Raw genomic sequence first — 144,179 nt, 5'->3', positions numbered from 1 at the left:
TTTTCTCAGATTTAATGAAAGCAACTTTGAAAGGATCAAATTAAGAATTGTCTAATCCGGCAAAAGGCAGAATTGTAGCTGGCGACACACTCGGGGAAATTTTTGAGTAGGAAACTTTTCTTATAATCACTGCTTGCCCACTTCCAGGTTCATATGATCTTGCAGCCATTTTTTAGCCCCCTGAACTTTATTTTCCCCATAATTAATACGAGGAGAGTAATTTGTCACACACATTTTTGTGAAGTGGAAAGATCGTGTTTGCATGACATCTAGTATAGGGGCATACTAATAGATGCTCAATAACATAACGTTCTCCTAACAAAAATTTACTGAGCTTTTATTAAGTGCCAGGAACTGTTCTCCAGGATGGATATGATATCAATGATTACATTAGCTTCCCATAAGCTAGTAAAAACTAAAAAACACATTTTTATATGAACACAGTATTAGATTTTCAAAAAAAATAATAAAATATCAAAAGAGGATGTTACTAGCTTAGAGAACAATCATTTTCGCTAATTCTCTTACGAAATGTTAGGTTTTTTTCTTTTCCCGGAAGTCATTATCCTACGTGAACAGACAGATCACAGAAAAGGAAATGCAAATGTTTCTTTAAATGTACTAAAATATGCTGGACATCATTTCCATAAAGAAAAATAAAAATTAAACTCACTAAAATATCATTTTTACCCATCAAATTGGCAAAGATGAAAAGGTGTCATAATACACTGTACTAATGAGAAAGAGAATTGTTACTCTGCTGCATAGCTGGTAGGAAGAAAATCATTCAGTCTTCTAAAGGGCAATTTGGCAATATCTAGCAAAATTTAAAATGCATTTATTTAACCTTTGAGCCAACGATTCTATTCTCTTGATTTCCCTACATGTTTATCTATTACAGCATTGTTTGCAAAGCAAAAGATTATAAACAACCTAAATGCTGTCAATAAGAGACTGGTTAAAAATTTCAGAATAAATTCATACAATAGCATGCCATACAGCCCTTTAAAAAAATAAATGAGAAAGCCCTTTGTAAACTGATATGGACTGATTTAGACTAAGTAAAAAAAACTAAAACAAACAAAAAAAACCACAAATCTCAGAAGTATCTATAGTATGTTACCATTTGGATAAAAAAAAAGTGGGGAGATATATGTAAACATATGCTTTTATATTTATAAAATATAGCTGGAAGAATAGGAAAAATAATAATGGATAACTGGGAAGTGGTAGTGAATAGGAACTTCATTTTGTGCCTCTTATATTTGAATCTCTAATGTCCATCATCTATTTTAAAATTTTAAAATTTAGGAAACCATATAACAACCTAAAAATATGTGCATTATAATTGCAACTGTATAAACATAAAAGAATATAAAAGAAAATGAGCAAAAAAAAAATGAGATGGAATCATGAACATTTTAAAACATTTTTCCTAGTATTTCTGCAATTACAAATCATTAGGAACCCATTAAATCATTGAAAATTAAAAATTCACATAAAACAGTTATTTTAATCACTCAAGGTATTCATCTAATTATGACTTTTCATTTTTAAGAAAGGTAAATAAAATAGATAGATTTTTAAGTGCCTCGCTCTTTGGGGAGGGAAAAGCAATGCTCTGTGTACTTCTTTTTTAAAATTTGAACTAAACTCATACTAAATCAGAAGTATTTTATAGTTGTTATTGTGACCTATTAATTTTATTAATTTTATTGCTGCCTAGAACAGTGATCAGAAGGAATCTTACAGGATTAATTTAGTGTAGTCCATCAAACCTTTGTTTTTAGAAACTCATTTTCTCTTCTCTTGCCTTATATTCCTAAATTAATGGAACTATCTTATCCAATTGTCATTGTTAAGAAATACCAATGGTAATAAAGCTACTTGTATGTCTTAATTCCATTAAGAATTTCAGTGTACAAGGCAGAGAGCAAACACAAGAGCTGTTCAGTGAGTATTAACCATGCAACTATGTCCCCAGCCACTGAGGAATGGAAAGAATTGGAATTTACCAATGGACCTTTCTGAAAGAATAACAGCCAAATACACTCTCAGAATAGTCTCTTTGGGAACTGAGAAGAAAATTACTAATCTCTAACATAGTTTCTTTCTTGGCTGTTAACTACTTAACTTCACAGTCCTTTGGCTTCCTCCCTTTTTTTCTCTTCTAGGTTATATCTAAATTTAATATTGAAGACAGAACCACTTAGCATTTCTGTTACCTAATCTTAATTTCCATTTACTTCAGTTACTTCAGGAATTGTTAAAATTTCAGAGATTGTTTCAGAGTTTTTTTCTGTTTTAACATTATACCTCCTTTTATTCATTATTGTGATCACATAAACTTTGCACCTCTCTTGCTTAAAGAGATTTTACTAAAATAATTTTAATAATCCTTGTATGCAATTGTATGCAATATATTTGCATGAACTGCCTCATGAATTTGAAATTCCAGAAGCTATAACTCTGTTAACTTAAATGCTTTAAACTGGCTCTCGATATGTGAAAACTATTTAAGGTTAAATTAGTTTCGATATAAAACTCTTTGTAAATAGCCTACAGTATTTGTGAGTTCTGGAACTAGTACCAAACATTATTCCTTTTGTGCCTTCAAAAAAGGCTGTGGCTTTTGTTTATTTTTATGTACATGATAACACATACCAAAGAAAAAAATTTAAATATTAAAGGTATTAAAAGTAATGAAGACAAGGATAATTAAACATCTAATATCTCTGAACCGTGTATGAGTCATGGAATCTCTCATTCATAAAGTCATATTGTGGGTTTCCACCTTGAATAGGAAGAGAAATATGACAAAAAAGATATCTTTATTTTAGAGAAGAGATATTGATTTTCTAGAGCAGAGATTGGCAAACTAAAGCCTGTGGCAAAAGGGCTTATCACCTGCTTTTATTAATAAAGTTTTATTAGAACACCACACTCATTTGTTCATGTGTCGAGCATGGGTGCTTTCACACTACAGTGTCAGAGTTGAATAGCTGCACAGAGATTGTCTGGTTTGCAAAGCCTAAAATACTCACTAACTGGCCATTTAGAGAAAAATGTTGCCAAGCCATGAATACTAAGTGGGCTTCCTCAAAAGGAGGAGATCATATATAATGGTCCCTGAGACTTAGGATGCTAAAAACTAAATTATTAGCATCACCATTATTCCCTTAAGTGCGAGAGAAAGATTTGGAGTATAATTCTCAATTTTTCAAAAGATCCTGATGTTCTACTCATAATATTTTAGACTACTGGGTAAGAACTACTGTGACATTTTATTTTATAAATACAGTCTGTGTGCACAAATCATACAGTTGAAAATGTATGTTTTAATAAAAACTTATTTAGGGATATGTAATAAAGATAAATAGATGTACAGCTACATAGCAGAGAAAGCAGATAGCAGAAATGCTTGGCACAAGTTGATGGCTTAGATGATAGCCAGAGAAATGATGTCATTAGAAGAGCAATGATGAGCATGGAGACCTAATGGGTAAACCTTCTTTCTACCTTATTAGAGGTTGGGGCCAACAGTCCACATTTCTGACATCCCCTTCGTTTACTGTTACCACACAAATGTGAGCAGAGAAGCAATTTTTAGGAAGAAGGAACAGCTCCACCAACTGTTTCCATCTCAGGATTTCTTACAGCTCACTCTTATCATGCTCTTATCTATATGGAATTTCAGAAAGCTCTCTCAACCTTCACACCATTGGCAAGCATAGAGTCCTTGGGAGCTATAGCTTTACCCTCCCCCTTCATATCTATTTTTTCTCTGTACCTTCAGTGGAGTAAAAATAATCATCACCTTTGAAATACCTCTGACTTTGTACTTGTCAGTAAATCACCTTAGGGTACAACTGTCTGCTATGATGATCAAGAATAACCTTAATTAAGGTTTGCAAATTCAAATGCAACACATGATTCTCTAATTCTTTCCCACCAGCTACTTATTATAAAACACATCGATATTTTTATAACATTTGTATTGTACTTAACAGTTTCTAGACCAGCTTTATAATATCCTAACTTATTATGAGTTGCTTTAATGAGCACAAACACTTTCCCCAACACCAGATCAGGCCTGTGACCCGCACTTTGCAGAGTAGGAAACAGAGGCTCCACGGAGTTCGGTGAGGTTCCCCAGGCTGTACAAGTTAGGACCGAATAAAACAGATTTGACTTATAATCCTGTACTTTTGACTATGTCATGTGGCCTCCCAAGAGTCCAGAAAAACAAACTGTGATAAACCGATGTTTCAGGTTACACTATGCTACAGGCTGAATTATGTCTTCCCCCTCCACCTCAAAATTCAGATGTTGAAATCTTAATGCTTAAAGTGACTGTATTTGGAAGTGAGGCTCATAAGGCAGTAATTAAGGTTAAATGAAGTCATAAGGGCAAGGCCCTGAGATGATAGGATTGGTGTTCTTATAAGAAGACACAACAGAGAGCTCATTTCCTCTCTCCATCGTGTAAAGACAAAGAAGACCGAGGGTCTACAACCTCTGGAAAAGAGTTTTCTCTAGGAACCAAATCAACAAGCAGCTTGAGCTAGAACTTCCCAGTCTCCAGAACTGGAAGATATCAATTTCTATTGTTTGAGCCACCTCATCTGTGCTATTTTGTTACACCAGCCTGTGCAGACTAAAACACATTATTAAAATTAATATTAAGTGAGGAAACTTCTAGGGGAAAAATATATAGTTTTTGTTTACTATAGCACAATCTAAACTAGATAATAATATGAACTCAAAATATTCAAAAAATAAAAAAGGACCAGTGGTGAAATTTCTTCTTGTGATTGCTCTGAAACCTTCTATCCAAGACATAGAACCCTGAAGATGGTATTAAAATAGTGGATGGTGAGATAAGTGTCTGTTAGTGTCTCTGAAAAACAGAGATATCTTGAGGTTTCAGCAGCTGAAACACAAATGTTTATATTGTCTAAAACGCCTAAGCCAACTTTGGCAAGCTGTACCTAAGGGTAAGAAGTGGGGGGAAGCAACCCCTGAATTCCAGGAGGTGGCTGGTACTATCGACGAGGTCTTGGTGTTCATAACGATTTGGACACAAGCAATTTCATGGAATATCAACACCAGACAAGGTCGCTCTGACTACGGTAGATCAAGACAAACACAACACAGCTTCATAATCATATCTGAGCACAGGCAAAACATGATCATGGTCCAGATCACAAAATGCCTGACATGAACATTAGCCCTTTGGTACGAATACAGGGACTACCACTGCTTTACCTGTTACAGTCTGCCTTCCGTCTAGATAAGGATTGTGATACTTAATCATAGAATTATTGCTGCTTTCTGATAGCATACCATCTGGACCAAAGTCCTGTTTTCTTAAACACTTCAAAATCACCCAGCACAAGCTCAAATCTTTTCTGATGCCCGAGACATTCCAAGGCTCCCCATTTTGTCCCAGTAGCAAGCAATAAACCTTATGTGTTCCACTACAGGTATATTCCTAGAGGCTTAGGCTAGAGGGCATTAACTAAAGGCAGCTGGGATAATGTAGCCCTGTCTTGCCCTTTTCCCATTTTGTTTGTCTCAAGAGAACCACTTGGTGAACATATTTTTTAAATTAGTAAAGCTTGGAATTCCAACACTTACAATCCCCATTAGTCAAAATCCCTTCTGCTTTTCCTTTTGTTTTAAAGTGAGACAGAAATCAGACTCAAATATATCAAAGGAATTAATCACACTTTGAATTTCAAAGAACTGTCAGGCCCCCTACACAGATATAGCAACTCTCGCTACTAGCTGTTGACTAAGTAAGTGACATCCAATCTGAGGTTTTCTGTTAATCAAAAGCATTGTTGTTTTTGTCTTTCCAGCACCTCTTTTCCACTCTCCTCTCTCTTCTAATGGAACTTTCTTTTCTTGCAGAGAAATCACTAAAGGTGGTGTGTGCAGAGTTCACACACTTATCCCTACAACAGGGGTGAACATGTGACCTTGATCTGACCGATCAGAAGACGTTGTTCCTTCTGCCACAGTAATTGGTTCAGGGAAGACAGGTAACCCTGGGGCTGCTACTGTAGAAATATGACTTATTTACACAATGTGCCAAGCTGGTAGCATGTAGATGGGTGACCATCAAGGGCCATCCCAGCTACCACATAGAAAAAGTCTGTCTAAAAAGACAGCAACAAAGAGCTGACATCACTTAAGACCCCAGATTCAGCAATGCCTGAAGCCAGCAACACTCTTGAATTTCCCAGTTATTTAAGCCAAAACATTATTTTTATCCTAAATGAGTTTGAGTTGGATCTCTGTTTATTTGCAAACAAAAGAGACAAGATCAAATATACCTTCAAGTTTGCAAACTGATTCAGCCCAATTTGTCTATTCAGCATTACCACGTTCTTTTACGGATCAGTAGCCTCCTGTAATTGGGGATGGGTAGTGGCCATATGTTCTCCCCATCTCAAGTAAACGTGTTGCTAAGTGGTATGTAGCCATGAAAGCGAGTATAATATCAAATTCTGGTAAACCTACAAACACTTATTAGCAAGAAGGCACAGAAGGAATAAAAGAACCTGTTCTCGTCCACCCAGGGAAGCCCGCACTCTCCTCTGACAAGTGTCTTGCATGGAAGAGTCACTACAAAGTGGACACAATGATATCCTGACAACAGAGCAGCTGATTTTTAATAAGAATCCTTTGCAAAGTGAAGGGGCCAGGACCAAACACCTAACTGAGCTTTGGATTTCATATGCTGCTTCAAAGGTGCCAGATAGCTGGGCTTCCTGCAAGGGTTGTGGTGTCTACAAAGACCTCCTAATCCACCACTTATCTTCAACAACACTCATTTAACCAATTAAAAATCAATTATCGTTATGCTAATTTATTACATATATCATGCTAAATCATGATATAATTTATAATATCATTATGTGAATTTATTAATCCAACTGCGGACTGTAAACTTCCATCTAGAATCATTCCAAAGCTAACCATCTCCAAAGGCAAGTTTCTGACAAGGGAATTTCAAATGCTAACCAACCACCCCTATGGTGCAGATTAAAATTAATTTACATATGCACACATCCCATTGTTCACACAGAGAATAAAACACATACCAAACCTGAATCTTATTGAAAAGCAAATAAATTCAACATGTTATCTAGAAAATTTTTCATATATTCTGAGTCTTTGAACATACCACAAAAATGGGATCATTGGCGGCAGAATGTGGCAAAGCATTTGTCCCGTTCAGGAAGGAATGAACCAAATTATGAAGGCTCATCACTTGAGAGTCCAAGGTCCCGTCTGCTTTATCAAACCCTTCCAGGGCATTCCTGAGAGAAATCAGTATGTCAGCAATAGTCACAGATTGACAAAGGTCTTTTTGTTTGTCCTAGCCTAAATAATAGTTTTCTAATTTGATATTGGGTAGGGAAATGAGAAGCTCTGTTACGGTTCATTAACTAAGAATTAGCCCCAACCTTTAATGATGATCCTCTATAAGGGGAGGGGACTCTCATCAGTGCTACTTCTGCATCTGCTTACTTGGTTTATATCTCTTTTGTGTATTGTATGATACCTTCATATTTTTCTCCTATGCCAGACTATGAACTCCTAGAGGCAATTTTCTTCAGATATTTATTGCCAGAATTCAGAACCATGTCCAGTACATGGTCTATGATCAATAAATATTATTTTGAGTTAACAAAATCTTATATTCCTATTTCTTGACTAAATAGACCTGCAGCATGACCGTAATATATTCAGCATCTTAAACATATCCATATTCAGGAAATTCTAATTGTCCACACCTTAAGCTCCAGGATCCTCAAACTGAAGAATACAGCAGAATCACTGGAGAAAAACACTTATTTCATGCCCCACTTCTAGAGTTTCTGATTCAGTAGGTACAAGTCGGTCCTAACAATTTTTATTTCTGGCCAACCACAACTGCCATTTGTGGTTGTCTGGGTACCACACTTTGAGAGGCACTCCCTTAAATCTATATGGAAAGTAATCTATGTCAATAGGATTTTTATCACAATGAAAAATTAATGTGTACTCTTTTTCAAGACAATCTTAAATGTTGCCCTTCATCTCACCTTTGACACTACTCTTAGGGTTGTGTCCAACCCTAAGCCTGCTATATCTAGCACAATCTCTTCATTTAAGTTTAGTTTACCCTGTCCCTGGCCCCGAGTACCCATCGATTGTATAATTTACAGATAAAAGAGAAAGAATCCTGTTTGGGAGAAGACTGTGAATCTATCCACCATTTCTTTTTGGAGTCCCATCCATCTTTGTTTAAAATCTTATTTATATCCATACATATCTCTTAATTTTTAAAGTCTATTTTTAGAGGAAGAGAATTATTAGTTGGCCTTTAAATTTTAAGCATTGTAATGTCATTGCTGTGTTGTAATTTGAGTCGTATTTAGTCTGCAACACTCCCCTGCAATCTCAAATCCCAATATTAAAGTCTATGGCTGATAATTTAAAACACACACACACACACACACACACGCATGCACAGAGAGAGAGAGAGAGAGAGAGAGAGAGAGAGAGAGAGAGAGAGAGAAGTAAAGAAAAGAGCATGAGCAAATATTTTTTAAATTCTATATTCAATGAGGTACCCTGGTTCTGAAGACTGTACCTATATATGTACATAAATTAGAAATGCAAAAGATGGTTTTAAATAAATAAGTTAGAAGAGATTAAAACTACACTATTAATTATACTAGGTGGATGATAACTTTCCTAACACTGGTCCTTTGTTATACTCTCATCAAAAGACAGCTTTGCAAATGTCTCCCAACATCTAGACTTCCTTCTAGTTCATTACAATGTAGGCATGAAAATCTAACAGTGTTGCAAAGTGCAGGTCTAGCATAGCTCAGAGCACCAACCTGAAGCTGAAGGTAGAGTTCTGGAAAAAAGGAGGATTGTCAAACTTCGTGAGAGACAGACAATCTTGTATATCTTTTAAGTTTGGCAGTTTCTCACTGTTTCTTCCCACTCGATTTCTTCTCAACAAACCTTCATAGGTTCCATTACACAGGGTGACCCGGCGGTTGTAGTCATCTAAGCTAAGTTGTGAGGAGATTAAAAATAATATGTCTTAATGCGTAGGTAGTATCAAAACTTTGGCCTAAGAAAACCAATAAGAGTCATACCATAAAATTTGTTATAGTTACCATACAAGGGTCAAAACTATGTGGTCAAAGTATTACCTTCAAAAGTAATTATGGATTAAAGAGTTTCAAAAACAGAGATGCAAAAATACGATATATGAATACATATGCATATTAATGACCATTCCACTGGAACGACAATAAGTGGATTGCAGGGAAGATGGTGACTCCTATTAAGAGCATTTGAATCTCGAGTAACTGAAGAGAAAATAAGGTGATGAGTATTCTCCTGAGCTAAGCCAGTTTTGGTAGAAAGGCCTTTGTAAAGCTAGGAATGCATTTTAAGCAAACTGAAGGCAAATGAAAACAGATAAAATAATATGGAGTGAGGGTATTAGGACAAATGCTGTATTAGAAAATGTTCTAAGGCAGTAGAGATGGTTACACAGTAAACATGGAGGCTGGGAAAGTTCCGTGCCCATAAAGGATTATATTCTACATGCCTGAAATTCCACCATCAAAGAGTTATTTCACTGATAGAGATAAAATTTTAAAGCTGTTTCTGTGTGAGTTTTAGTGAGGGGCTAGTACCTGACAGGTGAGAATAGAATCGGCACACACACGAGGATGAAAGAGACCAGTACCTAAAACTGGAGGGGTGGGGGGGAGCCTCCAAGGCAGCATTTCCCAAGTGTGTTCCAGTGAGATGGTCTGTGAAATAAGGGTGCCAGAGGCAGATCAGTTTAGGCCCCTCTTGAAGAATAATAATACGCTTACATCAGAAATGCCCTGAGTTGTTCTAAAGTAAAAATAATAAGAATAATAAAAACTTTGAACTCAGTATTCCCTAAATTTATTTGATCACAGAAATCTCTTTTTACATACCGCCTATTAATACCTCAAGGCATTATGAGAAATGGTGCTTTGTGGAATTACGCTAAGTCACATAAAAAGCATTTGTTACATCCTTATGTAGCGTGGAGTGCTGTCTAGAAAAGCTTAGAATGTAGAAGATGGAATCCCTGCTAGGTAAGCCTACAACCCTGAAAACACGCACATGCCCAGCCTCGGGGGTACAACAGAGAAGCTCTCTGCTGTAGAGTAGCAGAAAAACACAGGACAGGGGAGCTAAAGGAATTGGGTTAAAAACAGGATTTTGGAGGAAACAAGTGAATAAAGAAAGGCAAAGGAGCCTCTTGAGGAATCTTTTTCTGAGTTGTGTGCCAAGAAGGAGAAACAAGTTCCAGGAATCACTAAGGACAGAATTCTTCAGGGGCCGCAAGTGTTCACCTGCTTCTGTGTTCTTTAGTGCTCAGAGCTCATTCTCCCACTCTCCGTCTCTGTGCCTTTCAACTCCCAGCACCCTGTGGCCCAGCCATACCAGACTGCTTCCAGGGACTTTCCTGGCTTCATACATGATGTTTCCTTCACTTAAGACACACTCACCACACTCCCCTAAATGGCTGAGGTCTGCGTCCTTAAAGTCTCAGAATAGCTGTCTCCTCCTCTTAGAGTCTTTCCCTGACTCTCTTCTTGGCTTTGCACATACATCTATTATGATACCTTTCAGGTTGTATTATAATTTGTTTATAAGCAATTCATCTTTGTAAATATAAAACAATATTCAAAAGAGCAGCTATATTTTACTCATTCTTATATTCCCAGCACTACTACACTGCTGAGAATATGACTGGTGGTTAAGAAATGTTGGCCGAATGCAGGAACTACTAATTTTAAAACAGTTGATATCAAAATGACGGCCAAGCATATTCAGTTCACAGATGTGACTTTCATACTTCTATTTTTTTAAATTAAAGAACTTAGAAATTTTAAAAATTCCACCTCCCCCAGAAAAATTATTCTCAGAAACATCTAAACAGAAACAAAAATGCATTAGAAACAAATACAGAGACTCTCTACCTCTCAGATATAAGAAAATATGTCCACAGATATTTGTTGAGTGGATCAGTGACTGAAAATACATACTACAATTGTTCTTTAAAAAAACAAACAAGCAAAAAACTCAGCAATTCTTTTCCTAGGCATATGCCCAATACGAAAGAATACTTATGTTTACCAAAAGATATGTACTAAACCAACAGCAGAACTCATAATAGCCCCGAACTAAAAACTAGCCAAAAGTCCAGTGATGGTTGAATGAAAAAAAGGTTGTGGTCTATTCCCGCATTGGAATGCTATAAAGCAATCAACAGCTCCATGCAACCATAAGGATGAATCTCACAAATAAAATGTTGAACAAGATAGCCAGACATAGAATAACTGTGATCCCATTGACACAGAAGTAAAAAACTGATAAAACTTATTTTTACCGTTAGCAGTCTTGATAGAGGTTACGCTTGGCATGGGGGAGAGTGACAAAGGGAGAATAAAGGATTTCTTGTTTCTCGATCTGAGTGTTGGCCACATGGCTATGTTTAGTTTAGGAAAATTAAGACAGCTGTACACTTACTTGTACTTTACTGTATTATGTTATACAGCAATATAATTTAAAAAAAAAAAAAACAAGAAAGAAAACATGGTCTCTGGATTTCCATTCCAGGTACAGATGTGATTACCTATCACAGACGATTTCCCAGCTGGAGAATCTTGAGTTCTGACTAATCAGAGTCGGATCGTCTTGCCTCGCTGCCCCAAACAGTTGGTCTGTACACACGTCACACTCGTTCCTCCCAGTAGCAAAGTTCCAGTAAGGCAAAGCGAAGGACTCATTGCCAATAAGTCGCTGAAAGCAAAGGGCGTGCCTAGTCATTCAATTTGTGCCATCAGATACAACACAAACTCATACAAAGCGAAGACTGGTATGGGTCTTCACCAAAGGTATAGCAAATTTTAAAGAAACAACGGTATAATTTTCACCAACCTGGAGATCTCTTTCCAGCCACAACAAATGGTACCGGTGCCAGGTGACAAAGGCAGGTCCTTGGTGTGAGAAATCTATGGCCTTGTATGGGCGCCCTGGTCCTAAAACAATTAGGAAACTAATTAGACACCACAGAATAGAGTGTGTGTGTGTTTTTTTTTAAATGTTAAACCTTACCTGGAATGTATTTGCAAAGCCGATAAGCCAACAGTTTTTTAGTTTGAAAAAAATGAAGGTTTGTCATTTATCTCTCTGAAAGCAACAACATCAACAACAAAACAATTTCAGTAGTAACTAGCACTTTTAGAATAAATTCTCCTCCATCTCTTGAAACTTTAATTGTCAATGGAAACCCAGAGAAACTAAGATCATTTTGAACCTTTAAAGAGCCCCTGTTATTTTAATTTTAAGCAATATTTCATTAAAATAAAATTAGAGTATCCAAAGAAATAGATCTCTAAGACCTAAGTGAAATATATTTTAAAAGACATTTTCTAACATACTTCTTACAAATACACACATTTATAAGAGAGGGATTAATTAACACTAAAAGATAAAACTAATACTGCACTTAGTCCCAATTCAGCATTTAAATAACCTAGAAAGAACTTTCATGAATTTTGCCTCTGCCATCAATCAGTTACAAATACTAGCTGATAACCATGGTCGCTGAAGACTAGAAAAGAGAAAGATACATTCAAACCAATTTGGCTGGCCACTGAAACTGCCAATTTTAGTGAAAAGCTTTGGGCAATTTAATGACCTCCTTACTGCTTGTTCCTTCCTTCTTCCCCTTTTCATAACAGCTTTTGATGGTTATGTAGAAACTTTAGCTAACTTTAGTTCTTTTTCAAAGTACCTATAATAATTTCAGAGATATGAACAGACATGAATATAAATTTAATTCCTGGATACGACTGGCAACTATGGTTTTCTTTTCCTCTTGAGAGAGTAGCCTGTCATAAAGCAAATATTCCTCAGAGTCATGACAGGAAAGCTATAAAGGTTTATAGTTAGAAGAGCCTCCTTATCTATTGACAAAGACAAGTGCTTACCCGAGAGGCAAGTTTTTAAAAGACTCACCCTGAGGAAAGAACTGCTGTCATTGCCCTTGGCCACAAAGTCCTTTTAAAATGTTTTAATCCAGAACAAAGATTTAAAATTTTCAAAACAAAATAAGAGAGAGAATAATATTGTATGTCAACTGTCACTGAAAAATGTTTAATTCAATAAAATAAACAAATAAAACTTTAAAGTAAAAAAAAAAAACAATGAGGGAGAATCAAGTGATAGGGAACCAATGATAAACACAAGAACAGACAATTCCAAATGAGAATGGGACTGCTCAAAGTGAGCTTGATGTCCTTACTCACCCTGACCCCAATGAGGCGCCCCCAAAGAGGGGATAATTGCAGGTATAGTCAAGGGTTCAGAACTACACTGAGCAGAACCTGGAATGGAGTCAAGTGCTCCTGGAACAAACAGGTGGTTATGGCTTCCCCCTGCCTGAGGATGAAGCTGGGCTTACTAGATAAATGAAGTTCCTAACAGACAAACCCCATTCCAAGTCCTACCTAGAACCCAAATTTTAGAAACCAAAAAAGCAGGGGACCATTTCTTGAAGCATCAAATGTAACTATGGTTCAAAAGGGGTTTGCCAGGAGGAACTCTACATCGCAGTGACTCAGCTTACATTTTTTCTCGATAAAACAACTAGAAAAAAAAAAAAAGAAGAAGAACCCCTGGGATCCCAGCAGTGCATGCACACCATAAATGATGACCCGAAAGTCTAAAGACTAATACATGTGAGTTTCAGGAGACACTTCTAACACAAACACTCTAATTCTGCCCAAAGAAGTTTCATGTGCTTTAAGCACATGTTCAGTTAATGCTTCTAATTTGAAGAAAAGGTCAGAGAGGGCTTCCATGTCTAGATTTAGAAATTTTTTCTTCTGGAATCAAAAGTAATTTGCCTTCACTTCCCCAGCTCTTGCCTTTGAGGATTAATAGCTTCTTAGAGAAGAGTTTAAACTTTGAACTTAAAACACAAACTACAGGAGAGCACATTTTCAAATGTCTGCAGACAATGTACAGGAAGAAACTGCTCCATCCTAACCATAGGCAACATTTGATAATTCTGTGACTTTTCACAAACCTAATTCTTCAGTTTGTTCTCTTGTTAATTAACTTGCCTGAAATTACTTCCCACCCATTCATCCCCTAACCCAAACCTATAATAGTATATATTAATCTATGAGAAAAACCCACCTAATAATGTATCTCTAACAGAATAGTAATGGAGCCACACAAAGAAATCATAAATGCTGCAGTTGGCAATCTGTGGCTGGGTTCCATTGGGCCCAAGCAGGCCCAGCCAGTGTTGTGTAGTGATCACGTAGTTGGGGTGTATGGTCTTCTTTGCGAGGTCTAAGGCACCCAAGAATTGCTCCCTCTCCTGAGGAGTCAAGGAATGGATGTTCTGTCGAACAACTGGTGGTTTCTTCCGATCGCAGTTGAGGCCAATCCAGCCAAACTTGCAGCCTCCGCAGTTGTAGCCAGCAAAGTTTCCTAGTATATTTTTAAAAGGGGGGAGGGGGAGAGATAGAAGAAGAAGTAAGTGTATGCAGTTAGGAAGAAATTTCTATATTTGAACTTTGGAGTAGAATGCAAAAGACAATGAAGGTGCTTACAAGAGGGCAAACAAAGCCCATTTCCTTCCCTTAATCTCCTCTTGAAAAGTTTATATCTCAAAGTGAACTGAACATTAGAAAGTTGCCTAGAAATTTTTCCTGCAAAGAAACAGGATATGAAACGCATTACATGCTGTTGTGGTCTGAACTGCGTCACCCCCAAAATTCATATGTCAAAGTTTTAACCCCCAATACCTCAGGATGTGACTGTATTTGGAAATAGGGTCTTAAAAAGAGGTAACTGAGGTTAAATAAGGTTATTAGGGTGGCCCTTAATCCGCTATGACCGGTGTCCTTATAAGAAGAGGACATTTGGACAGAGAGTTACAGAGAGAACATCATGTGAAGATGGTGAGAAAACAGCCAAACCTACCAACACCTCGCTCTTGGACTTCAGGCCTCCAGAACAGCGAGAGAATGAATTTTTGTCAGTCACCCAGTCTGCAGTACTTTGTTACTGTAGCCCCAGCAAACTAATCCCATGCTGTGTTCCACATTCTCCTTACTCTCCTGGGTCATGCAGGGCGTTCCTTCCTACATCCTCTCTACACCCCCACCTGTGACTAAGCAGCAGCCATGATGTCCACACTGCTGAGCTCTGCTGTCCTGTGGCACGCACTGAAAGGCTGACACAAATTGTTCATTGATTTACAGAAGGAAGAGAATATATACCAATCTAAAGGTGGGACCAAAATATATAAGCTGATATCTAGGAATTTAGGTGATATCTAACATTAGAAAAGCTGGTTTATTTCACAAAAAAAGACAGTTAAAATCAATGGCGGATGACAGGTGATAAAGGGGAATTAGCAGCTATGGTGTCAGGAAGTGCAAATCACTGCAGGTTCCTGTGGCTGCACAAATGTCTCTGCTCTATCAACCCAGGGAACGAGGACTGGTCATCATCAAGCCCTAAGCATCTTTCTGATTAACTCCAAAGTTATAATTATTTTTGCTTACCTTAACTTTTCCCTTCTTAATCTTAAGTGTTGTTTTTGGTATGGCCAGCACCTTATTCCTTAGATGGTAGTAAGATAGAGAGTAACAATTAAATATTACTGGAGTGAAACGTTGAAATAAAAAAGGAATAATAATCCTTATCTCCTAGGGACTAAAAGGGATTATGGAAAGCGTTTAGCGTGGGTGATCAGCTCCAGTGCTATACCTCCTCCTCCATCCCATGCTTCCAAACATTTTACTTGCTCTTCTGTCTGTCATTGCCTGGGTTACCTACTCCTCCTCCTTTAAGCTTCACGATGGGTCCTCTACAAGGTCATGCTCGATCCCCCACATCAGGGGCAGATACTCTCGTTCTGTGCTCCCGATGTACTTACTATTCCCCCTTCATTGCGTTTGTTACACAGACTGTGAACTTCTGTTTGTCTCAAGTACAGACAACTGCAAGGCAGTTATCCTGCCGCAGAGTCCTGTCTTCGCCTGGTACAAAATGAACATTCGTTGAATAAATGAAAGAAATATAAAGCCGAATCTCCATGACATACACTTTAAATATTTTACAATTTTATTTGTCAGTTATACCTCAATAAAGCTGAAGTTCTTTTAAAAAATTAATTTTAAAAAGACAGAAAGAAGTATGTCAACTATCCTTTAACTAAAAAAGTTAAAAAAAATTTTATAAAGGAGTATAAAATGTGCAGTAGATAATTCAATAAACGTAAATTTTCTTCTTCCTTTTTTCCCCTGTCCTCGTGGATTAGAAGAAAAAGTTGGTCCTATAAGCTATATGTACCAAAATAAAGGTAGGTGAAAAATATTATGATCGTAGTAAGAGAGAGGGCTATTTGGATCTCTAAAGAAAATGTTCCAATGGCATGAAAACAAAACGACGGGCATTTGTGCACTGTAAAGAAACTACTCGGCCCTTCTTTTCTATTAACCCACTGGATTTTTTGGATAAAGAAAATGTCCTTAAAAATGTCATAAGCAGGAAGAATTTTTCAAAAGTAATTGGTTATTTTCATTCTATGTTCTTTGTCACATGCAAAATATTCTATCTATCTTTACATAGCTCAATTATCTGTATTTTCCTGTTTCAACACTGTATGAGAACATAAGTAAAAAGATACTTAAAAGGAATTAAACATCAAAATTTATATTGATTATTGGAATAAAGCTATTAAATACAAATTATTTAACAAATAGTTATTGTGCAGCTACTATGCAAGGTGCTTCAGGCTTCATGGAGTTTAGAGTCTGTTTTCCATTAAGGTACCTACTGAAATTGTACAATAACTATTTTAAAAACATTTTTGATTTAAATATGTCACCTACTCTGACAGCTTTTAAAGGAATAAAGCATTTTTTGAGGAATGATTGAATAAAATGCACCTGAAGAATACTAAACACTCAAACTTCCAGCTGCTTACCTATAGCCAGATAATTGGAGGGTGAATGTATAGTCACAGCTCTATAATAAAAAAGCAATCCCTTCCTTCAAAATGCTAAGAAATAGCACACCTAAATTTTGTAATATTAAATTCATGTATTTCTACATTTAAAGGCATAAGACTTGTCTTTGAATTTGGGGTCTCATTGTTGAAACTGAGTAATTCATCATTAGTTTTAAGATTCCTGTAATTTTTTTAACCACAATTCTTTTCGGTTACTAGAAACAAAATTATCAATAACTAATTATCTCCCTCACTAATTTATTCAACAAAGAATTTGTTAACACTACTACATAAATGGCGGTCCAAACCAAGCATGCCTCTCACTGCGCTCCTACAGCTTTATGTACATTCACAAATTGCCACACTTAGTAACTTTGGCCTTCGCCTCTCAGAGACTGTCATATTGGGATAAGAGTTCTACTGTTAGACTTATGGAAAACAAGCATGTGACTACATTAGAGCACTAAGAACAGTGCCTGGTAACATATTAAGTTCTATATTGTTAAGGTTACTAATATTACTCAATTCTTCTTATCAGGTAGTATCGTGTAAGTGTTAGTTTTCATAGCTGTCTTACTCATCCACCCCACTGTGGACACAGTAAAGATCAGGTCAGGTATTTTTCCCCTTTGTACCTGAAGGGCCTAACATAATTGGTGTTAAATAAACATTGTATGAGTATGATGAAGGAATTCATGAATAATTGAATAACAGGCAATAGGCACCAAAGGATGCAGATGTAAGTAAGGCACAGTGTCTTCATCTAGGGGAGATGAAGGACACCACATAATGAAATACCAACACATGTCTAACTGTGGAGAAAGTGAAAACAGAAGAATAAACCAAGCAGCGTAGATAACAAAAGTCAAAATGATTAAGACTCAGAAAACCAGAGATGCTTCACAGTTATGCTGAATGAAGACATCTCTTTTCACAAAGCCAGAGTTGTCCATGAAAAGCAGTGTAGAAGTACTAATAAGAAAGCATTTGTCTGAATTTGAACTCACCTGTGACCCAGAAATGTATTCCATTTAAAAAAAATTTATTTTTCCAGCAAATCTCAGAGAAAATATACCAAAGTTTTGTTGTCAGATCTTTTTCATTTTTGCGCTTCTAAACCTGATGTCAAGAATTTGGTAAAATGCTGAAGGTAACTGAAAAGTGCAACAATGTGAAACTTTAGCACCCAAAATGTTTTTTTTTAATTTAAATTTCCTAACAGTTCCTTACATCAATAGAACATGAATTATTTTTTTCCCCTTAATCCACCAATAGCAGCAGAGAAAAATGTAAGAAGAGGGCCCTTTTAGAAAGAATTGCATTATCTCACTGGGGAAAATAAAGGGTACCTAGATACCAATCTATTATTGAGTATGTCCTTGAGCAAAAATTAAAAACAAAGTCTGATACCTACTTAGGATTGGGATAAAAATGGAAAGAGAATGAGAACAACCAAACAATGCATGTTCCTACAGGAACTGCAACAGTTCAACCTCAGAAGGCTATTAGACTAAATAAGCTTAAAGACTGCCAATTAGTGAATTTACAAGGAGCTGTAAAAGGCCTACTCCTTTTCATTAGAGATTCTATTATTTTAATAACAATACTTTATGCTCACATAGGGTCTTTCATCTACAAAGCTCAAAAGGATTTTATAAGTGTGGTTTCATTATTATCCCCATTTCAGAGATTGAAAAATGGAGGCTCCTAGTCACTTGTACAAACAAGAAGTTCTCAGACAACTGTTTAAAAACTATTTGGTATGCATGTTTTTCAAAAGCCCAAAGACGTAACTGTGACTGGTTATTCTCAGAAATGCCAACTAACAGGTAAGACTTGTAAAGTGAATGGCTAAGTCTCCTGAAATTCAGCTCTTTCTGACTATTAAATTCAGTAATTTTTGGTTTCAAATTATCCCCACAGAGAATAGAAAATTTGAACATATAATTTATGGGTACTTTTCCCCCCGAGTTTGCATTTATTTCAATTTAATAGACTAAAATCTTTTACCAATTTCAAGATCATGAAGACTATGATGTGTTTATTTTTTTAATGTTTTCATGGTAAAAATACTTAACATGAAATCTACTCTCTTAACATATTTTTAAGTATATGATACATTGTTGTAGGTACAAAATGGCACTCTAGAGCAAATCTTGTTTAACTGAAACTTTATGCTGGCTGATTAGTAACTTTCCATTTCCTTCTCCAAGGCCCCTGGTAACCACCATTCCACTCTGATTTTATGAATAGGACTAATTTAAATACCTCATATAACTGAGATCATTCATTATTTGTCTTTTTGTGACTGACTTATTTCCTTAACATACTTTGCTCCAGGTTCACCCATATTGTCACATCTTGCAGGATTTCCTTCCTTTTTAAGGTTGAATAATAAATAATTGCACACATAGATACTCCTTCCAATCACACAAGTAATATGAAATTTGTTGCTTCTCATTAGACTGAAAAGCCATGAGAATCTACAACATAATGTCTATAGAAGCAAATGCTCAATTAGCTTAGAAAAAAATGGATCGTATATATTTGATATGCTATTAAAAATTTCTTGTCACAATTAATACCCAAAGCAAAACTAACAGTTTCTTTGAATCACAGAATTAACAATATGACCACAAAATGATTATAAAGCCAGAAATTTTTTTAAAAGTTTTAAAATATCTAACGTCATTTTTACATTAACATCACAGCCCTTTGTACCTTCCCTTAGTTTATTTTTTATACCCTTATATAGCTCAATTGTCTGTATTTTCCTATGTTCCGGCATTATATAAGAACATAATAAAAACATAATTTAAAAAGGAAAAACTCTTATGCAGCTGGACACTGTAGGGCAGTGTCCAAGGGCTTCGCTAAAGTTGCCGCTTATGTTTTTTTGTGTTTTAAATGCCCTGCCAGCCTTTGAGAGTTTATCACCATTGAACACTGGAGGGGAGTCTTGCCGAAGAGGATTTGAGAACGCTCAAAATAGCCAGAGGAATAAGAAATGCACAGAGATTTCAAAGAAATGGGTAATAAGAGAGACCAGGCCTAAAAGAGAACACTGAGCAAATTCTGAAATGCCACATCAAACCCGGACGAGAGTGAAAAAGGACACTGTTATCGAATAACAACCCTCCGTTTTCCAGTTCCCTGAGAAGGCTCTGTCCTGCCACATCTCTCCAACTTTGTCACAGATGCAACCCAGGCATAACCTTAACGGGGAGCATGTACCCTGCTTGAGACCTGTTCAAATCGTTAGAAATTATGAAACTAGAACTCAGAACATCTGCCTTTGACGACTGCCTTCTAGATGCCAACCTCGCACACCTCCCTCTTCGACAAGTGCAGACCCATTTCAGGAGAGGGCACCAAATCCTTCTTGAAAGGACTGGCTCTGGGTTTCAAAGCTAGCTCTTGAGCTCTTTAGCTTCCCTTCCAAGAAACAAGCCAATGGTATGGTGGCATGAGCTCATATAGCCAGGCTTGGGCCAAGTAATGTTAATTTAGTTTTCATAACTAGATGTACTAGAGGATGTGAAGAGCATAACCAGGACATCGGCCTTACTCAATTCACTGTATGAAAAAGAAACGTGGTTTGCCTTTCAAAAAACCTAGTCTAACAATCTCAAGAGTCCCATCTCCTCCTTAGAAGGGGCTCCTTTCCCAGCAGGGCCCTCCCCAGCAAGCTCCAAGCAGGCCAGGTCTCCCCACAGGGGCATCCCTCACCTGTGCACTTGCAGGTCCGATTGAAGAACTTCCGTGGCCACCGTTCTCGGTCATCCTGGTTCCGCAGGACGTAGGGACCACCCCAGGGCCTGGTGTCTGTCTGCACCTCCGTGCACTGGCCCCGGCCCGCCCGAGAGCCACAGACGTTGTCCGGCTCCACACCAAGCAGCGGGCAGCACTCCTTAGACACGAGGTTGTCCACGGTCATGCAGACCCGGGGGAACTGCGCCCAAACCCCAGGCAGGATTCCACAGCCCAGGCAACTGAGCAGAAGCCCCCACGGAAGGGGGCCCATCGCTTTATAATGGGGAGAACGCTTGCTTTCCTTACTTCTATCTTGTTTTCTTCTTATCTTCCACTCTTGATCATTCACTAAGTTTCAATTTTTGGTTTTAGGGAGGTTTTTTTTTTTGTATATTTTTGGTTTACATTCTATTTCCTCTCCTCTTTAAAAAATGCCCACAAAAATTAGGACCCACGCATGTGCATGTATGTGCATGCACATGCACAGACTATTTTATGTGATCCAAGCAACTAAAACAAATTTAATTCCATTAGAGGTGCCTCTAACAACCAGATTTAATGAAGACCGCGCTTCTTACCATCTTCTCCCCCGTTAAGTCAGGTTTTGTCTAATTGACTTAATTTGCAGAGCACTCCAGTCATACTACTTATTATGCTGGTATTTCTAAGCCCCCCTCCTTTCCTCCTCAGCCCGTGACTTTAATTGCCTTGAACTCAGTTCAAAAGCCAAACACCAGGCTGCTTTTATTCTGTCTGGCTTGCCAAGCCACAGGGCCTTGTGGGGTTTGTGTAAGGGCTAGGAGAAGCCATCATTAGAAGGATTAGTGTTAGTGAAATCCTCAGGGTTAGCACATGACCCAAAGTGCACAATGAAGTAGATAAAGTTTCTGGCTTTGTTTCAAGAGGGTAAAAGCATCTTCATTATCTGAGGTCATGTGTTCCAGCCAAGCTTGTGACTTCAGACTTCCCAGAGAGTCAATAGATGCAGTGAGCTCATAGTCAAAGGCCCTTTACAGATGAGCGTGCAATGCTGACTACGGTTCACTCCTGACCGCTTTCTGATGTGCTAGAAAGATCACTCCAGGAGGTCACGCAACTTCAGAAATAAAGAAACATCTATTTAAGACTGACGTTCAAGGAATTGCTTTGTCCCACAATTAGGGACCCTCTTCTCTCCAAATGATGTACTATGCTCCTATTCGGCACATCCAGGCAGCAGATTTTTAAAAATTACATGCAGCACCACGCCACCAGAAATTCAAAGCTGTCATAATCTGACTGTAAGGAAGGCAGTGGGACAATTTGGAGCAAGGGCTTGCAAGGGACATCTTTTGATATATGTTAAAGTTAAACATTGTCAATCTGGAAGGCAATGCTGCCCCTGGGGGCAGCGAGGGAAGTGGCCAGAACTGTCAGAACATCCATTTACTCCGCCCGTGGTGCAAACAGGACAGTCTGTGCACAGCTGATGTGAAACTGGTTCAAACAGTTCCTAAAAATACTTTATAGTAGAGCATAAAGATACAGGATGTTATGTTCCAAAGAGAATTCCTAAGGTTAAAAATATTTTATCTAGCTGTTCCCATCCCATGTACTTCTGTGCCGTCCCATGATATTAAGTAGTTGTGACTAATTAAATGGCAGTTCTCAACTCTAACTGTATATCAGTGCCAGCCAGTACCCCAAGCCCGCTGAAGCGGAATTTCTGAGGGTGTGGACCAGACCAGCATATTTTATAAATTCTCTAGACCACTCTAATGCGAACTCAGAGTTGAGAATCACTGGGTCAGAATAAAACACAGCATTATTTCTTCTCTCTCTCTCTCTCTCTCTCTCTCTCTCTCTCTCTCTCTCTCTCTCTCTCTCTCTCTCTCTCAGCATTATTTCTTCTCTCCCCACCCCCCCCCGTGTGTGTGTGCGCGCGTGTGTGTATGTGTTTTGATTCCCTCAAAGTCACTGGATTTTGTGGTCCTTTTGAGCGCCTATGTATTACTTGATTCTGTGATTTTAGGAATAAGAAAGTAGTCTAATGTATTCAGTCTCTGTTCTGTTCCAGGTACTAGGCTAGGAGCTTGATATGAATTGTTTCAAGTTATTTATTTGCTGGCTATTAAATGGAGGCTGCAAGACCTCAGGTAACAAGCCCTATGACTGAGCTGCATTTTCCTACCTCCAAAGTCATGGTCTTTTCACTATGCTGCATTGCTAAGTTTATTATTTTCTCCAGGGGAGTGCTTTATGCTAAGAGACTGATGAAAACTTCTATTTCTTTATCTCCTATTCTGTGCCAGATCCTGTGCTAGGCTTGCTTTCCTTACCTATGTTATTCTATCTAAATTATAATAAACCACTGCTTGTAATTTAAGTACCTGTAATTTAAATGAATTGTTTTAATATTGCTACCCTAGATGGAAGTCCTAAGCAGGTCAGAATAGAATTAAGAAATCCTCATTCTGATAGAGGAAACTGGCTGAAGTTGAGAATGTATGTTCCCTACTAGCTGTACATTAACTGAATTACCTTTTGATACCAGCCATCCTCCAACATTAAGGGATGTTATGAGAAAACGTCAGGTGAAAATTCTAAGGCATTTTTATATCATCTAATATACATCACAGTGTCATTTTTATAACACCGAGGATCCAGTAGAAAAATTTCTCTCGGTACTCAGAAAATCTGTGCTTCCTTGTAGCAACTAGCTTGTCCTGAGCTTTTTAGATCCTGAAAATCTTAGAATAGTGTTTCTTCTTTTGCCTTGGTCAGTTTTGAAGCTTGGAATCAAATTGGCAGCCCCCATGTCAAGTGACTGAGTCTCGCATTATGTGGTTTGATATTTTCCTTCCCTTGTGTTCCTGGATTCTGGGATCCTTCTTTTATCCTTTTGCAAATTTTTGCGTTTCTCCAGCCTACCTCAAGTTTCCTAAGAAAGGAGACAGGGAGATATATACATCCACATATATATCTGTGTAAGTCCAAAGGTAATAAACACCCACCCAACTTACTGTTTGTTGGGGCTTAGAGAATTCAAGATGAGTTCCTGAGAAACTGATGTAAGTAATAAGAAAACTAAGGACATAAGCTAAGAAGATCTCAGATCATAAGCATGGGTATATTGAGCCCATTTCTTGGCAATGGAAGCTATAGAATCAAAGACTGTTCTAAGGAATGTTCTGAACCCAAGTAAAGAGGCAGCTGAGTATCATGGAGCTAAATAATGTAAATGTAGAAAAGTGCTTGATTAGAAAGCAATTCCTTTTACCCTGTCCTTTTATAGTCAAGACAAGAATCTTAATGAAAAGAAATGTTCTTCATACTTTCATGTTGTATTTCAGCACCTTGCACCACCTTGTCCATAAGAAGGACCCAATGCATGTTCATAGGAGTGAATTGAATTAGATACTTGAGTGAATGATTCAGAGTGGTCATGCGAAACTTTGCAGCTAGGATGCCAGTCCATGCTTTTCCTACACTCAAAGAAATGGCTCAAAACCTTGTAAGCAACTGAATGGAGAGCTAAAAGTTTCAGAGGCATCGCTAAGATTAAAACAGAGAAATCATCTGCATTGTTCTTCTGCTTGTCAGCATGTTGGCGTGCTCTTTTCTCCATGTTTCTGAATGTGAAAATCCTCCCCATTTTTAGTCCCTGCTGGACTCCTCTGTCTGATGCTTTTTTTTAAATCTATTTTCCGCTGCCACATCGTGGGGAAAAGGGATTATTTTTTTTCTTCTGTGTCCAAATTGTTTCCTAAATGCTGGGCATCTGTACTGATAAGGCTTTTGCTTTCTACATCTAAGAGCTTTTCTTTTCTTGGTGGTGTGAATTGTTCTTCAGAGGAATTACAGGTTAGGAATTGGCTGTGGGCTTCTGCTATTTCAGTTGGATGCATTTTTTTTCCTCCTACATGCTTTTTTTTTTTTTTTGATAGTCTACCTTTAAGGCTGTGTTTATAGATAAAACATTTTTTTAATTTCAGATTTTGTATCACTCATATTTATACTCAACTCAGTTGTTTGTTATACACACTCATGCCCTCCAATACTTATTTTATCATTTTGTTTTTTTCCTTCGTCCTGGTAATCGGTATTTAATTTAGACTTTTTATTCGTATACTTATAATTTAATGACTGATTTGTGGAAGTAATATAGCTACTCCTGCTTCAAAATATGGATCCAAGAAGGAAGGGAATCACTCCCTTTTTGCTCGCTTCTGATCAAACCCAGAACATACCACTTATACATTTGCAAGAAGTTGTTTAGGCTGAAAATGTAAACTTCTCTATACAATTTTAGTGCTAATAGATCCACCAGAGTTTATAAATGCATAATTAAGAGTCTGGAAGGACCACTAAAATATATTGTCAAGTGAAAAACATAAGGTGCATAACTGTGAATTCACTATGCTAACATTTTTGTGCAAAGAGGTTGGGGTGGGGCATGAGAAAGAGAAAGTAAGAGAGAGAGATAGGGAGAGGGGCTTGCCTATCTATCTGTGTGCGAATGTATAGAACATACACAAGAAACTGGTCGAGGGGCTTTCACTGGGAGGAGGGGACCTAAAGGGCTGGAGAATTGAAGAGAAAAAGAGATTTTTTTTCATTCTACACTTTTGTACATTTTGAATTTTGAACCATAGACATATAGTAATTATTTTTTTAATCATAAATATAAAATTTTGAGTTAAAAAACTTAGAATGATGGGTACTTATGAGGATAACATTATGTAGAGGAACTACCTGCAAGTAGTAAAAGTACTATGGCCTTGGCACAATACAGATTTGTTTTATCGATCTTGTCCCTGCTACTTACATTGGACAATGTGTTATCTTCTCTCAGTCTCAGTTTCCTCTATAAATTTGAGAGGGTAATATCTGCTAAGTTTAACTGTAAGGATTAAATGCCATATCGTATATATTGCCAAGCAAAACATGGCATACAATAGGTACTCAGCAAAGAGTGACTATAATTATTATTATCTCCATAAAAAAATCTATTGATACCACTGTCAGCATTCCAAATTTCTACACTGACAAATAATTGGTCTGACCCATTATGTCATTTTTTATCTATTTGGAGAACAATTTCTTCTTAATGAACAGTCCTTACCACTTCTATTTCACCGGACAACCAGGAAGAGGGGGCAAAATTTCACTAGTTTTCTGAAAAATCTTTCCCACTGAATCTTTATTCCTTATTCACATACACACACACACACACTCGTGCACATACACATTCATACTTATCCACACATCTAATCCAAGAATCTAACTATAAGTACTTTTCATAATATTTTTCCTTCTAAAAACTAAATTGTGCTTCTAACCTCAGCATATGGAAAAAATCTTACCCATCATGCAATATCACTACCCAGAAATGAAATCCTGCAATGAAATTTCTTAAATCCTGCAAAATTAATTTAATCATGATATATTATGTTTACAGGTATGCTGTTCTCTTAGCCTTGGAACTTAAGAACCGCTACCATTAATTATAACAAATATGTGTACAAAGTTTAAATAAGCTACAGAAACTATGAGTAAACAAGGTTTGAAATCACTTATTAATTTCAAGAGCTGACCAAAATAAATTCTATTATTAAAAGTAAGAAAAATTAAATAAATCTTTTTCAAAAAATACTTGACCTGTATCTGATGCTTTCTTACAAAGTTCATTATTATATAACTACTTTCAGAAAGAATCTAACCATGGGGTCTGTCTGAAGCTCTCTTTGAAAATGACTCCCTCTCATTTAATCTCATCTGCACTAATTCAGTTACTTTTAATAAGCCAAGTGTGTGCGCCCCCCCCCCCACACCAAAATAACAGCTGTTTTTACTAAGTGTATATTTTGCTGTTATAAATTTATTCTTTCTAAAAAGTGTTCTATAAGAGAAGCTTAAAATAACATGCTATTTTTGTAGTCACAAAATCAATTGAATTTATGAACATCGACTGTCTATGCCATGAAAATGGGTTTTGTCTTGATTTGGAGCCCAGGTCAGAATTCAGTAGAAGGTGCCAAATGTCTTCTTGGTGGAAACATATTTGTCCTCAGGAAGACCCGAGGAATATAAAGCTGCAAGTAGGCAAACAAAGTCACAGTGCATGCAGGGACTGGGGACTATAGAGAGGGAAGAGTTAAAGGGCAAAGCACATTTTTACAAAATAAAACAAACCTTTCTATACGTCTTTGATTTCCACTGAGTAAATGTGAACTCCTACAATTTGTCTGAGTTGCCCAAGATTGCACAGATGGTATATTGGTTTGCGGTCATAAGGGGCTGTTAAAAGATAAACTGAAGCATATTAAAATTTTTAAGAGTTTATGTGAGCAAACATCGATTTGAATTGTTTAGACCCGAGCCAAAAGATAGGAGCGCTCCACCAACAGGAGCAAGGGGAGAGGTTTTTACACAGAAGATGTGGAAGCAAAGCAAGGAAATTATTTCATTGGCTATAGAATAAGTGGTTGCAGTTTGGGGGAAAGCCTAGTTGGGTGTTTGTGATTGGCTGTTCTTAACCTTGAGACCTTTACAGCAATTCACTCTGGCTTAGGTTTGGGTTTACTTATGTAGACTACTAAAGCATTAGAGACTACTTGTTTGATTACTTTAATACAAAGTACCACAAACATGAGTGGACTAAACGATAGAAATTTATCATCTCACACTCCTGGGGACTAAAAGTCCAAGATCAGGGTGTGAGCAGGGCCAGGCTGTCTCTGAATTAACAGGGAAGTATTAGTTCCAGGAGTCTCTCGCAGCTTCTTGTAGTTCCTGGCAGTAGCATAATTCCATCTTCACATGGCGTTCACCCTATATTTGTGTCTCTGTGTCCAAATTTCCCCTTTTCAAAAGGACATCAGTATACTGGCTTAGGGGCCCACCCTACTTCAGCACAACCTCATCTTACAACTAATTAGATCTGCAATTACCCTATTTCAAAATAGGGTGCATTCTGATGTACTGGGGTTAGGACTTCAACGTATAAATTTGGTGTGGGGGACACAACTCACCTCCAACAGATAGTAAATGGTGAAACTGAGCATTGAAACTCAAAAGCTCATTCTTTTTTCTCAACTAGGTCACCCTCAACACATCTTCAAACTTTTGAGTTTAAAAGGAGAGTTGGTGTGGGTCACATGGGTGGGGAAGAGACACTGAGGAGAAGTTGGGAAGACATCATCATGAGCCTTAGCTGCTTTCTAGTGACATGAAGGATTTGGCTTAAACTCACTGAGTGGAGGGGAGCCTACTTCTCGAAAGGTTAGTATGTGTCAGGCAGTACCAGGAGATCCTATTTTTCTACAGTTAGTGCTATCCATGGTTGCTTTAAACCACATCATCTCACAAATTATAGATCTGGATGAGAAGTAAAAAAAAAAAAAAAAAAAAAATTAGGCCAAAACTCTCAGCTGAGAAAACCAAGGCCCACCCAGAGTCAAAATTAACTTACCCAAGACCCTAAATCTAGTTAGTGACGGAGCCTCAGTCCCCACTATTTATTCACAGTGCAGTGCTTTTTCCTAATCTTAGGCAACACGGAAGAGTAAAATATGAGATATCGCTTTCCTCATATGGACACTTTTTTCTACTCATCTTTGTCTCAAACATCTCATATTTAAGTCATTCAACTATTATCTTTCTGCCAACTCACCAGTTAGAGACAGACAGATAGAAAGTGCTCAATAAATGTATTAAATGAATTTATGACTGAGAACAGGAAAGCATTATGCCTTTAAGGATAACTTTTCAGCTAAACATCGAGGTGTTCTCCTGACTTACTCACCCCTACATCTCTATGGAGAGATCCAAGGAGCTTATTTGCTTCCTTCTGAGTAGGCGGTGGATTGGGCTTCTCCTGGAAAAATTTTCCCTCTCTGTCCCTCCTAGATTTTTCCTTTGAACTAAACTCTTTAGTCTCTGAGTGTGTCTGCTCCTCTTCTTGAAGGAAAAAGAGAAGCCTCCTCATATATGGCACCATAGCTAGTTGTGGCTGGAGACTGCATATACTTCTAGTTGTCCCTGTCAAGACTGTGCACTGCTGAATGATCTCCTTCAGAAGAATTTCTTCCATCAATCTTCCTTCCGCCCCTACAAATATGCTTAATGTTCATAGGTGAAGTTTTTCTGACTACGAAGTCTCCACTACTTAACAACTAGAAACTGTTCCTTTACATTTTATATATTAACTTCATTCAAAAACTAATCCAGATTTAAGCTTGTTGCCACATAACCTTTGAAGGAAATATTTAAATATTTTAAGATTTAAAGAAAAATCTATCTTGAGGGAAGGCTTTATTAAAGTGTAAGGAAAAGAGCCAACGTTGCAGAATCTTGCCAAGAAAGGGAGAGGTATCTGCCATACAGAAAGTTTGAAAAAGAGCCAAAGCTGTCTCTTTTTTCCTTTTCCTAGGTATAAAAATCTCTAGAAATATGTGATATTGTACTATATAGTTTTGCAAGATGTCACCATTAGGAGAAATTGGATAAAGAGCACATGGGATCTCTGTATTATTTCTTATAATTGCCTGTGAATCTACAATTATCATAAAGTAAACAGTTAACTGTTAAGAATCTCCGGAATAATGAGGTCAGCAAGCACACTGGTAGGACAGCAGTCACCACCGCCCTGAGGCACTGAAAGGCCCTTCCTTGCTCGGCAGGTCACCGATGGAAGCACCGACACAATTATGCAGCACATTCCTCTTTCAAAGCCCGCTTCCTAGTTAAAATCTTAAGCTCCCCTTGACTGACCCTTTCATGTCTATAAACTGACCCCGATAACTGATTGACTGTAGAGGGATCTTTTGAAGGGAAGGGAATTGCTATTTTGTTCATCCTTATATCCAACATCTAACACAGAGTCTAGTACCTAGTAACTGAGTAATAAATGTTGCAGGAGGAATAGTGAATGAATATATGATGAATGATAAATAATGACTGTCGTTAGGTTTAGGTTAGTTGAAGGCAGGAACTATTCCAAATAACTTGATAATTTCTTGTAAATCAAAAGCCCAAAATTGGGGTTTAGCATAAATTTTCTTCACACTATTTCTGATTACAATACGCACATTCATTTTTAAAATTTTGCAAAACAGAAAAGTACAAAGAAGAAAATTTAAAATCGCTCATAATCTCACCATCGAAAAATAATTTTAATTAATCTTTCACTATTTATCATTCCAGATAAATGTAATTATTCATTCTTTCAAAGTCTTTTTAATCAAATTGGAATTATGATACACACATTTTTATAATCTGCTTTTATCCTCCATTTAATTATATACCAAAGACACTCTACCATGGTTTGCAGTTGTCCAAGTACAGAGCAGAGGAAGGCTGAAAGTTTCATTCAGTCAAAACCATGTCCATGTATCGAGACATGGCAGTCGGAGGGCACGGTGGCATCCAGAGTCCCATCATGCTGGGAAGGGTCATTGTATCACATTGTGGAATATGCTTCGTGTCTGTTCGGGGACAGTGGAGATTTCTATGACAGGACTCTGAAGGAAAAACGTTTGGACTATTTTCATAACTACTATAGTACATAAGGGGATATTTGATGAGGGGATATTTAAAAATAGGAGAAGTCTCTGGCTCCATATAATCAAGAGATCTGACAGCCCATTGAAGTAGAGACTTCTACGGAATCCAGGGGAAATGCTCGATCCTGCTTGTGCTTAAGTGAAAGAAGCCAGACAAAGGGGTCCGTATTGTATGATTGCATTTACATCAACTTTCAGAAAATGCAAAGTAATCTCAAGTGACAGGAAGCAGAGTGTTTACCCGGAGACAGAGTGGCAAGTAGCAGTGTGAGGAAGGGATGACAGAGGGGCATGAGGAAATCTGGGAGGTAACAGACACATCTATGATCTCAATTTTGACAATGGTTTCACTGGTGTATCAGTGTGCGAAAACTCACTAAATTTTAGACTTGAAATACGTGTGGTTTATTGTACATCGGTTGTACCTCAGTGTCCCTCCCTGTCCCCACCCAAGTCCTGGGCCTCCTCTGAGACCCACAGGAACACATCGGGTATGAAAGGGAGCTGTACCTCGTAAATGCTCTTCGGTCTAGCCTCTGGAAAACCTGCTGTGATCATTAATTTTATTTGTCAGCTTGACAAAAGTGCCCAAATATGTGGTCAAACATTATTCTGGATATTTCTGTGAAGATGTTTTTTGAATAAGATTAACATCTAAATCAGTGGATTTTGAGTAAAGCAGATTATCTTCCCTAATGTGGGCGGGCTTCATCCAATCAGCTGGAGATCTTAATAGAACAGAAACTGACCTCTCCTGAGCAAGAAGGAATTACCACAGACGGCCTTCGAACTTGGACTGCAGCATCAACTCTTCTCTGAACTTCAGCCTGCTTGCCGATTTTAGACTTGCCAGCCCCATAATCACATGAGCCAATTTCTTCAAATCTCTCTCCCTCCATCTCTCTCCCTGCTTCCCTCCCTCCCTCCCTCCTCCCCTCTCTCTCTTTATCTCTATCTTGGGAGAACTCTGACTATTATACCCTCTCTACACATTTCAGTGGAGAAAATTCCAAAATTGTAAGAACAAGGCTACCTTTGTAGTTTTAAATAAGAGGCACTGTCCTCAGGAAGCAAACACAGGATTGAAAACAACAGCAAGACAGAATCATATATCTCCTTTCTTCCCAGATAGAGAATAATGTTGGGTGAGTCAGCCCCCCAGAGGTTGGTATATCCTGGGCCGCATGTAGATAAAATGTACAGAGAACCCCACCAGACACCAAGCGGCCTTCTTAACCTGTCAGTGAGAGAACACAGTTAGACCCAGGATAACAGGGACTCTGCTGATATTCTGTTCAATCCTATAGTTAAAATTGTCAAAGAAGCATAAATAAATACATCAGAGTCCAATAGAAAACCTTTGGGACCTGTACATCTATCCTCCTGAATAATATTTAACATAAAGAAAATTAAAAGCATAAAGATATTTACTTCCATTTCAGAAGCAGTAGGGAACTGAGAGAGGATATTTTTCCCCTCCTCGGAAGCACTAAACAGTAACTGCTGATGGCAGTATAACGGAAAGAATGATATTATCTTCAGGATGTTCAAAATTGGCTTCATGAATGAGACTGCCTAACTTCAAATACACAGAACATCTCTAATCCTTACTGGACAAATAGGCAAAGCATGCCATCAGTGGCTAAATATCATTTCAATTTTATAGCACAAACAAAAATGAAGTTAGAAATCATTTGACTCCTGGGTTTAACTTCAAGTTCCAAGACATAGAGAATATTTAATTAACCTTTCCACTGCAACCCTGGCTCATCCCGTGTTCCAGATCTTCACCCTTTCTACAGGCAATGAGCGCACCCCTTCTTCTATGCTCCAGACGAAAACACAGCTGGCCTTCACCTTTTACATTTTTTTTTTTAAAAAAAGGTCATTCAGATAAGCAAGAAAAACAAACATTGAATAGCACAATCCACCACTCACAGATAACCTCATTAACACTTTGTGTCTCCTTCCAGATTTTTCTACCACTGCCAACCTCATCCACATTATTTTTGTTCTTTCTTTTTAAATAATTGTTCCAAAAAGGCTTTAAAGCAGTTCAGGCACATTCATCTTTCTAAGCTTCTATTTTCACCATTTATAAAATGAAAAAGGTGTTCAAAATATATATATGATAGGGTTTTGGGGAAAATTAAACAATTTTATATACCAGCACACCTGGTACATAAAAGTAACTTGACCTTTCTATACACCATCTGTCCCTCCCTTCCTTCCTTCCTTCCTTCTTTCCTTCCTTCCTTCCTTCTTGATACATTCATTGAAAAAAAAAATGTTTATTAATCACCCTCTGTGCTAGGCACTGCACTAGACATCAGACTCACAGTAATAAGTAAGACGAGTGCATGGTTTCTGCACTCATGGTGTATGGACATGTTAAGATAGATAAAGTGACAGACCAACATTACAAAGGCCTTGAGATAAATTGTCATAATGTAGCTGATGCACTGAGTTTAAGAAGGAAAGTTTGTAAAGGATGAGGACAGAGCCTCGGAAGCTGGAAGATGTAAGGAGGAGTTCTCCTCTCCAGCCTCCAGAGGAGGGCAGCCTGCCTACACTTTGATCTCAGATTCCGGCCTCCACAACTCTGAGAGAATAAATTTCTGTTGTTATAAGCTACCGGTTTGTGGTCATTTGCTATGGCAGTCCTAGGAAACTCATACAGGCACATGTCCATTATTTTCTTTTTAAAAATCACTCACATAATTATCAAGTGCAAGCCCTGACTTTCTTAGCTGTTACAGTCATTGATGAGCTACACATTTGTTTTTTACCTATAAAATGAGTGGTGTTGATTGTGCATAAGTGAGGTCAATATTTTCTTTTTCTATCTTGTTTGTTGATGTCTTTCCTTGGTGAACTCATTATCAGAGTCAAAGCAAAAATAAATATTAGCCTCTCCTAATTCAAAGCCAAATTTGCAAGATGTGGCATTAATAAGATGCTAAATGATGCAATCTTTGCTATTTTCATAGAATGTGATGTTTGTGTTTGGCTAATATGATAAATCATCAGCCAAACTCATCTGTTTCAGATCTACACTCTATTTTCAATGCTTCAAACTGTTTGGAAAGTACCATGCTGCTTCTCTTTCTCAGGGTGAGCTGGGCACCTTTACTGCAGGTAGATGCTTGTTGTCTGTTAGCTTAGGCAGAGGTTCTTGGCCAACACAGCACACACCCTTGGCGATGCTGAAGCATTTGTTTTTTATCTGGAGTGCGCTAGTTACTGGAATTTAACGGGCAGGAGCCAAGACTATCCCGCTCAAAATGCCCATAAGCACCACTGTGAAATTTCTACTGTGGTTTTCCAATACAACATTTGTAACATGCCAAAAAGATGGCATTTGCCTTTAGATGTGTAAAAAGTAATCAAAAGTAACTTGCACTGGCTTCCTCCCTCTGTATCCAAAGTACCTTATGCACAACCATCTTCTATCTTTTTCTCATCAGACTGTGTATTCTCATGTCCATCTTCCCATGTTCTCTATGTTATATCAGAATTGAGACACTGCTTCATTCATCTTTGTATCCCCAACAACGTCAGGAACAGAATGGGTGCTCAATTCAGTTTCTTGAGTGAAATTGGGTAAACCAAAAAGTTAAGAAAAATATTTATAGGAACAAATTATTCCTTTCATTACAGAAATATTCTTTGTTATTTTGTGTGCTTTTGGTTCAGGGCTTACTTTGTTGTTTAAAAATCCATTTAAAATCTAACATCCAGATCTTGGTTTCTCCATTAAAATGAAGTAGAGCTCTTAGGGAAATAGTTGAGTCCAAGGTTGAGGCAGAAAAAAATAAAAACAGAACTCCAAACGTTTTGTGGTGACAGAATGTAAGGAAGTACTCAAAAAATGATGGGGCATGTCAGAAAATACATTATAGTGATGGAATATAACATGTAGGATAAAATAAATATTCATGAGTCCATACTGATATAAATAAATAAGGAGTTGGACTGACCAGTATTCTTCAAACAAAAATGTCAGTCATGGAAGATGAAGAAACACAGTGTTTTCACAGATCAGAGAAGACTAGAGACATGACAACTAAATGCCATATGGGATCAGAAAAAGAACATCAGAGAACACTAGTAAAATTCAAATAAGATCTCTAAATTAGTTAACATTATTGTATCAGTATTAATTTCTTGGTTTTGGTAATTATACTATGGTTTTATAAGATGGTAACACAAGGGTAAGTTCAAGGGAAGGGTATGCAAGAAGCCTCTTTACTTTTCTTTTACTTTTTTTGCAAGTCTAAAGTTATCTCAAAATTAAAAGTTTAGAAGCAAAAACTCCACCTGGTATTCCATGTTTGGAGTTCTGATGGTCTTTCAGCCTTATACCACAATTTAAAGTGTATAAGACCTTTGATCTAAGCTACAAAAGAGTCTCTCCCTGGTAGATTTTAATCAACCCATATCAAAGAACACTTTGCTTTGAACAACAGGTAGAATTTGCGTTTCTGCTATATTGACTATTTTTATTTAAACCCTTATAAGACATTAGCTCAGTTTTAATTAATCCTTTCTAACTTTATAGAGTCAAGCGCCTACAGGTTTTAGTCTCTGTCCTTCACATCATTAATGATAGAAGGAATCGCTCACTCAAATCATTAGCAAAAGAAAAAGCATGCACATCAAGGCACATATATACTGCTCTATATTCTTGTTTTTACATGTTTTTCACACGACTTACAAAGTCAAACCTCAGTTGTCTGCAAAATGTCCAGAACATACATAGCATGCTACATTTCACAATGGTATGAGGAAAAAGTGATCACTAACCATTATGTATATTATGTTTGTGGTAGAAGCTGTCTGACATTGTCTTAATTATTGCTGCAATAGCTAACATTTTATTCTTCCTATATGTCAGACAGTAAGAAGACCACTTCAGGAATTATTTCCTTTAATCCTACAATAATCCTATGAGTTTGGCACAGATGAGGTAGCAAACACATTCACTAGTAATATCTGGTTTCAGAAAACAAGCTGGGTGGCTATACACTCGGCCCTGTGGAAGTTCTGTGCTAGGGAAGTGACTGAGTTGCCGCAGGCCATGTCCACTATTTGATCAATCTCATTTTATTTATTTATTTATTTTAAATCAGATTATTCTGTTAACATTGGCATGGGAGGAAGTGGGAGAGGATTGAAGTAAAGGAAGGAGGGAATAAAGGCAGGAAGGCAGGAAGGAAGGGATGAGATAAAGGAAAGAATCACGTCAAACTGTACAATCTCAGTGTCACAAACATGGAATTTCCGCTTTGATGTGTTTGAAACTAGAGAAGTTATAAAGTGAAGGAGAAAATCTCAGAGGAACATAAAAGCCATCTTTAAAAATGAGAAGGGCTGTTTTGAGAAAGGAGGATTTGAATTGTTTGTGGCCTGTGATGGAAGTCAGAAAGACACATTTCAGCTTACTATCAAAACATACTTTCTAACCAGAAAATCCAATTACAGGCGAGGCTGCATGGAACCTGGTGAACTCTTGGTCCTGAGAGGTGCTGGAAGAGGCTGGATGACCAATTGTCAAAGAATGATAAAAGCGGGAGATTGGTACTTAAATTAGACGACCTTGAAAGGCCCTTCCAGCCAATAAGTTCCAAGAATTCAGCTTCTGCATTGCCCCTGGATCAGACCCTTCTGAGAGATGGCAGTTTACAGCGCCTTGCTCCTGTGGCATAGCTCTAGTGTGCTTATATGTTCAGTACAAAGAAGCAAATTGAGCAGGTGTTTGGGGATAAGAGACCAATACAGACAATCGGTGAATTCATGTAGGAGTCTTGTGGAGCCAAAAGAGACCCATGTGAGGTCTAAAATTTGGAAGACTTCTTTTTGTGAACTTGTCTCCCTGATGGTTCCGGTCAGCTCTTATCTATAAAAGGATATGGTAAACTATAAACTATGCGACAAACTTGGTGCTCAGGCCAGAACACTGAAAAAGGTCGGGTGGGTAGGGCTCCCCACATTTGAATTCAAGCCAGCTTTCTAAAGCACACTCTTTTGTTTCTCTGCCTGTCTGCAGAGGCTGTACTGACCACTACAGAGTCTGAGTGAGGTAAGCAAAATTAGCAGCTCTCCCTGGAAGCCACTTGGTTGAGTCACTGGAAGGTTCTTCATGTTCCTGGGGCTGCAGCAGCACAGGGTGACTTCAGGGCAGTGTCAGGAGAGGCTGTGCTTACTTGTGAAAAACAAATAGGTGTTAACCACGCAGAGCAGGGTTTAAGTAGGTAAAGGGAAGACTATAGAGAAAAGCTAGTAAATGAGACAGGCTGGAGATTTCGAGACTTTCAGTGTGGCTAGAGTACAGGGTGTTGTGAGAGAAGACAAAAGATGTGAGTAGAGACTTAGGAATAGTCTAGAAGGCCTTGTGTGGCAAGCAAGAGTGTGGATGTTATACCGAAGGCAGTGAAGAGCTTGAAGGATTTTAGGCTAGGATGTAACATAATCAGAGTTGTATTTTAGAAAGATTAAGATGGCAACAGTGCGGGGAAAACCGGGTTCGGGGGGATACAGAAGGCAGCAAAATCACTTGGGAAGCTGTTGCAATAATCCAATTACTAAATAAATATGATTCTAAACCAAGTTGGCAACAGCAAGGAATGAAAATGGGATGGATCAAACTGTGTTGAGGAGTTACCAAAAAATAAACAGAATTTGGAAACCAATTGGATGTAAGAGGCGAGGGACAGGGGAGATGAAGGACCATCCCCACGTTTAAGCTTAGTTAACTGGGTAGATGGTGAGTCAGACAGCATTTGGTCAGGAAACAGAAGCTTCTCAATCTATTCCAAGCATTATAGGTTTTAATACAAAAAACCAGAAGCTTACAAAACCTCATGAAGAGGTAGGAGTGGTACTCAGAAGCTCTACAGCTGCTGTGAAGAAGTGAAGCTACTTTGAATCTCAAGAACATCTGGAAAGCCTAGACCTCAACCTACAGCAGGTGATCCCCAAGAAATGGCAGCAGCTGTCTAGATGGCCTACAGCGTTCTAACAGGCACTCATCTAGGAGTTCAGCTAGAGAATGGAAAGTTGAGCTGGAATATGCCATGTGATCTCCAAGCCGGATGTTTGATATATGCTCCCAGACCACAAGAACAAGTTCTGAACTATAAGAGTAGACTTGAGAATTGTGGGGCTCCAAAGAAGGTTATTCAGAGAGACTACAAGAGAAAAATGAGAAACGATAAGGGCAGTATCTGCAGTGGGCCAAAACATAAGACAATGATAAACAGCAACTTAAGCTTCTTGATGCTGCCCACTCTCTCTAACTGTGGGAACTCCTTCATCTTACAGAGCAAGACACAGGAATCAGTTTCAGTACGTCCCAGCCACTCCCTCGCATGTATATGGAAAAGGATCTGTTGATTTAGTGAGCCTGGCAGGTAAGGGGCCTAGATTAGCTCAAAGCAAGAGATGAGAGTTAAGTGTGAGAAAATGAGAGAATTACGGTTTGCGGTACAAACTGGATGGGCCATTTTCTGCATTTAATTTAAACCCTTCCGTAACTGCCGCCTAGAAGAGAAACACATCTGATGAAAACCGCATGATTCAAACTAAGTGAACTAAGCAATGCTTCTTTGTTAAAGATTTCATGGGTTTGTCTCATTTAGAATGGAGGGGAAAAAATTTTTTTAAAGAATAAATTTTTAAAAGGCAACCCATATTTACCAGCCAAGTAATTTATAAGATCTTTCAAGAAAAAGCAAAATAAACTAATAGCAAAAGTGCATTCTAAAAAACAAAGTTTGTACAAAACTTTACCATTGGAAATAAAATATCTCAAGGCATACTAATTACATAGTTTCTAAAATTTCCCTCCAAAATGTAATCATTTGTTAAATCACAGGAGAGTAAGTGGTTAAGTAGCAGACTGAGGAGAATGGTGTCCATCGAAAACAGCTTCTAGACAATTTCTCTTCTGCTCTTTGAATTTACTCCACCCACCACCAACATCTGTGCCTTTTCTGCCCTCTTCTAACTTCTAATCACTTCTAATCTGAAGACTCTGACATTGACCACTGCAATTTCTGCCACTGTTCAATACGACTTCAAAGTCCACGTGAATCCCCATCAAATATTTGGACTCTCACCCTCTGACCTTATCTCCAATAAAATCCTCCTTTCCTCTACCTTAGATACCACCTTTGGGGGCCCTTTCTTGACTTAAACATCACCTGAAACTGTGTCACTTCCAAAAATGACAACTCTACATAATTTTAGAGATGATGTAGTAAATATGTATAAATACCCAATTCTGTGATCACAGCCTCCCATCCTTCTTACTTTTTTCCTCAAGTACTCTGTAGTAGGCTCAATAATGGCCATGGAACACAGGTTCTAAGCCCTGGAACCTGGAACTGTCGTCTTATTTATGCTTGTTACCTTTGTCACCTAATGTTACTTTAGTCTTGCGGGACTGTCAGCCCCTTGGCTCATTTGTTTTCTTACCGCCTTCTCCACTTTTTCCTTTATTCTTTCTTCCCTCCCTATCCTCCCTAAAATCTATTGTCCATCAGTATAATATTACAAATACTCATAATTTGCTTGCCCTGTTCTCTTTCCATAACCAACTGACTTACTCTCTACCTTGGATTAACTTAACCATTGGCCATCTCTGTGCCAGCACCTGAGCAACTAAGTGTTGTAGAAAAATCATATAACTAAGCAGATTGATGCCACCAAAAATTATTGGTCGTAAGCTTCATCTGGGCCCTCCACACTTTTCTCTGAGCCACGTTCCAGATCACGCTTACATAACTGCTAACTCAGTTCGGTGGTCACACAGGCACTTTAATCCAATGTGTCTAAAACTGATCTCAGGATCTCACTTTCCAAGCCTACTTCTCCATGTTCCACAGTTCAGGAAATGACACTGATACCAGAAACATGGGTGTTATTCTCTGCACTTTTCTCCATTCATCTCCTTGGCCAATATGTCACTAAGTCCTGTTGATTTTACTTTCTAAAGATTTCTCAAAACTGTTCACTTTCCTCCATTTTTCACCCATGTTTAATTCGCCATCGTTCGATGCCTGAACTGGGGCCGTGGCCCCTGCACGAATCTCCCACATCCATTCTTGCTCCCTTCCAGTTGGTTCATTTTTCATGACCAGAGTTATTGTTTCAAATATAAGTTTGATCATTTTATGATTCTACTTAAAACTGAATATCTGAATAGAGGCCAGTTCCTCAGATAAAGTCCTAAATCCTTAGGACATACTCAAAGACCCCATGATTTGCTCTCTTCATCTTGCCTCAACCTTCTCCTTAAATCCTAAGCTTCAGTCTTGTTGGCCTTATTTCAATTTTTAGAATACACAATATTTTTTCCAGCTTCAGAGTCTTTGCTCCACTCATCTGTTTGGATGGAATGTCCTTTCTCCTTTACCCCATTGTCATTCCCTCCCCCAACCTGATTAGTTCTTATTTATCTTTTAAGTTCTAGCAGCAATGTAATCTTTTCAAGAAAAACTTCCTTGACATCCCTGTCTCAGATTTATTAATTATGTCTTCCTAAAGCCCCTTATACTTTACCTTCATGGCACATACCAAGGTGAAAATTACAACTTCTGTAGTTACTTGTTTAATGTCTCTTACTAGACTGTAGTTTCTATAGGATCTGGAGCATTGTCTGTGTTATTCCTGGTGAACCTCCAGCACCTAGATCAGTTCCTGGTTTATTCAATTTTGGATGAAAGGAAAACTTGGAGCTTGGAGCTGTAAGAGATGAGCAAGGCCTGATTTTGCACCAAAAAAGTTTGCGTTGGGATACTTGTTCAAATCTCATCTAGCCTAATCCCATCTCAGAAAGAAATTATTTCATATCAAGAAGCATAATGAGACACATGGCTAAGAAATGGATGAAGAGAACAGTTTGAATCATGGCCACTGTAATCTGTTGAGTGGGTTCTGTCCTGCTCAGGGTTCTGCATAGACAGGAGGTAGGTTGGAGCTAAAATCTATCCACACTAGACTTTCCAAGCAAATGTGTCTGTGGGGACTACATAACCTGAAGATGTGCCTTTTTTCTAATTTGCACAGAGTAAGGTAGAAGCTAGTGGTTTCCTTGATTCACATCCCAAAGACATGGGCCATTGGTGATTTCAGTGGTGTTCAAAGAAATAGAATAAACTGAAAGTCGACCAGGTAGTAAAGGAACCAAGAAAAAGCCCATTAACCTACTTGGGGCAGTTTCATTAACCTACTATGGAGCAACTCAAACAGTTAACTGTGAGGGAGAACAGAAGAGAAAATCTAAATACGCATTGAGTTCTGAGATGTTAATTAAGGACATCTAATAGAATCTGTAAGTGGTTTCTATCTGACTTTAAGATGTCTCTCAGAAGTCAAGAAGGGTCAAATGGAGCCTCCAAACACAAATCTTGCTATTTAACATTCCCAATAATCTCAATATTAACCCCTCAGTAGCTTTCAGATATCGCACCACTTGCTACAAAATTAAAATTAAAATCAGTACAATGAATACTCAGTATGTGAAACAATTCAAGGCTCTATTTCAGCATGCGGTTTCATTTAAGCTGTAGGAATATAAAGAAAAGACAACCCTTTGTTCTCTTTATGTAACAATCCTACAAATGAACTCTTAGCCAAAATAGCTCCTCTAATCTTTAAGTTTTAATTAGCTGTCCACAATTCATAAAATATCAGGAATTAAAATGCTGATACCTCATTCTCCTGAGAAACGGCACACAATTAACCTCTTTTTTCTGGTCAAAGACAGAAATTGAGAAAGGGTAATGACAAAATTAATCTACTCTCGTGGCAAGGCCTGCCATGGTGCTGGAAAACAGCCTCCTACCCCGCGTCAAAGCGGGAAGCAGTCAGCAGCATGTGGAGAATCTGCGCATTCCTTGTGTGCATAGCCTTTTGTATTCGTCCCAAGTATATCACAAAACCATACTGGGACCCTAAAACCTTACAGAAACATTAAATGGTTCCCCAGAATTAATCAATCTGACCTGCCTTTCTTTTGCCTCTGAAAACAGGTATACACATAGGTTGTAAGTAGTGCCTGAAGCTCTGGCTTTCTAGTGAGGTGGGTAGAAGAAGAAAAGACTGAGGAATGCACACCTTCCAGGCATCATCTCAAGATCAAAACATGTGCCTGCCAGTAAAGTCAGATGGGGTTGCTGGCACTGAGTTGATACCATGCTAGAATACTTTTTCTCTCAAAAAGGTATTTTTTGCTCTTTTTTCCTAATCGTAAATTACATGGTAAATATTTAAATAAGATTAACCATAACCATTTAAACTTAATGAAAGCTCATAGAGACAGAATGGAGTTCGAGATATTTCGACACGTTCGCAATAAAGACATGAGGAGAGAACAGGTAGGATGGAGGCTGGAGACTCCATCTGGCCGCTGTCAAGCCCCTGCTTGGCAATGTAATGGCTGTGTGATCTAGAGCGAGTTGCTAAGCCTCTCTGAGCTTTCGTGACTTATCTCTAAAATGGGGACAAAAAACCTGTGTTTTGAGGATGAAAAAGAGAATGCTTATAACATGCTTAGCACAGTCCCTGGCACTTTGCAAGTATTTAAAACTGTTACTGTCAACAGAGGGACCCAAAGAGAGAAACATACCATTCTGTGTTAAGAACACTTTAGTAATTTCAATTGCTGCTTTTGTTTTCTAGGTAACAGATTTATTAAGATATAATTCCCATACCATACAATTAACCCATTTAAAGTGTCAGTGGTTTTTAGTATATTCACAGAGCTGCGTGACCACCACTCCAGTCAACTTTAGAACATTTTCATTACCACAAAAAGAAATCCCTTACCCATTAACTACCATTTCCCAATCTCGCCATTCCTCCCAGGTCCAGGCAACCAGTAATCTACTTTTCAACTCTATAGACTTGCCTGTTTGAGACATTTCATATGAATTGAGTAATAAAATATCTTTTTTTGAAAGTTTCTTTTACTTATCAAAATGTTTTCAAGGTTCATCCATGCTGCAGCCTATATCAGGACTCTATTCCTTTTTAAGGTTGAATAATATTCTACTGTATAGATGTTCTACATTTTGCTTATCCATCGCTATTTTTCCTTGATAGAGAAATTGTAAATCCAATGCTAAATAGTAAAAGTATTGTAACACCTACTATCCACCTTCATCCATATAGTGGTGTTTTCTAGCCTACTGGATATGTTGACATATGTGATTTCATTTGAACAAGAGTAATTCTATTTGGAGCTCACAAGAACCCTGGGTGGCGGGTGTTGTTTTATATTTCATTGATGAGTTCAGGGAAGTTAGAAGTTTTAGCAAAGATTACACAGCCACGCAGCGACTGGCAGAGCCGAGACTCAAACTCAGACCTTCGGAGTCAAGTCCCGTGTTTTTCCTGATACAGTTGATGGGTGTGTGAAAATAAATGTACAGTGATGAGGGTGTGAAAATCCACAGCATTAAGATACGCTTTTTGTGTCTCGGAGGGAGCTGAGAGGAAATAAGAGCTCTTTTCTGTGACCTCCATTTGCCCAAAAGGCAGTCACCAGCAAGTACATAACCAGGATAGGGGATCTCGACTCACCAACCTCAAAGCAAATGTTTCACAGTTTCTACTGGGGTTGACCCAAACCTGAGGAAGAAAACAGTTCCTTTCTTAAGGTTCTGTGTTCATATCGCCCTGATTACGTTCCCGTTCGAGGTTTTAGAGCCACATCTTTCTTAAGCAGCACGGTTGTGATCAGAGACACAGTTGTCCTGGCCTCATGGAGGGAGATCAGTTCCTTTTTCTGTATTTAAACCCCTAGTTTAATCCCCTACGCTTTGCTGCAAACACATACAATAGCCTGCCCCTCCTCATTACTTAAATGTTCTTGCTCTCTGAGTTGAGAGAAATAATTCTGGATTATTCTACTTTCAGAGATGTTCTGAGACCTTCATTTTTGAACATTAATTTTCATTTCCCCCTAAGTCCAAACCAAAATGATTTGTTAACAGTAACCATTTGTGTACCCAACTCTAGTGTGTACAGATATGTATACAAAATCTGAAAAACACTTTGGTAGAGGAGGAGGGAAAAGAAGAAAAGGATTTCTTAGTCCAACTCTGGATTTAAATTCAATAAAATGAGCTAATATCTCCCCTTTTATATAAGGACAAAATGATCTCCTTTCATACTCTTCCATCCAGGAAAGACCTTTGGCTGCAAAACTCAAACCCAGCTGTGACTGGGGCACAGGACAAAACCAGTACCAGAGAACTATCAGTTGTTCCACTTCTCTCAGAAGCTGTGGTCAACCCAGCAAAGTTCTTCACAGGCACCAGGAAGCTCAATGGGCTGTAGCACCTTCAGAATGGCTCAATAATTAAAGCAATACCACACAAAACATGACAGGGATGCCAGGGACCCGCTGTATACATGGCCTTCAGGATGAGAAGGATGTGGCCACAGAGAATTTGACCATCACCAAGGTCTGCTAGCTCTCAGCCATCCTCAGTCAGACTGGAGCCTCACTGGTGTCATTTGCCACCAGCCTTGGGACCCTTCAGACAGATAGACTTAGAGTCCTGTGCACTGAGTTGGGGTAGTGCAAGCTTAGCCAGCATTACTGTGCTGTCTGCCTAGTGCCATTTCCTTTGATGGAGAGAGAAAGATTTTGGTCCATTTTAAGCTTTTTTGCAAAGTCTTTTACTTTCTCCCCCTGAGAAATAATAGAGCCTTCTCTTGGTTCATCTTCCATGGTTGCTTCTGGAGAACCCCAACAGGGCTTTGTTATGGGTTAAATTATGTTCCCTCCAAATTCATATGTTGAAGTCTTATCCTCCATTATCACAAAATGTGATCTTATTTGGAAAGAGGATTGTTGCAGATGTAATTAGTTAAGATGGGGACATTAGAATGGGCTCTACCCCAATATGACTGGTAGCCTTATAAAAAGGAGAAGAGTGAACACTGACATGCACACAGGGAAGATGTCATGTGAAGAAGAAGATAGAAATCAGAGTAATCCTTCTACACACCCAGGAACACCAAAGATTGCCAGCACACCACCAGAAACCAGGCAAAAGGAATCTGCCTCAGAGTGCTCAAAAGGAGCCAATTGTGATAACACCTTGACCTTGAGCTTCTAGCCTTTAGAACTGAGACAATAGGCACCAACTTTGGGATACGTTGTTACAGAAGCCCTTGCAAACTAATACAGGCTGCTTGCATTGGTTTTTGGAATTACTTCTCATCTCTTAGCCTTCCCTGATGCCGCAGGGAGACATACCTCTTTCATTGCAGCCTCACTTCAGGGGGAAGGGTCCTCTCTTTCCCTTTGCAGCAGTTTGTGCCAGGAAAGAGTGTGTTCTATCAAATGCAACTGCGGGGGCCTCCACACAGCTGAGAATACTAAAAAGATGTTTCCTTTTATTAAATTCACTCATTCATCTTTTTGTAATAAATTTTCAAGAAGATGAGGATATTTTCATATGGCAAATAATTGACATAATAATACAGCAAATACTTTTTCAAAGCTTAGAATGTGGCAGCCTGTTTTGCTTACATATATTAGCAACTTAATGATCACAACAATCCTATGAGGAACGTACTATTAGTATCACCCCCATTATACAAGTGAGGAAACTGAGACAAGAAAAGCTTGAATGACTTGCACGAGGTCAGTAGCAGAGTCAGGGTTCAAAGCCAGGTTGCAGTATGGCAGCAAAATCTATGCTCTGAACCACTATGCTAGACAGAATCTCATAAGCAGAACTACTAGTATTAGTGTGGATTTTGATTATAGCCCATCATTCGAGGTGTCAGTAATTCCTATCACATAGAGATCTTGCCCTGTGTCCTGAAAATGGGATGATGGCACAAATGCATTCCACCCCTAGTGGGTTATTTTATGCCATTATGCCATAGGACAAGCAGAACTGGGGCTCCTGGGCATGGTTGCCTCAAAGCTGCATGGTCCTTGCCCCCACCAAGCATCTCTGCACACATTCTGTTTGCAAAGCATTGTTCTCAGCCTGCGCACTTTTTGTATAGCTTTGTGGATGTCCTTTCTTCCTCCTAGCATCCTTAAGCTTTGAATAAGCCCTTTTATAGAGGGAAAGACAACTTTTAAGATAACCCCAAATCATGGTTCCATGAATCCTTCTACCCAGGAGTCTCTGCTCAGGTAACCTTGCAAATGCTTGATTTGCCTATGTAAACTTGTCACATCTGTAAACTGCTGTTAAATTAAGCCTAAAGGCCATAACTATAATAGCTATGAGTGGGCCAGTTCGATTTTGTTCTACGTACAGTTTGATGTTGGCACTAAATTCTAGCCATATGTTCTGTCTTCAAGGTTTATGGTTCATGGAGCATGATTAGCTACTCACAACTTGAGAGAAGTATAGGGCATATAACTTTTGGGTCCAGACTGTAAGTATTGTTGTGGTGAGAACCAAATAGTGCACTCACTCTGTACCTACTCATTTAGTTAATATTCATTACAGAGTATGTGAGTCAGGCACTGTGGGAGGCCCTGGGGATGTAACGATGAATAACACATAATTCCTATCCTCAAGAAATTGAAAATCCAGATTAAAGACATTAAAAATCCAGCACAAAGAATTTTCTTAACCATGTGTGAGTAACATTATTATTCTGAGATATTTAAAAGACAATCTTTGAAAAAGGGTCTCCATGGAAAACTGAGTTTGGGAAATAGTAAATACTATGGCCCATCTCCCCAAACCCATTCTCTTTCACCCAGTTATAAGACAAAAGGATCTGAAAAGTTGGCAATAAAAAAATAAACAAACAAAAAGTATTTCATTTAACACAACTATTCCTAAAATTATTACACTACGAATTCTCTTCCTTCAAAGAAGAATGTTTATTAACATCTTACCTAAAATATTTACTGGAAGTTGCTTTTAATCTCAGGTGCAGGCAGTATTATGGGATATGCTACCAGACAGCGTTGTGCCAATACCCTGAAGCAGGCCAAACACCCTCGGAAAGGTGACCATCTGGAGAAAACTGCAATCACTGGATCATACAGGAGAATGAACCCTGGTTGAAAGAAATGGAGTAGATGCTCTCTTATCAATTGAATTGCTGGTCAGTTGATCAGGTAGTTGAAAAATTAGATGACAGTAGGAAATTGTGAAAAAAGAACATAGGCATCTTTAACACTACTTTACATTACAACATTAACTGTTCATCCATTTACAATTCTTTGAATGCATGGATACTTTCTTTGACTATAAGCTGGCTTTTATTATACGTGATGCAAGCCCCAAAATTTCCAGTGGAGCAAGGTCATAATAATTCTAATGAAACAAGTCGAAAGCAGCTTCTTCCTATATTCACAACAGACATGAACACATTTGGGGGAAAGAACAGCAATTAAATGAGTTTGGCAAGCATACAACTCAACTGGTGGGAGCAGAGTGTCCTGGTGTACTAGAGGGTACCCGGCTGGCCATGAACTTTTGGCGGGCCCTGATCATCAGGTGATTTGTTTCAAAGCAATGGAAAGCATAAATTAATCAGTTAAGCAAAAGTCTGTCAAGACAGTTTCTACTATACTGTAACAACTACTCTGGGTGAAGGATTGAGATCTTCGAAGAACATTCTCAAACATCTGAAAGTTGCTGAAGTACCTTCTAAGGAGGGTGGGCAGAATTTTTAAACGCTCTTATCTGAATGAGGTAGGAAAATTTGAAGGCAGAAGAGAATCCGTCCAACATCAAAGCTGAGAGTTGCCATTTGGTGTCCCATCTGCCACCTTTTCCCCATATCATCCAAATAAAAGTTGGTTAATTATTTTTAAACAGTACTTTGAAGGGACCTCAGCCTCCTCACACTATTAGGCTGCCTGGAATGTAGAAATAACTGACTCTACTTGAAGGATTTGGTTTCAGCTTGTCGATATATACAATTTAGAGCACACTCTATGTACCTGTCTTTATGCAGACAGTTGTGTATATTACTGAGGTTCAGAATATATGGTGTGTTTAGTTCAAAGGTGGAATAGACCCAAGACAAGTCATTTGCATGAGGTGAACTGCAATGAAACTTTAGGTCTTTGGCTCAAATTAGAATGAAGCATTGCAGCTATAAATACAAGGGAGATAATATGGAGAAATGAAATGGAAATAGTGTCTGTCTCTCCCTTCAGCCCAAGGGAAAGGGACTCTGGCAGAAACTGAAGGAGTTGTTTTCATAAAGATCTGTCAGACAACGGTGGTTCAAGGGCTACTGGAATCTCTCCTACACCGAACACAGTAATCAATATTCAGCACCCAGGGGCATAAATGTATCCATGTCAGTACCCATGAGGCCAAGCAAAAAAGGAGAGAAGACTGGTAGACCAGAGGTCCAATGGTGGTGCCTTGGCAAGCTAAGATTGCTTTGTAGAAATATGTGAAACACTCTGAGGAAGGTGTAGGTAAGATTCTTTCTAGTTGCTAAGGTCTTCAATAAATAGTTGGGGCAAAAAAGTCAGAAAGCTCTGAATTATTACCAATACTGTAACCCCATTTATACTCTCAGGTTGGTGGGGCATGGTGAATTGCAAATAAGCACTAATAATGTATTAGTATTTTTAAATGGCATAGCTTAGCCTAGGTTGCCCCCTTAAAGGGAAAACAACTCCTGGCACCCCACAGAGGCTCTATGAAAAAATGAAGTCAATCCAGCTCTTTGCCAAGTATCCCAAAGAGGTGTTAGCTAGAAACAGTAAACCCTCAACTCCAGGAAAAGTTGAGCTGTGCTTCCAAAATGGTCTCAAGAACCAGCTCAAAAGCAAGTAAGTGACACAAAAATCTGTCCACATCTAGAGAAAGTGGACCCTTTTACTTAAGGCCCAGTGGGCCAAGGTACATGTATAGAAATGAGCCAGCTACCAAGGGCCAGTAGAAGATATAATCTAGAACCCAAGGTTGACAGGTCCAACCCTTGAGGATGCCATGTACCAAAAGGCCTGGACCTGATGATTTAACATTGATATTGGACTGAACAATGCTCTGGGATCTGCCAGGGCCTGTGATGTCCAGCAACTGTTCTTCGAAGGGGACCTCCCAAGCACAACTACCGAAGACCAACACCTGCACAGCAAATGAATGAACTGATAATTGATAGATTAAATAAAATGTTTACATTACTAAGACATGTTTCTATTTGTGTTGGACTGTTTGCTTTCTTTATATCCCTCTGAACACAAAACCTTTCTTCAACTTTTAATCTATTAGTTACATCTGGAAGGTTTTCTAAAACCCGTTTATCTAAAGAGTTATTTAAATCTTACATTTAAAAATAACTGTCAGAACATCTTAAGTAACTTCAAAGATGAAGAGAATGTTTTTATTGAATGACATTTATTGAATGTTTACCATGTAATGTGTGAGTGATCCTAGCTCATGTGTTTATGGCCTAAATTTACCTGAGCTAGTGCCTTGGTACATCCTGGTCCCCAAATGACTCAGCTCGTCTCTGTTAGACTAAGACAAACCCACGCTCTTTTTGGAGCATGAACAAAGAGATACAACTTCCTGCTCTCCTGTTCTGCTATGTTAAAGAAGGATTAGAGCCCTTCTTTTTTGTAATTATGTGAGTGAGAAGCTTTTTTAAATACAGATAAACAAAAAAGAAAATATTGAAAATCATTCAAATCTCAATTATACAATCCTTTTAGTCCTCCTGAAGGAGTTGCTTATTGTCCAGTCACCAGATGTCAAGAAGCATTTCCTGAGAACATAAAATGTTTCTGGCGCAGGGCTCTATGATAAAAGACATAGAAAAGGAATAGGAGCCTTTATCTTGTTAGAGAACATAATGAAAACAAGTATAGCCAGGGACTATGACGTGGTGGCAAGCCACCACCATGAGGATGAAAGGGGAGGAGATGTGTTATTATTCATTTCATAAATAACATGCATTGAGCACCTACTGTGTGCCCTCTCTATGCACATGGCTCATGATCTTAAGGAGATAATAGCAGCCATTCATGAAAAATGCCCAGTGAAATACAATAAAACGTTATTTAGACAGATATGTGGATAAGGTTTAAGAGGCACAGAATGGAACACCTAAGCTTTCCTGGGGAGCCAGGAGCAGCTGATACTTAAATCTCTTCCTGAAGGAAGAGGGCAGTGTGCCGGGAGCGCTTCCTGAGAACGCAGTATATGCCTGGCATTACATGCTGAGCGCTAGTCATGGATTCTCTCACTTAAATCTCACAATAACCCTGCAAAATAAGTATTTTTTTTCTTTGTCTTATGGATGGATGGAACTGAAACTGAGGGCGTCATAGAAGTTGTGAACAATACAGCCAATAGGTGGAGCCGGCTCAAGCCCAGCAGTCTGCCTGCAGGCTGTGCTTTTGACCACTCCCCACGCCTCTGTAAGTATACACAAGCGGTGGCACTTTGCTTTCAGCCTCCTCTGCCTCCTGCTGAACCGCATTTCCTCCTCTTCGTCTTCTGCAGTCAAAAAAGCACATGCTTTTGGTGCACCATCCCTCTTTTTTTTCTTCTTCTTCTTCCGCAATGTGAGAGTTCAAGGCTATAAACTATTGTAATGAGCCTCACCTCAGGTTCTTCAGCCAGGTTGGCTGTGGATTACAGGTGCTCCACTGCCTATCACAAATGCAATTGAGAACTCAGATTTAAAAGAAATAAAGTTGCATTAATGCTCTCTTGAAGTTGCTCTCCTCGCCTAGGATAAAAGCTCTTTTCTGAGCATTCCTGCCTTTAAGCTAGATCAATTGTCCTAGCCGCCCGTCTGCTTCCCCTACTCCTGCCTGCCTTGTTTCTTTTCCTTTGCTGTCTTTGCCCTTTTCCTTTTGTTCTGAAAGCCCAAGCACTACTCCGCCTTCAAGGATTATTCATTCCACATCCCTCTAGCTATTCCAGGTCACATAACTGACTTCTCGCAGTGCACCACTACTCAATAATACTGGCATTTTTCTGCTAGAATGGGGGAAACTCTGAAGTACCTCTCCCTGAAGCCAGTGACACCCTTTTTGTGGAGGTAGCCTTGTGTAGTAAGAAGTGAGCACACATTCAAAACAAAATGAAACATGGGACAGACTCACACTCCCGGTACATAGCAGTGAGCTCTTTGGGAGGTCAAATCGGGGAAAGATCAATCTTACCCTAAACTATGAGAGAGTTTCATGAGGAGGCAAAATATGAGAACTTGAAATGTGAGTATGAAATGAGGAGACACTAAAGGAATAAGATGTGAAATAACAGATATCTGATTATATTTTTCTCTGAACAATTTACTAACTTGATGTAAGAAAATGCAGAAAAGCAAAATGTTCCTGTGCTGTCATATTTCATCCTCGCCTAAGCAACAGCTGAACCCACTCAACAGTCAGGCCTTCATTTTGCAAAAGGAATAAAGCCAAAGATTTCTGTTAATAATTGTTCCTAGAATAAGAGATCGGACCATTGAAATTTATATACAGTTCATAGACTTAATATTAAAGTCCTTTACAATCATATCTTTAGAATCTGATTCACTTAGGGAACATAACCATTGTTATTGAGTGAGTTTATCTCTGAATACTTTACAGGATACTAAATATGGTTTAAAAGTTCGGCTCAGGTTTACAATCAGTTAAGGAAAAAAAAAGAAAAAAGGAAAGTATGGTGTGTGAAAAAGAAGAAGTAATGCACATCTTTAGAAAAAAGCTTTAGACAGCATGTATAATGATACTATTTGCATACATGAGATATATAGAGACATATGTGCTTCTATATACAAAAGTTATTGACTGAAAGATACATTGGAAGCTACTAAGGAAGGTTGTTATGCACAGCGTAAATAGCACGGAGCTAAAATGGAAAAGTACTTTTTATTGTACACCTACTTCTCAGCTCGAATTTCTCATCATATGTTTCAATTATCAATCCTGAAAAAGAAATTTTAAAAACTTCAACATTTTCTCAAATACCAGATTCTTAAATGTAAGAATAGACTCTCTGAGTTGGAAGAAAGGAGTTGAAAAGAAGACAGGCTGCAAAGAAAGAAAGGAAGCAGAAGTCGTGGCATAGATGCTGTGCTTTGGGAATTACGAGAACGAAACTGGTCACATTTGTCCTTGTGTTTGAAAGACATTTTCCCTGGGGCTGGGCTCCCAGTTAAGAGACCACTAGAAAAATAGAGCGAGTGACTGCATAGACTTTGTGAGGATGAGAAGGACTATGCGAGGATTCTGATTTCAAAGAGAACCACAATAATGTGGAAAGAAGAGGGTTCTGTTCTGTCTCCACATACATATGGGCCATTGCACTGGAAAGTACTCCAGAGGTCAAACTCTGGATTTTAGAAAATCACCTGCCCCCACATTTGCTATCACACAAGTGGATGTATATAACTATATAACTTATCAATATTCATTTCCTAGGTCATTAACTTCATGGACTTCTGCTTACCTATCAAATTTTCCCTTCAGGTAATCATGAAACTTACATGAAACCGGCTGGCAGGATGCTCACCTCCCCTTTAACAGGACATATCGGTGTCATTTAAGTGTGTGCATTACTGTGTGAGCATTTTAAACATTAAGTCAGGTCTTCATACATGCCTTTGTTACATGCCTATTCCCTTCCCCTCATTCAAGGCCACTGAGAATGGGATGGCAATATTCTGAATTCCCGCCATGCACTACTTCATGTGTTTACCTCCACACACTTCGGTTTGCCTGAAACTCTACTGAAAGACCCAGTTTTTACTTTTCTAACACTGAGTCCATCTTTAAACAGACATTTACGCTGTGAAAAGCATTTAGAAAAATAAAATAGTTTACTTGCAAAGAAGTTTAATACGGGAATCCAAGTTTTAAAAAGACTACCTTACGAACAAAACCAAACCAAGAAACTCTGAAATACCCCCCCCCCAAATTAAACACACCCACATATACACATGAAATGAGCAATGTTCACAATTAGTCTGTTCATGGTGAGGAAACAAATTTTGCCACACTATTTTATCTACAAAGGTTACCAACTATCTTCACATATGGACATTAAAATTGTCATGGACATAATTATCTTTGATGCAGAGTCAATAACTTTCAGGAAAGAGTCATAGATTCATTGACTATGAAGACTCTTAACTAGACATGGGGATCCTTTGGCGGGGGGCTGCTTTGGTTTATCTCAGGATGCAGAGTGCTTTTTAAAGTGTTTTCTGACTAGAATACATGACTGTGATGTGCAGACTCACTCATCACAGAGGCAAGGACAGATGCCAGTATGGTTTCTAGACATACTTAGTGTTAAGAGATAACAGGATCCATCCCAATCATCCTTTTTATGGTCTCTTGCCAGCAACATCCACACCCCATGCTAACCCACCCCGCTTCCTTCCAGAACTGTCAGCAGCAACCACAAAGACACTACAAATCAGTAGATTTTTTTGGAAGTGTCTGAAGTAAGGCAGAGTATGCCAACCCAAACATTCCACTTTCACATAAGGATTATTTTGAGCTGAAGGCGATTGAGAAGAAGCAGATAGAAAAAAAAAGCTCTCTGCCCTCCCCTATTTGCCTAAAAGCAGGATATAAATTTGTAAAGATGTCCTACCTCCCCTCTTCCAGGAAGGACAGAAGTTAATCAACAAAGAAAACACTAGACTCTAATTAGCCCAGAGATGGCACCAGAGGAATCTACATAACAAACTAGGCTAACTAGCTCTTATCTTCCATTAGTTCCCCCCATTTATCTGCCACCCTAGAAACTAGAAGTCCTTTTCCTTTTCTTATCACTTCTCTACAAATTTATTGTTCTTTTGTTAAGATGCTGTATAAGCCCAAGTTCTAATTACCCCTTTGAGTTACTCAACACTGACTACTCCCGTGTGTATGCATGCTGTACATGTTAATAAACTTCTGTTCATTATTCTCTTGTTAATCCACCTTTTTCAGCCTAATTTATGAGGCCCCACCCAAGAACCTAGAAGGGTAGTGGGGAAAAGTTTTTCTCCTCCCCTAAATACCAAAGTTGGCTAGCCATCTTCTTAAACACAGACAACTGCAATTCTCTAAATTACCCGGTCATGGCCAGATGTTTTTCTATCACAACTCAAATATTTTATCAGAACTCTTCTCTTTATTTAATGGAAATCTCTCCTGTCTTTATCTAAACCCATTTCTTTTTGTGGCATCTTCCTGGAAATTATATACTCCTGGGGAAAAATAATTTAAAGACAGTAATCAAGTTACTCTTAGCTTTCTTTTATCTCAGGAAATCTATTTCATATCCTTTTGTTGTTGTTTTTAAAATAATCATGTTTTGTTTTTTGTTAACCTTTTCTTCTTATGTTGAGTTAATCAAAACTGAACAAACATGAATTTTATACAATGTATAAAAGAACTACCACTTTATTTTTAAGGCTTATACTCCATTATAATACATCTCCGAATTCTGCTGGCTTTTCACAACAGCACTCCTATGTAGCTTTTGTTATTATTATTTATATTCATTTGTGCCTCCCACCTCAAAAGGTTATTTACAAGAATAATGGGATTATGTGTGAAAAGTGCTCATCAGAGTGCCTGGTGCACAGAGAACACTCCAGAAATGGTGACTGTGGTTATTCTTGATACTTTGGCCTAGAGAGTCAGCGAAGGATGGAGGAGGAGGAGTTGCTTGGAATGCACTGTTGAATATAGATAGTAAAGAGTCAAATATTTGTGCACCCTGCTTTAAGACAACTAATTATATGAATATTGGAATTCATGGAAGTAATATGTGATTCGGGTGCCTCTTAGGAAAAAGACCTTCGCCCTTTACTCAAACCATCCTGCTTGTTTCCCCCTGGTGTCTGCTGGGCCTCTCCCAAACATTTACACTCCAACAGCAAACAGTAGGGACTGCAAACGACCTCCCAAGATTTTCAGTTAGATAAGTGACCTACATTTTAAAAAGGTAGTTCGTTCTGACACCACATATTAAGAATGATTGTGCAGAATCCATATATTCCCAATTCTGAGGCAAATCCAAACAGGAGTTGTGTTTCTGACCAAGGTTCAATATCAGCCAAATCTGAGATATGACAAATAATATAACATGAAACTAAACAACTATAAACCATTATGCATTTAAAAGAGTAGAAGTAGGACCCAAGACTAATAAAATAGGCATTAATGTATGTATACATCAATCACACAAAAGGCCCCAATGCATTATTAAATGCTTATCTACTTTTATTGTACACAACAATTATACACAACTTCATTTTTTCATAATTCTAGCCTAAACTAAAGTAGTCTCCAGAATAATTAATAATGCTAAACAGTCATTTAGCAGTATGCTTCCAAATCACCTTAAAAATTTGTCAAATGAGCCAGATGTCCCAGGTTTCTCTCTAAAAACTTTTCAAGGAAATTTGAGAAGGTGCCTTCCCCTCCCACCCAGAATAAACAGACCTGAACCAAGAGGAGACATTCACAACCTTTGAGCTAATAACAGAGCCCTGGGCTGGCCATTAACTCATAAATGTTTCAGGTTGGTTGCATTCTTTCATTTGAAAGTGTTTCTTTTCTAAAGTACTGGCTGACGCCATACTTCACCCTTCACCCTTTAGCTCCTCCTCAGTCATAAAGAGCTATCAGGGAGCTGCCTTGTCAAGGGACTTCTAGGAGACAGTTCCTTTCTTTCTCAGCCTTCACTCCTGGAAAGTGAATGTAGTGTTTGCCATCTATGAGAGCACTTCACACTTCAGTGAAAAGAAATAAAACCAATCAGATTGCCTCTTTAAACTTTACTTCTATGGGAAAAAAAAAATTATATGTACATATTATACATAATTATTTTTTAAATATTTGTGTGTGAATATGTGTGTGTGTGTATAATTTTTTAAGTGCTGCCTACCTTTTTCCTCATTATTCCTCCCTCCCGCAAGACCAGCATACCCCTTACAATCCCCCAAGTCCCCCTGCCCCCCTATCATTTTCCCTCTTCAGATTTCTAACGGAGTGTGTGCCTCTAGCCTCCTCTGATACCAAATGTCCCTACTCCAGAAGCAAATACGTGGTTTTATTGTGTCTGTGCCACAGGGTAGTCAGGCCTCAGATTGTCTGAAAGAAACAGTGACTCTCACTTCCACCGCCCACACCATTCCCCTCCCATTTAAACATGTGAATAGCTGCTTGCTCCAGTTTGGTCTTTCCCTATCCAATAAATCTTCTCTGAGGGCCCAATCAAGACCTACTTCCCCCATAGAGCCTTTTCTGATTAACCAGAAAAAGCTTTCAGTTTTCTCCTAGTTACCTTCATTTTTATGCACACATCCTAACCAAACATCCCAGCAAATACCGTATTAATGTGCAGTAGCATTTAGGAGGTAGTAGATGTTAGATGCCTGACATACATTATATTTAATTCTTGCAATCCTATGAGAACTGTTATATTTAAAATAGAGATAAGTACTTCATAAGGTAGTTATGAAGATCAAATAGTGCCTGGCACATAGTGAGAGGTCAATAATTAATATTCAGTTGACAAATGAATTAACGACCTGCGATCACACAGTACTTCATAAATGTCAGTTGCCTTTCCCTCTCAACCCAATACAAGACGGAATGTATAAATCCAGTAAACGGCTTTCTTTTGCAGAACAGCAACTCACCCCAGGGCCCGCCACTGAACTGCATATTCCATTTTCTAATGAGTCCAACAGATTGAAATTTCTTCCTCTTTTAATTTAAATCTACACCCCTCCAACTTCTTCCCTAGTCCTGGCTCAGCTGCCGAGGGCCACACAATATAGAATCAGGCACCTGGGCCTCCATTTTCTGTACTCCACACCATCTAATTTATCCTTGGGGCGGACTTCCACAGGTAGCTAGGGAAAGTGATGCCCCTGCACATCCCACCTCCAACACACGCACGTGAAACGAAAAGTCTCAGAAAAATTAATTTCGAGCACATGTTAGTTTTATTTCAGACTTGCAGAACAAGACAGCAAAAGCAAAGGCATGATTACAAAAACAGTCTTAGAAAAGGGCTCTCAGAAATAGAAAGAAATGTCTAGGTAAGTGGAGCTCAAACTTTAGTTGTTTCAGAATCTCACTCGGAGGGCTTGTTAAAACGCCTAGTTTTGTAAACAGGAGTTTCTGATTCAGCAGGTCGTAGGTGGGGCCCATAACTTGCATTTCTAACCAGTTCTCAGGTGAAGAGGAGGATGCTGTTTCTGGGACCACACTTTGAGAACCAATGGTCTTGACTCCAAATAAAATTGTTCAGGTGCAGGACTGATTAATTTTACAGAGCTGTAAAGCTGCCACGCCTTTAGGCAGGTAACCCTGCTTACGCCACCAGAGTGTCCCTGCGTGCCCTTCTAACGGAAATACTCATCCACCTAGTTCCCTACACGGTCAAGGCCAAACGGGAGCCATTTGATTGAACAGAGTTTTTGCTTTTCATATTGGGATGCTTTGGGGAATTAAATTTGGGACATGGCTGTTGCTCTCGCCCACCGCCCCCTTCCGCCCAGTCAGATCGACAGCTTTCCCACACCAGCCCTCAAGGCAAAGCAGCCCCATCTAGCTGCGCGCCGCACCTTCTCATCACCCGGGACGCGCTTGGGGACCGACCGCCGAACTTCTGGCCTCTGGGGTGAACAGGGGAGCTCTAGCGCCCAGGCTCCGCAACGCGCACGCGCAGCAACGCTCCCGACGCCCGATGGAGCAGCCGCCTTCCTAGCGATGACTGCGCATGGCCGTTCGCTCTCGTCCCTTATCCCTCAAGTCCAAGTTTTTGCCTAGGCCGGCATTAATAAATCAGATTATTCATTTCAGGGGAATCCTACGAAGTTTAAATCCCTTCGAATTAAAAATAAAGGAAAAACTCTGTGCCGAAACCCGGGATCGAACCAGGGACCTTTAGATCTTCAGTCTAACGCTCTCCCAACTGAGCTATTTCGGCGCCTTTTTTTCAGCGTTTAGGAGTAAGATATTATTCAACTCTTTCCGCCCGCCCGTTCTGTCTTTTCTCAACTATTTATGGCATTTACTTTTTGTCAAATTAAACTGGTATATCAGAATTTTTCTGCTTTGCTTTTCAAAAGCCATGAATGATTGCACTGTATACGTTACTTTCTTCAACATGATCTGAATTTCTAACTTAATTTTCAACAACGGGGATCCTGAAGGAACCCGTGTGCAGCTAGCTGCTGGATTTGGAGGTCGGCTTGGCCAGGTTGCCCGCACGGGACGGAGCTTGGTCCAGGGTAGCGGTGGCAGCAGCGCGGCGGGGCGAGATCCGGCTCCTTACAGCTCGCAGCTCCTCCGGATGCGAGTGCCATCCCCCAGGGTTGGTCCCCACAATCCTGGAGCACGATGCTCCCATCGGCAAGTCGCCAGCCCAAGCATGGTAGACTCTTCCCGCCAACTCGCCCCTACCTGTGACCATACACGTTGTGACAACTGGAATAAAAGAATGGAGAAGGGCAAGGAGGTTGGATTGCGGCCTCCTTGTGATCCTGGGTCCTCGAAATGGCCCCCTAACCAACCACCACTTTGCACGGAGCCAGCCTGGCACACCGCAGGAGCTCCGTAAAAGCTTGGCGTGCTCATTAAGGACAATTATCCATTGTCCATACTACTTCCTACACCAGTAGACAAACGTTTCTGAAACATCCGCTACGTGCCAGACACAGACGTTCTGCAATATCCTAACGTCCTTTTAATTTTCTCCCCGATTAAATTGTAGTTCTCAGAAGGCAGGAATGATTATTATCGTTCCACCCTTTTAGCCTCCTCCTTAGAGCTTTACATTTAAGTAGAGGCTTCGCAGCCGTTTTTAGGGATGGACTCATGCCTGCATTTGACCGGGGGTGGGGTGGGGGTGAGGGGGAGCGACCAGAGAAAGAAAAAAGATTGAATATTTGGAAGAGTTTGCAATCGCTAAGGTGGAGAGTCGTTTTCTGAGTTCCGCTGTTGCGTCAAATCCAGATAACAAAAGAGCTTGGGATATAAAAAGAGGTCATTGGCTAAGGAGGTGAAAGAGACCAGAAAGAACTTGGGGATGGATATTGATCTGTGAAGGCTTTGGAGGGCTCGGAGTGGAAGAAGGAGAAATCTGAAGCATCTGCCTTGTGCTGGTCACACGAAAAGAAAGATGAGAAAAGAGGTCTTTTACAGGCTCTCTTGTGTGTCGTAAATGTAGCTACCTTTCACATTCTCAAAACACTGCAAGAAAGACTGGGTGACTAGAAAAATGGTAGGTAAGTTTTGACGAGATTTGGGTTAGGAGTAGGGGAAGAAGAAAAGGTCCCGGGTCTGAGAGGAAATGGAGGAAAGGGACAGGAAAGATAAGAGAAGGAAGAACACAAATAATAAACTTCATGTTTCACAATTTAATGTGATAAGATCCATTGTCAAATTACAAGATAATAGAAACTACATTGTAATATTGATCATTTGTCAAGTAAAGGTGGATTTCTGAATGTAAATGTTGTGATGGGTGTCATGATTAACTGGGTGACCCACACAACCTAGTTTGCACAGGATAGTCCTTGGTTACATCTATTGTGTTAGACTTCTGTCATAAAAGTATCTTAGAATGACTGGAAAGTAAACAAAGTTATCACCCAATTTATAAATTGTGGAAAAGAGCCACAGCTTGATTCGACATAATGAACCGTACTAGTTTCACCATCAGTGACAAGATTTTTAACATCGGCTCAATATTTGTTGTTGCTATTTTAAGAAGGAGACAGTTTCCCAGACTTAGTGTCATAGTTCCCAAACTGTGCAGCCAAGTGTCATGGGGCACTGCAGTGTCGAATATTTATATTTTCGAGCAAAACACAGTGGTATTGAACATCTGTGGGACACAGTACAAAGAACTAGGTAGTTCATAGTTTTAACAATAGATCACCGTACATTTCTTTCAGTGACATCATCTTTTTGTGAAGCTAGGTTTTCTGCAGTTGTGATAAAAAGTAATTGTTGGAGAAAATAAATTTGTAAGAAGAAATAAGAGCAATAGTGGCCAGTCTGCTTCCAAGTCTTAATATCTGTGCAGAACCCAACAGGTGCACACATCCCACTGGTAAGTAATGATGAGTGTTTATAAATCAAATAAAAACTTTTCTTTCCATTTATATGTATATATTTTTCCAAATATTACAATGTCGTTGGACGTAAATGCTCAATAACTTGTTTGGGCCTGAGCACTATAAAAAAAAACTATTCTGTATTTCTTTTAGCCCGGGGCACTGGAAACAATTATTAAGACACTAAGAGCATTATGGGCAGACGAAGTTGAAAATCTCTAGCTTAGTGCCTTAGTGTTAATAACAGGAATGAAAATTATTACTGAGTTTAGGAGAAAATCTGGCTTTACTCAGCAAGGTTGTAGCGGCAAGAACCATCACAACATCTACAGAGACCATGTGCCAAAGGCTAAAATGAAGGAAAATATGTACACACATCACAGTAAGAGGCAGATGTTAAAGAAGTTGGCTTTCAAATGCGGAAAAACACCCCATGTTGAAAAAAAGTTTTGCGTAGGCTGCAGTCCTGTCTACCAAATTAGTCCATGGATTTTGGCCAACGTTGGTCTAATTACCTATAATAACTGTGAAAACTAATTATGAAAAGATTTAAGAATGAAACAGCTAAAGAGAATATGTTGTATATAGTTATAACATCTAACAAATTTTTGAACTGCTGTCAATTGATAATCTGTCTTTAACTTTGTTTCTGGGACCCCAAAGCACACACACACAAAAATAATAGCTCTTAATTCAATTGGCCTCTAATTTTAATCCATATTTCCCAAAAATGTAAAAAAATAAAAAAAATAAAAAAGATGGGAGCATGTCAAAAGGACACAGGAGCCAGTTTGAAGGGGCTCCCACTGGCCAAATCTGGAACAATCTGGACATCAAAATAAATAATAAGAAGAATAGATGATTTGCCCTTGAATAAAATAAAAATCCATGATTATAATAATGAACGTAGAGGGACTTTGAGGGTTTTGGCTTATAGGTGAATGACTTGTGCCTACTGATAAATGTGAAGGGTGTGGTGGCCTTGAAAGTTACCATCTTCCAAGCATCAGAGTAAGGACTAGTTTAGTCAAAAACCATCAATGAATACTAAGTCTGAGGGGAAAATTATATGATGAATAGGATTACGGCATGGTCTCCAAGTGTCTCTCTAAAGAATCCTTAATAGTTTCAAGGGGGGAAATAGAATCTATACAGTGGAGAAATTTGACAAACCTTGATCTGGTCATCAAGTTTAACATCACCAATGAAGGACTTTGAGACATCACGTGACTCCCAATGTGATTCCCAGGAAAAGACACAACTTGTCACTTATATGATGGTCCAGCTAGAGATGCATAACCTGAATTAAATCAAGAGGCAACATTAAACAATTCAAAATAAAGGTTATTCTAGTGAATAAATGGCCTTTTTCTCAAAAAGGTCATGAAAGCAGATTGCTGAGGAACTGTTCCAGATGGAAGGAGGCTAGAGACAGGATAACTAAGTCCAATATGTGATCCTGGACTGGTTGCTATTTGGGAAGGTAAATGCTTTAAAACATATTATTAGAACAATTGAAGAAATTGGAATATGGGCTTACATAAAAGTATCTTGTCAGTGTTACATTTCCTGAAGCTGGCAACCATAGTTAGTTAAGAAAATATTGTTGTTTTTAGGAAATACATACGGAAGTAGAGAGATAATCATATCTGCAGTCTACTCTCAAGTGGTTCAGAAAAATAAAATCTGTGCAAATACACACACAGAGAGACAGAGAGAGTATGAAAAAATAAATGAAGAAAAAGTTTTAAAAGTTGGCTAATCTTGGTAAGATATATGGGATTTCTCTGTACCATTTCATGTAACTTTTATAAAAACTGGAAAGTCAGAATTTAAAAAAATATTATTTTTAATGGCATGTTCTTCTGAAGCCAGACAACATTAGCTGGAATCAAAGTAATGCTAGAGATGGAAGAGAACTTAGGATTTATTTAGCCTGATCTGCAATTTTACATATCAGGAAATTGAGACCCAGAGATGCTATAAATAACTTAAGGTTACTGTCTTGGTTTGCTTCATCCGCCATAACAAAGTACCACAAATGTTTGAAGGAGAGGAGGGCAGTGCTTAAAGAACAAAAATTTATTTTCTCACAGTTTGGAGGTTGGGAAGTCTAAGATCAAGGTGCCAGCCTATTATGTTCCTCGTAAGAGCTCTCTTCCTGACTTGCAGATGGCTCTCTTCTCACTGTCTGCACACAAGGCCTTTCCCTGGTGCACGTGTATGAAAAGATCTTTCTCTCTCCCTCTTCCTCTTCTTATAAAGCTACCAATTCTATCAGATCAGTACCCTATCCTTTTGACTTCCTTAACCGTAATTACCTCCTAAAATTCCTGTCTCCCAATACAGTCACATTGGGATTTAGGGCTTCAATATATGAATGGGGTGAGGAGAGAATGACACAATTCAATCTATAGCAGTTACACAATTAATCTGGTGCAGAACTGCCAATCTATCTTTAGCTTACACCAAATGTTCATTTTATACACACACACACACATACACACACACATGTGTATATATAAATATATTATATATATATATATATATATATTTTTTTTTTTTGAAGAAAGACCTTATTTCAATTAAAAATTGACATGAGAGTCTAAATCCATAACTGGAATCTGGTGTCAGGGCCCAGCTCTTTTGTGTAGATTCTTTTTTATGGACATGTCTGTGCATTTTGAAGTTCTCTGTGTGTAGAAACTAATACCTTTGCTTGATGGATATAAAACAATTTCTCTAAAGTTACATATTAAAGTTGTAACTTAGGGGAGAAGTATAAAAAAGTTAATAGATTGCCAAATCATCAGTGTGCTGAATTGATCCAAAAGAAGTTAATTTATTTAAAGCCATTAAACCACAAGTCAATAAAGACCTTATTGTTTTTTGTTTTTGTTGAGTCACATACATCAATATAAAGCCTCTGGGTACACTTACCAGGCCAGAAACAATTAAGTAAATTATACTCAAGAACAACCTACTGAGTTTTTCATATGTTCTAATACAATCCTCCCACATTCATCAAGCAAACGTCTAACTAACCATGTAAGTTTTGCAAAATGTCCTGAAGGCCAAAAAACTTAGATTCCAGAGATTGAGTTTCAGAGGCGTGTGTACTCTTTAAATACTTGTCAGCGTAATTACCTGCCTCTCTTTTATGATGAAGTGGGCCAGCCTCTCAACTGCATCCCTGCCCCGTGTCCACCCCACCCTTATCCAGCGATTATGGGATAAGACCGGATTATTCACCCAAAAAAAGAATTCAAAATAAATTAGTCTCTTCCTTTGCCCCAGTGGAGATACACGAGATGGTGTAAATGACCAGAGGCTCAGAAAAGGCCAGGGCACAGAAACACCTATGCTATTTGGCCCTGAGTCCCTTCCAACCTCCCAGGATCCTCAAATTTTTGACTCTCCACTACTTTCATCCACTTCTCTTAGTCTTGTTTCTTTGTATCCTTAACACCCCCAATTCCATATCCCACCAATGGCCAATTACTGACCCCCTTCACTTTTACTCAGGAGTCTTGATGACAAGTCAGCTCTCCTTTACTCTTCTTCCCTTCTTTGCACACAGAGGTCAGAGTTTTTCTAGAAAACTTTAGTGGGTGGGTGGGATGAGGTGAGAGGAAGAAGTGGAGCTTTGCTGTTTCCTGTGATCAGGACTCAGGCAGGACTCCGCAGTGTGAGGCAGACGCCTCACCAGACTCGCTCTCCTTTGTCCTACAGTTGGAACTGTGAGAGCACATTTCCAAGGCTCTCCTAAATCAAGGGGACAGAAGCAGGGCCCTGACCTCGGAATCTACCTCTCAATCTGGCCCATTCCCATCATTAGCAATTGGAAAAGCTGACTACATCCAGTTTTCTCCAAACACATAGGCTTCATCTAATTCAGAAGGGGCTGCAGCTCCATCCCATTATTCTACATGTGTCACATTGATAGTCCAGAGTCCAATTGTTCCCTGATAAGCATGTAGAAGAGCCCTATTCAGAATGCACATATTACCCTCTCAATAAAGAGCGCTTTGCTTTGAGAATGACTAATGCTTCCCTGCCTGCCCCATAGGAATGCAAAAAAATAAAATTAAAGTGTTGTTCCTTATCTCAACAAGAAACACTGACATCTAATCACATAGGTGCTTATGTAATATTTATAAAACGACCTCAGAGCAGCTGAGACACTGGCCTCTACACTATGTATGAGTCAATGAAAAGCCAGATTTCCAGTGTCACACAGCTACTTAGAACAATGGTGGGACTAGAATTTAGGAGTCTGCTCTCAGGCTAGAGCTGTCACAGTGCACCATGCTTGTCCCTGTATTAGATCAGCCTTATAAAAATACAACAGTTGTTTAAATTTGTGATTCACTTGCACTTTGGGAACCTCGAGTTTTGAGGCAATGGTTTTCTTGACCACACTCAGCACTGAATCTTGCTGCTTACACAAACCTGATTCTCCAAGCATGTGAAGAAACTTTATGCCAATGCTGCTCTTGAGACCTACTTAATTTCAATTCACTTCCTCCTAATAAAAATCTGGGTTCAGAAGTGGACCCACTAGGAATCATTCATATTTCCATATAAATAGAGTCCTTCAACCCGTTTTTATGGGTCTCTTGGTGTTCTGTGATATAACATGCATAACATCACCCATGAAGGCTTCTTGCCAAAAATGTTTGACCTGAAACCACTCTAGTCTCTAAGTAGAGCTAATTTCCAGTTTATATGAAATTTAGTAAATGAAGAAATAAGTTAAGCGACACAATGAAGAAATAACTAGACAAATCCGGACTGAAACGCTCTAAGACATCTAGCCAGCTATCCTCAAAATATCAATGTCATGGGAAAAAATAACAACATCAAAAAGATGAGGAGACAGCTCTATATTTAAGAGACCAGAAAGATATAACCAAAAGTAATGTGTGGGCCCTTATTAGACCTTGGTACAGAAAAAAATTAAAAAGCTATTTAGGGATATAGGACAGAGAAATGTTTTCCCTCTACTCATTTTATGTTTTCTGGCTATGGCCCTATAAATTAGAGTGACAAAAGACAGATTAGCAAAAGAAAAACAAGGAGAAGTTTATTAACATGTACATGAACATATATGTGAAAATTCTTAGTGATGATAACTCAGTATGAGTGGTTAGAACTTGGGCTTATATAGCATCTAATGAAAGAACAATAAATCTGTAGAGAAGTGACAGGACAAAGGAAAAATATTAAGTTTCTAGGGTGACAAATTGTGGGAAGATAAACATTTGGAGGAACTAATGATGGATAAGGGCTAGTGAGTAAAGTTTGTTACATAGATTCCTCTGTTGTGAGCTGTGTACAATTGTCTCTGGTGATTAACTTACGTCCATCCTGGTAGAGAAGAGAGGGAGGACATCTTTACAAATTTATCTCGTGCTTTCAGGCAAATAGGGAAGGGTAGAGAGCTTTTCTTGAATCTTCTCAATTGCCTTCGGCTCAAAATAATCCTTATGGGTGGCATATTCTGCTAACTTTCAGGGAAATATGGAGAAACTTAAATACGTATATTAAGAAATGATGATCAGTTTTCTTAAATATAAAAATGGTATTATAATTATGTAGGACACTTTGGTTTTTAGGAGATTTATGGTAAAGTATTTCATGTTGAAGTGTCATGATATCAATTTACTTTCAAGTGTCTCAAACATACACACGGACACACATACACAAATTAAATTAATATAGCAAAATGTTAATAATTGTTGAATCTAGGTAAAAAATTAAAGAGAAATATTAGTCTTATCTTACAGATTCTAGAAATTTCTGTATTTTAATGTTATTTTTCACTAACGATTAAAGAACTTTGTTTCCTATTAATGTTTTTAGGCATCAGAATATGACTAGAGATACCTTTTGTGAGACTAGAGAGGCTCTTCTCCAAATTCATAATTGGTCTAAGTAGTCTTTTTATCCATCCATTGCTGAGGTTTGTCCTGTATATACTAGAACCATATTTTGGGAATTGCCAAATCAGGTCATGTGGTCTGACAAAGGATTTTTTTTTCCTTCTTTTTTTAATCACATGAAAGCCTTACAAAGCCATAAAATCAAAATATGTGTAGATAGTTTTTGTGCTAGTTTAACATATAATGAATTATCTTTATTGAAAAATGACAATTAAATGAAATTATGCTGTTTCAAGAAGATTTAGAACGCAATTTCCATACCTTGTAGTCAATTCCAGTATGATTTGCACCAAAACCTTTCTTTAACATTACAAGGTCAACTTAATAATCTATCATGACATATGTTGGGGATAAAAATGCCTTCCTTGTCTTTTATTCTTAACTTTAATTTCCTTTTTGAATCAGGCTTTTAGTTTCGACCTTCACAATTACTAAGGAAAATCAGATTGCAGTAATTAGAATATTGCAGAAACACCATCTAAAACTATAGTTTGATTAGTCCATTAACTTAAGCAACCACAATTTCAGTTCCTGAGAATTTTAAACTGATTTAATTTTAGCTACGGGTTACACTTTTTTTTTTTTTTTTTATGATAGCTGAAAAAATTTGCAGAGTAAATTGGAAGCCGCATACTTATTTAGAATGTTATAAGGGCAAAAGGAAAACCTGCAGAGGAGCAGGTTAATTTTAAGGAAATGTGTATTTTCTAAATATTATGACATGGACTTTTCACTTGATATGTGACATCCAAATAAGCTATAATGAACATTTTACTGTGGAGGCTTTTTTGTGAGCAAAGAAAAATTGCTTTATATTTTCATTTAAGTTTATTCTTTTTTTTATTTTTTTAATGTGAAAGGCAGAACTGCAGAACCATTAATCAAAGTTTTAAAATTTGCTAGAAATAGAAAAATGTTTCTCAGGGGCTCATTTGACCAATTTTATTTAATATTTCTCAACTCTGTAAGTTTTATTCAGCATTTTAACCTGAAAATGTGCGTTCCTTCCTCTCCCACCCGTATAGTTGGTTCACACAACTATTTTCATTAAGTAAGCAATGTTTTTATTCCAAGTCAATAATGAGGGATTAAGCAAAGTATAGAGCTGTTACTAGAACAGACATTTATTTCACTGGAGGGCTTTCCAGTGGTTTAAAGCCAAGAAATGGAGACCATGAATTAGAGTTGCTTCTTTTGCTTCTCAAAATTGCCCTAATTAAATCAGGATGATGAAACTGGGGAGTCTTACTTTCTGAATTCAGATAGAAAGATTATGTTGGTAAAATAGAATATTTTCCACCATTGTCTTTTTGAGAGTGTGTCAATTAAAGCATGGTAACTATAGCTATAAATACAACAGTGTTAGAAATATTATTAAAGCTAAGAAAAGATCAAAGAACAATTATTCAATAAAGTTTCTATGAATAAGCACCAAAGTGAGGATTAAAGATCAGTCCTTCTAAACACCACCACCACGTAAGTGAAATCATTAGCAAGCATAAAATTTGCAAAACTGGTTTACCTGTTTCTTAAAGTGTTAGGTTCAGGAAGAAAGTGTGCTTTATGTGGTTAGCGGTGTGTGAAAAAGTAAAGGGTTCTGCCTGGGGTGGTGTGGAGAGCAGATGTGTGTGTGGAAAGAGACACAGAGAGGAACTGAGAGAGACAAAAAGACAGAGGCAAAGAATATGATCCTTGAAAACCTCACCACCAGAGATGTGAGTGTCCAAGACCTGGGATACAGGGATGATTACACTCCCAGGAGCAACAAGTCTAGTGGGCCACACAAACCTATAAACAGATAAATCATATGAGTAAGGTATGATGGTAATATAGGGGGCAAAATCCCAATGTCTGCAGGTGAGGCCGAAAGGAAGCATAATAATTTGGGGCTGTGGAGGAGATGAATTCTGTTATGTATCTGTAAAAGTCGAGATATCTTCTGGAATCTGGATGGGTGGTCCCACTATGCAATAGGCGCCCTAAGTCTAGAATCCAGAAAGAAAACTCAGATGCTGGAATATGAACTGTGGGTGTCATGGTCTTCATGAGGATGGGAGGTAAGGATACATGAATGAATGAGATCACCAAGAGACAGCACGTGAGTGAGTGAGGAGGCTGATGCAGGAATGCTGGGAACATCATCACTCAGGGCCGTGATTCTCAACAGGAGCAACTTTGCCCCCCAGAGACATTTGGAAAGTCTGGAGGCATTTTTGGTTTTCATAACTGAGGGAGTGGGTAGAGGCCAGGGATGCTGTTAAACTAACTCAATGCACAGGACAGCCCCCTACAACCAAGAATTATCCAGCACAAAATGTCAGTTTAGGGAATAAGCAAAAGAATAAGGAGACAGCAAGAAAGAGAAAGGGGAAAAAATGATGAGTGAGATGGGACAGAGTGGTGCTGCTGAAGGCAAGAGAAGAAAGCATTTTAACAAATGGGGCGTGACGGGGCCAAGGAACAAGGAAGAAAATTGGCCTTTGGCTTTTGCACTTAGGAGGTTATGAATGACAGTCGTGAAAATAGACCCAGTAAAGTAACAGGAAAGAAGTCAGGTTATAACAAGGTGCTGAGACATCAGGAGATGAAGACATTGGATACTGAATGGGGACACTCTCTCAAGAGTTTGTTGGTAAATAGATGAGGGAGACAAGAGAAGAACTAAGGCATAATAATTCATCGTTTAGAGAAAGGAGATTCCTGTTTTCTTCATTTTTTTTTCTTGTGAAATAAAAATAAACTAACATTTATCGAACATGTATTATTTATGTGCTATCTGAATGTTTTACATACATTCATTTATTGAAAATTCACAACAACTACTATTTCCATTTTGCAAAGGAGAATGTTAAGTTCCTGTTGGAAAACTGCGAAGATCATGAGGCAGGATGTGGTGAATTGGGCTTTGAACCTCAAGTGTTGGGAGGCTCTCCTAAACTTGAGAGTGAATCATGGTTGCTCTGTGCAGATGCTGCTGCTGCCCAGTCCGATGGCTCAAAGGCAGACTCTGAAGCTGGAGAAATTAGACAGAGTAGCCTTACAACATTGACTAAACCCAGTCCTCACTTTTTATTCATTCCCAGCAGGAGGCTAACAAAATACTAGGTCATTCTAGCTCTCTAGTCTAGGTTTTTAAAGGTGAGTTTATACTCTCCGAAGAACTCACAAGCTGCAGGATCCCACATTACTGATTCCTTGCTCAGTCTGTCCAAGCAGGAAACAGTTTGGCAGGAAGTGCGTCTGGATGTGTTTGTCACCTTAGCTGATCCCTTCCGGAATTTCGTCTGTCATCAGGGAATGGTGGAAAATCACAGGACTCAGGGTCTAGGTATCTAGAATTTTGTGAACTTGAGCACATTTGTTCAAGGGGTAAGTCAAGAATTTTCAAAGGTAAGCACTGGTTTTCACATTGGCTCTGGCTCAGCAAACACAAAGGTGAGCACATTTTTATTATTACATCATTTGGCCTCCTTCTACAACAGTAGCGGGAGAATAATGGACTGAGAATGAGTGAGACCAGAACAGAGTCAGGGATTTAACACGTGATAAAAATTTGAGATCTCCTTCCCTGTGACATACAAAAAGGAGCTAAGCAAGAACAGAGGAAAGCATCGCTTACAGTTTAAAGGGCCCATCCGCTTATCTCAGATACCAATATGTAAAACATTGACATTTTCTTCAGTGATCTTGTAAAATTTGTGTACAGAATTAGAGAAATTTTAGGTTCATTTAAGGTTGGGTTAAGTAAGGATAGTGCTCAGAACACAGTACATAGTCAATAACATAGAATGAATGAATGAATGAATGAATGAATGAATGAATGAAAGAGACAGCACGAGAGTAGGTAGCAGAATTAAGAGTACTGAGAAAGAGTTTATACTAGTTTGGGCCACTGGAGTCCAGACTGAGTAAGGAAGAGTAGTAAAACCAAGTCGAAGATGATGAGAGATAGACTGTCGGGGCTGACCTGATTGGGGTCCTAGGTGGAGGTAGGATTGGATGGACCCTGAAGCTCATGACAGAGGGGATATCAAAGGGGACGCTCCAATTTTTTTTTTTTTTAACACCTACAACACCTGGTCTTCCTAGATGGTCTCTCATCCAAGTACTAACCAGGCCCGACCCTGCTTAGCTTCCAAGATCAGACGAGATCAGACCATTTCTTTTTAATCTTCTCCCTGGCTCCTCTGGCTGAAGCTTATACCTTGGCATTTCTCATGACTTGCCTGTGAATCATGACACCCACCATCAACCGTGTCATTTTGTGTGATCTCCTTGTGGAAATTTTAATCTATTCTCAAGGTTTTAACAGTCATTTAACTCCCGTATATGTGTCTGTAGGTCTTGAACCACGCCCACCCATTTGAGCTTCGGATTCATATGTTTGTTAGATGTCTCCACTTGACTATCCCACAGATGTCTCAAGCTCACCTCCCAAATGTAATTTATCATTCTCTGCTCTTTCCAACGCAACAGTCAAAACCTTAAAATACTACCCAAGAAACCATGCCTCCCATGTATAATCAGTTGAGTTCTTTAAAGAGTGCTCACAGCTGCCCCCCACACTACCCGTTTTTGCAGTGCTATGCTTCAGGCCTTATCATCACCAGCCTGATTGACTGCAACAGCTTCATAACTTGGATCCCGGCAGGAGCTCAATCTCGCCTTCCTTAAATTCATCTTTCCATACTATTACAGGAATAAGCTATCAAAAACGTAATTCCGCAGACAATAAAAATGGCAAAAGATCTCTTAAAGTGTAAAAACATTCATGATATATTTCTTAGTGAAAAAAAGCAGATTCTAAAACAGTGTGTTCATTATGATCCCATATTGGTTTTTTAAAATGTAGGCATATGCTCCATGAAATGAAATGAAAAACAGCCATTTAACTATTAATGGGGGTTATCTTCCAGTGGTAGACTATGGGTAATTTTCATTTTTTTATTGATTTAATTTTCCAAGCTTTCTGCAATGAGCACACATTATTATTGAAATCAGGAAACAGATAAATCCTACGAACCTAACAATGTTAATTTCTTCTGTAAAATCTCGAGTTAGCTCTCTGCTGGCAGGATGAGGTCTAAGCATTTTTTCATAGCAGACAAGGCCATCTATGACCTGGATACTGCATTCCTCTCTAGTCTAATTTCCCCGCCTCACATTGTAGAGCAGTGGTTCTCAAACTTTAGGGTACATCAGAATCAGTGGCCCCCTTACAGAGTTTCTGATTCTGTAAGTCTGAGGTGGTACCCAGGAATTTGCATTTCTAACAACTGATGCCAATGCTGTTGGTCTGTAGGCATGTTTTCAAAAATTATTGTGGTAAAATATACATAACAATACTTACAATGTTAACTATTTTTAAGTGTACATACAGTTCAGTGGTGTTATATACATTCACAATGTTGTACAACTATCACATAATCACTTTCAGAACTTTCTCATTCATCATCCCAAACAAACTCTACCCATTAAACAATAACTCTCCTTTCCCTCTTCTCTCAGCCCCTGGTAAACCTCTATTCTACTTTCTATGTCTATGATTTGCCTCATATAAGTAGAATTACACCATTCCATTGTTTGTATACGTCTTATCTATCCATTCATCTGTAGATGTATCTTTGGGTTGTTTCTACCTCCTGGCCATTGTGAATAATGCTGCTATGAATATTGGTGTACAAGTATCTGTTTGAGATCCTGCTTTCCATTCTTTGGGGTATATATCTAAAAATGGAATTTCTGGTAATATTATGTTTAACTTTTTGAGGATCTGCCATACTGTTTTCCACAGTGGCTGCATCATTTTACATTCCAACCAGAAATCTGTGAGGGTTTCAATTTCTCCTTATAAACACTTATTTTTGTGATTCTTGAAATGATAGCCTTCTTAATGGGTGTGAAGTTGTATCTCATTAGTTTTTACTTGCATTTCCGTAACAGGCTGGGCACACATTGTGAAAAGGAGTGTGCTAAAGTAATACTGATGACCAGTAGTGCCCTGAACACACAGTATTATTTACAACTTGATACTTTCATTCTGTTATTCCCTCTCCTTGGAATTGTCCCATTTCCTTTACTAACTCCAGTTCATCCTTTAAGACACAATTCAAACGTCATCTTCAGAAAGTCTCAGAATGTCTAGGTTAGGCTAGTTGACCTCACACAAGCCCTGAGAGGCTTAGCTCCTGCAGCGCCCAGTGTTGTGAACGGTGCGCTCAGGGAAGGGAGGAGAGAGAGGCGTTGAACTAAAAGGAAGTGACTTTGTCTAAAGTCTGTCTACGGAACCGATGTGCCCCAAGACCATTCCCCAACAGCAAATAGCCAGCCAAGTGGCAGCTATAGGGGTTTCACCACCTAGATTTCCCTTCAAGAGTGTTTGCCTTTCAGCTGCCAAGAGTGCAGTTAATTGACAGCCTCCGCCTACAGAGCCTTCAGGATTCACTTCAGTTCTTTCTGAGCAGCCTCCAGTCCATGACTGAGTACAAAGGGGCACCTGGCATTTCTGCCCAGCATGGGACATTGTGGCACTGATATAGTGGGTAACAGTTCTAAAATGCCATTGCTGTATTCCAGCAAATATATGACACCATCGGTTTGAAGTACAATTACTTATCACGAAGAAAGACAAATTATCTTAAAACATTATAGATTTCCCAATTTCAGAAATCTTTAATAGTGAAGAAGTACAGATCTTGGTATCAATTAAGTTTGGTCATTCGGATTGGAGGATATAGGGGTCCAAGAGTTAAGTCCCGAAGAACAAAGTGAAATCCATAGATTATCTGAAATATCTGAGCATTTAGGAACTTAATGAGACTTGATGGAAAAATTAAGAATAGTACCTAAAACAATTAAAAAAAAAATGAGACAAGTACTACTCTCTCTTTCGAGGAAAAAATAAAATTTTATGAGACAGGAATTATAATCATAGCACACCTCTTGATTTCATAAAACTATATAAGTATTAACTTTATTAAAACTAAATATGGTTTTAGTTTGGGAGTATTGGAAGAAAACAGAAAAGTGAGTTGGTATGCAAGAGTTGGTATGCGAGAGAGCTAAATCCTCATCTATTATTACAAGAAGTTGATAATAAAGGCAGTATAAGCATGCTATTTAAAAACATAAAAAGGAGATATCAGAATCGGGGAAATATTACAGAGGAAGACATTCGGATATTAAGAAGAAGAAAATATCAAGGATGACTATCAGGTTCCACTTATTAAAATAAGGACCACTAGGAGCTTAGAATCATATTGAGATTTAAGTGCTGTATAGGCATCAATTTGCAAATATCAAATAAGCAATTGAATATATGAGATTTTAAACTGGAGATCAGGAAAAGAGAGCTTGCCTAGAGGTTTTTTTTTAATTGAAAAGAAAAGTTGGTAATTGGAGTCATGGGATTAGGTAACATTTCTCAGGGGTATTTGGCACTGGTGACTCCGGGGAGAATTCCTGCAGCAGAGGTGGAACGGAAGGCAGAGAGAGCAAGCTGAGTACAAAGCAGGTGAGGAAAGGCGGCGCTCTTTCAAAGGCCTGCTGGAGACCAAACTTCGCCATAACTCGATCAACTTCTTCATTTCTAAGGTTGCTCTTCACTTTTAAGACAATTTTTTTTTTTACAGCAGTTTTAGGTTTACCACACAACTGAGAAGGAAGTAATTTCCCACATACTCCATCGTCCTGACACATGCATGGCCTCCTCCATTATCATCACTCGGTGGAGTATCATTTTTTTACCAAGGATGTACCCACACTGACACATCATAATCACCCAGGTTGTCATTCTATGGGTTTGCACAAATGTATAATGACATATCCATCATTATATTTTTTACACAGAGTGTTTTCACTACCCCGAAAGTCCTCTGTGTTCTATTCATCGTCCCTCCCCAACCCTGGCAACCACTGATCTTTTTATTATCTCCAGTTTTGCCTTATTCAGAATGTCATATAATTGGAATCACACAGTATATTGCTTTTTCGAATTGGCTGCTTCCACTAAGTAATATAAATTTAAATTTCCTCTTTGTCTTTTCATGGCTTGACAGTTCATTCTTTTTAGAGCTTCATAAGTACTCTATTGTCTGGATGTACCGGTTTGTTTATCCATTAACCTACTGAAGGACATCTTGGTTGCTTCCAACTTATGGCAATTATAAACAGAGCTGCTACAAACATCTTTGTGCAGGTTTTTGTGTGGACATATGTTTCAACTACTTTGGGTAAATACCAAGGCATGTGACTGCCGGACTGTACAATATGTTTAGTTTTGTGAAAAACTGCCAAACTGTCTTTCAAAGTGGCTGTACCATTTTGCATTCCCACTAGCAATGTATGTAAATGCCTGTTGCTCTATATTTTTGTCAGCATTTGGTAGGGTCAGTGTGCCAGATTTTGGCCTAATAGGTATATAGTGGTACCTCGTTGTTTTAATTTGCATGTCCCTGATGACAAATGATGTGAAGCATTAAATATTTTTATACTTTTTGCATAAAGTTTTGTTTTATATACTAGTTTTTCATTGTTTCTTAATGCCTGTCAAGGTCATCTCCTGAGACTATTATGTATGATAAAGTTAATCATACTGATTAAAGCTGGAAATAAAAAGCGTACATAAAAATATGTGCAAGAACAAATGACATAGAACAAGTAATGTAGAACAAATGACATGAGGTGTTTTTATTTTATTATCTACACTCAATGACCAAACTCCACCAAAGACTGTTTTCAGTTGTCCCCATGTTCCGCGTGTAACTTCCTGGCCACCCTGAGCTCTCACTGCCCCACCCTTATGCCCACCCTCCTTCTCCATTTACTTTAGAGCTACAGGGCTACCGCCAAGAAGCATTTTCTTCTCTACACAACTAAGTCCAATGGAGCATTATTTCAGTTCATCTCATATTCTAGTCCTTCTGCCCCATCTGATTCATGCTATGCCCAATTCTAGCTCAATCTAACTATTTTTACACATCTCAGAATTCTGAAGTTACAGTGTTCAACTTCAGTTTGTGTTTCATTCCTGCCTGGCAAATCCTCATATTAATTTTGGATGTGCTTATTCTTTTCCCAATCTCCACATCCTCGGGATCCCTACTCCACTCCTCTCCTCCTCCCTCAAACACCTGAGTTAATGAACTTGCTTCCTACGTCACACAGAAAACAAGCCATCAGTCATGCACTGAAGCTAGAAAGCTGAGCATAATCTGACTCTTCCTTTCTCAACACAATATCCAATCACTGACTTTTTCAAATCATCTTAGTCTTTAGGGGAGAGAGAAATTAAAATATATATAATGAGGTACTTAAAATTTTTTTTCTACAGTAAAATAAAAACACATTACTAGAAAAGCCATACTCTATATTAAATACATAAAATATTGATTTTATAAATAAAATAATTTTAAAAGGTAAATACATGATAAAATTTCTCTGACATGAGGTTACTTATACATAGTTCAATGATTCTGAAAATATAAAAACTATGTCTTTGAAAAAACATTTACCAATTTTACAAAATTATCAAAAGTTAAAAAGTGCTTCCATTTTCTTCAATTTTTAAAGCAATTGTAGCACAATATTATACCTTAAAAAAAAAAAAAAGATGAATTAGGGCATAAGGCTCATCCTTTACTTCCTAAAAATAAAAACTTCAGAGACCTTCTTCTAGCCAGTGGGAAAGGTTAGGAAGCTGACTGAGTTCAATGCCAGCAAAGCTGTCATCTGCCTAGAGCAATTACTGTCCTTGTTCTGAGGCAGGAGACTGCTTCTTCCCAGCCCACTTCCATGGTATAATCTTTCTATACTCACTGGTTCCTAATTGCCAAGAGAAAAGGTTTCTGAAAGAATTTTGATATTTCAATCCTATGTCAATACTAAAACTCTTCTAAAGACTGAGGCATTTTGCATTTGAATTTTATACAAAGAGTCATAAATTCAATTACAAATGAAAAGACAGACACTTCATTTGGTTACTTGATTACATATCACTTGTCGAGGTAGGTTAATTTTCTTCTTTTTCTGAAAATAGTCCTGATTAGACAAACGATGGCTGAACAGGAAAGGGTTCTAATGCCTTTTCGACATTCTTCCAGTTGTGAAAATTCTCTCTGTACCATTCAACTGACAGAACAAAAAGGCAAAAATCAAAAGTAAAAAACTAAAAATCAGTTAACCAAAATTTGCCAAGTTCCTGCTAAGAAAAGTCTTACTCAGCAGCTTATCAGCAGGCCAGGGTTGCTAATGATGAAAACAATTTGATTTTGAAGTGATGAATGACATTAATCAGAAGATATTTTATCATCTGAAAATTCAGATTTAAAAATCAACTACTTTCTCTTTTTAATTTCAAAAGTTCTTCAATATTGAATTTGTTAGTGAAAGTGTTTAAGACTTAGTGATTTTGAGAAATTCAGGGAGAAAGGGAGATAACTCGTATGCATTTGTTTTAGAGTTATAGAAAATAAATGTCATATTCTATTCATGTAAATGTAGCAATACTGCATGTAGCCATAGTGAGACCATATAAGTTTCCTTCTGTATATATGTGAAATTATATTACGTTGCTATACTATCGGTAAAGATTTTTAGTTAAAAATGGTAAATTATCTTTGAAATTTGCTTTTTAATTTTCAACACAAGTATTTTGTATTTTAAGGTCTAAATCAAAACATTTTTTCTGTTTGGGTATATTTTTTTTCCTCATGAGTACATTTCTAAATAGAACTTTAACATATATACACAGACTTTATAGACATGTACTTTAATAAATATTTCTGTATATAGTCAGTTGGCTTTCTATTTGTTTGTTTCAATATAAAAAGACTCAAGATACTGCAAGTCTGCAACTGTCTGTATTTCATCAAATCTAAGATGTCACTGATCTTAAGATGGGCTATTATTTAAGATACCATGAAGAAAGAAAAGTTGCAATAATACTTTTAAGATACTAGTGATTGTAAAACATCTTTCAAGGATATGAAAAGAGTAAAAACTGTGCATCTGAGAATCAATGAAATAGGTATCTGATAAATGCTGATAAGATATAGGAAGACTGATCAAAAAATTAGTCTATGAAATTCAAGATGCTTAGGAAAAATATTACTACTACTAGAAATATATAAATGTAATATATAAATGTAACACTATGAAAAGTAAAAATGATCCATTACAATATTCTGCTGACTTTGTAGTGTTCTAAAAATAAATTACTTTTTTTTAAATTTTTGAACCCCCACCCTCATCACCCCAAATAACCAATTCATAACATACTTGTTTTCTTTATTCCTTCTTTCCAAGGTACTTTAGGTCTCCATCCTAAGCCATGTATTTTTTCTGACTTCATTGGATATCTCATGTCATTGCTAGGTCTTAGAAGACAAAACAGATTTTAAGCAACATGGTGGATATATATTTACAGATTTAAATATTAAGAGAAATAATGTGTGTCTATGAATCTTCACCATAATTCAAATTTTTCTTTAAAAAATTCTCCCCAATGACATTATAGACTATTTGTAAAATAAAGTCTATATTTTTTAAAAAATCATCTGTAATCCTAGATGCATAATCCCCTCTGTGATTTATTCTTTTCTTACTTCAGCCACAATTTAGATATAAATGTAGTACATCATACCTAAATGTTTGATGAATGCATGAATAAATATACATAAACTTATTAAGACTCTTGTGATCCACACTCTGGGTTAGCTACTTTATATGCATTATATTTAAATTTTAAAATACTTTTTTAAAGCAAGATATTATTTTCCTATTTCAAACTTAAGGATACCTGAGCTTTAGAAAGTAATAATGTGACACTTTATTCTGATGACGTGTATAATTAGGAATGAATATCTTAGCAGAAAAATCAATACAGATAAACTAGTTTCTGGTTAAGTCCATATATTTTATAATTTTATAAGTACCTAAGATTTCACAATCTTTCCCTAATGTTTTAACATATTACTCACCTATCATTAACATAATCAACCCAGTTTTCCATTTCAGACTCTGAATTAGTCTCTTTGATCTGTCAAAATGGAGAAGGCTTTGAGTCAAATTATAAAATGAGACCAGAGAATAACAATGGTATCCAATAGCTGATTCAAAAGATAAGACTAACAGCCTCTTCAAAGCAAGGAAGACAGCTAAAATGAACAGCATTTTAGTAATCCTTTCTCTACTATATAACTCAAAATCTACCTGAAGCTCAGAAAGAATTACATTGTATACTATGGCAGAAAATAATTTTGGGGGGCTTTTGGTTATTATTCAGTATGATTTTGTTATATATAATAAGAAATATATACTTGATCATCATCCCTGTTCCTAGCACAGAGCTCCTAAAACTCTTGGAATTTCCTAAGTAATGAGAGATTAAGGTGTTTTTTTGCTCTTCATAATAAGCCCCTTTCAACCACACCAGAATTTATGTTAATGAGAGATTTTGGAGGCCTCTAAGGATGGGGGCTGGTTGACAGGGGAGCCAACCATGCGATTAAAGGGATGAAACTCAGCACACTTAAGGGAAAAGAGGCTGGAGGCTGAACTCATCATCAATGGCCAATCAGTTCATAAATTGTGCCTACTGAACGAAAATCCAAGAGGACATGGTTTGGAGAGCTTCTGCTGAACACACGGAGGTGCTGGGAGAGTAACATGCCCAAGGAGGACACAGACACTGCATGCTCCTCTCCTCCTAACTTGCCTTATGCATCTCCTCCGACTGGCTGTTCTGAGTTACAGCCTATATAATAAACTGATAATCCAGAAAATAAACTGTTTTCCTAAATTCTGTGAGCCACTCTAGCAAATTACCTCTGATTTATAGCTGTATGGTCAGAAGCACAGGTGATAATCAGGTCTTACAACTGCCATGTGAAGTAAAGGCAGTTTTGTAGGACTAATCCCTTAACTTGTGGGACCTGATGCTATCTCCAGGTAGACAGAGGCCAGAATTGAGTTACATTTTAAAACACCCAGCTGGCATCTGAAGATTGCTTGGTGTGGAAAACCCAAACGTTTGGAGCAAAGAGTATTCTGAGAGTAGTGTAAAGGAAAATGAAAGTTTTCCCATACACTCATTCTCCCTTGAGATTTATCATTTATGTTCACTAATATATACATACACTCATAACTATATTTACATATCCTTGTTCCTTGATTCTAGGACACATAATTTTACATTTCTGAAACTGTGGTATGTCTTTTATTGGGTATGTACCTTTAATATACTGGATTTTTCTTCCTGAAAAGCTGTGATATAATGTCAAATGATGTATCTTAGCAAACACATGGTATATATAATTATGAATTTATTACTCATTCAACTGAAAAAGCTGCAAATTGTTAATTTTGACTAAATTAGTGATTACTGTCACTAATGTAGTGACGATTTTGAAAACACTATCCTTTTACAATGTATACATACCAGTTGTATTAGTTCTTTGGCAAGCTGGAGGACTGACATTTCAAAATTGGTTCCAATGTTATAAATTTCACCTGGCTTCCCCTTTTTGAGGACAGTAAGAAATGCTTCCACTACATCAGTAGCATAAAGAAAATTTCTCGTTTGAAGCCCTGATCCGTGAATACAGCTAAAAAGATTAAATAAAAGGGAGTCATAAAATGTAAAAAAGTAAGTTCTCCCACGCCAGCGTACAACTGGACACAACTCCAGAGAAGCCAATTCCCAAGACGATCCTAGAAATCTCTTACTAAAAACACAAATTCTCATGACTTTTCTAAATTTTATCCATAGTTCTTAAATGATCTCCATACCTCCTGAGGGTACTCAGTAGAAAAGTGGTAATCATGTAAATGACCATGACAATTACTTATTAACTTTACGCCTTAAATTCATTTTGAAGAAATATCTACAGTTCTACGAATTAAATAAATCCTTTGAAAAAAGTAAAGTTATATATATATTTTATACTATAACTCAAAGTTCTAGTATAAAGCATTTAAGACCTAAAATTATAAAGATGAACTAGATTATAATTATTTTAAGAACTATTACACTGATTGTAGAAGGAATTCTTAAATTTTTTGAGACATTCAATTCTACAGCCTTCAACTCTAAGACTTTATGATTTTCAAGAAAGACTGTCACCAACTACTATCAACATACCAGAAAAACATGGGTACAAAGGTAAATAATAACATACCATTTCCTGTTGTGTTGTAGTAAAGATATAAATTTTGGAATAACCTAAAAGAATATTTAAATATCATTTCAGACTTAGTAAGTTTGCTTATTAATATGAATCTGAACTCATCATAAGATTATAACATTATTGTTAAGAAATATACATATGGATATATTCCAATTCTTATTAGGAGTTCAAGAAAAAAACACATATACATATAATTTTGATAAGTAAAAACCATTAGACAGCTTCCTATTTCACAAAAACATGTTATTTGCTAGCAAAATGAAAATAAAACAGTATAAATAGTGGGAAAATTCATAAAAAGTCTTCATGAACAATTTGCTTTCATCACAAATCTCACTTAACATATAACACCTACTCAATAAGTGCTTGTGAAATTAATAAAAAGTAAATTCCAGTGCAATTGGATTCAAAGAAAATTCATGTTAAACAGAGTGAGATAAACTACTAAATTTATAATAAATTTATTAAAGATATTCCAAAAATTAAGCAAAGTAGTTATTAATACCAGCAGATCTTGATACGACCCTTTCCTTTGGGGAAAAGGATTAATGCAACAAGCTGCAAAATGAAAAACCCAGTCTCTGAATTTAAGCAAAGAGAGCAATAGTTACTTAAAACTGGGCTTAATGATACAGAACCAACCACACAGGCATTTTCAGTCTTTTAACTACATTTCTTTATTTACTACTTGTACTAATTTCTGGAAGACATTCAGTCCTGCAAGAATAAAGAGGAGTTGGGAAACCATTAACCAGCTGACTGTGAGACAAATTTCTGTACAGGCTCCGTGTATCACTCTCTAACTAGCTTTTATATTCCTGTACAGCCAGACATATTTGTCTGACTGCAAACCAGAAGTCCAAACTGCAGTGTGACAGTAGTCAAAGGCGTACTCTACAGTGCTTGAGAATCCTACAAGATACAAGGCATTTTCACATATATCATCTTACTGGATCCTTCGAAATCCTTTCTAAGATTATTATTACTCCTCAATTTAAACACAATGCTCACAGAGTCTAAGGTCATGATAGCTGGTGATTACCAGGTTGAGACTTGAACTCAAGTCTTCAGTCTCTAAACCTGATGGGATCTGCATGTGGCCTATATAGTATTTATAAACTATGTATAATTACAACATAAATTTTGGACAAATAACTGAAGAGAGATTATTTTAAATAATAAATTACAATCACAAAAACACACTGTGAATTCAGAAGTAAAACGTACCTTTTCTGGATACTGATGTGGTCCATAAACATTACTGCTTCTTGTGATGACAACTGGAAACTTAAAAGAGTATTCGACATTAAGGTAATGGAAATGTCCAATAATAATGATTATCTGAAGATAAGAAATTTTAAAATATGGGCACTTTTGACTAATTCCACATACCTTAAGGACACAAGTTAAAGTTTTTTGTTTTTTTAAAAAGACAAGAGAGGATGGGATTCAGATAAAGGCAGAGGCTCCAAAAGGAACGAGGAATTTTTTCTTTACTGGGACAAGGGGAGGATAAATCCAGGTGTAGGCAGATTTGTTGTTTGCTAGAAAAGAATTAAGGACATTTCCACCTGATTGTTTCAGAACCACCTCTAGGACTCTAGGTTAGGTTAGATGTTAAACTTCAAGTTGGCATTCCCTACTGTACTAACCCTTACAAATAAGTCCTACCATGAATGAAAAAATGACAGGTGCTACTGGGACACAAAAGGCAAGAGCATCTTAAGCCATTCTTCGTCTTGCCTTTCTGACTCAGTCCCTAATAACTCCAAAAGAAGATCAATGAGAGGCCAAGTGCAGGGGATTTGAGTTGATGATTCATAGTGGGTAAGACTCCCACACTAATACTTTCTTAGCCATCTGGGGAATCTACCTCTGGATCATGAGAGCCAAGAAAGGTGAATCATGCAGAGAGGAGCACACACCGGATAAAGGAATCTACCCTCTCTCTGTCGTTCTTCACTCAGAGGACTCCTGGGAACCAGGCTCCTCCAACATGGCTTTTCAATACAGATGTAAGACTACCTGTTCCTGAAGTAGGAAAATATATACATACAAATCATTCTATTAAATGATGAACTGAATAAGAAGTAGGTCCTACTCTGTCTACACACTATAAAAAGTCATTGTTTTTAATTCCTTAATCTATACTTTTCTCAATCTACGTCCTCTATTCAAAAAATGAAATGTTGCTAATGCTAACTTGGAGTTTAACACGTAAGTCCACGGAAAAATGATTCGAGAGTTTTTAAAATCAGTTCTTACTTTATATTGTTCCCAATAAGACTGTACAAAACCCTCAGCAGCTGCCTTAGATGACGCATAAGGATTTGTAGGTTGTTTGGGTGAAGACTCGTCAAATTCCTAATTTTAAAAAGACAAATTAAAAAAAATAAGTATTATGATACTTTCTAAGTAGAAAAATCAGAAAACAGTACATACTTAAAATGTTAATTGCTACATTTAAAAAAAAATCTATTAAACTCTAACTATGTGCCTAACTAGCATTTTCCTAAGCACCTTATATGTAGTAACTTCTTTAAAGTTCACAACAACTCTATAAGGCACAAAGCAGAGAGAACAGCAAGTGCAAAGGCCCGGAGACAGAAGCATGTTCAAAAGAACTACAGGAAGCTTCATGAGAGGAAAGAGAAATGGGAGATGAGGATGGAGAGTTACAGGGAGGCCAGAACATGTGAAACCTTGAAGGCCACTGTCAAAACATAACAGGTTCTAAGCAGAGTAATGTCATGATCTCGCATTTTTAAAATCATTCTGGCTACTGTCACATCTGATGTAGGGTGACAAGGGTACAAGAAGTTAATCTCATAAAAACTGCAAAGAGATTTGAAAATGGTTGCTTCTCAGATGTGAGACTGAGTATGAAAAAGATGTTGTCAGTGTCTGCGTTTTCTCATAAGTTTTTTCAAGCTACTTGATTTTACTACTACTATTATTAATAACAATAACAAAACAGAATAAGGTTACAGCAAACAATGACTACGAAAAATAAAGACTGGGAATGGAGCCATCTTTTTGCATAAAATGTATAATATTTACAAACGATTAAAAAAGGAGAAAAGATTTCAGTTCCTACAATAATTTCACACTCACTCCTTAACATTCCAATGAGCTTTCCTGAGTGGAAAAGAAAGGTGTGCAGGTAGTATGCTACAGCCTAACTCACACAAGCTTTGGCTCATGGGAATGACATTCATCATGCATGTAAGACTAGAACAAAAAGATGAGATCTGCTCTTGCAAAATATTGTCAGTCAAATTACACGTAAATCTGTACCAAGTTGTTGTTGCCATTTGGGGTGGCATTATTTAATTTAATCAGAAGACACAAAAGAAAAACGTTTCAGAAAGTCTCACAAGTGTGTATAATCAGAGGATGAAACAAGCCCAAAGTAGGTTTTAATAAGACAGGTTTGTTACGTGGTCCATGGTAAGTAGGTGAAGTATACATTTTCTAAGCTTACCTTATCAAGACTGCCTCCATATACTTCGTCTGTGCTAACATAAATAAATTTCTCCACTCTGGCTTTATGAGCAGCACTTACCAAAACATGCGTGCCATAAACATTGACATATGTAAATTCAAAGGCTCGCACAAATGAAAGATCTAAAAAAAGAGAAAAAGCTATAACAATTCCACCCAAGGGACAAAACAAATACCAAATGGTAGACTCAGGTTTAAGGAAAGCTCTATTCACTTCTCTTCATTTACCACAACTGCAATAGTTTTAAAACGAGCATAAAACAAAAACAAACAAAAAAATAAAACACATTGCTACTTATGATTCATTATGCCTAAATTACATAATACATGTAAATTCTTAGAACCTAGAAAACTATTAGTGCTAAATTTGCAGGAAACACTTTTAATTCTGTTAAGGAAAAAATAAATAAATGATACACCTAAATTTAAAATGCTCTTAAATTTAAAAATTTTGAAACTTCCAGTATCTGGTAATAGAAGAGTAGGCTTTTCAGCTCAACCTGTTATTGCTGAAAACAACAATAAATGCTGGATAAACTATTTTAAAATAAATTCACTTTAAAGAATCAATTCTCTATGATCTGTACATGAAGGGAACTTTCCTAACTATGGCTCACATTACAGAAGTGAAAGAAAAGAAATTGATATATTTGACTATACAAATGTTCTTGCATTATAAATGTTCTTACATGGTTAAAAAACAACAGAAAAAACTACAAAGTAAAAAGACAAATGACAACTGCGAAAAATATATGAATTTATCAAAAACGAAAGAATAATACATTCAATCTATACAGAAGTTATAAAACAAGAAAAAGAAACAACCCTATTGTAAAATGGGTAAATGACATAAACAAATAGTTTAGAAGAATACAAAGGTCCTTAAGTTTAAGATGCTCAACCTGATTATAAGAAGGGAAATTCAAATTAAAAGCTCATAGATACCACTTAACTTAGATTGGGGAAAGATTTTTAAAAATCGACAACACATTCAGTTGGTGTGGCTATGGGGAAAAAGATATCTTATACATTGAGAGTAAGAATATTAAATGTTTATAACCTCCACGGAAGAAATTTCTCAATATCTAGGCAAATTACATATGTTTTTACCCTTCAACCCAGTGTGTTCCCCCAAAATTCATACTGGAGCCCTAAATGCCAGTACCTCACAATGTGGCTATATTTGCCAGCGGAGCCTTTAAAGAGGTGATTAAGTCAAAATAAAGCCATTAAGGTGGGTCTTAGTACAATATGACTGGTGTCCTTAAAAGAAGAGAAAATTTAAACACAAAAAGAGACACTAAAGATGCACAAAGACCATGGAGGTCACAATGAAAAGGTGGCCATCTGCAAACCAAGGAGAGAATCTGAGGGGAAAAAAAACTAACGCTGCTGGTACCTTCCAGACTCCAAAACTATGAGAGAGAAATGTCTGTTGTTTAAGCCTCCCAGTCTATGGTATTTTGTTATGGCAGTCCTACTGAACTAATATGCCCTGCAATCCTACTTCTAGAAAACTCTCTCAACATCAATTGACAAATATACAAAAAAACACAAACACAAAGTCATCTACTACAGCACTATTTAAAAGAGCAAAACATAGGAAATAAGCCCAATTATGATATACCCACAGAATGGAGTAGTATGTAAATAAAGAGGAATGAGGAAAATCTACTTCTGTTATTGAATGATCTCCTAGATATACTGTAGTGTATAAGAAGAGGGAGAAAGATGTGTATAATAGGTGTGTATAGTAGACTACCATTTCTTTAAGAAGGGTAGTAGATTATATATCTTTTTTAAAATGGAAAGATAAACCATAAATTAAAGCATATAAAGTTATCTATCAGGGAAAAAGGAGAACACAGTGGAAAGGAAAGGCATAAAAACTAGACTTTTTTTAAGTATGCCTTGTTTGATAAATTCAGCTTCAGAACAATGTGCATATTTTACATAACTGGAAAATTAAATCAAAAAGAAAAAGCAATTCGAAAAATTAAAAACAGACAAATGAATCTGTGTATTTACTTGGTTATATAGTAATGAAGAGAAGAATCTTTTTCAAGTTACTTTAAAACAAAATAATTTGATCATATACCCAGTGGGAAACTACATAAAAAGGGACCTCTCTCCCCGGTAATTCGGAAAAAAGATATAAATGTAAGGTCAATGAGGTTAAATAAAAACTGAATTTGAATAGAATATTTCAATATAAACTCATGCTTTGTTTAATCTTAAATAGACAAATAAATACTGATTCCCTAGTTCTGTCCACTGAAAAAGAATGTCCAATCAGCAGGAATGAGCACTTGTAATGACTCTAAATACCATTTCCCACCAAAAGGAGCTAGGATTCTTTAGAAAAGGGGCTGATTCCAGATTGGGGGGAAGGAAAATTTAAAATGAGACACTAGCCACACCAGGGAATAAAATGATCATCAAAGATTACTAAGGCTGTGTCACAAAGGACTTAGGAAGCAACTAAAAGAGGATCTCAGTGGTCAACAGTGGGTCAACCTGAACGTAAATAATGATAATAACTACAATGGATTAACAAAAATTAAATGTGTAAAAATCTATGAATTCATAGTGATCCAAAAAAAAAAAAAAAAAAAAAAAGGGATGCTACAAAACCAATTCATTATAATAAGTTTAGTAAGTACATTTTACCTTTGGCTTTTCTGTATCAATTCAATTTCAGGGTAACCCAATAATTTAAAAGGAAAACCTGCTTTGATATAGATATTCCAGCTAATAAACGAAGGATGTATATGACATAATTAGAATATCATCATTTTGCAAACCCCTAATACAAATTAATAATGACTATATAAATTAGAATAACAATTTTTAGTAGAATCGAAAAAACGAAACAAGATAGACTTCAAATGTTAGATTTAAAAAGTTTGGAAAAGATAAGAGAAATTAAAGTATTTAAGATCCTTGCATTATTTGGGAAGAGGGCAAAGGTTTTGATGGACGTTAGACTTTGATAAGCTAATCATGCATGTTATAATTTCTAGGGTAACCACTGAAAGAATACAAAATAGGTAGCTTCCACACTAGTAGAGGAAGAAAACAGAATAAGAAAAGTTCCTCAATCAAGCCCTTAAAAAAGCAGACAAGGATTTTTTTAAAACGCACAGAAAAATAGTTTTAAAAAGAAATTTAAAGGAAACAAGCAAGAAAACCAGAACAGGTGAGAAAAACGGAAAGCATATACACAGTAAGACAGTAGAAATAAATTCAAATATACCAATGAACTCAATCCTTAGGGTAAATATCAAGTTTGGTCAGATTGGATCAAAAGAACAAAATCCAAACACAAGTTGTTTATAAGACACACACACACAGCCAAGCCATACAGAGAAACGTTGGAAATAAAAGGATGGAAAAAGACATATCATAAAAATAACCAAAAGGAAGGTGACACAGCTATATTAATGTCAAACAAAATGGACTTCAAGGAAGTACACACCACCAAGGAAGAGATCACTTCATAAAGATAAAAGGTTCGATTCACCGGAAATATACAAGAGATCTGAAGAACACGATCAACCTACTTAACCTGATTAACCAAATCAACCTAATGGATGTGTAAAAAACAATGTACCCGACAGGTGTAGATTACAATACACATGGATATTTACAGAAAGTGACCATACACTAAGCTTAAAAGCAAGCTGAAGCACAAATAACTGAAATCATACAGTATGTTATCTAACTAATACAATTGACCTAGAAATCAGTAACAAAAAGGTAATGAGAAAATCCATACATGCTTGGAAATTAAGATATACATTTCTAAGTAACCTATGGATTGAAGGAAAGTCAATTCTTTAAAAAAAAATAATGAAAATAATGCATATGAAAACTTGTGGGATTCAGATAAAAGAGGGTTTAGAAGTAAATTTGTAGCTAAAATGTATACATTAGAGAAAAGCTGAAAATAAGTTAAATATTATCACAAAAAGATAAAGAGACCTAAATGAAACAGAAATAAGGAAATAAAAGTTTAAGAGTAGCAATTCATTATGCAGAAAACAAGCATAAAATAGAAAAGACTAACAAAGTCAAAGATAATTTTTTGGAACAACAAAAAGGTGGGAGGGTTTGCTTCACTGGTATCATGAATTAGTATAAAGTTACAGTAATTAAGACAGTATGGTAATGGCATAAGGATAGACAAAAACCAACGGAATGGAACTGGAGCCCAGGAATAGAACCATGCAGGAATGGGAACTTGATTACAACAAAAGTGGCAATGAGGAAAAATTGAGTCTTTTCAATAAATGGTATTAGTTCAAACTAATATTAACATGGAGGAAAAATCTGGACATAAAAGGCAAATCAAAATTTTTATGAAGAAAGTATAAGAAAATATCTTCATGACCTTGGAGGAAGGAAACAGCACTAATGCTAAAGGGAAAAAAGGTTGATAAATTGTACTACACTGAAATAGAGAACTTCAACAGATCAAAAGAGAACATTAAGAAAGTAAAAAGGCAAACCATGGATTGAACAAAGGTAGTGGCAAAAGGCTTGAATCCAGAGTACATAAAGAACTTACAAAAACTGTAAGGAAAAAAATGACAACCCACCAAAAAATGGTAGAGACTTAAAACAAACTTTCTGAAGAAGAAATACCAATAAGAAAAAAGGAAGGAGAGTCCAATAAACAAATACGAAGGTTTTTAACCTCATTAGTCATCAGGGAAAAATAAAAGCACAAGAAAAAAACTGACAACAGGGAATGTTGGTAAGCACCTCATAACTGCCAGAAGGAGTGTTCAACTGTTTTATCTTTAACCAAGTAGAAGGATTTGCTCTACCAGATATGAAAGCACTATATCAGTCAATAAATTGTGCAATCAGCACAGGTATAACAAATAGACAAATGAAGACTCAACAAGACAGATACTCATATAAGGACACTTGATATATGACAGGACAGTGGAAACTGGTAAACTTTTCTATAAGTGGTAGAGGTCCAATTGGTATTCAAATAGAAAAAAATAAAATAGGACTCCTATCTTATACTATATATAAAAATCAATTTCAGATGGATTACAAATCTAAATGTGAAAGACAAAACTATTAAGCTTTTCAAAGATAATATAGGAGATTATCTTCATGATCTTGGGGCAGGAGAGAATTTCTTAAGACCCAAAAATCGTTAGTCGTAACACAAAGGAAAAGGTATACCAATTCAACTACACAAAAATTAAGAACGTTTGTTCATCAAAACACACTAGGAAAAAACATCAAAAGATAAGCCACAGAGTAGATGTTGTAATATACATAACAAAAGATTAGTATCCAGAATACATATATACATAAAACTGCTACAATCAATGAGGAAAAGGTAAATAATCCAATTTAAAAAAAAAGAGCAGAAGATTTCGACAGCATTTTACAAAAGAAGAAATCCAAATTACTAACACATATAAAAGGGACAGCTTCATTAGTAATCAGAAAAATATAATTAAAACCACAATGAGATACCACTACGCAGTACTCAGACTGACAATGGAAAAGTCTGACAGAACGAAGCTTTAGTAAGATTTGGAGCAATAGGTCTCTTACACATATGGAGTAGTGGAAATTGGTACAATTACTTTAGAAAATAGATGGACATTATCTCAATGTTGAAATGTGTGGATCTTATGATTCTAGTTATGTACAGAGAAGAATGTATACTTATGTGTACCAAGATACTTGTGTAAGAATGCTCATGGTAGTTGTGTTCAAAATTGCCCAAAGTTAAAAAAACCCAAATGTCCATCAAGAGTAAAATTGATGCACGAATTGTGGTATGTACTTAGAATGGAGTATTTATGTCACAATGAAAAAATTACACCTACACCCAACTATGTGGATGAATCTATATGGATGAAAGACAAAATCGAAAAATATAAAATTTAAAAACAGGCAAAACCAACCTATACTCTTTAGGAATAAATACACAGATAGTAAAACTAAAACTGGGTGTTCACAGTATCAGCATTCATTCAACTTTACTTCTAAATTCTTCTGAATATATGTTATATTTCACAATATAAAATGTTACACAAATTATTAGAACATATTTCAGAAGGACAAAATAGTACCGATATTAACATAATGGTCATCTGTGTATCCAATGGCCAGCTTAAGGAAAATAACATAAAAAAATACATTTTGAAGGTCCATCTCTCTGGAAGAAAGCACTATTCTGAATTTGGTTATATTCAAAGTTTTGAGATAGTATTCAAGATTACATTTCAACCTATATTAATAAAAATGACTTAAAAAGTGCAAGTATCTTAATAGAGTGGGCACAGGCTTGTTTTTCTGGTAGAGCACAGTATTATGCACTTTCAGAGACATACATTAAGTACCAATTTGTTCAACCCATTACTAGACTTTGACTTAGGCTAGTCAGACCCTGGAAATAAAAATTGCCCATTGTAACTATAACATAAAATAATACTTACCTACGTGTGTTTGTGCAGCAAAATGCAGTACTATATCTATTTTCTCTGTTTCAAAAAGCAGTTTCACAAAGTGAGAATCACATATGTCACCCTATTTAAGAAGTGAACATGAAATAATTAAGTTTCATTGAATATTCTCATTCATAAGAACCATTACACTGTATGAACAACAAAAAATGATTAAGAATAGAATTAATTCCTCCCACCACCAGTTTAATAGAGAATATCTTGAAAATTCAACCAAGGGGTCAAGTAAGTATAGTAATGATGGATTTCTTCAGCATCCTAGAATATAAGATATTCAATTCAAAATTTTTTTGCAAATAAATGTCTAAAACAGTATTTTATTGAGCACCAATTACTACTAAGGACTATGCTATCTCTTTTTCCATAACATTCTTGCCAATCTAAGGTCACTTAGTTAATAGGAAACATTTAAAACATATTTTTAAAAGTTTGAGATAACTTTATTGATAACCTTATTGAAATGTATTTAAAGTGTAACAATTGGAATGACATTTTGAAAAACATACTTAGGAAACTTATGAGTACTTTTGATGTTATATGTAGAGTTAGTTCTAAAGATATGTATTCTTGACAATTCTTTGGTGACTTAAGGAAACACTTTCATATGGAAGAATAGAATTACAAAATGTTTACTTAGTATATTCTATAAGATCTGTGGTTAAAAAGAGAGTTTCTAGAATCACTTTTTAAAAAACCATAAATCATAAGACAAATAATTGCATTTGATATTAAAGTTTCCCTTCGAAAATTAATAACTTGGCTCTCTGGTTTATACTGTGGACTCTTTTGAGTGGTCAGTAAAAATCCGTCTTCCATAGCCAATCAATCAATTTTCATGAGACAAAACTATCTCATGGGCTGTGCGGTGGGCTTTTTGGCTATTGGTGGCCTGAGTAATACCCCACTTTATACTAATCTTTTTAAATCCTAGCAAGGTGTTATTAAAGATAATTAAGACCTAAAAATCACAAACCATGTAAGTTCAATCAGCTACTCATAGATCTGCTGAGCCACAAAAATCACATGTAATGTTATATGTGGTGTCAATCTAAAAATAGCATTCTCTATAGAACATGATCTACTGGAAACTAAAAGATCTTTAATTAGCATGCTTTCCAAGTTCATATTATACAAATCTGTAAAGTAGGAAGATATAATATCTGATTGACTAAAGAGGCACAGCATAATTAAATAATTATAAGAAACTTTAGTACCTGTATAAATTTGTAGTTCTGTTTGTTAGAAATGACTTCGAGATTCTTCAAGCTTGCACAGTAATCCAGCTTAAAATAAGTAAGGGGGAGGGAGAGTGGAAAAACAACACGAAGAGTGATAATACTTTTTCTTATAAAATAGTGTTAGTTCTTTGTTTTTAGAGCACAAAGTTTTAAAGGTATAAAAACAAACAAAAAATACGTTACTTTGCTACCTTTTTAAAACACACACACACACACACACACACACACACACGCACACATCACTTTTATAAACTTCCCTTTCAAAAAACTTTCCTGCCAGATTTTCCTGCCCCTGATGGCTAAAAGTTTACATTTCCTTACTGAAAAGGAATTAGTGATTGAAAACAATTATACTTGTGTTACACATATTACAACTCATGATACTTTTTTTCCCAACAATTAACTCAAATTGTTGATAAATCAGTATACAGATGGGGGGGGGGGGTGGAAACAATTACTGTCCATGATGGCAAGGCACGTAAAAATTCATAAAGCTTATGGGTTATTCCCTGACTATACATTTTTACTATTATGTTTTATGAAATGAAGATAACTAATTGTATCTTGTCTTTAAAGTAAAAAATTCTGTGATTACCAATCATGGTTTCAGACTCTCCAGGTATACTCCAATTATTACAGAAAATTCTCAAAACTAAATTAATTTAATTGCACTTTAAAATTAAAGATAAAGACATAATTTTCCATGAGGAGGCAGTTATAAAGTCAAATAATAAGATAATAAAATCAAATAAGCAGAGTATGCCAACTCCATTTAAGGTTAATAATCACAATATTATACTAAATATTAAATCTAGGGTGAAGATTTTTTATTTTTATTTTTTGGTAAAAATACTACAGCTAAAACCTTTACTTTATGGACTATTATAATAAATGAAAAAGTTTCAAAAAACTTTATGTACAATTAAATACACCATGAACACATGACTATAAGTTGCTAAAATGATTAAATAAAAAACTAAAATATCAGCATGACAGGATTCTGATACTTTAAAAAATATATAAATATGTTTCAGTGCATGAAGCTCATTTTTAAAACTTACCTTGTCTAGATTTATGATCATATAGTTTGGATAATCTTCTACTAAAGAGACAATCACATGGGATGCACTGTAAGAAAAAAGCATATCTTATTAGAAAATTTTTTCCCTAAATTCTTGAATGTTACCCTAAGCTTTGTCAAGTATTAGGAAACTATTCAAAGATACCTTTACATTTTTACAAGAGAACAGGATATAACTACACTAAATATATACGCCCCCACACTTGCCACTAACCTTCTCAACAGTATCAATATACAAAGGCTTACACTCCTTTCACATTACGAAAAAGAGAGAATTTACTGGTTCTAGGTATAAGAAAAAATTAGTTCAACCCAATGATACTGTCCAGGCACGCTGTGTGAGAGTAAAGCAGGATGATAAACCAATGGGTGGTGGTCAGTGCAAATGGATTGCAACTATAATGTGCCTTTTCAGAGACTGTAGGTATAATTATGTAAAATTAAGTTAGTGTGAGCATAGGAGTTATCCACGTTTATAGTAACCCTACTGCAATTGCTCTCTTGGGTCAAATATTTAATGGTATAAATCAGGGGGGTCCTACACTACACCTAGGTTTCCAAGGCTGAAACCATGCTGGCTCCTGGGTTTCAGGAACCCTGAAGTGTAACCAGAGGCATATCTCATTGAGGTGATCTACCAGATTTTAGCATATACATCAAAACATGCTCCCAGGAACAAAGGCAGCCCTTGATCAAATTATGAACTCAGTTTGTACTGCAGTCCTTTCACAGCATTTTGTAGGAGTACCCTTCCTGGACCAGCACACTAGCACCAGTACCACCTTTCTATGCCCACGCTCCTATTCTCATTAAGTGAACTTTGCCTGCCTGGTATTCCCTTCCAAGTCATTACCTGATCAGAAGAGGTGATTTAGTGTGCTAATGTGCTAATGAGCTAGGGAGTTGGTAGGGGAGAGTCCCATGTTCTTCTTCTTCCACTAGACATTGGGAGAGTTTCTTGTTTGTACTCATGTATTTTATCCATTCAACAATTACTGAAGACCTTTATAAAATGACCCATTCTTCCAGGTGCTGAGTGAACATTCCCTCCCTTCATTCAGTTTACATTCTAGAATGAGGATTAAGGCAATAAAGCAAGTAAACACAAAAATGCAAAATAATTTTAGGTAGTGATTAAGTGTGTTAGTAGGGAGGGGGGCTATTTTAGAAAAGATAAGGCCTCTCTGAGGAGGTGATGTCTGAATAAACATTTGGATTGAGTGATGAAAACAACTTGTAAAGGGGAAACAACTGCAAAAACCTCAAGACGGAAGGAGCTTTGTGTGGGTTAAATTTGGCAGGCACAGAAAAGCGAGGGGTAAATGGAAGGAAATCAGAATGGAAAAGTAGTGTTTGGACAATTGGGAGTCTTCAAGATATGGTAAAGACTTTGGATTTTATCCTACGTCTAATAGGAATCACTAGAGTAAACTCTGCACTTTTACTTAATAAACACTTCTGTTTGAGGAACAGACTTTAAGTCAACAAGAGTGCAAACAGTATGCCCAATCAGGAGGCTACAGTAGTCTAGGCAAAAGAAAACAGTAACATGGGCTGGGGGGAGGGGTAAGACGTGGCCTTGAAGATATACTTTGGAAGTAGGGAGAAAAGACTCGATGACTGTGCTAAGTGTGAGAGGGCAATAGGTATCAAACGTTCAGTACCAACAAAGGATTTTTAAGTTAGCTGAATAAATAAATGCCCTGTCATATTCCAAAAATCGTTTTTCGGCGCCTATATGTACAAGGACTGTATATCGTGGTGGGGAGGGGGTCGGATGGATTGAGGCAGCTGGTAGCTCACTGCAATTGTGGGCGCATAAGAAGAGTGACAGGCGCATCTCAGGCCACGCAGGAGAGCGGACAATACCGGAGCACTTTTGTTTTGGGAAGAAGACGTTTTAAAGATGTCGCAGTTTCAAAGGACCCAGATCTTTGCAGGCCGGGGAAGAGAGAGAAGGTAGGATGATCCCGGTCGTGCATTAAGACCCTCCCCTTATCAGACAACCAAAGCTGGTCCCAAGTTGCCAGGGCAAGCAGAGCCGCAGGAAAAGATTGGGGATTCTGGGGAGCCACTACTTGGCCAGCGACGCCGTTACCTACATGAAACCAGCACCCCCGGTCACAAGGACCCGCTTCGCAAAGCCGCTGGGAGGACCAACTGACTCCGGAAGGTCCACAGCCGACATTTCTTATCTCAGCAATGCCTGGCACAGTAAAGCGCCAGGCCTGTGTACGGTAGGGAAGTTCCACCGCGACTTTTTGCGACGCCCGCTCGCCGCCCCCCTCGCCCTCCGCGCCCCGACACGTTAACTGGGGCAGACGGACGCGGCTTCCGGAGCGTAGCCGATTTATGCCCGCCCATTGCAGGGCTGGGCGGAGCTCGCTGGTGCGCACGCTCTGGTGGAAGGGGAACCGTGGGGTGTGTCTGGAAAAGTGCAGCGTGGATCTCTTCCAGACAACTGTCACCAGCATAAATTAGGCTTTCCTTAGGTACACAGATGGTCAGAGTTACCTTCTCATTCTTGTACTACAGTGATCTCCACAGATTACTTACTAGTTAAACTGAGAATAACCGGGAGTTCTCTTGTAAAGTATAGAGATGCGAGGTTGGAACTGCAAAATGACTTTTTGCTGCTGTTAATATTATTACAGACAGTGCAGTCTGCTTACAATCATGATAAACATGTTCCCTAGGTCCTACACTTAGATTTGTTCCTACTATTCTCCCTCTCGCTCAATCTGCCCAGCCTCTGCCTTCCTTGCTTGTTCTTGAATTAGCCTGGCAAACTACTTCCCTTAGGCCTGGATGCTCTTTCCCCAAATGTCTGCCTAGTTTTTACTCTTAATTCAGTTCTGAGCTTGAATGTCTCTCTATTCCTTGACTACCCAAATTAAAATAGCCAATTCTACCCCAGCCCTACCAAATCAATTTACCCTTTATTTTTATGCACAGCAGTTACCAATATTTATGTTGAATTCCTTGCTCATTGTCTCTGCTCGAGGGCAGGGGCTTTGTTTCCTGATATAATCCCCAAGTCCCAGGACCAAGCCTGGCACAGAATAAACTATCAGCAAATATTGTTGGATAAATAAATATCTAGTAGGTTTTTTTTAATCTGTGGTGACAGAGCCTAAAAAGAATGGGAATACCCAATATATGTAAAAGTGTCATCTGTTACATTTTGGTGGGCAAATTGGTAATATATGCTCAAAGTTAAAATATACATACCTTACGATCTCCAAGTCCCATGATATATAGATAATTGCAGAAAAACGCAAATATGTTCATTGCTATTTGCTTGTAGTAATGAAAAACTGAACATGATATAAAGGTCCACTAACACTGTTGTATTTTTTTAAATACAATAGGCTGACATACAGCCTATTGACTATGAGGACCAACCTTATTGTAGTGGATATAGTTTTATCTGACCAGACCCCCCCCCCCAACTCTTTATCATCTCCCCAACTTGACCCACTCCAGACAGGCCACAGGATGTGCATCTGACTCACCCTAGGCTAACTGAAGCTTCTTCCTGGGATTTGGAATTGGGCTAAGGTTCTAGGATAGCCTGGTTGCTCTTCCTGAACTCTGAGGACCTACAAATTTTGTACTTGCTGGTAGTCATATTCATTTAAATGAACTGAGCAATCAAAAAGTATGTCTTCAGTGAGAGGGAAAAACAAAGGTGATAATGAAAAGACAAGAGGTAGAAAAAGAGGCCTCAGCATTCAAGGCCCATTATCTTTCTAGTTTTTGTTCAGGACAAATTTTATTCCCGTTCTTGGTTTGCAACTACCACATATATTTATAAATGCATGTCTAAAGGGATCTACCCTAAATTATTAACAAAGGTTACCTTTGGGAATCGGGTATGGGCAGAGAAAGGAAGAAATGAGGACTTACATTTTTTACTTCATATACTTTTGACTGTGAATTTTTTTCCTAAGCTTCATTACTTTTTATAATTAAAATATAATGCAATTTTTAAAAATCTCATAACATTACTATCTCCAGTTTATTCCTAGTCTGCCAGAGATACCAGAAAATGTTGGCTATATGATAGGAAGTGTTCTCCCAAAGTCTGTTGTGAGAACTTGCTTACATGTAATAAAAGCTGGTTGTAGAGTGAAAATAACATATACACTTATTCATTAAATAATTTTAAGCTTCTACTCTTATGGAGACAGACATAGTCTCTGACTAGCTGGAGCTTACAGTATATATAGAAGGGGATTCAGGTAAATTAAGATATGCTGATTTACAGTACTCTGTGGGTAGGAAAGTTAGAGATTCTGGTTCCAGAGGCATCTAACACAGACTTGAAGTTTAAGAAAGTCTTCTAAAAGCCTTGTGGAAGAAGAGTAAAGTAGAAAAAGAAAGGTGATGTGGAACCTGAGTAGAAGAATAAGATAAGTATTCCAGGTAGAGGGATCTGCAAGTTCTATAGGCCAGAGGAAAGAACCTGGAGTGTTAAGCGAATTGACAGAGGCTCGGTAAGGGTGGAAATTTGAGAGACTTGAAAGCCATATTCTAAAAAGTGTGGATTATGTACTAAAGGCAATCGAGAATCTTTGAAGATAAGTGATACAGGCAAATTGCATTTCCCAAAATTTTCTGTGGTCTACGGTAGAGATAGGCTGTGTGTAGCCAATTGGAGAAAATTAAAACTGGAGACAGGTCAGTTGCCATAGGCCAAGTAAGACGATGATACACACTGTGATGGCCCGGGTAGGATAGTGGCTGTTGTTTCTTGCCATTACCACCCAGAATAGCCACTACTATCTTGAATAGAGTTGATTGGATGTAAGGGCGTATGGGGTCAAAGTCGCTATAATTACCAGGTGTCTGGCTTGCTGGATAATGATGCAATTCAAGAATACAGGGAACCCAGGAGGCAAAAAAACGGTAGGAGGTGCCGAGAGGTCATACGTTAGACTGTGGACATATACAGTTAAGTATCTTTGAGACATTAAACTGTAAATGTGTGTGTCTCTCAGTTCTTTCCGAATCCCACAGGCCTCTGGAAAGCCCTACGGGCTGGTGGCGGAGTTCCCACGCATGCGCAGTGTCACCCACACGCCTGGACGACAAGGGCAGTAATGTTTCCGTAACCTGAAGCAACAGCCTCTTGAGTCTCCATAAAAAAGGCGGGAACTAGCCAACAGGCAGGGAAATGATGGGACGCGCTCGTGTGCTCGTCCCGCCCATTTCAGCCTTTGATTGGTAGGTATCTCTGGCTCGTGGTGGAGGCGCCCGCCTTATTGGCTGTCAGTAGCCTGAGGGCGGGTCCGCGACACGGGTCCCACTCCTTCCTACCCCGTTCCAGCTGCCGACGTGGGACTGGCAGCCGCTGGCGGTTAGGGACCGCCGTGTGGGTGCCGAGTGGCAGGTGGTGATGGGGGGGCTGCGGCTGCTGACGGTGGCTCTCACCTGCTGCTGGTGGCCGCTGGGCGGCCAGGGTAAGACGCTGCGAGGCAGCTTCAGCAGCGCTGCGGCCCGAGACGCTCAGGGCCAGAGCATCGCCCACTTCGAGTTCCACGGTAGGTGTGGGGGGCGGGGAGAAGGATGAAGGCGCGTGGGCACATCCTGGGGGCGGTGCCTCCTCCCCTTGCTTGGAGAAACTTGGAACCAGGCGACCAGGCCGAGAACTTCACCCAGCTCACCCGGACTTAATTCCAGCGTCGCACGCAGCCCTACTCCACTGCAGCTCACCCGAATCGTGGGATGCGTTTATTACCAACCCCACTATTCTTGCTCCCTACACCCTTGTCAGCATCTTCCCCCGCTTACAAATTGTATTCTGCACCTAAAGGACCGCCTCCCCAACCCTCCCCTTATAAACATTGTACAGATGACACGTCTGCTGGCTTTTTTTTTTTTTTTTGAGATTCTTTTCTCAAAGAAGCAGCATTTGCTCACTTCTGTCTCAGCCTGATTATATATACAAAGGCACTGTAATTATGTGTGAATTTAAGCCCCAGAACGTAGATTTCCTGTTTGTTGTTGTTGTTTTTTTAAAAACAATTAGATAAAACCTACTTGAAGTAGAGAGGTTTTGGAAACCAAATAAAAGATCTGATTATCTAGTTGTCACTATTGCTAGAACAATTTGGTTACTCCACTACTGAAAAAGTAGATTTACAATGGACCATAAAGCCTAGAATTAACTTGACAGAAATTCATGTAAGTGTATCCTGGAAGCGTCATAATTTGTATCCTCTCTGGCCCTTCTGAAATCAGAACTGCATTTCATTCTTATCTTCTGATCACCCTCAAAAATCAATAATTCTTCAATGAATGAAGTTACAATTCATTATGTATGTATGTGTGAATGTATGTATGTATGTATGTATGTATGTATGTATGTATGTATGTATGTATTTTTACGCCTACAACACCTGGTCTTCCTAGGTGGTCTCCCATCCAAGTACTGACCAGGCCTGGCCCTTTGCTGTATTTATTTACACCCTCAAAATTTTTCTTGATACTTACTCTTGGTACTCTTAATTTAGCTGCTATTATATTTCAAATAATTAGTTGCCTTGACAAGGTTAGGATCCTTGATTCATACAGTCTTTAGCATTAAAAGATGCAAGATCAGAATTTTTTCTTAGGATTCATAGAAAATAGAAATGAGAAACTTTTCAGTATAGGAAAACAATCTTAAGTATTGGAAAATTACGGAATTGGTAGTTAAGAGAGGGGAACCTGAATTTTTTTTTAATCTAAAGTTTTCAAAATAGCTTAGAAAAGGAGATTCAGCCCAGTTTTCCAAAGTCCAATGTGAGATAGACCTTGGGTAAATGAAACAGAAACTCTAGAAATGGAGTTTTATTAATTTTTAGGAAACTTTAGTTTCTTAATCAACTGGCTGTAACTATACTTTCGATTATCAGCAGTGATAGCAATGTCATTACAATAAATGGCACTAGCTGGACAGTGCTGGAAAATCTAGGGTGTGTGGAAGCTGTGACATGGGTTATTACTAATGTCTAGAAGCAAGGCTTAGACAATCCCAGTATTTCCTGATAATTACCTGGTAAACAGAGGAGAAACTTGTAATAAATCCAGATTTCTCAAGAAAGTTCGAGCAATAGAGTCCCAAGTATTTTAATTTCTCTTTCTGTATGTGTACAGATGTATAGTTATTACCAGTTTTCACTGAATTCGAATTCAGTAAAATAATACCAGAACTACACTGAAAATGAACTCTAATAATTCAGAATGCGATTTAAGATGTTAACAGGGCCTTAAAGTACTTTTAAGACTTTCGATAATTTGTAATCTAATCAAGTTATATAGAAGACTTAAGACATTCTTTGATACATACTATACATTTAAATTTATTTAAAACATTTGATCAAAGTGATCATTATATTGGCAAAAATAAAAACAATAACAAGAGAATAGAAAACCTTAAAATGAAAAATGAAAAACAATATCCTACTTCTCACCCAGAGTGCATTTCCATAGAGGCAACAATTTTTTTGCCACTTATTTCTGGGCCTTAAATGTAGCTGGTGTGTACAGCCAGGCTCATTCTATAGTAGACTTACAACATATATTCTGAAAGTTCTCATGTAAAAGTCACAGATGTCAACTTTTGTGTCAGGTGTAAATGTCTACCCCAGAACTCATTTATTTAAACTTCCTTGCTATTAACTTATGCTTATTTTTTACATTAAAAGTCTAATTAAATATTAACAGCCATGTTATTTAAAAACAAAAGAAACTTAGTGGGAAATGCCTATAGATTATGAACAGATGTTAAAGACACTGGAGTGGTTGTAAAAAGAGGCAATAATTCATTATAGTGAAGGTCCACATACAGATGTTGCTGTTCATTCAGTGAAACGTCATCAGTTATAAACTGAACTATAAGGAAACACCACACATTGATTTGGGTAATTAATGTGCATAATCTCTTAATTTGCATCTGAATGGAATGTTCTAATGTGATATACCTAGTTAAGTGAGATTAAGAGAAATTATATTCTTAAATTCCCATTTTGATAAATAGAAGTATTGAATTGTCCTACTATTGCACTTTTGTACAAGATCAAACTAGTTGATAATTTTTATTTTAATGTCCAGGCGACCATGCTCTTCTGTGTGTCAGAATCAACAACATAGCAGTCGCTGTTGGAAAAGAAGCTAAACTCTACCTGTTCCAAGCCCAGGAATGGCTAAAGCTGCAGGAAAGCAGTCATGGTTACAGTTGTAATGAAAAATTATCCAAAGCTCAGTTGACAAGTGAGTACCTCCTTTTTTCTTTGATTATTAGATGTTTTTTTCCTCCTTAATGTTGAAATACAGTGTTTACATTCCAAGATGTTTGATGACACTTCTCTACTATGTTCTAAGCTGAAGTTTAAGGAAATGAACCTTTTCCTTGATCAAAACACGCAATGCCTTTTTCCCCTTTATCATTCAAAATTTTTGAAAATATATCCAGGTAATTTCCTTTATTCCAACTTCTTACTGGTCAAATAATTCATACCAATATGGCAGATATATTTTAACATAGTGGCAACATGGAGTGTTATATCATTTGTCAAATGCTTATTATCTGCCAGCACTGAGCTAAGCACTAAACACAATGTATTATCTCAGTTAAATGTATAATTTAGCCCATGTAGCGCTGTTTTTTTGCAACATGTTATTGGAACATGTAACCTAGTCATATGGTGACACAATATATCATTTTGGATGTACCAGTACCACATCATTTGTAAACCTTTAGGTTTGTCTCTGGATCGCCTCTACTTTTATTAACCTGGTTGTCTGAATCTATTCTTCTATTCTCATTAACACTGGCACACTTATTAGGATGTTAGTTATCCAGAGTGAATGCAGATCTTTTTAATATAGAATTGAAGAACATGTGCCATGCTATCCATTTTACCTCTAGGAAATTAATTGGTTGTCAGAGATATTAGCCATGTGAAACATCCATGACAAAAAAATAAGAATTATTATTCTTTTCTTTTTTCTCTTATATTTCCCCTTTCATGTTCTGCATATGGATGAGTCTCTGAATCTTCTTTTAGTCTAGTCAAGTAAAATACTGCCATTTATAAACATCTAGGAATAGCCTTAGCAACTTTGGTTCCCTCACAAGGTGGCTAGCCAGAATAGTAATGAGATCCCCATTCATTGTTTTTTTTTTTTTTTTAGATATTTGTGATGACATTGACAGTATGCAGAACTCTGAACTATTTGATTCAGATATCAAAGAGACAGTTACGTCAAGTTATTTACTTCAATCCTGAATTTCAGAATTTACCTGAGAAATTTGTACAAGTGCTCATTATCAGTTATCTTTTCCTTTCTATACCAATTTGCTCATGTAAGTGTTCCACATATGCATAAAAAGTTCTTGCCTATCTAAACCTGGTCCTTTTCCAGCGTTCCTTGTTTTCGGAACTTGTGCCACCATCCATCTAGTAAACAAGCTAGAAACCAGAGTCTTCTAACACTCCCCTCTTCAACCTCTCTATCTCTTTACAATCAATCAGTAAGTTACCTCTAAATATCTCTTGAATTCATCTACACTTCTTCATCTCTACCCCCACCGTTGTTATTCTAAGCTGTCATACTCTATTGCCTGTACTGTTGCAATAGCCTCCTCCCTGACCAATGCAGCCACGCTAATTACCCTGTGTAACCAGAGTAATCTTTCTGAACAGCAGATTTGATTATGTCCCATTCACTTCCTCACCTCGCCCTTAAGTACTTCAGTGGCTTCCTCCTGCTCCTAGGACAAAGACAGCCATCTTTAACTTGATCAGCAAAGCCATGCCAGTCTGGCCCTTGCTTACTCCCCTAGCTTCGTCTCACAGTATTGTCCCACTCCCACTTCATTTTATTTGTAGTGCTTGTTTTATTTTAGTGCTATCCTGAGCCTTTTCACAAGCTTTTCCTTTGCTTGTTCTTTCTTTCTCTCCTTTCCTCCTCCATCCTCTAAGTTAACTTGAATTTTTCTAGCCTCTGTTTTCCTCCACAGCACTTATTATAGTTACCACTTTACATTTTATTTATTTATTATAAAAATCAATGAGAGCAGCAGAGCTCTTTGGTCTGTTCATTCATTCATTCATTCACTATTGTTTCATGCACTATGCTAGGCACTGGTGATAAATCATGGACCAAAATACAGAAACTATTTCAGTCCTTAATGCTAGTGGGGGTAACAGGAATAAACCAAATCAATGTGAATAAATGTGATACTACAATCATGATAAGACTACATGGAACTATGAGAATGAGAATTTAGGATACTCCGTACAGAGTTAAGCCTTTTACTAAGTATTCGTAGGCTGAATTATCATAGAGCTTAGTGTTTGAGGGGTTTTTTGGTTTATCAGTTGTTTGCTTTGTATTTAGCACCTCAAAGTCTTTTTTTTTCCTCCAGTAAAAATTTACCAGGTATTTTAAAGCTTTGAGCTATAGGAATCGATTTGTTTTTCTTATATCGCATGATTAGAATTATACCAATACTACATATACTAGCAACATCATAATTTTTTTATCAGTCATATATATCTTCAGTCAAGAACTTATATGTACAGGGAAACAATATGATAACAAAAGAAAGACCACAGAACTGGGAATCACTGCTAGTGACGTATAACAAAATCTTATCTTTGAGCCACACTTTACTTATCTTTACAACAAGGAAGCTGGACTAGTTTTCCCTTCAAGGTTTCTGAAAATCCTAAAATCCTGTAATTCTAATTATAACTTTTTAGGACAGAGTTGTGTATATATAGGGCTGTAATTTATAAAACCTCTTGCTGTTGTTTTTTTTTTTTCTATTTTCCTCTTCCCTACTCTCTTGAGTGTAAAGGTATTCTTTGCAATTATTGGAATGGAAGATCTCAGGAAGCAGGAATTTTTGAGGAAGAAGATTGTTTTGTTAAATTTGGGGGCCTGAAATAAATTAAGTACTGGTGAGATGTATATCGGTTTCTACATATTTCATCAATTCCTTTTCCAATAACAAAAGCCAAGTCTTAAGAAAATCTATATTCTCTAACTTTTATATATTAGTTGTCATATTTATAATATTTTATTATTTAGGAGCTTTGGTGCACTGAAACAAAAAGCACATCCTTAAATTCATGACAGTGTAGTAGTATCACATGTTTTTAAATAATTCTTTGTAGAAATAATTCTCATTCCAGGCCATTAATGAAAATTAAGAATTTATAGCCTTTCACCTACTTGGTAATGAGTTCACTAACTATGTCTAACACCTATGTAAAACCTTTCTGCTGCCATGAACTATGAAAAGGCTAGCAGACTTGAAAAATCCTCTAGTGCCAAATGTGGCTTGTGAGCATACATTCTCCCAAATGAATATTTGAGAAATTACTTTTCAGTCCTCCTTGTCCTCATTCAGTAATGTTATAAAACATCAGCTTTACAAGGATAAAAACTATTTTGTAGGTTTTTACAGCAAGCGAACAAGACATTTAAAGGCACCGAAAATAATATTTCTATGTAAAAAAAATTTAACAAGGAGATTCAGAGTGATTTGCTATCAGATTATAAGAGCTAAATATAACTTTGTATATAAAACATATTCAGTAGTGTCTTTATACATCATACGCATAAGTTTGTACATTTGGTATGTTCATAAGTCATTTAAAGGTGTTAGTATATTATTATTGTGCGTATTTTTGTTAATAGTATTCATTTCCTTTTATAATATGATTGGACAATTATCCATTCAATGCCATTCTCTGCAATTCAAGTTTTGTTAATATTTGAGGTACTAATTACGTCAGCATAGATAATGCATGCTGTGCTGCCTGTAGTCTTTTGTCTCAAAAACAGTGAATACACAATTTTGTCAAGAGGTTTGTTTTACAGGCCTGCGGATAAAGGCAGCAGGACAGAAACTAAAGGCACTATTGCTTTATGAAGTACACTCTTGTTTTAGATTGATGCAAATCTGCATAATTTAAAATGAAACATTAAAATGTGTATTGGTAGAAATGTAGTAGTTAATTTTTATATTTTATCTAAGGGGAAAAAGTGCAAATGATAGAACAGCAACATAGCAGAGCCTTTTTATAATCTAGGTTAATATAGATACTCTAGGATGCATAGTCCAGAGGCCTTATATCTGAGCCACTTATTGATTATATATTGAATTCTTATTAAAAGTCTTCAAATCTTTAATAACAGAAATTAGAGTCTTTGTTACATTTCTCTAGAAGCTGTACAGTAAAAAAATAAAGAAAGAAAGAGAGAAAGAAAGAAAGAAAGAAAGAAAGAAAGAAAGAAAGAAAGAAAGAAAGAAAGTCAGCTAAATTAAGATAGCCAAAAAAAAAACCAAACAAACAAATCAGTACTGTGGTATTGTTGATAAAATCATCTTGCCCAGTTTGCTTGCTATTAATGAAATTCCTAATTGTGAAGTCCAAATTTGAATCCTGACTAGATACATCTGTATCTCATTTATAAAGACAACCTATAAATATCATTTTCCAAACTTCTATTAGGAAAATTTTCAGTCATACAGAAAATTGAAAGTGTAATACAACCAATGTGGCATTTGCTTTACATTTGTATGTGTGTGATTTTCATTTTTAATGGAGCTATGAAAATAAGTTGTGGGCATCATGAGCAGTTTGACCACCATATTTCAGCCTACACCGTAAAAGAATAAAGACCTTATCTCCATAATCACGATATCATATTACATCTAAGAAAAGGAATAATTTCACAGTGTCCTCTAAAATCTCTTTCATATGCATATTTCCACAGTTATCTCAAGACATGGCCTTTATTTATTTAAAAGTTTTTTTCTTCCCTTGAGAAGAAGATCTCGACTAGCCGGCTGTGGGGGCAGTCTCAAGTTTGGAAACGGGCCCTTCATAATCTCATATTTTAAGAATATCTTTATATAAGATTGTCATATGCCATTTTATTTGCTCCTCATGAGAATCTGAGAGAGATAGGCAGGTATCTTAATTTTACTACCGAAAAGCAAATTTACAGAGGTTAAGTAATTTATTTACTGAGTGATAAGATTAGTAAGTAGTAGGGCTAAGATGACTTGGTCTTTTAACTCTTCTCTTTTTATTATACAGAGTATCTGAGGCACTGCTCTCCTATAACTGTCTGATAGTGTTAGCAAGTATCTCTTAGGTCAGATTAATAGTTTTAAATAGAGAAGAGATCTTAGACATCATTTAGTGTTTCTCAAAGAGGGTATTATTGTCATTTTGGAGGGGCTAGATCTTTATCGTGTGACACTTTACCTTGGATTGCATGGGGCTTAACACAGCCCCTGCAAAGTATCTTCTCAACTATCGTGACACAAAATTGTCAGTACATATTTTCAAATGCCCTGGAAGGGAACAGAATCACCCTGGATTGAGAACCACTTGTTAGTATACCCACCTTGTTTTAAAGAAAGGAAAAGGAGTATTAACCTTTATTCAGCAACTACTGTATGCCAGATATCATGCGTAGTGCCTCATATAACGTAGTCCTTGCATCACCTCTTTGCCTTAAGTATTATCTTCATTTTACAGATAAAGAAAGTGAGTGTCATTGCTTATGTAACTTGCCCAAGGTCACATAGAAGGTAAGTATTAGAGTCAGCATTCAAGCACAGATCTATGTGAGGGCAATATTGATGAGTCCCCTCACCCCTGTAGACCTGACCCAGTATAACTCTTCTTATAATTTCTATTTTTCCACTTTTCATACCTTTTTAAAGAATTACCAATCAGAAAAAGATTTTGGAAAATGAAAGTCTTTTGAAGGTATTTGTCATAGTTTTTCGATATGATTTCCTATGTTGAATGCTCCATTTTACATTTAACTCAAATAAGAAATTTTCAAAAATGTAACTGTGATGGTTATACAGCATTATGAATGTACTTAATGCTACAGAACTGTACACTTGAAAATTGTTAAAATGGTAACTTTTATCTGTATTTTACCACAATGAGAAAAACCTTTAATGTCACTAACCCACTCAAAAAATCTGAAAATATTTAAAATTAAAATTCAGTTTCAGTGAAACCATTCTACTTTCTGATGTTTCATAGTACTTTTATAGTGATTCCTTTGGTTAATATATGTTTTTATCTACATTATGGTTTACAAACCATATCCCAATACTACAACAGGGTTTGGATTTCTAAGGCAATAAGAAATAAGAGCTTTCTAACTTTAAATTGATTATATGACTAAAACAATGAATACATCTGAGAATTTTGCTTTGAAAGTATTATTTTTTTTCTTCTCTTTAAAGTGACCATGAACCAGACTGAACATAATCTGACAGTGTCCCAGATTCCATATCCACAATCGTGGCACGTGTTCTATGCAGACAAGTATACATGCAAAGATGACAATGAGAATTATCAGGTGGAAGATATAGCATTTGAAATGATGTTACTAAACCCCGATGCTGAAGGAAATCCACTTGATCATTTTAGTGCTGGAGAATCTGGTAAGAATACCCCTTAAATATATGTTCTAAATACAGAAAAAAATTTATGCATAAATATTTTTCATATTATGTTTAGAATATTAAAAATTAAAAAAACTTACGTGTCCAACAGTAGGAAATAGTTAAAAGAATCTTCTTATAGCATATTCATAGCTATACTATTAAGTTAAGAAAGAACACAATTTTATATTGTATGATTTCAGGTATGTTAAAAATATAGAGAATAAACAAGTATAAAAATATTAACAGATTATTTCCATTTGTTGGGTGGTAGAATTATAGTTTTATTTTCCTCTATAAATTTTAGATTTTTTTAATGATAACTTAGCATTATTTTATAAACAGAAAAATGTTAGTAAGTTGAGCAATCTAAATTGGAAACTCAATAATAGAGATTAGAAACTGTGCTACTTTCCATGACCATCCTTTCAGTAGGTTGTTTGAGCAGATTTAAGAATTGCCCTTATTGGAGCTTTCGACCTTTTTAGGAGTGATCAGTTCATAATGCTTTCCAAAATTAGATTTACTCCCATTAAGTATTTCATCAAAATTTTAGTTTGACTATGTACTGTACTACCGAAGTGAGATACCTAGCCCAAAGAGAAATGAATGTCTTCTTGTGATTCATGATAGACATGCCATAAAGTATCTTAACAGACTTGTAAATTAACATGTCTGTAGGCTGTCTCTCTAAGAAAAGGATACATAAGTTCCTTACCCATTTAGAAGAGTCAATCTGCTTAGAGAAGAATTCAGTCCCTATATATCTCATTGGCCATTGAGGTGAGTGGATAGAGCCAAGGCAGGAGTTGAGGCTACATTACATGGTTGTGTAGTTCAAAGTGTAATTGCCACAGCTAGAAAAGCAGCTCAAGGAGCATGTGTTACGGACAGTAGGTCACAAGAGGTAAACTTTTTAAAAACTCCTTTGTTCTGAATACACATACACACACACACCTACACATAGTGTCAAAGTGGGATGTTAAATGTTTTAAAATAGTTAATTTTAGAAATTTTTTCTGTAAATGACAGAAGGGTAAACTACTCAAGTAGTTTTTGAATGCAAATTAACTTAAAGGTTAAATTTCACTTAAGGGTAGTTTGGATCAATGTAGATCATTTTTGGAAAGTTAAATCAGTCCTATGATTTCTTTTATCTTTTTAAAGGATGTTGGCATTTATTTTTCATAGTTTGAAAAGGCATTGATGAAACTCATGTCTACAAATAGCATGTTGGACTAAATTGTTTATAAGGTCCCTTTTAACCAGAAGGCTTCATTATTTCATGTGATACTTATTTTTAGGACTGGTCAAGGCTCTATAAGAAGTAATGCTCTGCTGCATACAGTCACTGTATGCGGAAAACCGACTGCCGCTAGTGGAATCCAGATCAATAAGCCCTTCTGCCTACTGCTGTCTAGGTAGTAGGCCTTTGGCTCAAGAGGCTGTTTGATTTATTGTGTGGATCTATGAGATGCTGCTAGATTCTGATATGCTTTTTCTTGCCTTTTTGTCCAGGCTCCCATTTCTGGTCTCTTTCCACATTCCTGATTTAACATGTGAACATTGACCATAGACCATAAAGTGGTCAGATTTGTGCCCTGTGCCATGCTTGGGCACTGAATCATACTTAGTCCGGCTCATCTTGAACCTTCCCCATCTCTTATAGTATTATTTTCAACATCTTGAATTATGTATGGCCAGCTCTTTCTTTAGGGTTCGCACTAAGCATTATGATTCAGTTCTTATTCCTGATTTCTTCTGACGAATCTCCTGTGACTGATTTTGATTAGATGCTTATACTTAAGTCTAAAATATATTTTTTTAATAGTAAAATGGAGAAAGTTACATTGCTCATGTCATCAATATTTAAACGAGAGACAAAACCTCACTATAGTATGTATTTTCATGAAGCATGGGATTCTCTCTGTGCAAAGCTAATCTATAGGGATTGATGATTGAAAAGTGCCAGAAGTACTCAAAAGTATTCAAATTCGTTACGTGGCTGGCTTAAGTCTTAAGGCATGAACATGTGATTAATTCTACATTGCCATAAAGTGTGCTTAATTCTACATTGAAATCTAAATCAGTGGTTCTCAACCCAACACACAGATGTGTATGCATGTATCTGGAGGACTTAAAAAAAAAAAAAAAAGTTCCACACCCAGAGACTCATAGATTTGATTTTGGAGTGAAAACCAGGCAGTTGTAGTTGGTGACTGCTCAGAGAACCATTGATCTAAAAGTCTGTATTCCACATTACTTTGATAATGTGTTGATTTTCAAGTAGAGCCTTAAAAGGGATTCCTCCTACTCCATAGCTCAGGTATAGAATTCATTTCCAGAGAATAATCCCCAATTGGTTCATTTTAGACACTTTTGCTCATTTGTCTAATCTTCTGCCCTGAGTAGGGAAAATTGATTTGTTATGCTTTTTATTGAGAATTGACTGTTAAACCACATGTATGAGAGATTTGAATTAGAATAACCTGGTGCAAATAGCTGCAATTAATGTTGCATGTTATTCTGGTTAAATTTTATAATTTGCTTTCTTTCAAACCAATTATGTATTTTATATCTACCAGACTTTGTTTTTTTCTGTATTTTACACACTTGTTCTAGATTTTGAAAACATAAAATAAAACAAAATAAGGCAAGTGTGATGCCATTTGACAAAATACTACATAGGAATATCACGCTTTAAAGTAGAATAAGATTAAACTCCTTCTTAAAAATTAGAATCCTCATTAACTCTGTTTGTGTTTTGTTAGAGACCAAAAGAAGTAGTCAGAATTCTGAGAGTTAAAGCATTATCATCTAAAGTAGACTGGTTTTTATTGGAATAATATTACAAGCTCTGTCACATCTGCCATTCCACTGTTTTTAAGATTCCAAATATGTTCATTCTATTCTCTTGTCCCTTTTTGCCTCTGTTATCCCAACAGATAATGGGTTGGGTCTTCCATTTAGCTCTGGTAACATGTTGCTGATAATACATTGGAATGTTTTTAGCTTAAGGTAACAGAAAACACTAATGCAAGTGGTATAGACAATAAGGATATTAATTATCCTGCATAACAAGAATTCCCAAGGCTTCTTCAGGGTATTTTATTCAGGAGCTCTCTATCCTGCTATCCTTTGACTGTCATCTTTGTCCTTAGGCCAGCTCACTCATGTTCAAAGTTAAGGGCAGCAGTTCTTGGCGTCACATCTAGATACAGTTGGCCCTCTAAATTCATAGATTCTGTACCAGCAGATAAATTCAACCAATTGCAGATTGAAAATATTTTTTAAAATCCCAGGAAATTCCAAAAAGGAAAACTTGAATTTGTCATGTGCCAAGCACTATGCCAAATCCATGTGAATGAAGCGATAGGTAGGCATACCCTGCTGTAGCCTTCAGCCATTTTCAAAGATCCTCATTCTCTCTTCAGCAATTGTTGTTTGAGCATTGTTCACCTGACACATCTTGATATGCTGTTTTATGTAAGGGATTGTGCATCTGTGGATTTTGGTATCAACAGGGTTCATGGATACTGAGGGGTGACTGATGGCAAACCTTCGCAGCGGCTCCCTCATCACATTTTGTTGGCCAGAACTGGGTCACGTGCCCTCATTGTATGTGAGAGAACTGTAAGAGAAGGTGTCAGAAAGAAGATAAGGATACAGTAATGAGTCAAAGTAAAGGGCTAAGCGTACCTCTCAGGGCAAGGAAAATGAAATTTCTTTGGTTTTGACTAATACAGATATATCTCGAGACGTTTGAGGGTGGGGTGGACATTAGGCTCTGAGACAGCAAGCATTGTGGGTAGTCAAAGGTGTTCCAGGTGCCACCCCATGACCCAGTGACTTTCTCCCCTTCCGTTACCCTCTTTTCTCCCATCTCCCATTATTTAGCTGGAGCTGAATTTTTTCGAAGCTGTCCTGTAAGTTTTCTTTCCACTGAATTTTTCCAATTCTTCTCATTGTTTGCCTTAAAATCAATACGTTTTTCTAATAGCATAAGTGTTCATCACCTGTTGCATGCTCATTTAAAAGTATTTTTCATGTATAGGTAAAATTTAATACCTAGTAGCCATCTTTTTAAAAATTAAATTTTAATTTCAAAGTGAAAAGATTACTTTCTTGTGAAAAATGGTGGCAGAACAAAAATAAGGTTGATAACTGAAAACAAAAACTTTTTTTCAAGAGAGAATTTATTTAAAAGAACACTGAGTGCAGGACCAATGTTTTATCCTTAGACTTATCTTGTGGATATGGTCAAGGTAAGAATAATTGATGAAAAATCAATGAACAAAGGTAGGACATATGTCCTATTTCAAGTTATTTAATATATTATCTCAAAATTTGTTTGTTATAATGTTAGCTTTTTTTAGAAGATATATTTAAGCTTGAATAATCCTAAAACATATTTTTGCTGGTGGCATATGTCTCATTTTCAAAAGTGTCTCCCTCCCCTATATTATTCTGATTACTCAGTAAATTGAGGATTTTCTTTTCATGGTGGCTTTGTAACCTAATGGAGTCTGAAACTTTAACTTGTACTGGATATTCTATAAAGAATTATAAAGAAATAAAACTTTAAATAGAATGCCATATTTAATTCTTTATACTAAGAAGGGAAGGTGAAAACCAGGATTTAAAACAAAAGCTAGCAAAAAGAATTTTACTGACTCACAGTTATGTTTAGCATGTTTTCCATCTTGTTTCATTACTATAACAATCCAGGCTTATTGTCCAATTATTTCTAAAACTGGAATACTTTTCTGTGTAAGGAATTTTAAAAGAAAATATGCTTTTGCTGTTGCTTGATAATCTCTTTTTGAAGTCTAAATTTGCCTTTTAACCTGGACTAGAGAATTGGACTATCAAAATTTATATATGCAGAACAGGAGAGACACCCAGTGGTTGAAATACTTTTTCTCTCCCGTTTTTTTTTCTGCTAACCATGCCAAAAATATGATTGGGATTGAATTGTTCATTGACTATTTTTCCTACTATTTGTCACTTCTGGATTGCTTTTCTAAAATTATTTTCCGTATAATAGAAGTAGTCCCTTCTCTACCCATTGATTGAAGTTTACCCCAAATGAGCGGGTTCATGAAAGGAAGTGACTGCAGTTTGGACCGTTCATCCACAGATTTCCATAGGGGTGGCTCTATTCAGAGCTACTGTCACTATACTCCAGTGTTATTTAATTAGAATATAAAGGCCCTAATAGGGACTAGCTCAAGATGTAACCAAGTAAATGTAAGCTATTAAAAACTCAAGCTAGCCCTGTAGTTTATTATAAAAATTTTCTGAAATTTTCAAAAAATGAAGACACCATCAAAAGATTCTAGATAGCACAGCAAAAGGAGGTGTTTATTTTGAGGATGTGTGAAACTGTTCAGAAACACTACTAGTAGGAACTAGATGCCACTTAATGACTGATACCATTTTTTAATGTAAAATCTTCATATTTATTTTTTTCTTGTCCTTACCAACCAGCTTCTTTTGCTCACTCAAAATTTCAGTGTTCTCAAAATTTTTATTTTATCGTGGCCTGGTTTGACTTCTTTGTCCCATCCCAATATCAACTCCTTTCAACTTTAATTTCTATCGTCTAATCCTCTCCATGTTCCATGTTTTGATTTCTCAAGAGAATGTGATTAGCCTAACTTGTCTTTGAGAACCCAGTTATGCTGTTGGCTACTGGCTGTTCTGTGGATTGATAGCCATTTGTTACATTCTGGAGCAGAATAACATGGTCACCGTAGTATTTCCTCTTTGACCAGGGATGAAGACAGTTTACTTCAGAAGGGGGCTCTGGTCATGACAGGTATTTTGAAGCTTTGTCCAAATGGAAATTTAAGGTAATAGTACATTCGAGAACTGTAGTTCTTGTGTTTTAGCTGCATCAGAATCATCTGAAATGCTTACTAAAACCCAGATTGCTCCTAGGGTTTTTGATTCGGTAGATCTAGGGTGAGGCCTAAGAATGTCCACTTCTAACAAGTTTCCTAGCGATGCTGCTGCTGTTGGCTGGGGTATCACACTTTGAGACCAATTGTCAGGGTATACTATTGTAGACTAACTAAATCTGTTTCTAAGTATCTTACAAAGGGAATCCACTTTAGGGGTAAAACTATATTTAGCAATGCTGAAATCATTATTTTACTGGTTTTGTACAAAACTATAATCTTCTGGTAGTCTTTGGGCTTATGCCCTGACTACTGTGCTTTTTATAGATTGACTTTATTTTAATCTGCCTTCCTATAATTAGAACTATCCAAAAGAATAAAATTTTTAAGTTTCAATAATTTACTTTTTTTCTTCCTTTTACAAAAATGAATGCTATGACTCCAGTTAAAAAAACAAGTTCTAGAAGTATATTGACAGGGAGATTTTGAAAGCAACCCAATACTCTAACTGGCTTATTTTACTGAAGCAAACTCCTTTCTTCTCTTCACAGGGTTACATGAGTTCTTTTTCCTCCTAGTCCTAGTGTACTTTGTGATTGCTTGCATTTATGCTCAATCATTGTGGCAGGCTATTAAGAAAGGAGGACCCATGCACATGATTTTAAAGGTTCTGACAACTGCATTGCTGTTACAAGCTGGTTCAGCTTTAGCTAATTACATTCATTTCTCCAGGTAACTCACAACCACTAAAACTGTGTTCATCATTACATCTAATTAATCCTAATTAGTCCACCAAAATTATGCTTGATTTGATTACAAACAATTTTTTTTCACATTTGTAATTTACACTAATACTTTCCTCTTCAATTCCTCAGTTACTCCAAAGATGGAATAGGGATACCTTTTATGGGAAGTTTGGCAGAATGTGAGTATCTTTCTGAGCATTTTCTTTTCAATGTAAATTTACTGTCTGCTTCTTGTTTGTTTTCCTTTTTTTTGGAAATAATATATTGTCATAATATAATTTTTCTATTCACGGTTGGTTAGAATTCAGCATGACTAAAAACAGGGCTACAGATTTACTTCCCATATATCTTGTTTAGTTCCTTCTCAATAATATGTATAGCTCTTCATAATTTTTAGAGCACAATTGTATGCATTCTCTTATCCTCATAAAACCTCAGTGAAGCGTAGGTTTGCTTATCCCTCTTTTGCAGATAAAGAATCTCAGTGGATGAAGCACATTTCTAAATGTCATTCAGCCATTGAGTGGTAGCGCCAAGGCTCAGATTCATGTTTTTTTACCTCAAGGTGAAGATTTTTTCCTATTTTCATCTCTTTTGTGACTCCTTTTCTCTATTCTGACCCAGTGCCATAGAGTACACTTATAACTGAGCTGACCTCATACCTTTATTCTTTTGTGTTCCTCCATAAGAGGAATGCTCGTAAAGTAATTTTTCAGTTAAGCATGACGAGAAAAAATATTTTGAAGTTTCTATGAGTATGACTTTTTTAAAGAGAACTTTATGGCGACATCAGGTTATATGTCCTTCTTAGTCCTGGAAAAGTTAAGATTTGCTCTAAAAATGCAGATTCTGAATATGACACCATTCTAGCATTTACTTTTCCTTGTGTTTCCACATTTCTCTTTTAGTCTCATCACTCTTTAATAGAGTATCTTATGGTAATCTCTCCAATCAGTTCAGGGCCCACTTTTCCTGACCCTGCTGGCTATTTTAAGATTCTAAGACTTCTAGATCTTTTCATTTTCCTTGTGAAGAGAAAGTGTACTGTTCACCTGTTGGACATGAACAAGAATTGCTTCTCTTTTTTTTAACATTATCTAGAGCCCTTGGTTTCTCACACTTTTTTCTCTTACATGACTCAGGATGTTTAATAAAATCATAAATATTTTAAAGTTGGACAGAACCTTAGAACTAATTTAGCTTATGCATTTTAGATGACGAAATTGAGGTCCAAAAAGGCAAAACAGACAAAAGCCTATCAGTGGCAAAGCTGTTACTAAACTCAAGGATTTTTGAATTTTTGTGTCTGCTGCATGTAAAACAGAGTATTAGTCTTTCTGACATCTTCTTAAGTGTAGGTTAAAAAGCAAAAGTCTTTTTTCAAAAACTGCAGTAAATCAGTGTTGCTCATTTTGGTAGTTCTGACAACAGGTTTGGTTAGGTAAATGATTAAAATTTCAAGATTTTAAATAAAATGCCACAGAATGCGATTTTTGTGTGATCTATGTATTTTATGTGTGATTAGTTATTTTTCACGAACAAATAAGCAGCATTTTACCTATTCCCACAGTTATAGCATTATATCGATATGTGCATTACTTAGCATATGAAGAAATGAGCCAGAAAATCAGGTGCTTCCCCCAACCCCCAGATATATATATATATATATATATATATATATATATATATATATATATATATTTTGCTATTAGCACTTTAGGAATATTCCTTTGGCTATAGCTTCTTTATTTAAGTAACCAAGTATGTATTTAATAAAAATAATTGGCATCACAGTCATTTAAAAATCTATGATCAAAGAAAATTGTGCTTGAACTGAAAGACCGTGACATCTTACCTCAATCAAATGTAATGACAGTTGATTATCAGAATTCACTGTTTACAAGTTAAATGTAATGTATCCAGTTTTAATTTTGATGGCAGAACAGGGAAAATATGCCAAAATATATATTAAAAACTATATTATTAATAGGACTTCAGCTTATAACTTTTAAATATAAGAATTATACTATAGCTAATTTGATCTGTTTCTCTGAGGATATCTTTATATAAAAGAAGTAAAAATTATATACATCAAAGTTATGGATGGCAATTTGAAGAAACTTTCGTGAAATTATGATCACATATTTGTTTCAAAATATACCATGGTGAGAAAACGATAATCTTTTTAAAAGTCAATAAATACTAGCTTCTAAAATATGTTTGGAACTCGAAGTACTTATCGATTGTTGTTTTCTTGTAGCACTGAACTGGACGCAGGAGGTTTTGTTGCATCCTTTTTAAAGTAGCAGGCTTCCCCTGCAGTGTAAGTGATGGCCACCTGGTGGCAGATCACACTAATTCATGGAGTATTTCATTTGTCTTTGGAACTCAGACACCAAAGCCAAGATAATTAATTGGATGTTACAGCAGCTATGCATTTTATTATCATGCTATTTCTTATTAATAATTTTAGAAAATATTCTTCATGTTACAGTTCAGCCATCAGAAAAAAACATTAGCAACCGAGAAATGAAAGCACCAATATTCTTTACATTGTAGAAATTGTGTTTAGAATTTGTTTCTTTTAATAAGCAGTGAGATATAGATAACAGGATTATGTAGTTAGAAAAGCTTTACAAAAATGGGAAACACAAAGAGATTTAAAGTTACCTTAAAGATGGATATGGGCATGTATATTTACATATATGTATGTATATCAAAATAGGACTATTGCGATTGTTTTAACTGTTTTCGTAAATGTTTATGAATTTAATGGTGAAGTTTTAGATTTTGAGAATTGTATACATAAACACTTTTATTGTTGAATTTCATCAGCTTCTCTTTAAAATTGCCCATCTTTTTGTGGTTAAGAAATAATTATATTCTCAACTCAGAAAGGACCACATTCTTTGTATCATGAAACCTTGGTTGACTTCAGTTCTCGTTTCCCATTAGTCTTTGACATCGCTTCTCAAATTCAAATGTTATACCTACTTCTGAGTCTGTGCATGGGCTGGACAATAGTTAGAATGAAGAAGTCTCAAAGCAGACCTCTCCAGTGGGATTCTACTCCTGCATCCACTGGCATCGCCGTATTCATTGTCATAACACAGGTGAGTATTGACATCCACTGTCTCTGCTTTTCAGTATTCAGAAATGCATACTTGAGCATATCTCATTTCAAAATTGAAACCCGGGACCCATGAGGAATTTGTGTCATTTTAAAGTGAATTGAAAGAGTGATAGATCAGATAACATGTTAATTTTCTGAGTGTTGAAATTAATTGTAATTTACCTGAATTTGAGCTTCCTACCAGCTTATTCAAACACAGTATGTTTAATATTAGGTTAGATTCTCATTTCCTACTTAGTAGCTTTTTTCATATTTCCTAACACATAGTAAGCACTCAACATTAAATGAGTGAATCAGTGAATTTGAGGTTCATTCATTGGCAAGGATCTTTAGGTCCAGTTCTACATTATATATGAAATAATTCAAGTGAATATCTGAGATCAATGAAAAAGCAAAATGTAGAATAAAAAAGACTGGGATCATGTTTTTGAAAACAATTACAAAAACAAATTTAGTCTTTTAGAAAAGTCCTCTGTGCTTTTTATTCCCCCTCTGTAGTGCTAGTTTAGACATTATTCTAGGATTCTTATATGCCTGTATGCAGAGGTTTATAAAAATTCAGAAGAAAGGTATAAACATAAAAAATTGTACTGAGTTTGTGACCATCAGTGGCTATAGATGAAAATAAAATACATACCTGGGTTCCATAAAGGACATTATAATCTAAGTTTTAATGCAATATTAAATAAATTACAAAATTCATTAATAAAGGATAAAGTCTATGCTTTATTCTTCTTTGTACCTCTAGTATTTATTAAGTACAGTAGGCGCTGAGTGAAATAGGTACATTGAATTTACATGATTGAGTTTAGAAAGAGACCAGACAAAGATAGTGATATTTAGAAAAGAGGTAATGCCAAGAAGGGAGACCTAATGGGAAAGAACTAAATTAGAAGTGATTAAAATAAGAGCAAGATTCTACCAACTTAATGTTTTTGATTCAGGAATTGTGAATAATAGTGTTAATATTAAATTCTCGTTTCTCAATTAGTAGCTTTTTTTAATTGAATTTTTATTTCATCATAATTTAAATTCATTATCATAGACAAATACAAAGTAAGAATTGACAAATACAAATTAAGAGTATATGGAGTCATTTGTGAAGACTACATTAGACATGGCCCTGGTCCTCAACAACAGCCCAGACAAGGTGGATGATACAAGGCAACCAGAGACTATATACATACATACATATGTTCCACAGGCCATGTATTTGCATACATATATGAAAATATGGAAGCTCAAATTATAAGAATGTGTCATGGCCAATGGTGGTGTTTTTTTCTGCTTTAGTGGAGTATAATTAACAAATAGAAGTTATATGTATTTAAGATGTATAATTTGACGTTTTGGTGTACATATATATTGTGAGATGATCATAATTAAGCCAGTTAACATCCATCACCTCACAGAGATAGTAGGAAATGGTAGTTCTATAGTAGCACCTCTTTTTTGTAAAAGTTAAGTGTGGAAACATAGGTTAAGAAATCAAATGGGTATAATTTGGTGGAGTGGAGGAATAACGTTGTCAGTAACAACGAGCAAATATTCAGCCCAAGAAGGAAATTCATGTGTGCCAGATGACAAAGGAGTTCACTTATGAAGAATAGTAGCAGGGGTAAAATTAGGGTAGAATATTTGAGAATAGGGAAAGGAAGAGTTTGCTAGTAGACCTCATAAAATCAAAGAATTGCATTTAATAATTGAGTTTTGATCTAAATTCTTTGGAAGCCACTGAAGACACAATTTTGAGAGCTGAGTTAAGTGAAGGAAGCACAGAGGGCAACTTAACGTGTGATGGTAAAAACATTATAGTAATTTAAGTAATTGATGTTTGGTTAAGATGGAGGAAATGTGGACATTGATTTCTACCAAATAGCAATAAACAGAACAGCTTAATGAGGAATTTGCTGAGCTTTTTACTGTTACAGTAACAATATGGGAGAAAAGATGAACAAACAAATAAGGATAAATAACTCTGCTCTTGGTACTTATAGTGACTATTAAAAATATACTCTCCTGTACCCAGGGAGGTTACCTTTGGAAGTAACCTTTGGAAAAAGAGCCATTCTGATTTGTTAGTTTCTGGATTTATAAAAAATACTGAGATATTTACAAAAGTTATTTTGAGAGCATGCAGAACAGTCTGATTCCTAATAAGGTGTTGAAGCAAGAAAGAGATGGATTTAGAAAAAAAATTATATTCATTCTTTTAATCTTTTCAACTTATTTTCATCCTTAGAAATGTCTTAATTAAATCATGGTAACAATAGCATTTTTTATTTTTTGTATGTGATCTCATTTGATAATCTTTTCTGTAGCTTAGGATATCAACAAGGAAAAGACTGCCTGTGCTTTCTTAATTGACACCTTTAGAGTCTGATAATCTTAGAACTTCTTAGGAACATTTATATACTATTAAAAGAGATGTTTAAGAGTTGAAAAAGTACTTTATTTTAAGTAGGTATGATTTTTTTTCTAAATGTATTGTGTTTTGCAGAGTATTTTGCTGCTTTGGGAACAGTTCGAAGATACCAGTCCTCACAGCTACCATTCACACCACAACTTAGCAGGGATCCTTCTAATCATTTTAAGAATTTGCCTAGCGTTGTCATTAGGCTGTGGACTCTACCAGATCATCACAGTGGAGAGAAGTACACTAAAAAGGGAGTTCTACATCACATTTGCCAAAGTATGGGTTTGGTTAGAAAATGGCTTTTTCCGATGATCAACTTTGTTCTGCTTTCTTTAGGAAGTTAGTAAGCAACCACATGTTAACATTTATAAAACTTATATTATGTGTCAGGCACTATTGTAAGCCCTTCTTGTGCTTCAACTCATTTAATCTTCACAACCTGTGAAGTGTAGATGATTTTATCCATACTTTACAGAACCCATAAAACAGTAGTTTCCATGTAATTTTTTGTTGGTTAGTTTTGCTTGCCTCATGATTTTTTTATCAATAGGGATTTTACATTTTTTCTGTACTATCAGAATTTTTAAAAAATATTTTTTAAATTAGAATATAGTTTGCATTTCTCAAAAAACAGTTATTAATTGACTGAACTGTTACTCTCAGAATGTTTAACCAACAGTGAGGAGTTATCCTTCAGCATAAGCAGATGGAACCAGGAAGCTGAGGACATATTGTTGCAGCTGTTTGTTTCACTGTATCGATATAAGATGTTCATTTTATTTCCCCTCTCTGTGTCCTCCTGGTAGTGAGCTCTAAAAGCAAATTTGATCTTTTCTTTACCTATTATTAAACGAAAAGATCACTAGAGAGATTAGGGCAGTAACATTACAAGCCTCCCCCCCATAAGGTTATGTTTTTCTGTCAGCTTGAGACAATTCGTATTCCTTCATTTTAGCAACTTTAAACAGCATTCTAGTAAGCTGTTTAAGTCAGCCCACCCTAGTCCACAGAGTCTCTGAGCAGTAAGAGATAGCAGTGGAAGGAGGGCCAAATTCCTTTTTATTCCTAGTTTAGAGCATTTTAAAGCTGCTGCTGCAGCCCTCAGAATCCCCTTCAGGCTTGGGAGTACCACATAGGCAAGAAGATGCCATTTACTTTTGAATTTTTCACATGGATAGTAGTATTTATTGTTTAGAAAGTTAGTATATTATTTAAAGTTTTTAGAAACAAAGTTTTTTCTTTTAATGTTAAAAGTAGTACTAAACTTTTTTATTAAAAAAGTTATTTTTATATGTTATAATTTAACTTTTTGAATAGGTTCAAACATCCAAAAGTATTTTAAAAATAGCAAAATGTGTTTCTTACCACTCTCTCATCTACTTAGTTATCACCTCACATATCACTGCTATTAATTTTTAACTTATCCTTCCAGAGAATTTTTAATATATATTCCTATGTTTTTCCCTCTACTTTTATATAAATAGTAGCATACTAAACACATTTTCTACATATTTTTCCTTACCTTTAACATACTAAGTACCTCAACAGCTACTATTCGTTAACTTATTATTTTATTTCAAATTTAATTTTGCAAAAGAGAATACGTTGCCATGGTTCTAGGAAAAATAGACAAGAGATATTTGAAAAGTATAATGTTAAAATGTTTCCTATTCTTACACGCCCAATTTCACTCTCTTCTGTACTAACAACCCTCAAACAGGTAAGCACTATCAGTCAGGTTTTTGTGCATTCTTAAGAATTTCTTTGTGTACCTACATGCAAATATGAAGTTACATTCTTATTTTTTACAGAAATATTACACTATCACACCTTGCTTTTCTCAATTATTGACTTGTTACTTAATGTATTTGTAATATATCAAAACATATATATATATATATATATAAGATTTAAGATTTTATATACTCTAGAAAATACCCATTTGATTAGAAATAAAATATTAATGTCACAGCAATGGCAAATTTATTTCTACATTTTATTGCAAGTTCTTTCTAAAGGCCAATTGAGATCAAGTAGGACCTCCTAAATATGCTACTGTTTTTGTTTTATCTGGTACATTCTGAAAATAAAGATATAGCTGCACTTATTTGACTTATTTTTCATTTGTTTCAGGGCTGTATCTTATGGTTTTTATGCCATCCAGGTCTTGCATGCATTTCTGTCATGTTTAATGACTACCAAAGAGATAAAGTAAGTAATATACATGATCAAAATAGTTTTAGGGAGTCTTTACTGAGAAATTATTAAAGTAGGAAAGGCCTATTTATTCTTGAATTCTTAAAAATAAAACTTTGAAACAAAATATTGAACTGGTGATTATATAAATTAGAAGTTCAAAATATAAAAGAAAAAATTTTAATTTAGTTGTTAAGCAAAATGATGGAAAATAGCTTTGTTGTTCATATTTTAGCCTGTTTCATAATGCCTTTTTATAAATAGAGAATCAATAACACACCTTTGTTAAGAAAAATGACTAAAATTTTTGGTTGTGTAATGGCAAAAGTCAAGATAGAGTTATAAAAATCAGTCTAGTTGCTTTAACAGACTGCAGAGCATGGAGTACCATGCTCAGGTGATATCTACCTTCTTAGGTGAACAACTCCATCATTTCAAAGTGGAGTTCTTTCAGGACCCCTTTACAAGCAGCGCAGCATGTGCTTGAATGCACAAATGTGTGCTGAGCCCGAGGTATTTACAGAGGGTAAATAGATAGGAAGGTAGTCTACAAAAATAGAGAAGTGACATGAAGATTTTTGAAAGAGCTTTTAGAATACTCTCCAAGATTCAGGTATGGGCATGCTTTATTCCTACTGTTAGATTAGCCAGGAACCTGGTTTTTCTTGTTACTTTCTGTCATGTGCGCACTCTAAGGAGAAAATGGCACAGCAAATTATTCTTTTGAGTCTAGTTTTGGCATCTATATGCTGTTAAAGAAATTTTACCTTTGAACAATTACAGTTCCAAACAGTGATATTTTCCTATTAAAAATTTATTTGATAAAATGTATCCATGGTATATAGTGTATATGTGTATGTTATGTATATAATGTGTATGATATATATGTAAAAACATATAGAGATTCATGATAAATTGAATATAATTTCTGTCTTTTTGCAAGCAGTTAAAACATTCCCTGTCTTTTCTTTTCAGGTTATTATAATAGGTGTTATCCTTTGCCAGTCTGTTTCCATGGTTATTCTCTACAGACTTTTTCTATCCCACAGTCTATACTGGGAAGTTTCTTCACTCTCCTCAGTGACGTTACCACTGACCATATCATCTGGACACAAAAGTCGGCCTCATTTCTGATACTTGATTTTCTTTAAAGGAAAAGTGAGTTGACTAAACAGAGTGCAATAAGGATCCAAATATAGTGACTTTTTTTTTTCATACTTTTGGTATGAAAAATTGAACAGAGAAAGCAGAGCATGTTATTTATACAACTGCATTTAAGCAGTACAAAAACTGAAAAAGGTAATAAATGAAATGTTTTAAAAGATACTGAATAAACTTTCAAGAAAGAGTGGTGTTATAAGGTGATTTATGCATTTCCCACATGGAAATAAAGATGAAAAAGAATTGTGGTATTTTCATAAGAAACTCCCTACTTATAAAGCCTCATCTTATATCAATAGTTAACTCAGGTTTAATAGTCTTATAAAAAGTAATCAGTTAAATGATTATTTGCTTATACATATCTAAACTAAATCTAGTCATGAAATCAGTGTAGTATACTGATTAAAAACTTCATTTTATGCGTAAAGGAAAATGCATTTCATATTATAGTTTGAAGTGAAAATGGAATTCAGAAAATGAATGTAAAGTATATTTATAGTTAAATGAATGATTTTCTATTTGTGGGTGGGATTTTTCTCCATTTTCTTCTATCACTTTGTCTCTAGTTGCAGGTTTTAGTTTGATTAGCAAAGAGTTTTTGACAGATAATTTATGAAAAATAAAATTAGATACATTACATGTGTTTTAAGGACAAAGGGTTTTAAAATCTGAGCATTTAGGTGAAGGGACAAGCAGGTTTACATGTTTAAAAAGAGAGAAGAAAAAAGTACTGTGTGATATGGTACTAAATATGGTACTAAAATTTTAATCCTGATATAATTCATTTCTCATACATTGAATCCCCAGTCATAATTAAGCCATGTACACAGATTAAATTAACAGAAGCATTTCACATAAATGTTGGTTTCAGTCATCAACTACCCATGCATTCCTGCCCAACGATTCTTAATCAGGATTAAATTTTCAATGAATAATTGAAAAACAAAATACTCACTGGATTTGTTATAATCCATATTGGCACTGGATTCTAAGTTGTTGCCATCTTGAATCCTTTGTCATAAAGCCATATTTTTTTGTATATGTGATGCCCCAGTATTGAGTATGCTAGCTAAAAAGTGCTCTATCGAGTTCCTGTTTAAAGAATTGCTAAATGGTTGTCGATACCTGCTGTATAAAGTGAGGATTCCCATTAATAGTCACTGATTGGAAATGATTCTGTTTCTGTTTGGTGGGTTATTTAAGCCTTTCCATTTTGACCTCTGGCTTATTTTTCAAGAATTTTTAAATCTACTTTGAAAGGTATTACATTTTTAAGCAAGAAACTGTGCCCTGATCTGGTAATTAAACTTTTTAATTAAATAGTTATAATAACATAATACAACTTAAAAATATATATGGCTTCATTTTTGTTTTTCCCTTAAACCTAGTCTCGTTGGAAATGAATAGTGTTTGTTTCATTTTAAAGACAAAATGTATATGTTTGTGGCTAGTAGAAAGTGGTGAAGTTCAGCCTGCTCATTAAATCATCTCTATCAATTCTTTGTAAATTATCTAATAAATGAGAGCTGCAGGTTGGGACTAGAAAGTCTGGGTTATATTTAGGTTTACATGGTCTGCTGAGTGGCCCCAACCTTTTCTTTTACCACAACTCAGAATCACCCGTTATTGTCGGTTATAGTTAACTGAAGTGCAGTCAATTAAGCTGAAAAAAAAAAAAGTCTTTTCATAAGTTATGTGAACTTGCAGCATTGGGAAAGGAATAATCTTTGTGTTACCTTATACAAAGAACATAGGAACTGTAATCAACATATAAAATGTATTGCTGTGCTTGCATTTATGAAACTTTAACAGGTATTTTTTTAATTTATTTTTTAATTTATGGTTGAAATTGCTAATAATTTATTTTGTTGTTCAAGAGCCATCATTAAATGAAGTAAAACAGTTGTTAATAATATATAAAGTTTAGTAATCAAAGTTCAAATTAATAGTTCATAAGTTGTGACATAGCATCCCCCTTTTCCTGAATGTTTACATGGAGATGTGCCACCACGGATTACAGAAAAATAAGTGTGTACTGCAGACCAATTAAAGATCGAAATTTTTCTACTTTCCTTTCTTTGGCAGATAATGTTTTTAAATCTATTTTTACATTTTTTTCTTGAAGATGACTAGTCTGTCTATGGCCCCCACCTCTTTTTTAAGAAGCATTTTGTTTGTTTCCTTAGAAAGGTGTAGAAGTTGTTTATTTTTAATGATGTGTATAATGATGTTAGCTCCTATTTAATGGGTGCTTACTGTGCATCAGGCCTTTACACTCAACACTAAGTGTTACTGTACTAACCACTCTTCTTTTAACTGAGTATAAGAAACAATAAATGATTCCTCTGAAGTCATCTGACTTCTCTTTCATTTTTTTTCTACTTTACTCTCGTGACTTAGTGAGCACCTGTTAGGTGTGTATGTTTTTAGTGAAAATGAATGGCTACCCATAGTTAATTTTAACCATTGATGTTAGCATTAAACCTAGAATCCTGCTGAAATTAGAAATGAGTTTGAATATCTGTAAGTGTGTACCTCAGCACACACACTTCAATATTTGAACCTTGGCTTTCAGCCAGACAGCTTTTCTAGGAGTGAGAGATAATCAAGGCAGAATAGTTTGCTTTAGAAAAATTTTTTATGATCTCAAGTTAGCAAGCCAAGTTCGATGAAAATAGAAGATACGCAAGTCTAAGGCCAGCTCTACCATAATGGGACCAGGACTTCTACATCCCGGTGAACACCGGCCCCCTCAGCATGTTTCCCTTAGGAGGCCGTGCATATCTCTGTAAAGTCTTTGTAAATTTTAAAATTACTTGTGGAATGGTCTCTTTAAATAGCTTATTGGTGTCATATCTTTGAGGTTATTTAGTTTGTTTTTGAGAACTGATGTGATAGCCAATCAATTTGAGACCAGATCTGAAGAGGTAATACCATTTTTCGTTTTAACATGAATTTGTGTGAATTATGACTTAATTAATGAGACTGGTTTTTCTGTGAGATCTGAAAACTAGTGTAGTGCATGCTAGCCTGCACTCTTGTAGTAGTTCTCTGAGTAATATTGCTGCTTCCACACTTGGACTTCCGTCTCTGCGCAGCTGCAAGGGCATCATGTGCCTTGTCCTCTAGGAGTGTTATATAGGATACCAGGAAGCCTGGAGTTGTGGGGAAAGTAGCCCTGATCACTAAAGTCCATTCTCTGCAAAGCAAACCTGGCTGATAGAATTCTTTGTGCTAATCTTGTGCCCTTTTTATGTTTGAAATTATTTAATAGTAGAGTAAAAAAAAGTAAATCAAATAAAACTGTTGCTGCCCTGTTTAAAAAAAACTCCAGTTGCTTCCCACTGCACTTAGGAAAAAGTGATCCACACTTGTTACCGTGTTCTACAAGGCTCCACATGACCTGGTCCCTGCCTGTATCTCTTCTCTCATTTCATACCACTTTTCCTCTCACCATGCCCCCACCTCATCATCAGAAAATTCCTCATTTTTATCACTGCTTCACAGCCTTTGTACTAACTCTTCTTCCCGAAATATTCTCTTTCGAATTTTGGCTTTGTTGCACAGCTAAATCCTCCTCATTCTTCAGGTTCCCAACTCAAATACCTTTCAGAGACCGCTAACCACCTGTGGTGGATTTATAGTGCACATTTAGATAAGCCGGAGGTATGTTCCTCAGAATTCTCCTTGCATAATTCCAGGATGGATCACAAAAACTATTTGCTGCAAGATTTAGAATGTGGAAGTAAAGTAGCTAGATCCAGATTCTTCTCATGATTGAAAGGTCCAAGCAAGGTGCCCACTGTTGCTGCTCACTTACATCGTTGCTTATCTTCTGGCTCATCTTCTTGGCTGGTGGGCCAACAGACAGGCCTACAGGAGCACCGGTTCTGCTGGATTGCCTCCTTCAACTTGTCTGACTCCTAGGCCAGGTGTGTGTATTACCTGTAACAAAGGGTGTTAGGTTCTGCAGGATGACCTCATTGATGAGGTTGGAGGCTTGAAGTCTGAGATACTGGTGTGAGTCCCACTCAGTCCCCATGGGTTCTACTCATCCTAGCAGGTTCCAGTGTGTCCTTACTTCCCCTACTCCATAGCCATCTTCTCCTCTCACCTGCCAGACTCAAAAAGAATAGCCTCTTGTAATCCCTATAATAAATCCCTTATTTTATATATTAAAGATGGTTTTGTGTGTGCGTGTGTATGTGTGTTAATAACTCAGTTCTTTTCCAATCGGACCCTCACTGATATGCCATCTTATCTAATGCTGCCTTCCCATCCTCATTGCTCTTTATCCCCTTTTCTCTTTATAGTACTTACTGCTTTATCTTTGCCAGTTGCCTCTTTCCCTCAATTAGAATGTAAATTCTAAGGGAGTTTGGCCACTGTATTATTTTTTGCTGTTTCCCCAGCACCTAGAACGTTCCCTGATCCCTGATGTACACTAGATGCTCAACAATATTTTCGAATGAGTGAAAAAGATTTCCAGACATGTATTTAGCATTATAGCATTATTATATCATAGAACCTCCCATTGTGACTTCAATAATGCCTTGCCTATTCTCTATTCACTTATTGGAACTAAGAATGTGTAAAAGTCTTGAGTAGTCAAGTAACTGTTATAAAATCTAATCTTTAAATTTCCTCAATTATTAGAAGATTCCTCAAGTTGTCTGCAGTTTGCTTCTATTTTATATGGTACTGTATTAAGACCATTGGTGCAGTTTCTTAGCCCACCACAGCTAAAAGCACAAACTTAAAAAAAGTTTGAGTCAGCTAGAGGAAGGATAGTTGACAGGAGTTAAAAGCAGCTGGAGAAGAGAAAAACTAAAAATGACACTCAACTCAGCAGCCTGCGGTCATTTACTGTGGATGAAAACAGCTTTTTGCACCTTAATAGACTCTTAAAGCTTTATTGTTTAATATAATTCATGATAATGGCCACTATAATTGAAAGGTTAAATTATAAATTATGTTCAGTATCCTCAGAAAAATGTACAAATGCATCGTAATGTTTCAGTCTTGTTAAACAGTAGGCACATTGTGCAAAAATCAGTGGCTGGTCCTCTCGCAGCCACTCATTTCTCTTCTCTGGACCCAACTTCTCTTACTAGTTTCTTGTTTATTTTTTTAGAGATGGCCCTGTGTATATATAAACATACATATATATGAAACACAAATTATAGCATACCATACAGATAGTTTTGCATATTCAGCAGTTTATTTCATGTCCCTACCCCCAGAGTTGCTCATTCTTTTTATCAATTACATAGAACTCCATTATGTAGATGTATTTTAATTTTTTTAATCAGTTTGTTACTGTACATTGTTGGTTTCCAGTTTCGCTATTATAGGTAGTCTCCAAACTCTTGGAATAAAAGATTTGCCTGGCCTTCTTTCTCCCTTTCCAGTCCTCTTCCCTTCAAGCCTTCCTTCCCTTTCTCAGGATCTAAATTCTTGGAATTTTCAGAGTGATACAAGTATCTTTGTTATTCATGGTGGAACCTGATAGTTTATGCAAATGAGATAACTCAGGATGAGGGCTGGCCACACCAGAATGACCAACCATGTAATTAGAGAATTGGGGCTTCCAGTCACAGTGATATCAGCCTGTCCTGGGATGGAAAAAGGGGTGGAGATTAAGTTCAACCTTGTAGTCAATGTTTCAATCAATCATGTTTATCTATGATAAAACCCCAGTAAAAACTGGACACTAAAGCTCAGGAGAGCTTGTAGTTTTATTTTTTTGTTTGTTTTTGTTTTTGCTTTTCTAAGTGGAATTATAATTTTTTTGTATGGCTTCTGTGTTCTACCTGTGTCACCTGGAAAACCTTACACGTCTGAGATTATATTTACATCCCCCTTATTCTCTTCTAGTAATTTTATGTTTTATTTTTCATGTTTAAGGTTTTGATTTACCTAGAATTTATTCTGCCATAAAATATGAACTAGGTATTCAACTTAATTTTTTTTTTCAAATGGTTGCCCGCTTATTACAACATCACACATTGTGTAACCCACCTTTTCTTTACTGATTTGCTGCCAGTCTATTTCTGGTCTTTTAAGGCTGTTCAAATAAACTGTTGATTCATAACCTAATATAACGCAGGTTTAATTATTGTAGCTTTAAATATGCCTTACTGTCTAGTAGGTATAATTTTCTTTTAGTATTCTTCTTCATAATTTCTCTGATTATTCTTGCTATTTTTATGTGAACTCTAGTATGTTTTTTGAATTTGTAGAAGAAAAATAAATAAATTATTTTTATTATTTTTAGTAGGATGAACATAATTTCCAAATCAGTTTAGGGAGATTCAGCTTTCTTAACATGTTGGATGTTAATCCCACAGATGGTAGCTCATTCTTTTGGCTCTTTAGCCAAGCATATCATCAGTTGTCTGAGTCTGTGGTTGCTTCTATGGTGATCCAAGAACCTGGTATGAAATATCTTTCCATTTCTTCAATGTGAGCATGTGTTGTGTCACTTTTTAAAGACTTCTTTATGTATTTCTTGTACATTTCTTGATACCCCTGGATATTTTAATGTTTTCTTGCATTATATCACATACAGCTATTATTTTACTCATTGAGACTATTGATTTTTGTATTTTACTTTTGCTGCTAGTCGCCTGAATTCTTGTAACAGTTGTAATAATTTTATAGTTATTTCTCTTATATTTTCTAGTAAACAATTATGTCATCTAGAAATAATGATCATTTTTATTCTTTCTCATCTATTTTTTTACCTCTCATTTTTACCCCTTTTGCTAGTACCTCCAGAATAATGTTTATGAGTTTTGGTAATATGCAGTAAGATTTCTGCACATGAAGTGGTTTCAAGTAGACTTTGAAAAGTTAAAAAAAAAAATATATATATATATATATATATAGTAATCCCTTGTGTAACAACTACAAAGCAAAACAAATTGCACAAATGTTTTGTAAAAATACAATAGAAAAAGTGAAGTGAGATACTAAAAAATGTTTAATAACCAAAAAGAAGAAAGAGGAGAAACAGAGAAATTAAAAACAAAGAAAAACAAGACTAAAGCAAAAAAAAAAAAAAGACCTAAATCCAAACACATCAATAATTATGTTAAATGTAAATATTCTAAATACACCAATTAAAAGAGACTGTCAGATTGATTTTTTTTTTTATGTTTCAAGTATATGCTCTCTACAAGAAACTCACTTCAAATATAATGATACAGGCAAGTTAAAATGATGGGACTAAAATAAAATATATACCCATGCAATAATCAAATGAAAAGTAGAATGATTGTATTAATGTAGACTTCACAATAATGAAAATTAATGAGAAAAGAAAGGATGAAAAGATAAAAGGGCCGATTCACCAAGAAGACATTGCAATCCTAAATGTACACACCAAACAATAGATCCTCAAAATATGTACAACAAAAACAAAACTGAGAGGAGAAATAGATAAAGCCATAATTGGAACTAGTAAAAAATCAGAATATAGAACAACTGAACAATACCATCAACTGCAGCTAGTTGACATTTTTAGGTCACTCAACCCAATAGTAGCAGAATATACATTGTTTTCAGGTAGCATGTTGACCACTCATCAAGATAGATCACATCCTGGGTCATAAACTATAACAAATCTAAAAGATTTGAAATTATACAAAATGTGCATTCTAATCATAACCAGTAATGAAAAGTAACTAGAAAGCATATGAAAACCACTTTTAAATTACCAAATATTTTCAACTGACCAAAATGAAAACAGCATGTCAAAATTTATGAAAGGAAATGAAAGGATTTCTTAGGAGAAAATTGATAGCATTAAATATTTATATAGAAGAGAAGTCTTAATAATCTAAGCTTCCAACTTAAGATTTTTAAAAAGTGAAAAATAACCCCAAAGCAGCAAAAGGAATGAAATAATGAGAACAGATATGAATGAACTTGATCACAGAAAACCCATAAATAAAAACAATGGAATCAAAAATGGTTTTTTGAAAAGATTGATTAAATTGATAACACTCTAGCAAAATCGACAAAGGAAAAAAGGAAACACAAATTAACCATATCAGGAATCAAAAAGGAAATACCAGACTCTGCAATCATTAACAGGATGAAAGTAAGGAAATACTGGGATGGCAGGGTAGAGGGACTTCCACTAACATAAATATGACAATCTAGATTAAATAACCAATTCCCTGAAAGCATGTCAAGATCTATAAAGGGTCTGAGAGTTTACCCTACTTAACAAGCTAATTAACCTGTTACTACCTCATGAGGCAGCAGAGCACCCAGACTCCTAGATCAGAGATGAAAGACTTTGCTACTCACAGCATAACATGCTTCGTGAGCTTCGTGCTGATTTGCATTGGTTACACAAACCGCCTGAGTCCATGGGGCAATACAGGTATGACTAGATGGATGCCACATGCAATGGATTCATATAGCCCTCAGGGAACACTGAATTTGGGGAATTTATCTCTTTTGTAACTGGCTCTGTGTTTAGAGGGATATATTACCTCATCCTGGTCACTGCAAACACAGCCCTGAGAAAAGGTTCAGATAAAGAATGGTTGGAACCCTGCATTCTTGGCATACCTGGTCAGAGCATGCAAGAATACACAGGGCTCACTGAGGATTTCTTCTTACAACACCACAAACTGCCCAAACCCACTCGAGATACACTAAATATCCAAGTAACACTATAGCAGCTAAAGAATTCTTGCTTAAAAGCCATCCGAAATCAAAATCTTCAGGTTCACTGGTGAATTCTACCAAACATTTAAAGAAGTAACACCAATTCTACACAATCTCTTTTAGAAAAATATAAGAGGAGAGAGAGAAAGGTGCAAAAGCAATTTAATGGAGAAGTGAATGTCTTCCATCGTGCTGGAACTATTGGATATCCGTATGCAAAATAAATGACCCTCAACCCAAACCTCACACCTCATACGAAAATGAACTCAAAATTAATCATCGATTTAAATGTAAAACAAAACTATAAAACTTTTAGAATCCATAGGATGAAATCTTTGTGACTTAAGATTAGGCAAAGAGTTCTTAGACACCAAAACTGCAATCCACAAAAGAAAATATTCATAAACCATTAGAATTAAAGATCTTTGCTCTACAAAAAAACACTGTTAAGAGAATGAATACACGAGCTACAATCTGGGAGAAATTCACATACTCAATAAAGGACTCTATATACAAAGAATGTATAAAGAACTCTTAAAACCCTATAGTGAGTAGAAAACCCAATTAAAAATGGACAAAAGTCTTGAACAGGCATTTTAAACAAAAAAATATATAAAGATGACAGATTAGCACATGAAGAGGTGTTCAACATAATTAGCCACTAGGGAAATGTTAAAATCATGGTGAGATACCACTACATACCTATTAGAATTGGCTAAAATAAAAATACTGAAAATACCAAGTCCTATCAAAGATGTGGAGCAATTGGAACTCTCCTATGTTGCCGGTGGGAATAAAAAATGGTACAGCCATTCTGAAAAATAGTTTTGCAGTTGCTTTTAAAGTTAGATTACCATATAACACAGCAATCCCACCCCCGAGTATTATCCCTAGAGAAATGAAAACATGTTCACGCAAAAATGTGTACACAAATGTTTATAGCAGCTCAATTCACAATCATAAAAAACTGCAAACAAGTCCTGAATTGACAAAGTATGATATATCCATACCAAGGAATACTATTAATAATAAAAAACAAATTATCCATTCACACAATTTGGATGAGTCTCAGAGGCATTCTGCTGAATAAAAAAGCCAGTCTTAAAAGGCCATATACTGTGTGATTCCATGTAGGTGGTATTTTCAAATAGACAAACCTACAGTCATAAAGAAACAATCAGTCGCTGCGAGGAGTTAGAGGTTGGGGAAGGGTAGGAGTTTGGGGCAATACCAAGGAGTTTTTCCAGAGTGATGGAAATTTTGTGCATCCTGATTGTGGTTGTAATTACATCAATCTATACCTGTGTTAAGAATTTAAAAATTGTGCAGCAAAAAAGTCAATTTTCTGTGTCCTAATTTAAAGAACAAACTATTTTTTAAAAACAGATGTGGGATGTTATTTTATTTTATTTTGTTCTATTAATATGATGAATAGTATTAATATATTTCCTGATATAGAACCAATATTCAATACAGTTTTGAAAGTTTTACAATGCCAAACTGATGAGACTTTAAAATCTGGGATACTTAATAGGATATAAACCTTAGCAGTTTGGAGAATGAAAATATTTAGAGTCTCTCATCTCTTGAGAATGTCTTAGACAAGATGCACATGTGTTTGTTCTGAAAAGTGTATTTAAAATTAGTTGTATTATTTTGAATTTTTGTTTTGTGCATCGCTTATATTTCAGGTTTATTGCCATGAGATGGTTTAGAGGATAGCTGGTTAGGTATAAAAGTTGCCAAAATCTTTCATATATAGAAGACATTATGATTTTTCTGGAAAGAACATGGATTTTAAGCAAGACAGACTAATTTCAAATCCTGGCTTTGCCATTTTACAGTGATTTTTCTCATGTAATTTGGTTTTGGAGCAGTGATTTTTTTAGCACAGAAAATGGGTCTTACTGAATAGAGTGAGGAGTGGCCAGATATGAGGATGGGCTCTCAAATTACTAAGCCGTGAGATTGTTGTAAAGATTATGTATGATATTTGTGCCTATTCAGTACAATGTTTTTTATTTATAGACCTGAAGCTTGAGTGCAAAACTTTCAGTGACCCTGAGGTTCTTCCTAATCTATTCATTTATGATGATAATATGTAAATGTCCATGAGATGAAAGTGTTTATTTAAAATGATCATACACATATGGTTAAAACAGAAAGTAGGTGTGATTGGAATATGTTTAAGATTCTATCTAATTCACACACGACTACATTCCAAATTACACCCACACGAAATAAACTTTTTAATCTCTTGCCTAGCCTGTGAGCTTTATAGATCTCTCAGAAGATTAGTTTTAAAGACTTATCCAGGAGTTAGTGTTTGTAAAGGTAATTTTAGAGGAGTGAGTAGATTTTTTTAAGTGGAAAGTGATTTCTTCTCAGATCCACCAACTGCTATGACTGAAGTTACTTGTCATATTAGTAAACTATGTTCTTTATTTCCTTTTGTAAAGACATCAGGTTTCGTAGAAATAAATGATACTCAATAGTTGTTAAAATTTAACATTTTTAAACTAACAATTCTTTTAAACTCCTATAAATTTGATCTTTGATAATTCCTCAAAGAATATAGAGTAGTTTGTAAAGTTAAGCTGAGAATTCAAGATAGGAAGCATTCCTGACACAGTAAGGTCTAGTTTTAAACAAAACAGCAAAAATCGCAAATTACAGATATCTAGATTTCTAGGTCATAGATCTCTTACCTTTTAAAATATAAATTCCCTTACAGAGATCAGCATTTCGCTTCCTGCTCTTCAGCTTCCAGGAACCCGTCTCTCATACCTGGCCTCTCCTCACTCTATGTAGTGACCCCTTCGCTGTGCTAAGTCACTGTCTGCTCTAAACCAGATGTTTTAGTCTAGGGCTCTGCTTTAAGTTGGTAAGGCATTATTTTCTACTCTTCGTCTTCTTATTTTTTGTACTCTACTCTTTATCATAATGTTGTTTTGTTGTTTCTGGTTCTTGATGATACACCACTGTCAGCTCACGCTTATGCTATGAGTTTCAACAGCTACGACATGTCTATACTGCATTATCTTGAAAGTGTTGGCACTAGTGAAAAATAAAAAGGAGCCAAATTAATAAAACAAAACATTTCAAAGGGTTCCTATGGATACATCCTGAAACCAGGAAGTACACATTGGGTTGTGTTGACTCATTTAGCCTATAATAACCCCTCCTATTCTACTGTATCATTTGTGTACACGCTGTAAAATACATGCTTGAGGAGAATTAGAGCATCTGATATTGCGATCACATCACTGAAAGTGTGCTTTTTGCCTATAAAATCTATTCTTAAATGGTTTATTGTGTTTCAACTGATATATTACAATCTTTAGGAATAAAATATGAATACTGTACAAGGGGTGTGGAAACCAAGGTACAAAATGGTATGTTTTATGTAGAGGAGTAATCAGAAAATAATGAGTATGCATTCTAATAAGGGTAAAGTCACTGCAGCAGATTGAAAAGACTTCCTTTTATTGCAGGTTGAATCTGTGCAGAGCTGGACTCAGGCAGTCATAAAGTGGTGCTGTGTTTTTTGCATCTGATTTTATGAGATCTTTATGTGTCAGTGTGACTTTCCTCTTTATGTATTCATATTTTAGTTTTAATATATTTGCATAGAAAGATAAATACCATATATTTTCACATATGTGGAATATAAGGAACAAAAAGAACAAACTAATCAAAAACAGACTCATAAATGTGAAGAACAAGCTGGTGATGGCCAGATGGGCGAGGGGTTGGGATCTGGGAGAAAGGGGTAAAGGGTTAAAGAAGTACAAATTAGTAATTGATAGATGGTCACAGGGATGGGGAACAGGACATAGGGAATACAGTTAGCATTAATGTAATGGCTATGTGTAGAGCCTGAGGAGAGAAAGAGCAATCAGGGAGATCGTTTTATAAACTATACAAATGTATAACCAATGTACTATAAACTTGAAACTAATAAAGAAAAAAATTTTAAACAGTTTGATTTTTTAATGAGATAAAGCTTCATGGTATAAATGTAAATGTTTCTGTATAGCCCTTGAGTTATGAGTGGCAGAGGAGGAGTCAGAAAAGGAGGAATACATTCTGAAGTAGAGATCGGCTTATTTTTCACTTAAAAAAGAAGTGCTTTTTATCTCCATATATATAGAGACTTATTTTTCCTGGATGATTTATCTATACCTAGCCTTTTCTATTTAGTTCTTCATGTTTTCCTTTATATTTCTAAGAGTTTCACATATAATGTATATTGGAAATATTTCTCCTAGTTTGTGATTCTCTTTTTCACTTTCATTTGTGATTTTTTTTTTTGACATTCAGAAATTTAAAGCTTTCATGTAATTAAATGTATGAATATTTTCCTTTTGGTGTTTCTATCTTTAGTGTCCTTTAGTACCCTAAGATTATATATACAGTTACATGTTTATTCACTAATTCCATGGTTTTTTTAATAATTGATTTTTAAATATATTTTGAATTTATCCTGATATAAAACAATAGTTCTTATTCAGGCCTATGCATTGGAATTACATGAGAAAAAATTTTGTGCCTAGATCTGATCCCAGACTAATTTATTTGGAGTCTCTGAGGGTTGAGTCTGGCCACTGTATTTAACATTTTCTCTGCAAGTGATTTGTGATGTGCACAACCAGAGTCAGGAACCCACTGTGTAAAGAGTCGAGCCTGGATCCAATATTTTCTTTTCCCAAATTTTTCCAAACTACCACACAATGGTTTTTTGAAGAATATTTACTAATATGAAAATGGTTTTGATAAAATAAACATAAATGAAAACATGTTGATATAAACTTTATATGTGTGTACATATATACCTGATCCTAATTTTACACTAGTGTAGATAGTACTATATAAAAGACTGAAAAAAACACATTCAAATCTTTTAAAATTTATTGGACGACATTCGTTAATAAAACTATATAGGTTCCAAGTGTACATCGTCTGTGTATTGCATTGTGTGTTCACTACCCGAAGTCAAATCTCCTTCTGTCACCAAATATTTGACCTCCTTTACTCCTATCTTCTTCCCCATTCCCTCTCTTCCCTCTGATAACCACTAAACTGTTGTCCATACCCATGAGTGTCTGTCTCTCTTGTTCATTTGTCGCTTTCAGTTTTATAGCACACATACTATGGTTCTCAACTTTTTCTGCCTGACTTATTTCACTTAACATGATTCAAAAATGGCAGTATTTCATTTTTTCTTATGGCTGAGTAATATTTTGTATATGTACCACACCTTCTTTATCCAATCATCTATCACAGGACACTTTGATTGTTTCCATGTCTTGACCACTGTAAATAATGCTGCAATTAACATAGGGGCACATATATTTTTATGAATGGTGGGATTTAAATTTCTTATTTATTTTTTTTCACATTTTCCAAATTCTCTACAACAACCATGTATTACCCTTTAAAATAAGCAATATTAATTTCGAATTTTAATTTTAAAAAAGATTTCTTTCCAGTCCCTATTTTTTAAACAGTGTGTAGAAGAGTACTGGAAATGTTCCAACTATGACAGTACCATTAGATTAAGTGTAAGTTTGTGAAGGCAGCTTATTAGATGAGGTTGTATGCCCTTGCATATATAAGTTTTACCTTGTTTGCTGCTTATATTTTTGTAAATGTTTTAGATACATATATCGATTTAAATTATAACTGCTTTTAAGTTTATTAAATTTTTGCTTTTTAATATTAATTTATCTCTTTGAGAATAGACAATTTGGGAAAGACTGATAAAAGAATCCATATATTTCAGCATTTGATTTCCTTGACCATTAAAGAGTCATAGCAGCCAATATGGTTTTATCTTAGAATTTTCTCATTTTGCAAAGGGAAATCAATTTAATAAGATCTTGCATTCATATAGGACTTCTAAAGCATTAGAGACTAAAAACTTTAGACAACTTTCAGTTCATTCTCCTGTTTATAATTGACAAGACATTTGAAAGACCATTTATTTCATCAGAGCCTTACAAAAATTTCTGTATTGGATTGGTAGGATTTCAATGTATTTAACTGAATCTAAGATTATATTGCTTTTAAGACTCACCATTAATTTTACAAAGAAAGAAAAAGTGTTGCTAATCAAATTATGGCACAATGCTTTTCAAACACATCAACTATTTAGATGCATTCGGTTTCAAGACCTTAAAATTTGAAAAATATATGCATCTTAGAATCCATAAAGTATGATTTTTAACTATGAATATGGGATATGAGGAGATTTCTAGTCCAATATATCTAGAATTTGAACTTTAATATCTAGATTGTTCTACATTGAACAATTAAATTATAGATGTTATAACTGAGGCTGGTGAAGAAAGGTTTCATGTGATAGTTTGTTAAGAGACTTATTTAGTCCAGTGATAAAGGGAGTATGGTGAGCAACCAACCTGAGAAGTAGCAGAGGCCATGTCTCCCTACCAGTCCTCATGTTTGAAGACATTTATTTCTACCATATTAAGTGTAACATTTTATAGCTAGTAAAAGTTCTGCAAAAGCTCTCTGATTGGTTAAATTACTCAGGCACCTACTTTGCCATAGCGTTGGCCCCTCCCTAAGTGCTAGAATAGATGAGGGGATGTGAAATAATTTATCTCAAATATTTGATTAGTTAGATATGAGCAGAGTGGTAATTATATTACTTCGTCAAATCTTAAAATCATAGATTTCAAAAGGAGTCTTAGAGATTCTTTTAAAATAATCTCCTTGCTTTACAAATAAGGAATCTAGAGCCTCTGGGGTAAATTATTTGCTGAAGATCACGTGGCCACATAGTGACAGAGCCTAGACTAGAATCTGGGCCCCCAGTCGAATATGCCACTCTTTCATACTCCTGGTGTTAGGGATATGATGAAAATTATGGTTATTAAGTAATTTTTAGTGTACTGACTTTGTAAACTATGCTTATTTTGGTATATTTGTTTTATAAGTGTTTGCTTCACCTCCTTTGGAAAAAATCTAAAAAGAAACTAGCTATGACAGCTTACTCATCACTTACAGAGTTCAAAGCAGTGGCCAAGTACACATTAATATAATCCTCTCAACAACTTCGAGAGGAAATGAGTTAAAATAGATTAAGTAATTTACCCAATGTTACACAATTAAGTGACAGAATTGAAAGTGTCAGGCTCTAAAGCTTATTAGCTGCTACACTCTATTCCCTTCTTTTAATTAAAACTTACTTCCAATGAAGTATTTTGTACTGTATAGAAGATGGACATACTGGGCCTCTCGTGTTTGCAAAAGAGACTTTGACAGACTTGCCAGAACATTCCCGGCAGCTTTAGGAGAGTAGTAGGAGCGGAAATGCTAGTTTAGGAGGATCTTTCACTGGTTCCGTTTGCACTGTGCTTGTGGGGAGGGGAAGGAAAAGGCATTTAATTTTCCTGGGTCGCTATGCAGCTGATTTTTATTGGTAGCATAGCCTCTTTTTCATCAACCAGATTATTCCTCATTTTTATTAAATATTATACTTTTACCGAGGTATGTTAAAGAAAATAAGATTCTTTCCTTACATTGTGTTGTTTTTAGGCGTTTTATACATTTATACATTTAACATATTTTGTTATATTTATTCATTCCAATATTAACAAATGTAGTTTTTCAACATTTTTGAAACCATTTTTCAAATATACAACCTCTATTTCATTAAAAAATGTTGACCATGGCCTCAAAAACAAGTGTGTCTTTGGCAAGAATAGTATGTATCATTAACATGTAGCTCTATTGTTACAGTTTTTTCCCTAAAAGAATTTTAAGTGAAATTTTAAAATTTGAGTTGAAGTTTGTTATGTTCCCACATATCCTAGAATGATTTTATGTACAAGTGTCGGTGTAGGCTATATGCTTGCTAATCTATTTAAACACACTTGGTAAGACCCTCAGGATAAAGAGGAATTATAATGATTATTGTTTTTTTGGCCCAAAGAACCATCTTGAAATTATTTATTTAATGAAATAGACGTTTTTCAAAAATTATATTTATTAATATTAAACAGTTTATAATTTTTAAGACGTAGCCGAAATAATCTTGAAAAAGAAGAACAAAACTGGACTGACATTACTTGATTTTAAGACTTACAATGTTGTTTTTTAATTAGAAATTTCTTTTTTCATATACTCCCCTGCAAAACTAAATACATGGGAAAATTTCAATGGAAGACAATTTAAAAATATAATTAAGAAATGAAAACTACCAACAAAAAACAAATAAAATATGTTCACCAGCCAGATACCACTGTTGATAAATTTGTGTATACTCCTTATACAGAGTATGCCTAGAATATTCCTCACTATTTCAATGATTTTAAAATGTAGATGTTACAAATCACCTTTATTAATTAGACTTATGTGATTTTTACAAAATTCATTTATTTCACAGACACGATACAAAATTATGGAACTTTTAGTAGCCTTGATTGGCTTGAGAGATAGCAAAGATAAATAAAATGAGGTATAAAAATGATGTCATGTTAAGATAGAACCCCAGTATATGCAAAATATTTTTTCCCCAGAATACAAATGAAAAATAAGCAAACTTTTCTATAAAATGATTTTTTCCTTGACAAATTTGTTAATTCATAGATAAACATAAGCATCAATGAAAAAATGTTTTAAGAAGCTATTTCACATTTTACTGTTTCAGTTTTATAAATTATTAAGTAATCCACCTAGAGTTAAATATATAAATATCACACAGAAACACATGAAATGGGATACTATGTATTATTTCATCACCTTCAGGATATATTAATTTTTAGCGTCGGTTAAAATACCTGAATATCATCCCATTACATGAACATACCGCAATCTAACCAATTTCTAGACATTTGGTTTAGACATTTGGATCATCTCCAATTTTTCATTGTTATGAACAATGGTGAGTTATTCCTTAAAGATGTGTAAAAGTGAGGAGTCTTTTTCATCAAAGGAAAAAGTAAAATAAAGAAAATGCATTTTCACTAAAAGTTTTGCTAGACTGAATTGGACGTGTTTTATTGGCCCTCTAGCTCTCGGTGAGTTCTACATGATAGCAAAGAAGAAATGATGGCTTTTCATGATAATGGTCTTTGTCGTTTTGGGGTGAAGTTTTACACTGTTATTTAGTCTGTATTTCTGCATCATCCCCAAATTAATCTTCTTCCTTTCCAGTGCACTCATTTACTCATAGCACAAATTTAATAATATTTCTACTTTTTAGGCTTTAATTTGTTTTAGTTTCTTTCTGCTTTTAGGATTTCTATTATTTGTCTTATGTCAGTAATGTAAGTTTACGATCTTAACTCATTGTGCCTTTTAAACTTTACATGGCACTTTGCACAATGCTGAGCTTAGGTGGATGTTCCATAAATAATATTTAATTATGTCAGTGAGTTCTACTATGCATTCTTTTTATTTGCTAAGTTTTACGGAGATCCAAAGGGATGAGAAAAGACAGAAGTTCTGTTCTCAAGAAGCTTTTACAGATTAAAGGATAGGCATGGAATCAAATAATGGCATTATGTCGAAGTAAGTTCTGAAGGAATTCTACACAGTTTGATGAAAGACAATTAGAGAAAGCAACTACAGGTTTGGGGATGATGGGCAGGGAGGGCTTTGCCGAAGAAATGAAAGGTGAGATGAAGATGTTAGAATCTTGAAGAATGGGTGAGGAAATTTGCAGGTGGCCCAAGGAAAGAAAATTTCAAGTAAAGTGAATGGTCTATGCAAAGCACAGAGGTTTGGATGAGCATGTGTTGAGTAATACAAGTCATTTGGTAAGGCCAGAGAGCAAGACATGAGTTGCAGAGTGCCAGAAGGTGGGTAGCAGCCAGACCAGAAAGCATTTTGAGTATCAGATTAAGGAGTATAAGTTTTATCATAATGTATTCTAGGAGGAGGAAAACTTGATTAGTTTTGTGATAACAGAATGCGGGCCTCAGAGGTTTGACTCTTGAGGTTTGACTGTACAGTTGGAAAACTTACTACAGCAATCCAAGTGAGAAATAGTGCAGATCTGAAAGAAAACAACGAGAAGAGAAATAAAAATATATTTTGGAAGTAAGATTGATTTCGAGTAGTCATGGTCAAAGAATCAATAAGGATGACTCCCAAGATGTCTGCCTTGCCTTGGGAAACTGGGTAAATGATGTATTAGTTTTCTATTGCTGTTTAACAAATTACCACAAACTTAGTGGTAAGGCAACATGCATTTATTATGTCAGTTTTCAGGCACAGTTTAGCTGGGTCCTCTGTCGGGTCTTAAAGGCTGCAGTCAGATGTCAGCTGAGCTATATTCCTTTCTGGAGCCCAAAGACTTCCTCCAAGCTCACATGGTTTCTGACAGAATTCAGTCCCTTGGTTTTCTAAGACTGAGGTCCCCATTCTTTTGCTGGCTGTCAGCCAAGGATCACTCTTAGCTCTCAGAGGCCGTCCACAGATGCTTGCTATGTGGTCTTCTCACAAGTCTTCTCCCAACAAAGTAGCTTACTTCTTCAGAGCTAACAGGAGAATCTCTCTAACTTCTAAAGGTTCTCTTAAAGGATTCACCCAGTTATATCAGACACATTTTGTTTCATCTCCCTTTTGATGAACTTAAAGTCAACCAATTAAGACTTTAACTACATCTACAAAATCCCTTTCCCATTCCCCTGGAGTGTAACATAATCATGGGAGTGATTTCCCATCCTGTTCACAAGTCCTGCCCACACTCGAGTGCAGGTCGTTGTGGGTCATCTTAGAATTCTGCCTGTCACAGATAATGTATTATGAATAAAATAGAAAATACATGAAGAGGGTTAATTTTATTGGGATTAAATATTGAGTTTAATTTTTGAGGTATTGAATTCAAAATGCCCGTGTGTCATCTGGGAGTAGAATACTATATTTGGTGAGTTTCTCCACAGTACCTATGGGCTCTGGCACATACTGCATGTTTCCACTTCAGCACAAATACTAAAAAATCATTTGAATAACTATACTTATCCAAATGAACAAAAGTAGTAACTGCATGAATAATAAGAGCATCTTAAAATTTCTTTGTATCATTACATTTTTCCATCTTAGTGTAAAATTTTATATACTTTAATTTTACTTATAGTTTTGTGTATATGTGGGTATCCACACACACATATCTTGAAATAATATAAAATGCTTTCCTATAATAATATATCACTTCTAAGTAGCGTAAGATAGTCCTATGACAGATATATGCACAAAATATCTTGTTTTATATATTTCATCAACAGTATACATTTATTTCCCAACATTTTATGCGCTCTCTGACTTCAGGACAAAATCAAAACCACATTTTTTCTTACGCTTTGAATTCTAAGAAGAATCACTGTTTCTTTTCCTAATCTAAATGGTATTGGGGTTTTTTTTTAATTTGTAAAAGTTAGACATTTATACAATTCATGAAGTGATCCCCTTGATTACTCTACCAACCATCTGGCTCTACACACAACTATTACAATAATATTGACTATATTATACCCTATGCTATGCTCTAAATCCCCATGACTGTTTTGTAACTACTTAAGAAGAATCATTCTTATAATGATATGTTAGTATGTCCTTCTACAGAGTGATTTCATGCAGTAAAATGTAATTTATGTGATACCTGATATTATATAGTTGATGTCCATGAACATTGTTGCATTTTATATTTACAGCATGTGGGTTGGCACTTTATGGGAAGTGGCTGTGTTACAGCTACACAGTTGCCCCACAAAGGTTAAAACAGTTGCCAACTGAGAGTAGGCATTGCCTGAAGCCTTTCACAGTTCTCTTTAACTGCAAGAACATCAAACAAAATGGTGGATGGCTTCATTAGCAGCCTGTTTAAATAGCATTTTCTCACTTTGAGATAAAAATGTCCTGAAGAGTTTGTTTAGGTCTACTAATGAATATTTCATCCCAGATGGAGCAAGCACACAGGGGAATGCTGCACAAACAACCCTTCCATGAACTCACTCACCCTTTGTGTTCCAGCGTAACCAGAGAGGATGGGGCGGCATTTTTGAGAGCACTAACTCCTTTTAAACATGGTTTCCTTGTTGTTTGTTTGGTTTTGTTTGCTCTGTGAAACAACCGAATTCTCACTCACAGTCTGAGTTTGGTACATGTGAGAAATTAAATTAGATCAGTATTTATTTAGTAAACATCTAATTTTAGAGCTTTTAAGACACTCCCTTCTAAAAACTTTTACTAGGCTGAAACTTTACATGGAATAGAAAATTAAAAGCTCTCTATATAAGTATGTTTTGCTGTGTTGTATGATGATTTTAATTTGAGGTTTTTTTAAAAAAAAAAATCTTTGAAGTGTATCAGCCCTTACATGTTCACAAGATCTGGAGGATCAGGCCCTTCATTTGCATTTTTATATTTTCTTTAGCTCAAAATAGATTTGATTTAAAAACAAAATTTGGCACAAGATTAATCCATAATAGGATTTTATTGCTTCTGCTCCTTAAAAAAATAACAAACAAACAATGTTATGCTTCAAGGTGTGATTAGCACGTAAGCAGCTACTTTTCAGATATGTCTCATTTCATTTTATTTTGTATTCACTTAGTGGATTCCACATTTGTGAAATAGTGTGTTGGAAGTATATAGTTTGGTTCGCCCTCCTTGCATCTACAAAGAAACACAAAGCTTAGATAGAATCTTTTTGGGTTTTTTGCCATATTGCAACAAATGAGTCCTCGTATTTACAAGGCGTGAGATCTAATTTATCACAAAAAATGAATAGGTTTGCCTAAAAGTTCATCCAGTGGATATTTGAATTGTAAGAAATTTAAAGTTACAGTTGAAATACTAAAATTACATTGACACACTGCCTCAGAAACATGTATATAGATAGGGCCAAATTTTATATCAGTAGACATGTTTATAAGGATTACAGAAATCAGTACACTTCCCGTAATGTGTAACCTATTTGGGACATTGTTCTTTTTCTTACAGTTTATCTTGGTTAAAAGAGTTGACTTCAGAATGACTATTGACTTAGTTTTCCATAAATAGCCAGTTTAATTTTTCCCTTAATATGACTTGATTTTTGAATTGTTCACTTTGTTTTCTATAACATTATGGTCATAATTTAACATTTCTTGAGCACAAGCGAGACTTAAACAAGGCTCAAAACTAGATTAACTTGATCCTTTGATTTATGATCCAAATTAAGCATATACTTCAAAGACAATTTGTTAAAACATGTACTAAATATATAAAACTCATTACCTAAAGAAACCATGTCAGCCATATACACGTATTGGATCTATCTGTGAATTATATGCATGCCTAGCTCTCTACATACCTGTCTTATTCATACATGAACACATGTATATGTACATATGCATGCATGTGTGTATATGAGTTTGTGCCCATACATACATGTGCACCCATGTATACAAATATATAAATAAGATAAAGGATGAATATGTAGAAAGCTAGGCATGTGTATAGTTTTACTTATTTTAAATCATAACAGTTTATCTTAGTGTAAAGCACATGCATG

At 36.3% G+C, this 144,179-nt stretch overlaps 3 protein-coding genes and 1 non-coding gene across 4 annotated transcripts in view; 1 reads left to right on the top strand and 3 right to left on the bottom strand.

The window, feature by feature from the left end:
* DCT (dopachrome tautomerase) overlaps positions 1-21,134 on the bottom strand; it is a 30,942-nt gene extending 9,808 nt beyond the window's left edge. The window contains exons 1-6 of the mRNA XM_016150741.2: positions 20,840-21,134; positions 14,278-14,577; positions 12,010-12,110; positions 11,705-11,871; positions 8,904-9,083; positions 7,196-7,331 (exon numbers count right to left, since the gene is read on the bottom strand). Of these exons, the coding sequence (XP_016006227.2) occupies positions 7,196-7,331; positions 8,904-9,083; positions 11,705-11,871; positions 12,010-12,110; positions 14,278-14,577; positions 20,840-21,134 (1,179 nt within the window). The remainder of the gene's footprint in view (positions 1-7,195; positions 7,332-8,903; positions 9,084-11,704; positions 11,872-12,009; positions 12,111-14,277; positions 14,578-20,839) is intronic.
* Positions 21,135-57,262: 36,128 nt separating this feature from the next.
* TRNAF-GAA lies at positions 57,263-57,335 on the bottom strand. Its single transcript has one exon. It is a non-coding gene; the product is annotated as a tRNA-Phe (tRNA).
* A 16,744-nt stretch (positions 57,336-74,079) lies between these two features.
* TGDS (TDP-glucose 4,6-dehydratase) lies at positions 74,080-94,221 on the bottom strand. Its single transcript, XM_016150739.2, has 12 exons — positions 94,029-94,221; positions 91,907-91,973; positions 90,822-90,890; positions 89,581-89,671; positions 83,085-83,227; positions 81,866-81,964; positions 80,828-80,887; positions 79,592-79,635; positions 78,853-79,018; positions 77,393-77,451; positions 76,692-76,789; positions 74,080-75,542 (listed from the first exon to the last, which is right to left on the bottom strand). Exons 1-12 carry the CDS (start codon positions 94,112-94,114, stop codon positions 75,457-75,459), a joined length of 1,068 nt encoding a protein of 355 aa, XP_016006225.2. The 5' UTR covers positions 94,115-94,221; the 3' UTR covers positions 74,080-75,456.
* A 2,813-nt stretch (positions 94,222-97,034) lies between these two features.
* On the top strand, positions 97,035-124,320 carry GPR180 (G protein-coupled receptor 180). Its single transcript, XM_016150740.2, has 9 exons — positions 97,035-97,472; positions 100,027-100,185; positions 106,211-106,411; positions 112,866-113,046; positions 113,190-113,239; positions 116,016-116,173; positions 118,694-118,885; positions 120,743-120,820; positions 121,781-124,320. Exons 1-9 carry the CDS (start codon positions 97,328-97,330, stop codon positions 121,937-121,939), a joined length of 1,323 nt encoding a protein of 440 aa, XP_016006226.2. The 5' UTR covers positions 97,035-97,327; the 3' UTR covers positions 121,940-124,320.
* The last annotated feature ends 19,859 nt before the right edge of the window (positions 124,321-144,179 follow it).

The sequence above is a fragment of the Rousettus aegyptiacus genome, unplaced genomic scaffold (assembly GCF_014176215.1).
Source record: "Rousettus aegyptiacus isolate mRouAeg1 unplaced genomic scaffold, mRouAeg1.p scaffold_m13_p_11, whole genome shotgun sequence".
Classification (NCBI taxonomy): domain Eukaryota; kingdom Metazoa; phylum Chordata; class Mammalia; order Chiroptera; family Pteropodidae; genus Rousettus; species Rousettus aegyptiacus.
This window is presented reverse-complemented; position numbering and strand designations above follow the sequence as displayed.

Excerpts from the sequence above, each read along its gene's own strand:
- TGDS (XM_016150739.2), bottom strand. The coding sequence starts at position 94,114 with ATGTCGGCTGTGGACCTTCCGGAGTCAGTTGGTCCTCCCAGCGGCTTT. Across the intron at positions 91,974-94,028 it reads ACCGGGGGTGCTGGTTTCAT|TGCATCCCATGTGATTGTCT; the intron begins GTAGGTAACGGC and ends TTTTTCTTACAG. Across the intron at positions 75,543-76,691 it reads AGAAGGAATAAAGAAAACAA|TTGAATGGTACAGAGAGAAT; the intron begins GTATGTTATGAA and ends TTGTTCTGTCAG.
- GPR180 (XM_016150740.2), top strand. The coding sequence starts at position 97,328 with ATGGGGGGGCTGCGGCTGCTGACGGTGGCTCTCACCTGCTGCTGGTGG. Across the intron at positions 100,186-106,210 it reads ATCCAAAGCTCAGTTGACAA|TGACCATGAACCAGACTGAA; the intron begins GTGAGTACCTCC and ends TTCTCTTTAAAG. Across the intron at positions 106,412-112,865 it reads TTTTAGTGCTGGAGAATCTG|GGTTACATGAGTTCTTTTTC; the intron begins GTAAGAATACCC and ends TTCTCTTCACAG.